Source organism: Rhagoletis zephyria, unplaced genomic scaffold, assembly GCF_001687245.7.
Source record: "Rhagoletis zephyria isolate East Lansing unplaced genomic scaffold, Rhagoletis_zephyria_1.1 Rzeph_scaffold_00012, whole genome shotgun sequence".
Classification (NCBI taxonomy): Eukaryota; Metazoa; Arthropoda; class Insecta; order Diptera; family Tephritidae; genus Rhagoletis; species Rhagoletis zephyria.
In genome coordinates, this window is record NW_016157096.1 from 866,305 (window position 1) to 989,305 (window position 123,001).

The 123,001-nt window shown below is 36.0% G+C and overlaps 5 protein-coding genes across 16 annotated transcripts in view; 2 read left to right on the top strand and 3 right to left on the bottom strand.

The window, feature by feature from the left end:
• Positions 1 to 9,501, top strand: part of LOC108359213 (putative fatty acyl-CoA reductase CG5065) — a 15,686-nt gene extending 6,185 nt beyond the window's left edge. The window contains exons 2-10 of the mRNA XM_017610961.1: positions 4,874 to 4,990; positions 5,624 to 5,728; positions 6,257 to 6,400; positions 6,557 to 6,691; positions 6,893 to 7,013; positions 7,105 to 7,404; positions 8,519 to 8,651; positions 8,884 to 9,141; positions 9,225 to 9,501. Of these exons, the coding sequence (XP_017466450.1) occupies positions 4,874 to 4,990; positions 5,624 to 5,728; positions 6,257 to 6,400; positions 6,557 to 6,691; positions 6,893 to 7,013; positions 7,105 to 7,404; positions 8,519 to 8,651; positions 8,884 to 9,141; positions 9,225 to 9,372 (1,461 nt within the window). The 3' untranslated portion in view covers positions 9,373 to 9,501. The remainder of the gene's footprint in view (positions 1 to 4,873; positions 4,991 to 5,623; positions 5,729 to 6,256; positions 6,401 to 6,556; positions 6,692 to 6,892; positions 7,014 to 7,104; positions 7,405 to 8,518; positions 8,652 to 8,883; positions 9,142 to 9,224) is intronic.
• An 8,969-nt stretch (positions 9,502 to 18,470) lies between these two features.
• Positions 18,471 to 20,943, bottom strand: LOC108359242 (uncharacterized). 2 transcript variants are annotated; one of them, XM_017611003.1, is made up of 7 exons: positions 20,761 to 20,943; positions 20,583 to 20,674; positions 20,378 to 20,520; positions 19,617 to 20,257; positions 18,826 to 19,535; positions 18,671 to 18,765; positions 18,471 to 18,636 (listed from the first exon to the last, which is right to left on the bottom strand). In XM_017611003.1, exons 1-6 carry the CDS (start codon positions 20,774 to 20,776, stop codon positions 18,703 to 18,705), a joined length of 1,665 nt encoding a protein of 554 aa, XP_017466492.1. In that variant the 5' UTR covers positions 20,777 to 20,943; the 3' UTR covers positions 18,471 to 18,636; positions 18,671 to 18,702. The 2 variants fall into 2 exon arrangements, with proteins under 2 accessions (XP_017466492.1, XP_017466487.1); XM_017610998.1 differs by having other exon boundaries at positions 18,471 to 18,765.
• Positions 20,944 to 31,903: 10,960 nt separating this feature from the next.
• On the bottom strand, positions 31,904 to 82,250 carry Alk (Anaplastic lymphoma kinase). Of its 2 annotated transcripts, none has more exons than XM_017611022.1 (15): positions 68,373 to 68,589; positions 44,411 to 45,613; positions 44,103 to 44,329; positions 41,272 to 41,479; positions 40,719 to 41,204; positions 39,924 to 40,416; positions 37,585 to 37,772; positions 37,339 to 37,516; positions 36,973 to 37,270; positions 36,275 to 36,908; positions 36,098 to 36,199; positions 35,760 to 35,967; positions 34,881 to 35,484; positions 34,620 to 34,820; positions 31,904 to 34,507 (listed from the first exon to the last, which is right to left on the bottom strand). In XM_017611022.1, exons 2-15 carry the CDS (start codon positions 45,075 to 45,077, stop codon positions 33,314 to 33,316), a joined length of 5,688 nt encoding a protein of 1,895 aa, XP_017466511.1. In that variant the 5' UTR covers positions 45,078 to 45,613; positions 68,373 to 68,589; the 3' UTR covers positions 31,904 to 33,313. The 2 variants fall into 2 exon arrangements, with proteins under 2 accessions (XP_017466511.1, XP_017466502.1); XM_017611013.1 differs by lacking the exon at positions 68,373 to 68,589 and adding an exon at positions 81,530 to 82,250 and having other exon boundaries at positions 33,314 to 34,507.
• On the top strand, positions 76,472 to 111,093 carry gprs (speckle type BTB/POZ protein). Of its 10 annotated transcripts, XM_017611035.1 has the most exons (10): positions 91,257 to 91,601; positions 91,724 to 91,868; positions 95,348 to 95,620; positions 97,934 to 98,113; positions 98,969 to 99,127; positions 103,007 to 103,045; positions 105,317 to 105,434; positions 107,165 to 107,496; positions 107,564 to 107,704; positions 107,914 to 108,096. In XM_017611035.1, the coding sequence occupies exons 4-10, from the start codon at positions 97,943 to 97,945 to the stop codon at positions 108,094 to 108,096; spliced, it is 1,143 nt and encodes a 380-aa protein (XP_017466524.1). In that variant the 5' UTR covers positions 91,257 to 91,601; positions 91,724 to 91,868; positions 95,348 to 95,620; positions 97,934 to 97,942. The 10 variants fall into 10 exon arrangements, with proteins under 10 accessions (XP_017466579.1, XP_017466550.1, XP_017466588.1 ...); XM_017611051.1 differs by lacking the exon at positions 91,724 to 91,868 and having other exon boundaries at positions 91,257 to 91,471; XM_017611043.1 differs by lacking the exon at positions 91,724 to 91,868 and having other exon boundaries at positions 91,257 to 91,466.
• A 6,997-nt stretch (positions 111,094 to 118,090) lies between these two features.
• Amyrel (Amylase related) lies at positions 118,091 to 121,632 on the bottom strand. Its single transcript, XM_017611157.1, has 3 exons — positions 120,085 to 121,632; positions 119,525 to 119,998; positions 118,091 to 119,454 (listed from the first exon to the last, which is right to left on the bottom strand). The coding sequence occupies exons 1-3, from the start codon at positions 120,286 to 120,288 to the stop codon at positions 118,627 to 118,629; spliced, it is 1,506 nt and encodes a 501-aa protein (XP_017466646.1). The 5' UTR covers positions 120,289 to 121,632; the 3' UTR covers positions 118,091 to 118,626.
• Positions 121,633 to 123,001: the final 1,369 nt, after the last annotated feature.

The window sequence follows — 123,001 nt, forward strand, 5'->3', positions numbered from 1 at the left end:
TCCGATCGGAAAACAGTTTAACGCGGTTCAATGTAATCATGTAACGCAACATGTCGAATTTCGAAATCGAAAATTTGATTTTTTTTTGCTGCGACCTATTGCTCATCGACTCCATCCGACCTTGTATGGGCAAGCAACTTTCACGGAAAATAGTCACCATCTTTACACCCATCGCAGAGAAAGAGCATCGGCTGAATCGAGCGTAGCTCTGACGCAATTAAGGTCTGGCTACTGCAGCAAAGTAAAATCGTATTAGTCTGTACTCGACCCCAACATGTCAAACATAATCACATATATTCGGCTAGTGAAGGCATCCCTCGTGACTAGAGATGGGCTCGGGCCAAAAATTTCAACCCCGATCCCGCCCATGCCGAAATTAAATTTTTAAGTACCGAACCCGCCTATGTTTTTTAGAACTGTACCGCGGGTAGCGTGGGTCCCGAAACCTATCACTAAGTTTAGTTCACATGTCTTTCAAATTAATTTTAAGTAATACAAAATCTGGCATCTTCCAATTATTATTATTTTTTGTGTGCCTTGCTGTTCGTTTTCGTATCAATGAAACAAAAAAGTGCTTCTTATTTCATGAAAAGTTTTTAAGGAAGATTTTCTGAATTTACTGAGGTTGTGGGTTTTATCGGGAGTGTCGGGAAAGGATTTTGATCCGACCCCGCCCGCAAATTTTTTAAAGACCTTCCCGATACCGCCCATCGCGGCCATTTTGAAATCAGTGCCGTGGGTCCCGATATCCCGCGTCCATCTTTACTCGTGACACCGTATACCTCTTCACTTATCCCCACCACTTAGCTAACACCCTTCGATCGGTTCCGTCGGAACATAATGTTTCCTGGGCCTACTGTTAGTTGAGTTTGACGTCAACGATTGATAGACTAACCGAGTTAGGAGGTGCTTGGTGGTGCGTAAGCGAACTGAAAACCTTGGACTCAGTGCGGAAAACTAGAGAATGTCTCAAGAGTGTACTTCCAAGTGTTACTTAGATTCGAAAAAGGCGTTGTCATCCTAATCGATGTCTACCATAAGTACCGTTAAGAACCAAACGTTCCAACACAATTCGGAAAAGCATATGTATATACTTAAATATACATAAGTCTCGAAAATAACTCAGATACTGGAAATTTTATAATACCCGTCCGGAGTCCACTTGATATATATGAAGGGAACACTTCTCAATGCTTTTGAACGGCAAAACCGATGGCTTGTGTGATGAAAAAATAGCCATACTAATATATTGGGACGAAGCTCATGTCCCTCGAGTCAACCAAGACGGGGTGAGAACAGTGTAATGTGGCTTAAAAACAATGGAGCTCCTGGAACCGACGGAATACCGGCTGAGTTGCTCAAAGCCGGCCGCGAAGAGCTGGGTGGGCGTATGGACTAACAGCTGGTACAGCAGAGTTTTGGGCTGATAAATAGATTCTCAACTTTGCATGTTTTCACAGCGAGTGAAACAGTAGAAAAGACGCTAGATTAGCAAATCGACCCACAAAATTTGTTCGTCGAGTTTAAAGCCGCTTTTTATGTTTGGATTTCTCGCAATACTTATGCGGTTATCCAAGTCGGAAAGAACCTATCCGCATCGTTGTTGTCGGTAGACAATTTAGAAGCAGAAACGGATGATATTGCACAAATATGAGAAGTCTTTGAAGGTATTCGAGCGAGTTACATATTCTATGTACCCGCACCCAGGCTGAAAACTTTTGAGTTTGAATTGAGTAAAAAATTTGCATAAGGATAATAAAATAATTAGCCACAGTCGCCATAAAACCAACATCTGAGGCGCACATATTCCAACTAACTCAAATCCCAAATCTTATAATTCCATATACTTACCAAAAACGCCCTTATCCTCAGCTGCTTAGCGCAAATCTATAATCTACTCATGTGTGATGCCAGTAAAAGCATTTAAAACACATCGACACCTTCGACGGAAACGGATGCTAGTACGGATGTGGTGCACCCACAAGCAGGATATCTCTATTTACTCAACACATAAGCGCTTGAGTGCAACGGCATGAACTATTTAGTACCAATCACCGTAGATGGGTGAACCTTTAGTACGCAATCTCCTTACAAGTATATGAAGATACTAATATTTGTTGTTTGCTATACTATAAGACGAAGCAGTGTGATACAGCAGCTTGGAAGCAGGCTAGTATGGGGTTTTATGACAGTGCAACTAATACTTATAAAAATAATGAGCGCTATAAAAACGACAAACATTGAGGGGCAACATGCGATTTTTTTTTTTTTTTTTAGATTGGCGCTTACACATATGTTAGTGTTTGGCCGAGCTTCTCCTCCGATTTGTGGCGTGCGCCTTGATGTTGTCACACAAAACGGAGGGACCTACAGTTTTACGCCGACTCCGAACGGCGATTGTATTTTTATGAGAAGCTGTTTTTCATGGCAGAAATACACTCGGAGGTTTGCCATTGCCTGCCGAGGGACGACCGCTGTTAAGAAAAAACCTTTTTTCTATATTTTTTTGCGATGTTGCTTTGACCAGGGTTTGAACCCAGGCGTTGCGGAGTGGAAGCGCGCACTGCTTACCACTACACCACAGCGGCCGACATGCGATTAAGTTAAAATATTCAAGTAAGCAAGGATATACTCATATTTGACATGAGTGGAGTGACTTTTTTATGGTCTCAGTATGCAACGCATTCAAGATGGCGACAACGATTGTGTGGGTTTGCGTGTCTAAGCGGCTATTCCAACCCGCTACTACTTTGTACTCGCGTTCATTTTATTTTAACCTTTAAGTTTGTACTTTTTTTCGTACCACAAGCCTGGACGTGGAGTCTCACAGGCTTCCAAATCTGCGGGACATTGACAGCTATTTCTAGTAAATTTTATAACAAAGACTGTAAGGGTAATATGAGTAAATATGTACATTAGTAAACATCACTCCTATACAAAAGAACTCTGTACTGTTTTCCATTGGAATTATAAAATCTATTATATATTATTATGTATTTAATGTTCGGATCCGCCCGAACTTAGACTTTCTTACTTGTTTTTATTATTTTTATGCAAATTTTTTAAGTTGAAACTTTTTTGTCATCTTAGTTGATATTTTTTTTTTTCAAAAAATTCTTTAAGAATACTATTTTTATTTATAAAAACTGCGTTTTTGGAGGTATTTTCAAATCGGTCCAGCTCACGCAAATCTTAATATTTTTCCGAAATATTTTGGTGCAAGTGTTAAAAAATAATAGATTTTATAATTCCAATTAAAAAACAGTGCCGATTTTTTTTTTGTATGGGGGAGTGATGCAGTCTAATGAACATATTATCTTAATGAAAATATTGAATTTTCATATAAATTTTTTTTGTAAGCAACCGAAAAATATTATCAAAATTAACAAACATTTTCAGTGTTCTTTGACATGAGAGGAAAAAGACCCCTTATCCACGGTTAAAGGTTAACATATGCTCCTACGTCACTTACATCGTCCCATTCTACCACACACACGCACACATATCAGTGTATATTCCCAATGCCGCCAATAATGTGTGAAACAGTGGGAAAGTGGAAGATGCCTAGATGGCGACAACGTCAAGTATTTGGAATGTAGCAAAGAGAGTCCTGTGTTCTGCGTTCCTGCCAGTGCCAAAAAGGGGTTGGTACTTAAATATATATAGCCTGAGCTGGCTAAATATCCCTATGTCCTTTGAGTATTAACTACACCACCTACATAGTCACCTCTCCTGCTATTCCAGGTCTTTTAGCAGCAATTAGTGTATTGTTTATGCCATTTAAAATCGATTTGGGTTTTATTGTTCAAATTACAATTATGTATTCACCTCATTACTTTTGAGTTGATAATCATGTATTGCATGTAAAGTGCGAAAAGCTCACTGAGTCAACTAGTAAAAGAGTTGATGAAAAAGTTTAAAAGAGTTGGGGGGGTAAGTGTAAAGGCTGCATGTGTACTAGAAACGTAGCACTTTCGTGCTTCAGTGTGCACACATACCAGTGCATATGTAGTATATATTTAGGCGTTAGCTCATTGTGTGGCGCTTATATGAGCCTTATACTCTACATTCATTTGCACGGTAATTGTGTTTAATTGCTCTTGTTTTCGTTGTTGTAGTCATCGTGCGGGATTTCGTTGGTAGTTTTTTTTTGTTGTTTTTAATATGTTTCTTTCCTTCTTTAGCATTTCTGACATTTTAATGACCTCGCCTGGCAGCTGCTAGTCAGCTACTGTCGCCACCGTTTAGTAGAATTATTGTTTTAATTTTTGCTAGCAGCGGTGATATGTGAGGATTTAGAATGTGTTCCTACATACATACGAGTAAAGTCAATCCAATGTATGTATGTACGTATACATGACATGCATGCCAGCGCGCATTGCTCCCGATGATCTCAGCACCTACGGCGCTTGGTGATTTGAATGTTCGACGCTTCAAAAAATGCGGTGCGAATGGTTTAAGGTACATACAGACTTACGTTTTTTAGCATATCCTTGGGAGACTAAGTTCTGCAGATTTAAGCAATTTTATAAGAGTCAAAGATTTATGTTTTTATTGGTGATAACAGAAAAAACCATAAACTCAAATGTGTCTCAAAACTAATAAATTTAGTTAGACAACATTTTAATTATCGTTTTCCCAAGTAGGCTTTAAAATGTATCTTCACTTCAAATACATTGTTTGGGCCAAAATTTTGAAAATAAACAAAGAATGGTTTACTGCCCTTAATGTAGTTCTAAGAAGAGTTTAGGTATTTTTAATTTAACGTTGAAAGATATTAAAAATGCGTTCTTTCAAACCCAGCTCTCATAACTAATTTGTAATATAATATTTTTTTTTTTAACTAAGCAAATATTCTGTTTTCTTTTTCCAGGTTCTTGTTGAAAAATTATTACGTTCATGTCCAGATATAAAAAATATTTATCTACTAATACGACCAAAACGAGGACAAGAAGTCTCAGCGCGTCTGAATGAGCTGCTTAATGCACCGGTAAGTAAAAATACATCAGTTTAGTGCAAATGAAAATGTAAAATTTTAACTTAAAAAATTTTTTATTTTTTTAATTGAATGAAGAATAAATCAATTATGTATACATGTATGTAATTGAAAAATATACATTATTCCTAAAATATGGTTCGTAATAGATAAATTTCGGATTTTTATACAAACAGCGAGCCAAAAAAATATGTACCACATGACTATAAGCAAAATGTATAAATTTGTACAAAATTTGTCGTATGTTACATTTTTACGAAATTCACTTTTTGATGCAACTTTGTTTTACAACCATTCCATTCGACGAAATTCTCTCCTTTCGTTGTGTTTATACGTTTAAAGTTTGCGTTTTTTATTAAGCCGTTGGAATGTACTTACGAGCATAGAATTGCATATTAATATATGGATATATATAAAATGGAATCGATTGTATTATTTCATGCCAAGTATTCAATTCTTCTTTGATGATTAAAGTTGCTCATACGCCCCGGCATTTATATTTGCGGAATTTTTAATAGTGCATACATATATGTACATATACCCAATTTAACAGCAGGAATAGTAAAACTTAAAAACTTCAAAGTAAAATTTTATTTAAAATCTCGTTTCCTTTCTCATCATCTAAAGCTTTTCGAGACATTGCGAAGGGAGAAACCAAAGGAATTGAGTAAAGTGATTCCTATATCCGGTGATATAACATCCGAGGAATTGGGCATCTGCGAAAATGATCAGGTAATTACAAGCATTTTAAGTTAGATAAACTAGCCATTTTTCTATAATTACAAGCTGTAAAAATTTGGAATTAGTAATTACCTATTATAATTATAAAATGTATTATAATCTAAGACTTTCGCCAAAATGTTACGGAAAAATTCTAAGATTTTCGTGTGCTAGCCCCCAAAAATCGAATTATGTATATTACTGCAATTTATATAGTTTTTATTTTTATTTACCGTTTTTGCTTATTTCTGTCACCTGAGGTGATTTTGTAGAAAAAATATATGTATGTATTTAGAAACTAACTTTATTAAAAAAAAATCAATTTTGTGACTTACTTTCAAATGTGTCCAGCTCACGTAAATCTTAATATTTTTTCAGAAATATTTTGGCAGAGGTATTAAAATATTAAAAATTTTTTAATTCCGATGGAAAAAACATACCGATTTTTTATTTTTTTTTTTTGTGGAGAGTGATGCACCGTTATGGGCACATGCCGCTCGAAATTCTGTATGCATCAAAATTAACATCATTTATTTGCAGGCGCTACTCTGTCGCACAGTATCCATTGTATTCCATTCAGCTGCCACTGTCAAATTCGATGAAAAGCTCAAATTATCTGTCACAATCAATATGCTTGGGACAAAGCGTTTGGTTGAGTTGTGCCATCGCATGATGTCCTTAGATGTAAGTATAGGAAATTAAATAAAAAAAAATTGAAATTCAAAGATTTACGAGATGATTTACATACATACATTCATATAAACAAATATCTTCAGAGATAAAAAAAACGTATTTTTATTTAAGGCTTCATTTTAATAGTTGCGATTATAACTTTTCCAGGCACTTATACACGTCTCCACTGCCTATTGCAATTGCGATAGAACCGAGGTATCAGAGGTTATATATGCACCACCCTATAATCCCGATGATATTATTTCACTGATCAATTGGCTTCCTGAGGATATGCTCGATCAGGTAATTTTCAAAAAAAAAAAATACATATAATAAATAAAAGAAAAAAAATGAAATAAAAATACAAAAAAGGTAGGCTCGCGCAGTTATATGTATGTAGCTGTTTGGATTCCTAAACTGCTAAAAAATTATCACTAGCGCCTTTGTGTGATTCTACTCGTACTTTATTCATCAGCCAACAAATTTCCTTCATTCCATTTTCAGCTGACACCATCGCTGATTGGTAAACGCCCAAATACGTATACATTTACGAAAGCCTTAGCGGAGCATATGTTACTCAAAGAAGCTGGTAATCTGCCCGTTGCCATTGTGCGGCCATCGATTGGTGAGTGTACATAGCATTTTATGCTTACTTTATATTTTGTTGTATGTGTTTTAACTAAATTCTCTCTTCGTCCTTCATCTTCTTCCTGCAGTAATTGCCAGCTTGAATGAACCCTTCGCCGGTTGGGTTGACAATTTTAATGGTCCAACTGGTTTGGTAGCAGCCGTCGGTAAAGGTCTATTCCGTACAATAATGTGTGAAAAGAATTATGTTGCCGACATGGTACCTGTCGATATTGTGATTAATTTAATGATTGCCGCAGCATGGCGTACAGCGACGAGAAAATCCGATAATTTGGCGATATATAATTGTTGTACCGGACAACGACATCCCATACAATGGGGTGAATTTGTGAAATATGCCATGAAACATGTGCGAAAACATCCATTGGGTGAGTCCAAAGAAAAATATATATACATACCTATTTCTCGATTGCAGGCCGCGGTAAGACAATACGCCGATTATGCACAACCAGAAATATAATCCCATAGGCTCTCTAGCGTCCTTTTCTCGTCGAGTAGCATTCCTGGAAATGAGGTTGCTGATCAGTTAGCCAGGGTAGGTTGCACGTTGGCCTCAACCAAGGACCAGAAAACGTGTCAAAAGACGCGCTCGGTGTGCGGCTGTTGGACTCAAAGGGCTCGTATAAAACCTAAAAAAAAAACACAACCTTTTAGAAACCCAAAAAACTGACGTTGCGCGTCTAGTAGCAGTTCTTACTGCACACTGATAGAATAGTATCCACGCCACAAAGGCGACCAGAACTGGCTAATAGAAAAAAGTTGTGTTGCACCATGACAATGGTTGCGAAGTTTTAATACATCCACTGTATAGCCCGGACCTTGCACCGCCAGACTTCCAGTTGTTTCGGTAAAAAAACTCTCTTAATGGTAAAAAATTTACCTACCGAAGAGCCATTGGAAAGCACTTGACCAAGTTTTTCACCGATAAGCCACAGAAGTTCTACACCGATGGAATTATGAAGCTACCCGAAAAATTGCTAAGGCCATAGATATCAGTGGCTAATATGTACTTCATTAAAATTGATTTTGAATTAAGATTTTGTTTTCCAATAGAGTAATTTTTTTAATAAAGATTTTTTTTCAATTAATAAATTTGTGTTAATATAGTAAGTTTTTTTAGTACACACCTTTTTTTTTTGTTAATTTTCCCAAAAATCCGCGTTGACTTTTTATATGACCAAATATTTTGGTTATTTTCACATTTTTTATATCTTTTTTGCTTAATTCTCCAGTTTCATTAGTTTCTTCTTTCTACCAAAAAATTGCAAAAGCCATGTACTTTACCTATGTACTTGATTAAAATGGATTTTAAATTAAGTTTTTTTTAAATTTACCTAAAAATCCGGCCTTTTTATATTACCCAATATTTTTGTTATTTTCACCAAATATTTCCTCCTTTTTGTTGCTTAGTTCTACAGTTTCATTAATTACTTTCCGCTGTAATATCCTGTTTAAACCTTCCATTCTATTTCTAATCTACAGAGGGCTGCCTGTGGTATCCGACCGGTGTGTTACGCATGAATCGTCCATTGAATGCAGCACATGGCTTCCTCGTACACTACTTACCGGCCTATATATTGGATATTGTTGCGCGACTAATGGGCAAGAAGCCATTGTAAGTACATTCACACATCCATACGTTGGGAAAGACCGACATGCATATATTTAAAGCAAATACACTTACTTTTGTAAATGGAAACAATTTTATGCGTTTACCACCTCTTCGTTTTCTCCTGCTTAAATATTTGCCTACTCCCGATGCTTGCATATACTTACATACATTCATATCTACAAATCGGAATTTTTTTCTTTTTAATTCTTTCACTTTTTTGCACGAATTCCCTTAGCATGGCAAATATCCAAAATAAAATTGCCAAAGCTGTGGGTTGTTTGGAATACTTTGCCACGCACCAGTGGCGATTCAAGGATGACAATGTGCACGCACTACTCAATGCGCTGAGTCAGAAGGATCGCGAAACGTTTGTGTTCGATGTACGCACCATTGACTGGGAGAACTATGTGGAACGTTATGTATTGGGCTATAGGGAATTCTTATTTAAGCAACGTCCAGAATCGCTACCTGCGTGTCGAAAGCGTATGATGCGGTAAGTCTATTAAGTGAAATGGAAAAATTAAATAACTTTGTGCTACTCCTTAACTTGTGCGATTTTCTTGTCATTCACAATAGATTATACTATCTGCATCAGCTGACCAAAGTCGTCGCGGTGATGTGCACTTGGCGCTTCCTAATGGCGCATTCGAAGCGTCTGAATGCATTGTGGACAGCATTTTTACAGAATGTATTCAAGTTAATACGATTAATACCATTTTTGTAATATTCGATCGAGGAGAAAAATTGATAGGATGGTGAAGCAAATACTTTGCTGATATAGTTGCATAAATAATTGAATTACTTGTATTAAAACAATAAGAAAAAAATTATAATTAATACAACTTATACATATATAAATACATAAATATATTTTTTGTTATTGTTTTTCTATATTTTATGGCAGTTAAGTTTAAAATTAACTTAAATATTTTCAATTATTATTTTTGTATTGTAATAAAATTGTAATCGAACGAAGCTGAAAAATATAAATAAAAATAAAAATCAATTAACAAAAAATTATGTCGAAGGGTTATTAGTAGTAAAAAGTAAAATATGTATTTAATATATGAAACAGCTATAATAACAAGTAATGCGTAGACATATTAGTGCGTGAAATTAAGTGGAAAACAAAAATTAAATATAAAAATAAATTACCGATTGCAATTACGCTATTGCATATATAGTATAGCGAAAAATTAAGATATGTGGTACCAAATAAAGGAACAAATATATTATAAAAATATTCGAACAACCGATTTTTGTATAAATTTATGAGATGCATGTCAGCTACTACTTTTTGTATTCAAACCTTCTTTTCATTCCCAGTGTTTAGGCTACAAATTTACTAAATTTTACTACAAAAAATTCTACTAAACATTAAAACATAGAAATTAACAGAAAATTGTATTTATAGTAGTGTACGATGTTTTTTGTTTGCAAATTAAAGCCAGCAAATAAGCAAAATGCAAAAAAAAGAATGAGTTTTTGCCTTTAGGAATTATTTAATTTTTTGTCATGCAAAGCAACAAAAGCAATTTTATTGGAATATAATATAATTAGGTGAATGAAGAAAAAATACTATTAAGTATGAAAACATAAACACACATACATAGGTACATACATTAACATATACATACATACATACTTGAGAAATATTTGCAATAAAGACACTAGCATGTGAAATAAAATAGTTTAAATTATAATAAAATGAAATTGTAGTTTAAATAAACACAAATTGAAGTAAAAAGCAGAAAAAAACTTATAAACATTAAATTTAAACAACATTAAAGCGCATGAGTAATAAATAAAGACCATTTAAAGCCGAATAGCGTTAGTAGTTTTACAAAGTAAATAAAATTTAAAATTTGGTTAAAAAGTATTTGAAATAATAAAAAGCAGGAGAAGCAAAAAATAAGATGAAGAAAATACTAAAAGCTGAAAGGAAAAAGTGTAAAAGCATAACTACTACATAAACTGAAAAGCATTGTAAGCATAAATTAAAAACAATTACAAAAAAATAAATAGCAGCATGTCTTATTATGAACGAAAAATAATAATAAAAATATATAGAAATGCAGAAATTTTAAGAAAGCATTAAGTTTACATACATGAAGCAACATGTGCAGTCAGCGTCAGTTTACAAGTATAAGTAGACAAAGAAAAAAAAATTACATAAGCAAAGTATATAAAAAAAAACAATACAAAACAAATAAAATGCTTGTTATAAATTACTTTACATTAAAAAAGAAAAGTGAACACAAAAAATGTAATAGCGAACTAAATTTATGCATTAAAATTATGAGAATAAAAATTAAAAAGTATGAAATAAAATAAAAAAGTGAAAAAATATGATCTTTCTATTGCTTGCACTGTCGCTCAGTGGTGCCAAACTGGAATTTACTGTTGAAAATAGTCCATAGCCAACCAGCAAAAAATAAAAATTATAAAAAATCTACGCGAATTCTTAGCCACCTGGACAAAAGATAATCAGTCGTATGTTACTTTCGGCAGGTTTCGGGGAATCGCAAATAAAGTCTGGAATGCAATTTCTCAAAAACTTGAAGATAGATTTTCTGCAAAGTGTCGGAGGATGTTACTGGTCCACGCAGTTCTTAAATTATTTTATTTGTATTGTACATTGTTAACTATTTTTGAATTTATGAAGGACTCTCTTTAGTAAAACTTTGTCGTATGCGACAATTTTGCAACCACTGTATAGCATACGATAAAATGTGATGACAATTTGTACTAAATTAACGATAACTTTTAGTCAATATCTCGTAAAAAAATTACCGGCAAGCCCGGCAAAAACCATTTTCGGTGGCCACTCTATAAGCTGCCGCGGAAACATTTTTTTGAATTTTTCGCTTCCTGCCCTTAGGCATCGGCTACATTTCCGTGGACGGAAGTTTTGTCCAAAGATTTCCGGCAGGCCGGCAAAAATCAATTTCAGTGGCCAACTCGACATTTTCTACCAGGCGAGCAGAAATGGGCAGCAAGCTGCCGCGAAAACATTTTTTTGAATTTTTCGCTTTCTGCCCCTAGGCATAGGCTACATATCCGTGGACGGAAGTTTTGTCCAAAGATTTCCGGCAGGCCGGCAAAAATCCATTTCAGTGGCCAACTCGACATTTTCTACCAGGCGAGCAGAAATGGGCAGCAAGCTGCCGCGGAAACATTTTTTTGAATTTTTCGCTTCCTGCCCCTAGGCATAGGCTACATATCCGTGGACGGAAGTTTTGTCCAAAGATTTCCGGCAGGCCGGCAAAAATCAATTTCAGTGGCCAACTCGACATTTTCTACCAGGCGAGCAGAAATAGGCAGCAAGCTGCCGCGGAAACATTTTTTTGAATTTTTTGCTTTCTGCCCCTAGGCATAGGCTACATATCCGTGGACGGAAGTTTTGTCCAAAGATTTCCGACAGGCCGGCAAAAATCCATTTCAGTGGCCAACTCGACATTTTCTACCAGGCGAGCAGAAATAAGCAGCAAGCTGCCGCGGAAACATTTTTTGAATTTTTCGCTTTCTGCCCCTAGGCATAGGCTACATATCCGTGGACGGAAGTTTTGTCCAAAGATTTCCGACAGGCCGGCAAAAATCCATTTCAGTGGCCAACTCGACATTTTCTACCAGGCGAGCAGAAATAAGCAGCAAGCTGCCGCGGAAACATTTTTTGAATTTTTCGCTTCCTGCCCCTAGGCATAGGCTACATATCCGTGGACGGAAGTTTTGTCCAAAGATTTCCGGCAGGCCGGCAAAAATCCATTTCAGTGGCCAACTCGACATTTTCTACCAGGCGAGCAGAAATGGGCAGCAAGCTGCCGCGGAAACATCTTTTTTAATTTTCGCTTCCTGCCCCTAAGCATAGGCTACATTTCCGTGGACGGAAGTTTTGTCCACAGATTTCCGGCAGGCCGGCAAAAATCAATTTCAGTGGCCCACTTGACACACTACCAGGCAAGCAGAAATGGGAAGCAAGCTGCTACGAAAACATTTTTTTTTTAATTTTTGGCTTCCTGCCCCTAAGCACAGGCTACATTTCCGTGGATGGAAGGTTTGTCCAAAGATTTCCGGCAGGCCGGCAAAAATCAATTCCAGTGGCCCACTTGACAATTTCTACAAGGCAAGCAGAAATGGACAGCAAGCTGCCGCGGAAACATTTTTTTGTATTTTTCGCTTCCTGCCCCTAGGCATAGGCTACATTTCCGTGGACGGAAGTTTTGTCTACAGATTTCCGGCAGGCCAGCAAAATTCAATTTCAGTGGCCCACTTGACACACTACCAGGCAAGCAGAAATGGACAGCAAGCTGCCGCGGAAACATTTTTTTGTATTTTTCGCTTCCTGCCCCTAGGCATAGGCTACATTTCCGTGGACGGAAGTTTTGTCTACAGATTTCCGGCAGGCCAGCAAAATTCAATTTCAGTGGCCCACTTGACACACTACCAGGCAAGCAGAAATGGACAGCAAGCTGCCGCGGAAACATTTTTTTGTATTTTTCGCTTCCTGCCCCTAGGCATAGGCTACATTTCCGTGGACGGAAGTTTTGTCTACAGATTTCCGGCAGGCCAGCAAAATTCAATTTCAGTGGCCCACTTGACACACTACCAGGCAAGCAGAAATGGACAGCAAGCTGCCGCGGAAACATTTTTTTGTATTTTTCGCTTCCTGCCCCTAGGCATAGGCTACATTTCCGTGGACGGAAGTTTTGTCTACAGATTTCCGGCAGGCCAGCAAAATTCAATTTCAGTGGCCCACTTGACACACTACCAGGCAAGCAGAAATGGACAGCAAGCTGCCGCGGAAACATTTTTTTGTATTTTTCGCTTCCTGCCCCTAGGCATAGGCTACATTTCCGTGGACGGAAGTTTTGTCTACAGATTTCCGGCAGGCCAGCAAAATTCAATTTCAGTGGCCCACTTGACACACTACCAGGCAAGCAGAAATGGACAGCAAGCTGCCGCGGAAACATTTTTTTGTATTTTTCGCTTCCTGCCCCTAGGCATAGGCTACATTTCCGTGGACGGAAGTTTTGTCTACAGATTTCCGGCAGGCCAGCAAAATTCAATTTCAGTGGCCCACTTGACACACTACCAGGCAAGCAGAAATGGACAGCAAGCTGCCGCGGAAACATTTTTTTGTATTTTTCGCTTCCTGCCCCTAGGCATAGGCTACATTTCCGTGGACGGAAGTTTTGTCTACAGATTTCCGGCAGGCCAGCAAAATTCAATTTCAGTGGCCCACTTGACACACTACCAGGCAAGCAGAAATGGACAGCAAGCTGCCGCGGAAACATTTTTTTGTATTTTTCGCTTCCTGCCCCTAGGCATAGGCTACATTTCCGTGGACGGAAGTTTTGTCTACAGATTTCCGGCAGGCCAGCAAAATTCAATTTCAGTGGCCCACTTGACACACTACCAGGCAAGCAGAAATGGACAGCAAGCTGCCGCGGAAACATTTTTTTGTATTTTTCGCTTCCTGCCCCTAGGCATAGGCTACATTTCCGTGGACGGAAGTTTTGTCTACAGATTTCCGGCAGGCCAGCAAAATTCAATTTCAGTGGCCCACTTGACACACTACCAGGCAAGCAGAAATGGACAGCAAGCTGCCGCGGAAACATTTTTTTGTATTTTTCGCTTCCTGCCCCTAGGCATAGGCTACATATCCGTGGACGGAAGTTTTGTCCAAAGATTTCCGGCAGGCCAGCAAAAATCCATTTCAGTGGCCAACTCAACATTTTCTACCAGGCTAGCAGAAATGGGCAGCAAGCTGCCGCGGAAACATTTTTTTTCGCTTCCTGCCCCTAGGCATAGGCTACATATCCGTGGACGGAAGTTTTGTCCAAAGATTTCCGGCAGGCCGGCAAAAATCCATTTCAGTGGCCCGCTCGACAATTTCTACCAGGCGAGCAGAAATGGGCAGCAAGCTGCCGTGGAAATATTTTGAGGTTTGTTGTTAATAAAGAAATAGTTTATTTCTTCTACCACGCGTTCCCTCTAATTTTCTTATCTTCTGCAGGGAATCTGTAATTTGAGATCAGCCTAAACGCTCCCGTGGATTTAGGAAAAATTCATATTAACTCATTTTCGTATTTTTTCTAACCTCAAAAAACTCAAATTTTTTAAGAGTGTGGACAAGTTTCTCCTCTACAGATAATATTTGGTAACACAACTGGACCGACAAAAGTTTTACCCGGAGACCTAAATAATAATTAAGTTTTAAACTTCAACTCAAAAAATCATGCTGAAGAACCATGCTGGAGAAGTGCATAAGGAGTAAACGATGGAGTAGTCCTTGTTACTCGGACTACTTGGAGCGGCACTGATTTTTATTTCTCAGGGTTTGTTTAAAAAAATCAAGTTTAGAATTTTTTTTTTATAGCTTTATTTATTGCTCAGATAATAGTCGTATTTTTAGTTTAATTTTTGCTTGAATAAAACTTAATGTTTATTTTTATTTTTGTGATGCAAATGCACACAGATGAGTGCATGAATAAAGCAAAAGATAAAGACGAAGCTTAAAATTGAGACTAAGGTAAAACAGATAATGATGGTGAGGACAGGCCGTTAGCTGAGTTACAATGTAAAGAGGTAGTGGGTGTCATGGGGGGAATCTACACTTGGCGGTTACTCATTGGGGCCCGAGTCTGGATAAGCAGCTGTTTAAGTGGCTGCAATATCCAGACCGTAATTGAACCAGAGTAACGCTGGTCTCTCGTGGCAGTCGAAGCTCTGTGTCTGCAACGGTTACATTGGGCTCCGATCGCGGCATTCATAGGTCAAATGCCGTAGCAGTTGGTGACCGACTCTCTATGAGTTGGTTGTTGTTGTTGTAGGGGCTACATCAACCCCGCCCTGATCGGCTAGTCCCGCAATCATTGTCCTCATGATGAACTAACAGGAGACTCAGGAAGCGTGTGTAGCTTCTATAGGGTCAGTCCAAAGGGGCAGCGACATTAGTTGAGTGGGGTTTAGTGGGTGTGCGAAGAGATGTCTCGAGTCGTGGGGTGTCTCTCCGCATGCCGGACACCCGCGCACATCTGCATCTAATCTGCTCACGTACGAGTTTAACCTGCTGCAGTAGACAGAGCGAAGTTGGGCTAATGTTGTCCGAGGCAGACGAAGCTCTGTCTCGTGCACGTCTGGTGGCTGTGTTCCCAAAACGACATTCACAGATCGAGTCAGTGTAGGTCGGTATGGATGCCTTCTGACGTGCCGTGGCGAGGGCTCCTCCGCAAGCAAGTGTCTGTTCGCGGGCTCACGTCGTTGACTCCTTAACGGGGAGCATTTGAACCTCGTCGTGCAGATGACGTTGCGGCGACATCAGAAGGCATGTCTGTAGCTTCGTCCTGCTAGTCCCCAGCGACCACAGGGGCGCTGCATAGTTCAGAGCCGGCCGACCAATGGCCTTGTATGTTGCCAACAACGTTTCTTTGTCTTTGCCACAGGTCTTGGGGGCTAGCGACTTCAGGACCTTGTTGCCGCTTTGTACTCTATTGGCAAATGCGATGATATACACCGAGGAGGAGAGCAGACAATCGAATGCAACTTCGGGAATTTTCGGTTCTTTTTGAAATTGTTGGAATTGGTTCTCCATCGACGTGAATTCCCAGCTGTAGTCTAATCTCCTCCATGGAGGTGGTGGAAGAGGTTGCCGAGGATTTCTTAGGGGGAGGGTTAGGCTCCTTGCAGGAAAGAAGAGAGAAAGTTCGAAGAGGTAACCGTTTACTTTCGAGCACAGTCAGCAATGCTATTTCCGGGCGCCATTAGCGAGCAGTCGTCAGCATTAAAGACAATAGCTACTCCCTCTGTGGAGTGAGGAAGCCTCAATGTCTCTAGTAGCGTGGAGTTTTTGACGGTGGAGGTTCGTTGAATGCCCGATCTGTTGATTACATACAACGTATTCTTAAAAAAGCTAACACACTTTGCTGAAAAAGATAAATAATTTGTTTACAAATCCTCTAGTTTGTCACTACTCCAATGCTCATGCTGTTATCGTATTATTCATAATATCGCGTTTATTTGAATTCAGAAAAAAATATACAATATCACTTAGTACAATGTAAATATTGTAAAAGACAGTAACACTTATCGACTAGTAAAATACAATAGATAATTATGTCGAATATGCATGCAGAAAACTGTTATTTTCCTAAATCGCATTTAATGCCTACTTGAAAAATTAAATACAATTTTTGTTATACTCGTTTTAACTTATCATTGGCAACCTGATTGAATACTCGCAATTACAATCACTGGTTGAATAAATGTATTTTCGGCTTCTTTTGTTTCTATATTTGCTTCTAGAGTATTATTAGTTTTATTGCATGCTGCTATTGCGTATATTTTATATTAGTAATTCAATATGAGAATAGCTACTTATATGTATATACACCTGCGTTCAACTAATTAGCAACGAAATTCAAAATGATATTGTTTGCAAATTATGTTTATTTTTTATTTTTAATAATTTTCATTTAAAATATATTTCAATCTGTAACAGAAACCACAACAATAAAAGTTTCAAAAATGCAAAATTGCAAAAAAAATTAATCAAACCAAAAAATTTTGATGAAAATTTCAAAATTTTTAATCAGAACATTTAGAAAATTTTACGGATGTTGCGTATATTTTTTTCATATAAAAAAAATTTGATCATGTGTTATATGGAAGAAAAAGCGCACCAACCTCCACAAAAAAAAGTCAACGGTAATTTTTAACAGTTTGAGACTTGCTCTTTCTTAGACTACAATTGAATGGGCTACAGAAATCTTGATTACAGCTTTTAGAAGTTTGATAAATGTTTTTTGCAATTTATGCAGACTTTGAAGCTTTTATTATTGTGGTTTCTTATACACGTTGAATTATATTTTAAATAAAAATTATAAAACATAAAAAAATAAACATAATTTGCAAACAATATCATTTTGAATTTCGTTTCTAATTAGTTGAACGCAGGTGTATGTATGCTACATTTATAATGACATAAATTTTATGAATGATAAATAAGCCTTATAGGTTAGTTATGAATATTGTTCAGTATTTTTAGGTTCACGCTTAGCACACAAAGGAGCTGGATCACAATTAAAAGTCGAATTTCCATTGGTTGTATATGCTTAGTTTCAAGAAATGATTTGGCTTCGAAATGTCTTCTTTTCGAATAGCTTAGATAGTGGAATATAATACTAATACAATAGAATGGATTTGGACAACAAAATAATGGTTTCGCACTTAATTATTATCAAAGTGTTTTCATGTTCAGTAGGTCTTTGCAAACACGAATAATGTTAATAAATATTTAAACATTTTACAAGTTAGTTATAACAACCAAGTATTAAAATCGTGAACTACTCATTCTCTTTAGCTCTAAAACAACAATAAAGCATTTTGTAGTTAAAATTTTAAGATAATCCAGTGATAATTTCGCACGTTTCCTAATATAGAGAATTAAATCAAAATTTACGTTTTTGGATATTTTTTCATACAATTAATAAGCTTCGTAAAGAGAATCTGTTAAGTCTAACAGATTATTAAACTTCCCAAATATGGTGAAGATGTGTCTTTCTAACTTTTTATACTTTTGTATACCCATAATATGAATTTATCAAACTTTGATTTCGTTTTGTCACCAAATCCTTATTTTAAATAACTCTCTATTATTTAACGTGCGATATATTTCGCTGTTGTTGTTGTTGTAGCAGCATACAAATTCCCCAAAGACATTTTGGGGAGTGTTCCCACGACAGTCGGGTCTACGTAACCGGAACGACCCAGATTTATATCTGGCCAAGGACTGTCACTCCAGCAACACTCCCCAAAATATATTTCGCTGTCGGTATGTGCGTTGTGTATCTTTTCTTTGAATCATTTTTTTCTTTCGTTGATATAACATATTTTTTTAATGTATTAATTTAATGTCTTTTAAATGCTTTCCCATGAACATCGTGACGAATATCTTTGTCTGTTTTTACTGCGCATGTAATATTTCAAATATTTCCTCTACTTAACCTTTGGTCGTTAGTCTAGAAATCATTCGAATTCTACCGCCAGCGTTTAACTAGGAACTCTCTTCGATTAAAGTAAAACGCAGCAAACGACCAACGTCTGCACATGATAAATCCTGAATATATGAAACACAGCAATAAAAACACAATCTGTAAAAAAAAATCCACCAACTTACCTTAACCACAGCTTCATGTACACTAGTGCCCGCGATACGAAACAACACCGGCTCATCACATTCCCATCTACCCTGTTTCAGCACATCGCAGGCATCGTAAACGAAATCATCGGTTATACCCTCACATTGCTCAATATTGACACATTTGAGGTGCGTACAACGGCGCAGCAGCACCAAAAGTCCGATATTTGTTACCGCGCGGCAATTATGTATATCAAGCTCTTCTAGCAGCGGCAGACGTTCGGCGAATTCGAAGAGACACTCATCGGTTAGATTGTCATTATTTGGACAGATTAATTTGCGTAGCTTCTGCAGCCTTGATAGATAAATGGCGCCTTCGTGTGTGATGCAATTCCTTGCTGATAACTCGAGTAGGTCAAGCTGCTGTGACTTATGTGCCGATAATGCTATGAATAAAGTTTCGCGCACAGCCCCGAATGAATGCACCGAGAGTTGACGCAAGGAATGTAGTTGTGCGACACAATCATAATTTACCTCCTTTTCGCAAGAGATTTTAAGTTGTTCCAATTGACGACAGTTTCGCACCATTTCGGTGTAGGCGCGAGATGTGAGCATTTTACAATGACGTATATCTAAGCAACGCAAATTAAATAAGCACTTGCAGATATCGATAAAGTGGCTAGTTTGCACATTTTCGCAGCCATAAAGGCTTAGCTCATGTAGCTGATATAATTTACTTAGATTTTTGCCTGTAAGTGCACAGTTCGAATATAAATAACAAGAATATAATTAAATAAGATGCGCCTTAAAATGACTAGTATTATTCTTACCCGTCAACTCGAAACTCTGATCCAATACCAAAGCAACCAAATTGGGCAGTTTTCTTAAGGCTAGCACAGCGCTATCATTTAGCGAGAAGTTGTGCAATTCCACATAGGTAACGGCATGAAAACGTTCCAAGAGTCGCAAGAAGCTTGCTGACTCTACATTGTTACAGTTGAGATTTACACGACGCACACGTGGACTCAACTCACTAATAAAATCAATGCGATCTTGATAATTATAAGGCACCGCACCATTCAGCTCTTCTATATTAGCGCCAGCCATCTCAAAGAATTCACGTATATCCCATAAAGTCATGCCGATTAATTGAGTCATGTTGAATACTTTGGGAGCGTATTTGCAGGTATGCTTGAAAATATCACGAAAGCGCCGACAAACGCGTGAAAAACGTATCTGATCACGTAGTGGCAAATATTGACAAATTGCTTCTAGGCATTCATCATTCAGTTGTAAGATACTGGTGCGTACAGGTGTGTAAAAATCAATCAAATCTCCATTTATATTCAGCGTAGCAATGCGTGCGTTAAAGTCAACTCCACCTTTATATGCTTCTGGTTGCTCCCAACTTTCGCAAGCATTAACAAAGAAGCGCTTCTTCTGCAATTCATGGCAGGAGCGTTGGAGCGACCTAAAAATTGTAAGATGAGTAGAGATGTAAGTACACACGCATATACATATAATTAATGGGAATATATTCCATTATCTAAACACATGCTTGATTAATTAAGTGTATTTTTTTTATACTTACTTCGCGGCTGCCAGTGGATGTGCAAAATGGACCACGCCAATAGGCGGTTCTGTGGTGCCTATGGCATGTTTGTCGCGCTTCAAATACACCTTGAGTACATCACCGAATTGCGAAAAGTACTTATAAAGCTCCAACTCGGTGACCTATAAATATTAGCATAGTTAATTAAGCATTCTAATGCGACATTAGTGCGTCACTGAATTACCTTGCCATGTAACTGATACGCTGTGACATTGTAGACAAATAGGTCATCCTCTGTGTAAGCTTTGTCGTCGAGGAAATAATAATTTGACTTAACTAAGAAATAAACAAGAACGGACGTAAATATGTAAACAAATATAGACGAATGCATTCTGAAAATATTCTTTCACAGCTCTACTTACGTTTGGTGAAATCCATCAGCTGCTCTTAAAAAACAGTTTAAGCTATTTCAATGCTTTTTCGTTCTTCAAATTGCATTAATTATTAATTGTTTTTTCAAACCATTAGTCACTAATTAATAAACCACAACAAAATCAATCCATCCACTAAATAAATCGCTTATAAAAATTCTAATTGCATGCTTCTTCTTGCTGTGTAGGACATTCGCAATAACTACCTTATAGTGTAATCATAAAGTGGGTAGTCGGTTTTATATAAGCTTTGGATTAAATATGTACCTTGACATCGGTAACTTCGAATCTACCAAGGCCCATAAGAAGAACTAGATATGGTAAGGGTCTTCACATTAATTTCAGGAGTTTTGGTAAACTGCTAGTTGGTACTTGGCAGTTTTATCAGGACGTTCATACCTTTTCAGCTTTATTTTTATAGTCTGGTAAACTACGTTTATCAACAGCTGATTCTTATCTTTTTTTTTAATATAAAAAAATTAATTGTAACAGAAAATTATAGGAACTTTATTTACTCATATGCGTTATGCCTTTCGGCAGCGTGCGGTTGCAAAATTGGATACATATAGAACAGCTGATTGCAGTTGACTGACTACCAGGAAAATTATCAAGCTCCCACCACAAAAATTCGGCAACCGGTACAAATATATTAAAATAATTTTACACAAACTAAATACATTGTGAAAAATTACCGAAAACCGTGTTACCGAATACCAAGCTCCGTGTGTGAATACCCCTAGGAAAAGAAATTTTTCACTACATACCGCATTTTTCGGCATCTGAAATTGCTGAGATAAACTTCGCACCCTTGAAAAACCGGTTTCAGCCGATCTGAAAAGAGTAGTGTATCGAGGCTAAATTAATGTGCCTTGGAAACTACTATGTCGGACTTAAAGTAAAGCTCCACAGCAAGCTTTTTAGGCGTTCAACGCTCATCAGGCTCACGTTCATCCCCCGTAACCCGGGTTTCTTAGGGTGCCTCCCCCTGCTCCCAGGTACCGGAGATACCAATTGACTCTCGATGCGCTAACGCCAGCTCTGTTGTGGTGATCAAAGGCGCCGGGTTGACTCGGCAGGGGTATTGGTGGGGGTCTACACGTACGATGCCTGTTAGCTTGTCTCTGCCACCCTGGTTCCTGTGACGCTGGTAAGGTCCGACTGGGAGATCTGCGGTGTAGACCCAGTGACCCCTCACGGTGCCTGATGCTGGAACGGCGGCTGTTTCTAGATCGATGCCTTTTCTTCAAACGGCGCCGACTCTTGGAGTGGTGCCGGCTCTTGGAGCGATCCCAATTCTCGGAACTTCGCCGGCTCTTCGATCGAAATTTACTGACGGAGCAGTGTTGTCTCTCTACTTCCTCCACTGTAGGATCAAAGTTCTCCAGCTGTTGGCCGGCACGACATGTGGAAAGGACAAGGCACACGATGTTATCATCCGGTCTGTAGCGAACTTCGTCGCTGTACTTAGTACGGTGAGACTAAATGAAACCCCCTATAAATTTTCTGGAATAACACTCTCCGATTTAGCACATTGTGTTGGATTTTCTTCCTAACCTCAACCTAATAGGCAAAAAGCTATCACAGCCGTATGTAAAATGCAAAAATAGCCAATTGGAAGGAGGTATGTCTACTTGGACTAACTGAGCTTCGTCGTGAAATGGTAACATCCGAGCTCTACTGTTAACATCAGAAAAGTTGCCAGGCGCTCTTATTAGTTTCGAACTGGAACGGACTACATTGTTCACCCTGCGGTAATAAAAAGTGTACAAATAAATATTCGGTGGGCAAGGTTTGGTCGAGCTTCTCATCAAGTACAGGATATATATCAAAATTGCTTTCTCGGATGAGGCATCGAAACTTACTTACATATGTAGCTTTGGTTAGATCTGCTAATATTTGGATCGTTGTCATCAAGCTTAAGCGGTAGGTCGAGAAAGTGTGATATGAAAAGGGTATTAATTGAAGGGCCGTTTACGATAGAAGTAGCCGTTTACATTCAAGTACAGCTGATCAATCATCGAGCTTTAGTCCTTCCAAACGGCAATGGAAGTCATTAATGTCAGAATTGACTGATTGCCTCAGACTTCTAGGAAGGAAAAGACCTCATCAGATATTGGGGTAGCTATCGCAGGTAAGCTTCAAGGTTTCTGGGTTAAATACCATACATTTTGAAACAAATAAATACAAGTTCTAAAAATAAAGATGTCTCCAAGGTTGAAATTGCGAACTAGAAGTCGTTTCTTATATGAAAGAAAAAAGTTGTTACATCTTACTTCAAGAGGATTTAGTATCAAACAAATTTTCGTCTCCCCCGCGCTAAAATCAGCCAACGTCACAAATAAAAAATTCGCAATCTTAAACGTTCACTAGACCGTACCAGAAAAAAAGTTCGCCGTTAAATATTTTTTGCAGGACAACTTCAATTTGTTTATTATTATTTTTTTGGCCGAACGTAGGGATTACCTTTTAACATTTTTTGTCATATCTTCGGATCTTAACCCTTTCAGTACAAGCGCCCAATATTGGATACACTTTTTTGTGCTTAAAAACCATTTTTCATAAATAAGAGCTTTTATTGTTAAGATAATAGGTTTTCGAGAAAATTATACCATTCTTATTTACCGCATTTCTTTAATCGTATTTTTCATTTACAAGTACTCCGTTCTACTAGTACTTCACTATCAGATCTCAATTCCTATCACCATAACGTACCACCCTAATTCCAGTAAATTAAATCTCACCAGATATATTTAAACTTTTACTGAGGAAGTATATCAATTGTTCCAGTAGAACTATTTTAAAACAATTTTTTAGTGCCGAATGTATTTAGGTGTCACCGAATAATGTAGAAATGCGATTCTTAGGTTCGGTCAAAAATATATATTTTTTTAATTTAATTTCCTTGGAAAAATAATTTAGACCCAGAGGTGTACGGCGAACTTTTTTCTTGTTTGCTTGTAAGGTGGTACGGTTTACTGTACACCCAAGCGGTCAAAATGTTTAACCCCACGGAGAAAAAAAAAATACTTTAAAAAACAGAAATATTACATTATGATTACTTTCTGTTTATTCATATTTTCCATTTTCACATTTAGATGTAATTCTTGATACAATTTTGTATTTATTTTTGTATTCATTTTTTTTGTTCACATCATCGTTTTTTGAATGTATGTATGTATGTTCATATGCTATGCGCTTAAAATATGTATTTATTTTTATTTTTGTTTAAACTAAAATTTTGTAAACATTTATCTTTCTTTTAATAATACAAATAAATACCTGTATACTTATTTAATACAGTTACTGGCTGTAATATTTCTTGTTGCTTACAATATGTACCCTATATTTATTTATTTATTTTTTTCACTATATAAGCAAACTTCTTGCATAATGTTATGAGCACATTTTCACTCGCATGTTTGCATTTTTATTGTTGTTGTTGTTGAGCAAATGTTGGTGTGTGTTCGAGCTTGTTTAATCTTTCAAAATGCATGCAATTATTGGTTAAATTTAATGCCTTTATTTGTAATAAAGGGTTGCATTTTAAAATTTTTTAGACTTTCTTCATTATTATATTTTGTGTGTATGTGTGTTTTTTTATTTAAGTATGTATGTATGTATGCATATATACAGTGATTTTATTTTTAAGAAATAATGCTGTATGTGCTTAGTGTTTAGTATCATTATTTTCCGTTTAAAAACTAATGTGGCATCTCTGTCAAGCGCCACAATTACAATCAGCATTTTTTCTACATTGAATATTCGGCATAAATATTTGAGTTCTTTTAACGTGTTATTTGTTTTCGCATTATATACTGTACTTTTATTAATTTCTATTAACATTTTGGTTTAATTTTTATTATTTTATACACATATATTTTTTTAATTTCCTCTTTAAATTTCTTTGCTTTAGTTGATTTTATTTAATTTCACAATCATGGAAGTCTACGCGTAAATAGTATTATGCCTTAATTTAAAATAAAACAAAAACTTTGTTTACTCAAAATCTCTTGCCCTAACTTATGACTTCATCTCACACACTAATTACTAAATGGACTTTTTTGCTTCGATTCTCAGTAAGTTTTACTGCAATTAGCGTATTTTTATGTAATTTCTTTTATTTATTATTATACCAACATGAAATCTTAATTTATTGTATCAAGTTTTTTTTGTGATGTTTACTGTGGAAATTGGTCAGTTTCATATAGTGTGACCAGCATAAAGTTTTTCTAACGCTCAATCAGAAGTAACCATATTTTACAAGTTTAACTTCAAATGGAATTTCTGTGGATCTTCGACTATCGTATTTTTTGAAATAATAATAGAATAATTTTTGGTTACTCTTTAAGCTTGCTACATTTTGACTTTTTGTAATTACATTTTTTTTTTAATCTTCTGTCTTTTTGACAATCTTATTCACACATACAGGTCTCCCGTATTTACTTTCTTTCTTTCAACACATTTTTCTCTTTTCGCCCCCTTTCATTTTCACTTTGTTACCTTCTTTTAGTTAAAAAAAATGAATATCTAGTCTTTGCGTTGCTTGTATGTGTTTTTTCTCTTTTTTAGTTTTTTTTTCACTTATTCGTACATTTTTATGTATTTATGTATTTATTATTTTATTTTCTTATTTCCTATACATTTTTGCTTTATAAATAACCTAAACAGTATTTACTTGAAATTCTTATTTCCGTTTTTCAATGTTTCGTTTCCAACTATTCGAATTTTTTTAAATATTTTTTTTTTTAATAACACCCACTTAAAACTAAAAATGTAATAAAACAAGCATTTTACCTGTTTAACAGATTAATTTTCAAACCGCCAAAAATTATTTATATTTTTTACTACTTTTTATTTTCAAAAATTTTTTTGTATAAAATTTCGTTGCTAATGTTGTGTTTTGTTTGCATTTTATGTACTTTTTTGTACATGTTTTTTGGTTTTTCTCTTTCCTGTGAGTGTTTGATAGATAAAAGAATTTGAAGTTGTGGCAAATGCACCATTTTGCTGAAGTATCAAACATAGCACCTTGACGCACGTAACAAAAGCTGGTATTAAAATTGTTTTAATTTGTTTATTGCATAGTATTCAATTAACTAATTGAATAACTAAAAAAAAAAAAAACTTTGAACATATTTGGTAGAAATTTTAAGAATTCAACCAAAACTCCGAATCTTTTTACATTAAAAATGAATACCTATTAATAAAATATATTTGAAAAAAATTTTGCTATTTTTTTTTTGCTTATACATAAAAATCCTGTCTCACTGCGGATGCCATAATTACAAAAATGCATTTAATGTTTTCGGGAGCACTTTCGGAAATAAAAAATTAAATAAAAATGTATTTAAAAAAAATTAAATGACTTAAAACAATTAAAAGAATACATAAATAAAAAAGTAATAATTTTAAAAACTAAATTAAACAAAAATCAAATTGAAATTGAGTAAAATTTAAAAAATTAAAAAGAGATGAATAAAATAAAGTAAAAAGATACTGGAAAAGAAATAAAGTGCATAAGGTAAACGAAACACTTTAAAACAAAGCACAATACAAAAAAATAAAAGTATGGTAAAAAAAGAAGACTGAAATACAACGAGAAAAATTAAAAATAAAACGAAGTAAAATGAAAAAAAATAATTTAAATTATATGAACATAGAACAAAAATACAAGATAAAAAATTTGGTTTGACTGCTACACTTGTCAACTTGATGAACTCCATTAAAAAAATTGTGAGATGCGGTCAAATAATGTGCAATATTTTTTAAAAGTCACTTTATAATATAAATTAAAATAAAGAATGCTAACATAAATATGTATATATATTTTTAAGCGCTTTGACTCTTGCAATTCAATATTTGTCAAAAAGTGGAGTTAATCCATTTGGCAATAGAGGCATTCAACTATTAATTTTTATGGCACGAATTTCAAACCACTCTAATTCGATAAATCTAAAATTTTTACAAAATTCACACTAAACTCCTTATGATAAATTCAATACCCTTAAAGTGGAAAAACCTCGAATATTTCGAAAAGGGCGAAAATGTTTCGGATTTCGAGTTTTTCACTTATTAAACTTAAAGGAAAATGACCAAATATTTTTGTATTCACAATTGTGCATTTTTCAGTGAGGTGAATTTCTATATACTTAAAAACTTTTGCAATATACAATTGATAAAATTTTTCGAAAAAAAACAACATTTTCTCAGCTTTGCTTGTAAACAACCATTTGAAAGTAGTAAATAGTTTTAAAACCAAATTTTTTTCCTGCAAAAATATTTTTAAAATAAACCGATTGCATTTGGAGTAATTTTTTTTTTGTTTTGTGTTTGTATTTTTAAAAATATTTTCAAAAAACTGTAAAAACCAATTATTGCTAAAACTTTCACACTCGATATTTTGAAAATATTAACAAAAAAAAATATTTTTCAGCTTTGCTGCCAAACGACAAGTTAAAAAAAAACAAATTTGTTTGAAAATATGTGGTCCGATTTTATAAACAGTGGGGGAAAAATTTGTTTTGTTAGCTTTTGTGGTCAAACTTTATTTTAAGAATATTTTTCAAAGAAAACCTTAAAAATCTCTTGCTAAAATTATACAACTAAATTAAAAGAATCCTTTCAGCCTAAAGTTGGTAAATAAATGAAAAAAAAAAATTTTAAATTTATCTTATATTAAAAATAAATGTTTCAAAGACCACTGCCCAACGACCATTTGATTATTATTATTCTGAAAAAAAATGTTCACTAAAAAATCTACTTATTCAAAAATAAAAGAAGTTTTTGTCAACAATTTTGCTGAGCTTGAGCCAAGGCATACCGAACAGTTAGTAGCATTAGAGCAAAAACAATATTTGCGTGTATTTTGTTGTTGCTTCTGGTATCGAAAGTGTCAAAACTGTTCTGAACTACAAAAAAATAAGATGTAAAAGATTTAAATTGGAAAATATAAATTGTTTCAGCTTTCTAAATATCTTAGTAAAATTGCTTGCTTCTCGAATAGAATGTTTCACATGCAAATAGGTTTTAGAAATTTAGAATTTTGGTGAGAAAAAAATTAAAATATTTGACATTTTGAGACCAAATAATTAAAGAAAAAATCAAATCAGCTACCCTACTAATACTACCTATTCAATGTGCCTTGGCTTGAGCCCATTTTTAAAGTTTTTTTTTGTGAAAAAACAACAAAAATTTACAAAAGGTGGAAATTTGTATTTAATTTATTGCGTTCAAATTTTCATTAAAAAGTATTTTTCCAACACCCACGGTTGTCATTACCCTGTAACCAGCACCAAACTCTCGCATTAAGTATGAAATGTCAACAGTGTTTTTAACGTAAAAATGCACACTACAGCACTAAAAAAATATTTTTCTACTTGCACTTTGTTTCATACACATTTTGTGTTTTTATTGTTTTTAGCTTATGAACTAATACATTTTTTTTACATAATTTCTTACATAAATAACATGCATATGTACTACGACGGAATATACTATTAATGATCAATCTTAATGCCGCTACAGATACTCGTACATAAATGTTATAATATTGTAAAAATATTTTAAATAAAATAAGTTTTTAAACATTTTATTTTATAAGAAATATATTTTAAGCAGTCAATTGTTTTTTTTTATATTTAAATTCTCGTATATTTTTCTAAGGTCATTGAAACTCACACAATTTTTATAAAATGCCAGTTAAATACAACCATACAATTATCGGCAGCAAAAAAAAACTAAGAAAAAAGCGTGAGTGCATGAAAATATTATATTTTATTGGTTAATATTGCAGAATAGTAACAAAATAATACCGCAATATATATGTAAAAAATAATAAAAAATAGAAACCAAATCATCTTATATGCATGTAAATATGTATTAAAGATGCCCGAAGTTTGTAATTTCAAAAACATCATGCACGTTAATTCAGCAAAAGCATTTACTTTTTATTTAGTTTTTTTTTTTAATTTTCGCGCCTTTTGAAATACAACCCACAAATGCTTCGGATTTTGTTTATTGTGACGCATACAACTAAATTAATTTAGAATTGAGTGTGTAAATAAAACTAAAGACTTAAATAAACTATAAAAATATACAAAAAGACATAAATATATGAAACATGTTAGAACATGTCAGTACGCGTGGGAATAATAGTGCGATAACTTTTGCTTCTTTGATATATATACATGCATATGTATGAACATAAGGGTGTATGCAAAACACATTAGGGTCGTCCTCATAAAAATTTTCGAATTTTTAAAATTGTTGTATATACAGAAAAAAATTGAATATTTGTGATATAAACGAGGAGGCTAACAAACTGGCATGGAAAGCAGCAGCTACTCGATCTTTAGGCCAGAACCCCTGCTTCCTGTAGAACTACACGCATACTATAAGTGAAAAGTGAAGAATAGAAGAGTGTATTTATAAAAGAGCCCATTCGGATTACTCATCTGAACTCCGATACGCCAAAACCTGTACAAGAAGTTACAACTCCAAGCTATTGACGAAGCTTATGACCATCCAAATGAAACATTAACCACGGTTAAGACATGTAACTCATAAATTACACTAAATTGCACGACTCGAAAACATTAGCATTGCCTGATGTCGTGCTAAAATAGGTACATGGCGAATTTCATCAAATACTATCCAGTGTTGTCAAGTTTCCCGTGTTAATGCACTACTCGAATCGAAATTTTAGGCAATGCCATGGAATTTTCCATACGACTTGACGCTCGAATAACGACCTGTACCCGATATAATATTCGCAATGAGGCTGTTTAGCTGAGGGATATGAGGAGGAAAACGTAGAGTAATCCTTGAGTTGAAGAAAAAATATATATATAAAAAACCTCACGCAGAAAAATATGACACACATTTTTTTGACATTTGATGAATTAAATTATCTTGGATTATTTAAAAAAAAGGGACTGAAAGCCATTAATTAAAAAGAATAAAACAAAACAACCAAATATGGAATTAACTTTTTCTGCAATTTCTATTTCAAGTCCTGAAGATAAATAGTTTGATTCACTTCAAATTATTATGCATGATTTTAATATACATATTTTATTCATTATTTATTTCGTTCTTTAACTAAATTGTATTAATTATTTTGTCATCAACTGTGAGTTTTACTTAATGTTTATCTCTATTTGCAGGTTTATTATTGTACTGATTATTCTTAGCTTACGCTATTTATATTTTCTGTGTGTTTTGCAATTGTGTCTTATCATTTGGATATCTGGTGTTTCTGCAATTTTTTTTCAATGTTTTTTTTGTACTTACAAACAAACAAATACATATGTATATGTATATATTTCTGAGCAAATCATTGATACTTACAGAGCTTCACAAGATAAACACTATTGCATATAATTTTTCAGTATCTCGTTTATACCTTATTTCCACCGAAGGTTTAACTGCAGTGAAGAGCTCAGGTAAGTTCCAAGAATTTAAACATAGGGTGATCGCCAACTTGTACTTATTATGAGCAATTACCCCATTCGAGTTAGAATCTCCTTCTTCCAATAGACATAAACTGCAGTTAAGACTTGGTGGAAATGAACTGTTAGTGTTTTGGGATACGGAAAGTAAAAAATTTAATAAATTCAATCAAATAACTTAAATAAAATCTGAGAAGAAATGTGAAATGTTGCTGGATTGAATAGCGTTTGTTTAGAAGTTATACTGACATTGAAACGACTTCTGTAAGTGGGATTCCCATTCTCGAATGACCGTGCATTAAGGTGGTGCTTAACAATGTCAATAACATCGGGCAACCCAGTTTTTGTGTTATGTACAAAATAAAGATATCCGCGAAAATTTTAATACAAAATTAAAGAAAGCAAATATAGGAGCCGCTGCCAGGGTTTGCAAATTTTGAATTATTTTTTAAAAATCATAAAAATTCGACAAAATTTTGACCTTTACCAGTTACGACTAAGCAAGTCTATGAATTTATATGAATACGTTTCAATAATATGTAAAATTTTTCAGATTGCAAGTGACGATTTTGTCAAATTTTGGCGATTTAAAAAATTTAAATTTTGCAAACCCTGGTAGCAAACCCCAAAAATTTTTTTTAAAAGTTCAAAATTTTCGCGGATGCCTTTATTTTTTACGTAGCATAAAATTTATATGTGGATAATTTAAGGACCACCCTTCCGTATATTTTATTTTTAACTGCCAGGAGAAGATGTAATTTATTTAGAACAAAGTGATCCAATTCACAACAGAGTTTTCATGAGTTTTGTAATAAAATTCATAAAGAATATAATAATTCGTCATCAAAGTGGAAATTTTCATTTGAATTTTCGATTCCGGGCAACTAGGCGTACGGTCTGAATCAACTACGAACCAAAGCGGTTCGTATGAGAATAGCCACCAAAAACCTAATCTAACCATGAAATTATGTAAGAATGGAGTGAAATAATAACGGCGGGATCGTCAAAGTAACATCGATACCAAAACGCTTAACATTTTATTTAATTCGTACAGTAAACCTTAATTTTCATTCAGACAGGTTCTGCAATTCTCTTCCGAGTGAATTTCAACTCCTGACAAGTTGAATTCAAAGGAAATTTTAAAAGAAAAAAACGAAAAAAATTTAATCTCTAAAAAACTACACGACATACCCAAACAAGTTATTCGAGACAGAAATATTCAACATCAAATAGAACTAACACCAGAGACAGCATTACTCCTTTCCTCTGTTTTATGTACTAATTTAGTTAATGTCGCCTTATTTATTTTTATTAATTTTTAATATTTTTCTAACACGCTCTCACTCATGGTTAATTTTTTAAGCTTTTTAAACTCTGTTTTTAATGTATTGCACATTGAATTGTGTGTTTTTTCAATCAATATTTGTCAATATTTTTTTTTACTGTAGTTATATTTTAGCTCTGTTTATTACTTTTTGTTTAGCGTGTGTTTATTTTTTTGTTAAGTTTCTGTATTTTTATATTTTTGTTTGTTTATCTGCCAACAATTAAATTCTCATTAATATTTTTGCAAACTTAATTTTCAATTTTAAAACAGTTTTGGTTTAAATGTTTTTGTATAATTTTATTATATGTACACACAATATTTTGCTAAATTATTGTTTCATTGATTTTTTGGCTTAAAATTTATTTATTTTTTTCATTCCTTATAAACATTTAATGCATCAACATAAATAATTATGTATGTATGTATATCACTCAAGCACATTTACTTTTTACAAGCATTATATGTAGTTTTATGGGTTATTTAATTAATTTAATTTTATAATATGTCATTAAATTTTTTTATATGTTTTATGCTTCAAATTGCTGCTCTCGCTGCTTATCTGCGTGCACGCTCGCACTTTCCTTAGCAATTTCAGCGATTTTCGCCATGTTTTGAAAATTTATAATTAATTAAAAACGCTGAAATTCCATTTTCGATAAGTTGTTATGTTTTTAACAACTAATTTTGTATTTTTCTAGCTTTCAAAACTACTTATATGTACATAAATTCACTACGAGTACACTCGTTTAAATTTAAGCCGCTCGCAAGTCTGTGCCTTTCCAATTCATCAACTGTGATATTTATGCCGTATTTTTAACTGTGTGGTATTAAATTTATTATAATTTTTTCTTTTATAAACTTACGCACCATTTGCTCTCCCCTGTTTTGCAGCTCATTTTCCACTTTCATTCTAAAAAAATCATTAACAAATTATTTTTATGCATTTTTCACACATTTTAATATACAAATAAGCTACGCTATGCACACACACTCTACATAAAACTTAAAAACTTTAGCTTACTTTATTAATTTTTTATTTTTTTTTTAATTTTAGTTGCAGTTTTTTCGTTTATAATTATACTCTTTTTTAATTATACATCCGTTTGTTATATGCATGTAAACTATATATATTCACTTAAAACTAACTCAGCTATGCTTAGTTATTTTTATTTTATTTACTTTATAGTGCACATACATACATATCTGAAATTTATTTTTATTGTTTGTTTTAGCTCTTTTTGCTTAAATTCACTGTCATTTTCAGTTTGCCTTTGTCTACTTGTGTATTTATTTTACACATACACACATACACATGTATGTACTTACTCTATTAAATATAAATATTAACGTATTTAAATTTATTTTACATAAAAATCAGCCAGTTCTGCTTTGTTGCTGCTTTTGTTTTTCCTTTTTTTATTAATTATTTGGTCCCGTTGTCTTCAGTTACTTAAACTAATGACATAACCTTTCTACTTGCTTATTTTTAACATACATTTATTTTATATTTTTTTACTAAATATTTTTCTTATAAATACATATTTTTTTTGTGTGTGAAAATTAAATACAATACAACCAACACACCCCGTACACCGCACTGACCCTTTGCCAGCTGCGTTTTACGCAGCCGCTACCACAGTCGCTGCCGTCATCGGTGATCAGTCGTCGCGCCGTTCAACAGCTGTGTGCACTCACTGCCTCAGCTGTTGTCGGCCGTTAGACAGCTGTTTGTATACATAGCTTCTACTTTCCAATTACATTCAGCTGTCTAACAGCTGATCTCGGCATGATTATCCTTGTAACGGTCACTGTAGCCTTGTATTGTGAATGGTACCGTATCGACAGCCACCGCGCTGCTGCCACCTCCGCCGACGCCATTACCATTTACAGTTGCCACGCCATTCGGAACCACACCGCTGGACGGTCCATTATGCAGCGTTGCATCAAGCATGCCATTCAACTTCTCTCCACCGCCATTACCACCTGCACCGTTTGGCAGCTCCTTGCTCATATCAATGCCAGCGGCGCCGGCCATTTTATGGGACGTTGGCGCCGCCTTCACCGACGACGGCATCATCTGTACGTTGGCATAGGATGACGAAGCAGCGGATTTATTGACGCCGATGCCGCCAACACCGGTGCCTACGCCTGCTCCACCCATCTTGTGCTGCTGCAGACTTTTGCTGAGCGCCGCCGGATCGAGTGTTATGCCATCCAGTTGCGAGGAGAATGACAGTGGCGGCTGTATTGTGGTCGGCGTCGGTTGTGGTGTATCTAAGCTTATAAGCTTCGCCTCCTCGGCCTCAATATGTTGCTGCTGATGATGTTGATGATGATGATTATTATTGTTGTTGCTGTTGTTGTTATTGTTGTGATTGAGCCTGTTCATCTTGATGCCATTGATGCCGTTGTGCATTATTGGTGAATGTTGACTGCTGCTGCTATGTCCACTACCCAAATTGCCCGCAGTCACCGTAATGGGTCCGTTTGCGGTGACACCATTAATGCTGCGCTGTGAATCGTTGGTGGATGGCGGAGCCGCTGTACCACCTACGGCGCCACTCAGCAAAGGTTGATCGCTCTTCGAGTTTGGTAAAATGAAGGAAGTTTCCCAGCAGTCTGTGCCGCTCATACCGCCTGCGTCCAGGTTGAATGCAACATTGGGTGCATCGGGCGATGCGACAGCTGGCGGTGTGCAGATATTGGCGCTGCATGCGGTCGAGGTGGTGGCTACACTTGGGTTGAGATTGTGTGCGCCAGCAATCGAGCTGGCGTAGTCCATGTTTGCAATTAGGCCGACACTTGCACCGCTGGGAAGCGGTATTAGGTAGTCGGATGTGTGGGGCATTGGTAAGCAAAACTCTTCGTTTCCGGGTGGACGTACGGCTGCCAACTGATCGCGATCGGTTGAGAGCGGACGAAAGATACTTGGCGGCAGTGGGGACTCCATGAGGGCCTCGTCCTGTAGGGGGATGAGCACAAAATATTTTGTTAGAACAAATTTCGAAAAGTTAGAAATAAAAGCTTTTTGGCGTTCCAACGCCTTTTCAACTATTATTTTGTTTTGCACTTGCCTGCGCACACTCCATAATCCGCTCTAGTAGATTAGTAAAGTTGGGGCGATCTTCTGGTGTGGGATTCCAGCAATCAGCCATAATGCGATAGATCGTTGTCGGGCAGCCAGGTGGTGCGCCAAGACGTCCGCCATTAGCAACCAATTTCATGACTTCAGGGTTTTGTAAACCTGGATATGGCATCATGCCTAAGCTGAAGACCTGTAAAAGTAAAAATTTCATAGACTAAGGTCTCCTAACGCGCTTCTACACAGCACTTACCTCCCACAGCAGCACACCAAATGACCACACATCTGTCTTGGCGGTGAATATGCCATCCACATATGCCTCTGGTGGCATCCACTTAATCGGCAACATAGCCTTACCACCCTTTCGATAATAGTCACTGCGATAAATGTCACGCGCCATGCCAAAATCGGCGATCTTCACCACTCTGCCGGGACCTTTACTGCTGAGCAAGCAATTGCGCGCAGCTATGTCGCGATGAATGAAACGCTTACTCTCCATATATTGACAACCCCTGGCTACATCGCGCGCACAAAAGATGAGATCTTTCATTATGAGTGCCGACGGACGTTCGGGCTTGTTGCGTCCCTCACGCAAGAAATTCTTCAGATCGCCACCAGCCAAGAGCTCAAGCACAATGAAACGTGGATGTCGATCAAAGCAAACGCCAAGCAGATGTACCATATTGGGATGATGGAATTTCGCCATGATAGCAGCCTCCATGAGGAAGTCCTCCTCTGCTTGACGTGTGGACATTTCGGGCAGGGTTTTAACGGCCACTGGCATTTCGACGGTGTCGTTGTCGCGTGCGCGATAAAGTCCTTGGTAGACTTCGCCAAAGGCGCCTTGACCGAGTGCTCTGTTTAAGAGAGAGAGAGAGAGAGAAGTAGTGGCAGAGAGAGATAAGAGAGAGCAAAGCAAAGGAGAGAGAAGTGTAGAGCGAGAGTGATGTATAAAGAGCGAGAGAAATAGATAGCAAGAGCAAAGCAAAGGAGAGAGAAATGTAGGTCCAGAGTGATGTATAAAAAGAGAGAGAAAAATATAGCAAGAGTACGAGTGCATGAGCAAATGATTAAAAAAGCAAAATAGTTTTAGAAAAATCTGCAATTCGATTAAGAACTTGTTTTTGCTTACTTCACGAGCCTCAAGCTTTCGCGTGCTATTTGCGGCAGCTGTTTTACATCGATTTGTCCATTTAGTATGCCATCGCAGCCATAATTGGGATTGAAGTTAGTCAGATTAGAATCATCGATATTGTGGCGCAAACGACTGAGTTGTAGATCCTGTTCGAGTAGCATTTTGTGGCGGAGCTTGGCCTGCTTTTTACGCTGATAGCGATTGTCTGAAAAAGCGAAAAAAAATTGTCAAAAAAATGGGGAATCAAGAAAACGACAAGGGTAGCTGCGTATATGTATGTACGAATAGAGCTCTTGCCTACTGGTTGGTAAGGTTTATCTATCCCTTCTACTTACACAAAATAATGATGAGCGCAGTAAGCGCAGCGCCCAATAGCACAACCAGGAAAATGAAAAATCCAATGAGATATGAGAATGGTATACGCTCGTCGGAAATCACTGTGGTTGTAGAAAAAAATGACACTTATTAACTGACGCCTCAAAGTATTTAACACCACACCCCAAACAACTTACCCTCACACGCCGTTTGGTTATCGCGCTTCAATCGCCAGCCATCCGGACATATGCAACGTACCGACGTCCGATATTCATCCAATGCTATGCAACGATAATCACAACCGCAACCCTCGATCGCCGGTATGATAATGACCGAACCAGAGCCGCTGCTCGCACCCTCATAAACAATGTTCAACTCCTTCAAACTGCGACTGGTGCTGATGAACGATGTGCCACCCTCCCCATTCGATTCATTGAGATAAACATCGCCGCCCGCATAGCCGCCACCGCCGCCACCAGTATTGCAGCCGCCACCACCGCCACCAAAACCACCTTGTCCATGCTTGTTTACCGCGCTGCCATTGTTGCCCATCACTTCGACGTAGCACGAGTGGCCACCGCGGCCGCCCTGCAGCAAGGCAGCGCCATACTTGGGACTCAGCGCTTGATCGGCTTTGGCGCGCCAGCCGCCACCTGGGCCTGCGGTTTTCAGATTTACTTGCTCGCCATGAATTTGGCCAGTAACGCCGAGACGAATCGGGTTGGGCTTTTGTCCATGCTGAAAGTCTTCATCGATGTATTGTCCAATGCCGAGACCGCCACCGCCGCCAGCGATTACCAGCGGTACAGCCTCGTTCTTGGCAGAGTTGAGCTGTTTTTTTTTTATTTTAGTGAATATTATTATCATTTTTATATTTGTGATTTGGAATACTTACCAGAAATACATAGGACCCGCCACCACCTCCACCAGCGCCATTTTCAATATAAATATTCTTCACCATATGCTGTTTCGAGCTGAAACTGTATTTGCTCAAGTCCAGTTCGGGCGTATCAGGGCCGCAACCGTCTTCTTTGGCGCTCAACGACTTGATGCAAGCATTTTCGCCCTGTTGACCCACAAGTATGTAGAGCTCCTCGTTTTTGTGTAGTTCGAGTATAGCCACGGCCATGGCACCACGTGAGGAGCCCACGCCACCGGAACCCAAGCCACCGCTGGCGCCCTTGGCAATAATGCTGCAGAGTAAGGAAGCGTGTAAAAATTTAATTTACGTTGCACACTTCACTCATTAGATTGCACTTACGTATAGTAACCCTCATGTGGCACCTTCCATTTTTGCATGCCCTTGTAGGAACTTTGATCTTCGACGACGTGCACCTCCTTCAGCACATGACTTTGATTACTCTCTTTGTAGGCCGCTTCACATTGTTGCTGTGTCGGTCCTATCATGCCGCGCGTGTCGCACGTAGTTAACTGTAGATCTGTTGAGGAAGAGGTTGGGGTTTTGTTTTTATAAAGTCTGACGCCTTCCTAGAGAATATTCACTTACAGTGTTTATTTTCGTAGTCTCGATGCGAGGGACTTCGGAAATTATGCCGAACATCCCAGTAGTTATACCCGTTAAGATGCTCTTTCGGTATATTTATGCCAAAACATTCGGGACTCAAGGATACATCATCAACTGCAACGTCCGAGAAGATGCGCATACCCATACGGGCTTCGAAGTGTAGATAGTATCTGTAGGAAAGGGCAAAAATAAGTTTTAACAGACGCCCTTAGAATTCATAGAAGTGAACAAAGGAGAGATCCAGACACACTTATTTGGTTCGGTAAAAAATGTACATACTGACGGCTCTAAGACAGAAAATTGGAACTTGAGTCGGCTACAACCTAAAGGGTAATTACTTTACATGGGTAGTGGAATACGTAAATAATTGACGAGAGGTTGGGCAGACACTAAACAGAGCTTCCAATGATATTACATGTTCGCGTGACATGCGCCCCTTCAAATATGTGGAGGATTGAAATTTTGGGTTGAACTCTATTACCCGATGTTTTCTAGATTTAGGTAACTCGTTCTTGGTCAGATATATTGAGAATGAACAAATTATACTCTCTTTGCTTTCAAAGCTTTTTAGATGTGACCAAGACTTTACACTCGCCTTCGTATTTTCTAAGCTTGCTCTTTTCCATAGACTTCAAGTAAATTGAGCGACGCAATACCTAGAATCACAGTTAATTTGTGCGCCTGAGTCATCGGCAGTTTTGAGTTACTTATTTTGAAATTAGGACTCTTTCCTTAAACTTTGAAGGACAGGGTGGTTTTCTTTGCCGGTATTCAGGAAGACCGAAACTGGTAGATCCGTTGGCTTAATTGTTGCCAATAAAGGCCAACACCAACCATTTCAATGAAAGCATCTTTATATAATCCTTGCAAGAAACCGGATCCTTAATATAGTTTTCGAGACGCAGTAGGTTTTGGAGCCGGCCACTTTTGTCTTGCGATCGATGCGAGCATTAGTACATTTTTTAATTACTCATGACAGGGTTGTATGTAACTTTCTTTGTTCTTGGATTTGTCGGATGAAAGTAGGCTAGCGTTAGACACCTTGGTGATTGTCGTCTGTGAGATAGGTTAGCCGCTACACCTCTTTCTGTTGAGGACGAATAAATCGCTCTTAGTATCGATTTATAAAACTAGCGTTTAGCTCAAAGCAAGAACTCTTGTCGATTATGCTGGTACAGTAGTCTCTCGGCATTTCTGCTTTGTGATAGTTTTCGTCAAAAGCTCAGGGGAAACATTTTTCACAAAGAGTTTTTCCACTCATAAGGAAATTGTGTGACGACTTATTTTTTAAATAAACGTCGAAAATTTTACAAGAAATTAAAAAAATAAGAATTTAGAGAAAACCCCAGGCTTTAGAAAAAAACTTTTATAAGGAAAATGTAAATTTTCAGAAAAAAACTAGAAGGGATAGTTTTTAGAAAAAACTATTTTTTCGAAGAAAAGTAATCAAAAAAACATTTGTTAGAAAAAAAACATTGTTAAAAAATATTTGTTTGAAAATAATACTTTTTTAGGATAAAAAGTATTTCTTAGTAGTAATATTTTTACAAAACTAGATTGAAACTACATACTGTGTATAAGCTAAAAAGTTTTAAGGAGAAAAAATTTTTTAGGAAAAACATTTGGGGAAATTAAAAAAACAGTTATTGTTTCTTTATAATTTATTAGGATTACTCATATAATTCTCTCAATTCGCCGGGTAAATTTTTTTACTATAGGCTTATAATCCAGAAAGGGTTAAAAACTTGGAAAACGGGATAATATTTAGAAAACAATCTATTTGTAAAAAAAACAATAATTTTAGAGACAATTCATGTAAAAAAATTGAAAAAAAATATTTGAAAGAAAAAAAATTTTTTTAGGAAAACAAATATTTCTTAGAAGCAACCTTTTTTGACAAAAGCAGAATAAGACACATACTAAGCGCAAGCAAAAAAGTTTTAAGGAGCAAAAAATGTAAAGGAAAATAATTTGATTATTTCTTTAAAAATTATTAGGAATATTCATGTTTCCATCGGCTTCAAACAAGGAGGATTTCCTCGAATCATCGGGTAAGTGTTTTTATTAAAGGCTTACAGTCTGGAAAGGGTTAATCTTTTTATACCACGAAGCAGACGAATGCGTGAGGAAAGGGTGTGAAATATTAATGGAGTAAGGGGGGAACCGATTCCTAGCATTTTCAGCGATTTATCTTCTCACCAGTTTGATGGACTCATGCCGAGAATCACACTCACGAATCTTACTGCGTCTCTCTTGACCGAACATACGAACACAGAAACTTTTACCCCACACTTTTTTGAACAAAAACAATTAAAACTTACTTGGATGTAATGTTCGGTAGCAGATATTCAGCACGCAGCCAATCGCTACCCTGATTTTTACTGCTCCACCAAAGCGTTGTAGTTATATTCTCCTTCTCCTTCATTTCAACCACAGAGAGGTTTATGCTACCCGGATTCTTGCCAAACTGATGCACATAAAAACGCACCACGCATGAGTTCCGGTACGGCGAATTGGGATTTCCATGCACCAGTGGCGGTGGATTAAAGGTTTTACTGATCATAAAAGCATTGCTAGCAAAACCAATTTGTGAAGCCTTCTCCGAATTATTCATATGTTGATTCATATCGACGAGCATATAATAGCCACCAGTAGCATTCAAGAGATGCTGCTGTGTATGATCGCCATCGGGACCGGTGTCATGTGTGGGGGAAGCACCAGTGTGACGCGACCAAGTCAGCACCGTCTTGCCCGAGTCACGCCAGCCGCACCAATCGTTTTCAAAGTCGCAGCGGCCGCCATAAGGAATTTTATCTGTGAGAAAGAGAAGAAATGAAAGAGTAGAATAGTGAATGAGTGATTATATTAATGTATATTCTTTTTTTTTTGAGAGTTCCGACTAGCACTTCACGCCTAACGAATGCCACTCGAGCGTGATTAACTTGACATTGCCGCTGAACCTGTACCAGCGTGTGTTTCGCTCAGCCTGCCTAGCGGTCAAGCTGTAATCAGTGCGGCTTATGAAAATTATTTCAGCCCTGACAGCACCAACTAATCACACACTGATCTTCTTATCCATTTATTTTCTTATCTCCCCTTCGGTGCCCACAACTTACCGCAATTGAGCAATTCATCCTCGCCATCGTCACAGTCTTTGGTGATGTCGCAGATACGCGGTAATGGTATACAAACCGGCACTTTATTCATCATGCACTTAATTTGCGAAGTACTGCACTTCTCTGATTTGGTGCCCTCTGGGAAACAATTTACCATACGCAGATTATCGATAGCCACATGTGCCTTCTGTCCTTCGCTTAGCTTTGGTACAATCTCGAAGACGATGCGAAAGTCACGTGATATGCGACCAAGACGATAGAATTTGCGTGACCACTGACGATAGTTATCGCCCACAACTTCTGCTGGCACCCATGAACTTTCCTGCGAATGCAATGGTTCGACGACTACACGCGAAAGTCCATGGCTCATATCGCTCTGATGCATGTAGACTTCAAGGAAGCATTTTTCCATAGTGGTGCTGAATTGTGGCGAGGTGAGATTCACCTGATCAGTGAGTGGTAGTAGACGCGCGTAGAGAAAGTGGCCTGTAGTTGGGTGGTAGAAGTTTTGTAAAAAATAGTAGAAAATTTTTTGTTTGAAACATTAACATACCGTTCGCATCTTCAGTGGAGTCTGCAATTGGTCCCGGGTATAATCCAGTCATATTCTTCTTAACCAGCTCTGTGCCACTTATTACTTGAAAACCATCTTCTAGACCTTCCGACCAATTCCAGGCGCAGGGTGTCTCGAATGTGCATTTAACGCCAAGTTGATCTTCTATTTCTGAGGAAGGGGCATCCGTTTGTGTTTCGTAAGGACTCTGTATGTGGGATGAATGAGAGAAATTGTGAGCAGAAATTTATTAAGTAGCAAGAATATTCGAGGATGAGGTACAATGCTGGGTATAATAAAAAATAGGATCACATACAAAGCAGAAACAAGGACAAACGGAGATCCAAGATTATGGCCCTGGGTAGGGTCAGGTATAATCAAGGGAATTTCAGGGGCTTGAAAAGCCACCGTTCTCGCCTGGCTGGGGTAATGGACCATCCACGCGGTAATACGAAGAATCATGTGGCTTGGAGGACGATGAGCTGAGATCTCCTCAAGATTTATACTACGATGTCCAGCTTTCGCTTGATCGGAAACTGACTTCGACCGACAGTCTAATTTAATATTATTCTAAACGATGACGAAATCCCTTTTTTCACGGGTAGCTCCAAATTGTATAGTGGAACAGGATCTGGCGTCTTCTCTAAAGAATTATCTCTGAGAGAGTTTTATAGACTCCCAGATCACTGCAGCGTTTCCAGGCTGAAGTATATGCAATTGACATGGCGGCAAATCTGGTAAGCATGCCTGGCTCAGTTCTGTCTAAACTTGCCTTCTTTGTTGAAGATCAAGCTGTCATCAAATCCTTAGGGTAGGCAACGACTAATTCGGTGTGCTTGTAGGGATCGTCGGCAATCCTTTAAAAACATATAATCAATCCTTACTAGGTCTCCGGACATAGTGGTATTCCGGAAAGTGTGGAAGCGGATGAGCGTGCTAGAAAGGGATCTGAAATAGGATCCGGAGAAAACTCCTCAAATTTTTGGGGAGCATAGCCAATTAGGAAAAATTTCTTTTGGGGGTCTGCAGGGTTCGATAGAGAAACACGATGGCTTAAAGAGATGTAGGGATGGACATGGGAAACACGCTGGGCATCGCAATAGGCCTTTGTGGGCTCCGAGTGAACTCTTTTCAGAGCTGTCCGCATAAGATTACTTAACCTACTGTTTTACAACAAACTCTGAGGGCAATCAGTGGAAAAAGCTAAATTAGGTATGTGCGGTAATTCGCACTCAGTGTTTTTTCGATATAGGTTGGCAGTTACCGAATGCAGTTGTATCATCAACCACCAATGCTTATGTCCAAAGTTTGGTTCTGTTTGGGGCAACCACTCTAACTTGAACTAATCTAATAGCGTCGTCTCAACGAAGAGATTCTGATTTAGGTCACGATTTATCTGCGAGCTTAAAGCGTTGATTACCGTGCGGGTACACAATAAGTATTTACTTTAGGGAAGACATGTCGTTTACTTTTAATGTATCCTCAGATCTTTTAGAATCAGGACGCCGAGTTAATTAGGCTCAATGACTTTGGAGGCTTCAGCTGTACATACGACTATCCGAATTTCGCCGATTTTTAGAGTAAGTGGAGTGCTGGCGGTTTGGTAGTTTGCGCAGTTTTCTGTTGATTCGAAGTGTAGCTTTGTTCGCCGAAGTGTGCAACATGAATTATAGCCTAAATTAGTCAGTCACTGCACTTGAACTTTGTAGGATAGCATAAGGACCTAACGAAGGACCAGAGCAGCGGCAAAGTTGCAGTTCAATAAGTTTAATAAGAACTACTTCTTCTCTGAAAATCTTCAGAAGACTTTTATTAGGGCTTAAGTTGATTAGTTCGCAACGCATTCATGGGTACCGTAAACATTCGCGAATCAATTGCAAATTTAGCAAACGAATCATTCAGTTTCATTTCGTTTACACTCTCATTAACCACTAATTATTTGATTGCAGCTGATGAAACGGCAAGTACGAACCACATATGTACATATGTATATGCAAAGCAATTGAATCGCCCATTTCACTATCAACACTTTTGCCTAACTAATGTACACGACAACGACTCTGCTATTCCTGTCACCTAATTGATTGAATTAAGCTCATTTCTTCGTGTTCGAAGCAAAAAAATAAAAATGCAACGTACTTAGCTAGAAGAGCTGTCTGCCACACCAACACCCGGCTGCGGCGTGCGGTGGGCTGTTGAAGGAGGCAAAAAATAAACCTGGAGCGGCGCAAATAATTTGCGCTTTAATTTAAAATAGCAACAGCTACACTTGCTGCTGCTGCCGCTGTGGTTATTTTCTTGCGTTTTTTTTTTTCGTTCCGCTGTCACCATAAATTTACCGCAGACTCGAAACTACTTTGTTTCTGTTTTCTATTCCTGCAACGGCTAACGGTTGCCTTTGGACTTGCCTACTGCAAATGTTGCCTGTGGCACGCGGCTGCTCATTAAAGTGACAGTTGCAACATGTAATGCGGTTGTTTCTCGGCCTGTCGTGCGGTGCAGTGTGGCATGGTGACGTAGGTAAGGAGGTAAATGCCTTAAGTTCATTTCCGTTAAGTGATTACGACACGCCACAGCTGCGGACACGGTACAAGCAAGCGAAAGAAAGTGGCAGGAAAGCTGAATGACGAGGAAAATGGATTAGAGATTGGGTTAAATATGCAGATAGGCGGATGTTTGGTTGAATAAGGAAGGTGTAGATGACAACGCGCAGAAATTGCAGCTGCGTGCCAGTGTCTAAATATACCTCACTCTATATGTATAAAAAAAAGTGGGAAAGTCTGCGTTTGATGCTTGGCGGATTGGATATTTGTGTTGTGCGTAAAACTCACCGATTTGGGCGCTGTATTGCGCATTTTCTCTTTGATCACCTCCAAGGGATCTCTGTGTTCGTCCACCTCCATATCATCGCCATCGACGTTCCCATTTGTGACACCACCATCCGGTTCATCGGCTTGCCCTTGTGGCGTAAAGCGTTGCTTATTCAATTTGCGTATTTCCGAAATTGAATTGTAAGACTTCTTTGGACTCATCCGCAGTGGCTTGTCGTCAATGGTGCCTGCAAGCGATAGTAAAGCAAAACACCAAAATTCTCATAAAAATATTCAAATTCTTTAACACCTCGCCTCATTTTACTTACCCGCCTGATTGCCAATAAATTGTGGTGGAAAATGTGTAGCGTATACAGTCCCAACACCGGGTCGCAATTGATCGCCATAACGTTCAGCCGGTCCCAGACTACCCAGCCCGTCGATTTTGCCTATCGATGAGGTCGCCGAATAGGATGGATACCCCGCACTATTGCCGCTTATGCCACCACCTGGTCCGCCCACCGAAGGCTTCATCAGCTCCTTGCGTAACGATTCAATGCCACGTCGTCCGCTACCCCGATCTGGCCGCGCACCCAAACCGGATAGATTAAGTCGACGCCGATTGCTATCACCGCGTACACCACCACCACGCCCGCCCAGTGGCGGTAGACGCGTGCCATCGGTGCCATCGAAGTCATCATAGAGTGGCATGCCGCGTTGTAGCATTGTTGCCATGGTCGCTTGTGGTACGGGCATGTCGCGCGTGCGTCCATTGCGTAACTGTTTGCCGCTGCCCAAGTAATTGTGCTGCTGCGCGGCAGCAATCGAATTGTAGTTGGTGTGATTGAGTAGCGGCCGCTGACATGCGACCGGTGTAAGCGTGGTCCAGCTGCTCAGTGCAAAGAAAAGGAGCGCAATGCCTAGTAGTTTGCGCGTCGAAGTGGACAATAATGGCGACGACGTAGCGGTGGACTTCGTTGAAGTGCAGTGTGGCATTTTGTGGTGAACAGAGCGGGTGCGAGTGGGCTAGCTTGTGAAGAGCGCTTAGAAGTGCGCAATGTGTGCTGTATTCGGCGCCTAATGTTTGCTTAGTTTTTTGATGTTGAGCGGTGATTTTTTTCGCTTGTGTTTTACGTACGCTAAGAGATGTTGTTTGATAGTTTCTAATTAAAATTGTTTTGTTTTTGGTTTTTGGTTTTTTGTGTCTTAATTTCTTTTTTGGTTCTGTTATATAAATTCACTACTTTCAAGTCTTTTGCAGAGACTGCACCGTTGATTTTTGGTTAAAAATTCTATTTCTTCCAGCACTTTGGCAACATTTTCGACGGCGCGGTTGACACATTTTTCTGCATTTTTGTTTAAATTTCCTGTAACAAGGTTTTGTGGATTTTTTCAGTATTCTGCGCCTCCCCACCGCTTAAGATTGAGTTTGTTTATGGCGTGGCATGGACTATGGATATTTCCATGCCTTCAATGGTGTTTTTTCTGGTTGGCGGAGTACAACCATGATTCATATTAAAAAACTGGAAAACCTGGAAATAGGAGATTAAAAGAATTTGGAAATTTGAACATTTGGTCAATATTTTATAAATAATGTGTACATTAGAGTGCATCACTCTCCATACAAAAAAGTCGGTGCAGTATTTTTTATTATCGGAATATTAAAATCTATTATATCTTAAGATTTCCAAGATCCAAGTGACCCATTTTAAAATACCTACAAAACCAAAAAAAAAAAAAATTGTGTTAAATTTTTTTTTCCAAAAAATTATTTTAAAATTTTTTTTCCAAAAAAAATATTTTGAATGATAGAAGAATTTAAGCTTTAAAGATCTGCATACAAATATTTGAAAATTTTATCAACGGAATGAAATTAATAATTTTTGGAAGCACTTTAAAATTAGTCCAGCTGTCGTACATCTTAATTTTTTCCGAAATATTTTGGCTAAGGTCCCAAAATATAAAAAATTTTAAAGTTCCGGCGAAAAAAACCGCAATTTGTTTTTTAAAGCACTCTAATGTACAGACATGAGAGGTCAGAAGTTATACACAAATATATTTTTTTTGGTATTTTTGTTTTGTTATATGCATGCTGAACACATCATAGTCCGTTTGTTGGATATTTTGGCATATTTTTTTTTGTTTTAGCAAAAGTTTGGTCCAATGACTCCACATTGGTTTACTTGCTCCTCAAGAGAGAAATGGTTTTCTTCTTGCTTGAAAACTCGTAGCTCGCAGTCAGCAAATACAGTAACGAATGAACATACATTCTCATCTCAGGGGGCTTCAATTGTAATGCGAGCTGGATTTTTATGGACGGAGCTAATGATTTCAATTTCGCCAGATTTTTTCTTTAAGTTGTTGTGTTTTTTAAGGAGCCGAAGTACTCGTATTTGAACCGCTACTCGTGAGAAAAATGCTGAGAAGATTCCACCTTATTCTCCTGCACACAGTTGGCGAAATAACCAGTTGCTTGCGACAGTCTTAAGTCTTACTGAATGGATTTCCTCAGGACAAAGCCTGGAGATGGAGATTTTCCATTTTGTTAACCTAAGAAGCTCTTTCCACCGACGACGATCCTCCTCTCGTTTATCCGACTTGACGTGCCTCTGATAAGCACAGCTTCACGGTCATTGGGCACAGCCCTGATGATCAGCAGTATCACTCGTTTCCCCATATTAAACTGATTTGAAAATACTGAATGGATTTCCTCAGGACAAAGCCTGGAGATGGAGATTTTCCATTTTGTTAACCTAAGAAGCTCTTTCCACCGACGACGATCCTCCTCTCGTTTATCCGACTTGACGTGCCTCTGATAAGCACAGCTTCACGGTCATTGGGCACAGCCCTGATGATCAGCAGTATCACTCGTTTCCCCATATTAAACTGATTTGAAAATACTGAATGGATTTCCTCAGGACAAAGCCTGGAGATGGAGATTTTCCATTTTGTTAACCTAAGAAGCTCTTTCCACCGACGACGATCCTCCTCTCGTTTATCCGACTTGACGTGCCTCTGATAAGCACAGCTTCACGGTCATTGGGCACAGCCCTGATGATCAGCAGTATCACTCGTTTCCCCATATTAAACTGATTTGAAAATACTGAATGGATTTCCTCAGGACAAAGCCTGGAGATGGAGATTTTCCATTTTGTTAACCTAAGAAGCTCTTTCCACCGACGACGATCCTCCTCTCGTTTATCCGACTTGACGTGCCTCTGATAAGCACAGCTTCACGGTCATTGGGCACAGCCCTGATGATCAGCAGTATCACTCGTTTCCCCATATTAAACTGATTTGAAAATACCCAGAAGTGAATGAGAGATAAGTCAGGCATTCCCTAACCGATCTCGATTGCACCTAAATATCTTAAAGCCGCTTTGATATCAGCATAAATATTACAACCTAGGCCGGGCACAGCCTGCGCCAGCCTAAAAGGGCTAAACACAAGTTTGGCATATGCCTCAATACCCTACAATGCGCAGCTAGAAAGCCAGTGACCATTTTACCTACTTCATCAATAGGCATAAGGTTTCTTAGCTGATATTTGTGGAATGTCGATTTTTATCAATTTTTTTATCTCCTGAGTTCGCCACCCAGCAATACTGACCATAATTTGCCAGCAAAATTTGGTATGTTCACTTTACACAGCTCCGTGATAAACCGAGGAGTTCTAGGCGTATGTATCCCTTGACTGCCCTTTCCTCACCAAAATATCATCCAAATTTTCCACATGTAAGTACCGCGGCCATTAATATGTAGTAGAAGGCAATCCCAAGCCGGCTCAGCCGAAGCTTCATATAGCTTCAAGGAAAGGGGTGCCGCTCTTCTTCATAAGTTCCATATTGTTGACCTCAGGTTGGAGTTGTTTATCTCTGGGTAATAAACCGTTACAATACCATGGTCGATATTGGAGCCATCGGTTTACCAGATGCGACTATTTTGCCTAGGCAAATGTCGTTCCTCTTTATAGTCTAGGAAGAAGACCTTAAGTTGTGTTCAAAGCAGTACCTCAGAAGGCAACTTTCAAGAAAGCCAACACGTATTCCCGCTCTATGCTAGATTTTTGGAGTATTATGCCACACTGATTAAACCTAATCTGTCGACTCTTGAAAGGTTGTAGCCTTTCACAAAGTTTCGTTATGAGGAACTTGTGTCATGTTAAAAAGCAGGACCTCCTTTCTGTGAATCGCCCAAAGTACACTAAGATTCTAGCAATATAATGCGACGTTGCTGGACCAAGATTCATGCAAAACTCGCTGAAATATTAAGAATTCACGGGTATGGTGCAAATCAAACCAAATCGGCTTCCATTTGAACTCAGAACAAGTAACATAGAAAACAATTTTTTCACCTGAAAAAAAGCAGCTCTAAAGGCAAATCGGGCGTGTTTGTTACAACAAATGGTGGACTCAAAGCGTGCAACTGGTGGGATTAGCACGCAGTGATCTACTATTTCAAAAAAAACGGTAAGGAAACTTTGAAGCGTCTCAATGTGATGTCCTAATTCACCCGCCACATTCAACAGATATTGCTTTTCCTACTGTCGTTACATTCGGTCGATAGTTGATGGCCTCTTCGAGCAGCATTTCCATTTTTATGAAGCTGCCAAAACTTGAGTCGGAATTTGGATGTCCGGAAATGAGACGAGACATTTTTTCAACAATTAATATGAAATTATAAAGGTTAGGTCTCCAGTCGTTGGTATAATGCAGCTAGCTGGGAGTGAAGTCACCGATAATATCACTCGTTATGAAAAGCGCATTAAACTCGTCAAGCCTGAATGCCGCCTCTGCCTTGAAGACGATGCGACTTCAGAACATATTTTCTATTACCGTCCGGCTTTGGCTGAACAGAGATTAGTCGATTTTGAAGGTTTCGACTATAGACTCTTTAGTTACACAGGACCAATTGTGGACATGAACTGCATAAGGACAGTAACGGACATACAACGTATACAGTGGTGACTCACGTCCTAAATAGTGCAGCCAAAAAAAAGTTTTTTTTTAATATTCACAAAGTTTTTCATGGTATATAATTTATGTTATTTTTTTTTTTATAAAAATGTGTACATATAAAAACTAGGAAAATTCGGAAAAGTTTTCATTAAATTTCATGAAAAATTTAAAATTTTTTATTTTTTTTTAGAAATTTCGGGTATGCAGTTTTGTAGTCTTTTAAATTTTAGTCTGATAAAGCTTAAGTTCAAATAGCTAAAAATTACAGTTAATTTCTGAGGGTGTTGCGCATTTTCTTTTATATAACGCATAAACAATTTTTTTTTGATCTATGCAGAAGTTGCAAATTTTTATGAAAATGAAAGGAAGTCTTTTGCTGAACTCTCCTAATTTTTGTACAATATTTGGAATTTTGGTTTTTATAGTGTTTTTTGTACCATGAAATATATTTTTATAAAAAAATAACATAAATTATTTAGCATGTAAAACTTTGTGAATTCTAACGATTTAAACTGTGAGCCACTACATGTATATATGTATGTAGTTTAGTGCTTACTCCGTCTACGGACGAGGTACATAGTTACTTAACGGTGGTACTGGAGGGATTGGTACCCAGACGATCAAGGCTTTCGATGCTTTCTACTCGTAAGAGAAAACGTAGGTATGCAACTAATATGCCTTTGCACATAAATTTTTTTTTATTGTCTGCATTTCGTATTTATATTTTATTTTATTTTTCTAAATTAGCTTACTAAAAATTACACGCCTCTTTTTTGGTATATTTTTTCTGCAGCGAAAATTTGTATTTTTGCCAATCACGAGTACTTTTCGTTACTCTACCAAAATCCAACTTTCGCTTTTACCACAATTACACAAATTTCACTTGCTTCAACGCAAAATTTTCACTTTCATTTTTCACCGAAAAACTTTGTGGCAGATTTCTTCACCACTCCTTTTCATTCCAAATAAAAATTTTCACTTCGATTTGCTTTCAATTTGCTTTCACTGTGCTTCGCAATCCAATCCTATTCGCCACTTTGCTCCACAGCTTTTCGTAGCCTAAATTTGGGAGTCTCGTTTCTTGCAAACTTTTTTTCGGCCAAGCCATATTGCACAATTTTTTTTACTAATATTTTTTTGGGGTTGAAATGCACAAATTTCACATTATTTTAAAATTTTTACTTACACACACATGGATTTGTGTTTTTTTCCAACGAAATTTAATACATTTTCACTGAAAAACTGGCTTATTAGAAATTTTTGTATGCGAGCAGTGAAAAAGTTGGTTGCGTCTTCTGCGCAGAAATAATTTGCAAAACATTTTTTTCACGCTGCTCGGCCAGAAAATTGGATGCTGTTTTTGGACGGCGACCGCAGCAGCACCAGCAGGCGAAGCAGCAAAAGAGGCACAAGAAGAAGAAGAGGCAGAGCAGAATGATGGCAATAGCCGCAGCAAAGTTAGCGAAGACGAAGTATGCAGTATAAGAAGAAGCAGCGGAGAAGCAGTGGAGACGCAGCAACACTAGTAGCAATAGCAGCGGCAGCAGGAGCCAGAGAACTCTACAATTAGCCAGAAGAGAGTTGCTTAGCGAGAGCGACAAAAGCCAACGAAGTTTTTGGCAGGATGTCGTGGAATTGCAATGGAACAATTTAGCCGATGTCGCTGCAAAATAATGAGCGGAAATTTGGTTTGAGTAACGCTTTGCCATTCAAACACTCTCACACGCCGTTGAAAGGATACACACGCACACATACTCGTACACAGGCGCATGCATGGATGCTGGCTGGTACAGCTTCGTGCTCGTAAAATTACTATAAACAAAGTCAACGATTGTGGGGCGTCACTGAAAATTTCACTTTTAACATTTTCTTTTAATTTTTGACGTTTGCGTCGGCGTTGAAGTTGAGGTTGCGAGCGCGGAGTATACGGTGTTTGCGTCGGTCATAGCAGAACTAGGAGCGGAGACTGCGCTGCTGACGTTAGTGAATGATGGTAGCAGAGCAAATGGTCCACTGGTTATAAACAACATTTGTTAGTTTTTTTTTTGTTGTGGTTGTTATTGTATGAAATGGCGTTGAGGTGATATTTCAATGATTGATTTTTCTATTTGATGGCCTAGATAATTATGCAGATAAAGAGAAAAATGCCAAATTTTTGGTGAAAATTATTATGCATACATACATACGCATTTCCAACAGTTAGATTTCTTACGTTGAACAAAAAATATCTTAAGCGTTCATTCGCGTTAAGAAATTTATTGCCGGGCTCGTGTGGAAATCTTCCATCATCCAGCAGTCGCTTGGAGATTGAAAATTTGTCCGCTATACATATTGGTAGACTAATTTTCAAAATGCCTTTAAGAGTCTTACCCATTTCTCAGTTTTACTTGTGGTTATAAAAATAGCGCCTGAAATTATGCAATAAAACATATCTGTTCAGCTTGAGCTAACACACACCTGCGTGTAGAAAGGCGACACTTAGGCATATTAAATGCACTTCTCAAATGTCATACGACAGAATTTACTACTAATAAGTACAACAAACTGGGTGACGTCTTAAAGCCTGCTCAACACGATTGGAGTTTGTGCATCTGTCTTTTCTGCCTGAATCTAACTAATTATCTAAGAGCTTTAACGCCTGCAAGCTGAACCGACGGCGATTCGAATATCGTCAAGCAGAGTTGGCAGCTCATGGTTACTTTAAAAAGGAAAAGACCACAACTCCCTCTAATGCTCATTGGCTAGCATCCTATGATGGCTAGAGCGCGGTTCTTACTCCCAAGGGCCAGAGCTCTAGATGAAGTTCTCAAATTTTAATCTTATCTCAGGCGTATGAAGTGCGCAACAGACCTGACGAACGCCTAAAAGCAATCATGCTCACCCTCGCCACTCTTAATCCAGTCTATCGCTTTTTCTGTTCTTTGAACGATGTTTTTTCACATTCAAGTTAATGAGTAGGTTAGTTGCCAAATACTTTTTACTTCAAATGACCAGTTGTGAAAACGAAGGACAAATCTTAGAGAAGGAAATGGCTGTATATTTGAAAATATGGTGGACCCATGTTTAAGGATCGGAGACTCTACAGGCGAGCTCCTAAGCGTTAAAACATTGAAGAAGAACGTTCATTGTGAGATCTCAACTCCGAAATTTTATAAAATAGCATGATGATAAACGCGGACGTAAAGTAACACAGCTGAAACTTTGCAGCGACCAGATGTCTTAGAAAGACCTATACAAAGTTGCGGGCAATGGCCACCTCATTTACAGTAAGATTTTAATGGAAATGGTTGATATTTTACCAGAGTTTATGTGCCAAAGTTACAAGGTGGTCCGTCATAGGAAACTTCTAATCACAATTCCAAGCGCACTTAGCCTTATACGTAAAGGTGGCGGGTGCTGGACCTATCCATGCGAGCAGTCGCTAGAAGACTTAGTCAACACCCACTTTCCGAGATGCATGGACTCGGCAGCCCTCTCTAGTGAGGGAGTTATAGCTAGTAGAATGGCCAGTCAACAGTTTTGAGCATCACAAATCTACGGAAGTAGACGGAATATTCTCTGTCTTGCTTCAGAAGGCTATTCACCTTGTGATACCGTGACTCAAGGCGATATTTTTTATTACTGTTTGAAGCTGAGCAATGTGCCGGTACTGCGGAGGGAAGCAAGGGTTTTTTATACCCAAGGAAGGCGGACAACCCGGTTTTCTCTAAAGAATACAGGCCCATAGGTCTGACCGCACGTCTTTCTTAAGCAAAGCTATTATGAATAGCATTGAATCAATAGGCGCAGAACCTACTGTTTCGCCGTGGGTTAAAAACTTTTTAAGCCACAGGGAAATAAGAGCGTAGTGAAATGGCGCTAGGGTAACCAGACGAGCATGCAGATGTATACCGCAAGGTGGCGCACTCTCAACCCTATTATGGCTACTAACGTTCAACAAATTACTAAAGGAATTCGAGGGAACAAAGATCCAAACTAGTGGCGCATACAGACGAAATAGCCATAGTAGTAACAGGGAAGTATCTAGACACTATCAGTAATATGATGAACAACGCCCTCAAAGTCATTGACCAATGCGCATCTCGGGAAGGGCTAGGGGCTAATGCAGACAAAACAGACCTTATACTTTTCACAAGAAGTTATCAGGTCCCAATATGGAGACCACCGAGGCTAGGTATTATAGAGCTGTAAATCAAAGATCATACAAAGAATTTGGGAGTAAGCTGCTGTGGCAGCGCGATGGTGAGGAAGAGATGAAGAACGCTGGCCAAATTAACCTAACTTAACCTTACGTGGCAATCTATGGCTTTATTTACAGTTTTTCCCTCTTGCTATAAAATAGTCATGGAGATAAATGTACTTTACATCGAAAGCAATTTTTTCAATTTTTGTGACGCCAATATATTTTCAGTAGGACATTTTTGAACTAAACGGTTGAAATGAAAAAGCGCCAGAAAAAGGGATGGGATGGCGGCCATGGCTGGACCAATTAGTATTAAAATGAAGATTAAAATTAAGGTAACGATTAAGATTCAGATTAAGGTAAAGTTAACATTAAGATTAAGATTACGGCGAAGATTAAAATTAAGACTAAGATTAAGATAAGCATTTAGATTAAGATTAAGGTTTAGGTTAAGATAAAGATAAAGGATAAGATTAGAATTTAAATTAAGATTAGGGTAAAGGTTAAGATTAATGTTAAGATCAAGCTAAGATAAAAAAAATTAAAATTAAAATTTTTATTAAGAATAAAATTAATATTAAGGTTAAGATTTAGATTAAAATTAAGGTTAATATTAGGCTTGAGAAAATGTTAGGAATAAGATTAATATAAAGATTTAGATTTAGATTACAGTTTAAGCTAAGATGAAGATAAAGGATTTTCTTAAAGTTAAGATTAAGATTAAGATTAGGATTAAGATTAATACTAAGACTAATATAAAGATTTGGATTAACATTTAGATTAAGATAAGGATAAAGGATACAAAGAAAATTTAACTTAAGATTAACATTAAGATTAGGGCTAAGACTAAGATTAAGATTTAGATCACGATTAAAATTAACACTATGTTTTAGATTAAGATTAAAATTACGATTGCGATTACGATTAAGATTAAGAAAATTTGTAATTATTATGTAGAAAAATATGGTGACTTATACGGCTAAAAGGAAGAAAAAGCATCATATCAGTCGCGCTTGGGTTCCAGGTAGGTACAATATTTTTTTAATTCCTGAGTCCTTTCCCATCAGTCCTTCCCCAGAGGTCAATCGCGTAAAAAGCTGTTTACGTTTAATTGGGAATTGCTGAATAAATTTTCGGTATTATTTTTAATTGCATACGCAATCTCCAAAAGAATTTTACTACTAAAAGGCAATTTTAGTTAGTCAAAGATATTAAATAGCCCCAAAGAATTGGTTTTAATTAATGAAGAAAGAGATAGATCGCAATTTGAAATAGCAAAAAATAGTTTGAGACTTAATTTAACTTCAAAACTTTTTATGTTTTTTCCAAAACCATAAAATCTACTTCATTTTTTTTCAACTCTCTATTAGAAACAATGTTAGAAAGCAACTATTTATCATAATATGGGTGTCTCTACATATTTGTAGGTAAGCGCATACATTAGTAAGCCATGCTGCTGCGAAGCCAATGCCTACGCCACCCTCGCTGCTCGCTTCGTGGCTACAGAAAACAAACCAGCGAGCAACTCCAATCCGGCTCTCTAATTTGTTACCCGTGCAGATTTTGAATACATACATATGCACATATAAAAATATCTAGCTACATACATATGTTTATTTATTTGTATTTATGAAAATATTTGTAAATATACGCGTTAGCATCTCATTCGTGGCTTTGTGCTGTCCAGTATGTTAGGCATTAACGTACCAGCTATGAGCACATGACTGTACGTGTGAAAGAATATCTGCATGTGTGGCCTATGCATGTATGTATTAGTGCTGTTGTAGTATCTAGCCATAGCTAGTACGCTTCGCTTGGCTTTCACTTACATTTACGCCAAGTTGCGAGGCCGAAAATCAAGTCCAACCTTATACGAGTTAGCTACACTCAAAATGGCGTAAATGGCAAACGAGGGATGACAGCAACAGCGACAGCGACAATCATAGCGACAACGGCAACGATGGTCACACGAATGAGCAAAGCGAAAAATCCGTCGACGAAATTAAAAAAAAAATAAATAAAAATTAGAAGAAGAAAAATATGAACCTACAACAACACAATAAAGATTATACGAGCATCACAGACATGGGCTTGTACCTATGTGCGGTGTAGGCCAAACAATGGCGCAAAGGGCAATACTAGTAACTATGTATATAGTGCTGAAAATGGCGAAATGAGAAACAAACAGAGGATGTAGTGCGTTCTGGCGAAGGCAAAATGCAAATGAAATTTATAGAAAATGTCGAGAATGAAGAGGAAATAGGCGAAAAAGAATTGTAGTGAAAAACTGCAAGTTCATAGTACAGCCGCACGTATGTAGTATGGATGTGTGTGTGTTGGTAAGGTTGCTCATACGCCCTGTGGTGCGGATGTTGTGGATATAGTGAAGCTGCATATTTTTGTTTTTGTGTGGAAGAATGTGCATAATGTTGGAGAATGAGGGAGCTAATGTGCTTATATACTGTTACAAATTGTTACTTTTTTGTTTAGTTTAATCTGAAATATGTAAAAATATGCAAGTAGCATAAAGTATGCATATATTTTAGTAAATTGTAAATGGTCAAAGATTTAGCAGCAAAATTCAAAATGATATTGTATGGAACTTATGTTAATTCATTTATTTTTAATAATTTTCATTTAAAATATAATGCAATTTATTACAGATACGACATATGTATATAAATAAAAGTAAAAAAAAAATAAATAAAAATATTTATTTCCAAAAGTTTTAAAGCTTGCACAATTTCACAAAAATTAATCGAACTTCAAAAAATTGTATGAACAATTTTTTTATTATTTTTTGTGAAATCTATGCAAACTATGAAAGTTTTTTTATGTGGTTTCCTTTATAGATTGATCTGAATAATTTGTAAATAAAAATTATTAAAACTAAATAAATAAACAATAGTTGCAAGCAATATCATTTTGAATTTGGTGCTAAATCTTTGACCATGGCTGTGCGTCGTCTAGGATGCTCCAAAAAAGTAAAGTCGGAATATTAACGATCTCACCCCCTAGGATTGTTCTATACAGAAAAAAAGAAACTCTTCTTTTTTATTTCGAAATATAACAAGCAAGAAAGTCTAAGTTCGGGCGGAGCCGAACATTAAATACCCGGCGCAATTATTAAATATATGTTTTCCACCTTTCCGAAAGGTACCGCTACATGATAAGCCGGGGTGTATAAATTTTAAGTAAATTGGCGTCCTTAAATTTCGAAATATTGAAATTTCAAGAATTTCTGAAATTTACCGTTATATGAAAAGCGGCCGTAATTTTAGTCCGATTTCAACAATTTTCACCGGTTTGCTTTTATGTGGCAAGCACAATAACCGTACAGAGTTTGGTGCAAATTGGTAGAACGGTTACCGAGATACATATATGTGGGCGATGCCACGACCATTTTCCAAAATTTTATCACAAAAATATTTCTTTGTTAAGAATTGTTGCAACCATCAAATTTGAAAAAACTAGCTTTAATATTTACTGATTTATCGAGGATTTCGTATTTTTCTAAATTACCGTTATATGGGGTGTGGGCGTAGTTATTGTCCGATTGTGTCAAGTTTGGAAGAAATTTGTGCAGCGGTTACCAAGATATACACATGTAACCATAAGTGGGCGTGGCTACGCCCATTTGCCAAAATGTTTTAATATTCTTATTTTTCGTCTTAAACTCATTGTAAATATCAATTTTGAGTGAATTATCTTCAGTAGTTACTAAAATATCGCAGTTTTCGTATTTCTGGAAATTACCGTTATATGGGAGGTAGGCGTGGTTATTATCCGATTTCGCCCATTTTCAATACCATCCGTCCTACGCCCAAAAGAAGTCCACGTACCAAGTTTCGTTCAGATATCTCAATTTTTACTCGAGTTATCGTGTGCTCAGACGGACGGACGGACGGACGGACAGACAGTCACCGCCTAATCGATTTCTCTTTCCATTCTGATCATTTATGTATAAGTTTGTCTATATCTATCTCGATTCGTTTTGCCTGTTACAAACAACCGTTATGTGAACAAAGTTATAATGCCCTTGTGCACAAGTGCGCTCGGGTATAAAAATATTTGGAGGTCGCTAGCAGCGCTCAGAGTTTTCCATGTAATTTATATGGGAGAAAAACAACTTTTAGTGAATTAGTATAGAAAAACTCTGTTGTTGTTCTCTTCAGGTTGTTTATTTAATAATTTTTTGATACTAGAGATTTTTTGTTGCTCCGAAAAGAGTTAATCTAGTTACATAGCTGCCTTCCGATCGAAAAACGATAAACAAAATTGAATACACGCTTCCACTGTTTTGGACGTTCAAGCGATCCAAGGGTCGATAGCAGACTGGAATTGCTATCTCGCTGCAGGTACGTAACCGCCTCAATGCGCGTAATTCAAGGAGCACTCAACGTCGAAAGGCTGCAGTTATAACATGCAATTAGATTATTCGCCACTTGACCCTCACACCTGCTTTCTGGGAGCCCTTTTCAACAAACCGATATATGCGAGCAGTTTGACCGGGAAATGGCTCAAGCGCGTCTGCAGAGAAAAAAGATGCTGTCTACAGAGCAATGCTAAGATCGGGCGCATTGCAAGCTACATGGAATCGAGTTGAAGGTGGAAACCGGGCGCCTCTTGCGTAATAAATAGAAATTGAAAAATTATACGTGAGCGCAAGGAGCTTGAAATTCTGGCCACAAAGACAAAAAGAACGTCCGAAAATTGTATAAAAAAGTTAGGCGACTTGCGGAAGGTGGAAAAACAGCGTCCTAGTGATCAATGTACAGATCATCTTTGAATTATAGCATAAATATTATGTCGGATAGCGAGACAGCGTTAAAGGAGTTATAGACTTGTGGACAATTTTAAAACTCTTATAAACTATCTGGGAGGGCCTAATAGAGTGATGCTGTGATGGATCACAGGACACGAAGGGTTTGAAGGCAGTGAAAGGGCTGCCAGCCATGCATAACCTGGAACCCAAATGTGCTACAGAGATCCCAAGCCTTTCTCCAGTACAACTAAAGAATAAGCTGCAGGGCTTTTTGGGTGGTGGGAAGAACCGAAGATTGCTGCCCACTTGCGGAATCGAAGGGTTTGAGACAATCAGACTTCTTCAACTAAGCCAGGGGGGTCTTGGAACTCTTACTGGCTACCTGAAAAGACACTGCAAGTTAAAGTAATATTTGATTAAAATGTCGATTTCAGATTGACAGAGGGACGGCAATGTTTGTGGACTGGTGAAGCAACCCTCAGAGCATATCGACGGCTCAGTGGCAGATCGACCTATCTCGACAGCCGGCTCGAAAACGCCCTAACTCAAAAAATTGCTCAAGAATGCCCTACTTCAGAATTTGGTTGAAGACCGCCATACTCTGAAATTGTTTCAAAAATGCCCTATCTCAACTAAAAATATTTTGAAAATATGTTGATAAGGGCGTTTTTGAGGTGGCAGCTGAGATAGGCCATTTATGAACCGAATTCTGAAAGAGGGCGTTCTTGAACCAAATTCTGAAATAGCCTATGATCAACGAACTGAATTGGTTTTATCAATGGTGTCTTTATATCTAGAAAATTCACCACAGGCCATGCGCCAAACCTTAAAAAAACAGCCGCGATAGGATAATCGACACTCACCATCTCTTTATTGTTTTAAAAGCCACTTATGGCACCACGAAACAGAGCTTTCTACGACACGCAGAATGACAACATTGGATGTGAGAAAATTTAGGAGGAGAAGGACTTAGTTTCTTTTGCTTCAATTGGCACAGAAGAGCAATGACTAGCTTACTTTATCGGACTTGACCAAAATTACTTGTGCGCAAAACAAGAATATTTCTGCTCTCACTTCGTCTTGGTCGATTAGAGGGACGTGTGCATCGTCCCTATACGCTGGTTTGAGGCCTTCGTCATACGCGCTACTACTGGTGGCACCTTAGAAAAGCGTTGAGAATTGTACGGTCACAAATTGTTCAGACCTGGCAAGGATATTATGAGTTGTGCTCAGTTGATTTACGATTTCAGTATAAAAAGACAAATACCAGGAGAAATCCTGGTTCAGCAATTGGAGCTGCGTCCATCAATTTTATGGACAATTTACTTAAAGTTATCGGCCCACGACTTTACAGCTGATGCAGAAATTAAAGCCGAATGACCATCAATTGCGGCGAACATTCGGTCAGTGGACACAAAATTAACTTGCAGTCAACCTAATATTCAGTGATGATGCTCATATTTGGTTCCATGGACATGTCAATAAGCGAATTCGGGGCGTTCGGCATCGAAAGAGAAACTACCAGAGATTCAGGTGCACTATTTCATCCACAAAAACTCACTGTTTGGTGTGCCGTATGGGTCGGTGGAATCATTGGTCCTTACTTCTTTAAAAATGAGAACAGCGAGAACGTTACCATCAATGGCGGGTGCTGTACAGCCGTGACTGCCGATTATTTAGTGCTGTAATAGAGGACGGCGCCATGTGCCCGACAGCGTGCAAACAACCAAATTTTTTGCAGGAAAAAGTTCCACAAAACGCGACGAACTCGATCAGCCTCTCTCCGTTGTCGGGGGTGTGCTTTTGAAGACTGAGTCCTACGAAAGTAGTAAGAGTACAGTTGTGTTGCATTCGCTAAGATAAATTTTAGAACTGCTCTTGTCAAGCGCATCATCTTTCTCCTCCGACGGGGAGTGCACATAGTCCGGCATTTCTCGAGGACATAGAGCAATTGCATAGAGGCAGCGTCCTTATAATAAATAACGGCAATACAGGAGCATATGCGTATTTTTTATAAACATGTTTTAACTAATATTTAAATAGAACTTCTTATGTAAGAAATACTTTTTTATACAAATGAGGTAGGCAAATTGCTTACCGTTAAAGCAAACACTTAACCCACAGAAGGACTACTTACAAATTCCACCCACTAGGAGAGGTATCTTGTGTCTACATTCTAATGCCTCCACTCATTTGCTACTGCAGCCATACTTTATTAGATGCTGTACATCTCGAAGGGAAAGCGCACAGATCTCGTAGTTGAGTTTAGTTTAGGTTCAAAAGACGTACGAGTGCCTAAGATACACAAATGCAAATACAACTTCAATGTAGTTGTGTTGCAGGCATACGGAAGAGGGACTGCCATAATTGGTTCGTATGCAAGATTGTATGTAGGCAGGCGAAGGTTGAAATGTGGAAAGAGAATTCCAAGAGGAATGCAACAGAAGGGCATTAGTGCAAGTTTGGGGTGCATGTGTACATATGTGTATGTATGTATGCATTTGACTGCATACGTAATAAATTTGCTGATTGTTGCACTGGATTTCGATGAGAAGACAAGAAGGGGAGTTGGAGGGCCTTACAAAGCAATAATATATAAAACCAAATCGCGGCAAATGCTGGCAGATATTTTTTCTGTGAAACATTTTGGTTTCGAAACGGCAAGATTTGCCTAGGCTGCCAATAGAATTATCCGCTTAGGATTTTTATAGAACATTTTAACTCTCTTACCGCCAGTTTCAATGAACTTATTGAGCTGGTAATCGGTATCGGAATCCGCAATAAAATTTATCTTTTTGCCAAAACCCGATGTTTAACACCTTACTAAATATATCTCATCATAAGTTTTCGAAAATAAAAAAATTGTATGATGGTTGAAGGGAAGGAGTTAAAGAAAAGTACGAAAAAAGCAAGAATAATGTGGAAAATCGATAAAGGGGTTACACGACCCTGAATGTGTAAAAAAATCGAAATTTTGTCACTCTTAAAGAAATCTATACATATAATGAAATTGTAGCAAGCCGATGTATGTATNCCAAAAATACTCAAAAAATACTTGTGAAGGAACATATTTTTTGTGGAAGTTTAGCACCATAGTACTGCTTGTTTATGTTTTTCTTTTTTTCGGAACATATTTTGTTTGAGTACTTTTTTCATGTATACAGTGCACAAAATTTTCACTTCTCTTCCTTCCATGCCCTCTTTGTTAAAGTATGAGTAGTTTACATATTTGAAAAAAACTTCACAGTGAAGCAAACTGAATTCCGATGCAGACCTTTAGTAGATATTAAGGAAAAATGTATATGAGGGGTTCTTATTAGAGCAACGGAAGCTAAATCAAAAATTTTTAGAATTTTTGCAATATGGCTGACAAATAAGATTATAGATTTTTAGAAAATTGGCGTCACACCACATAATCCGAGCCACTGTTGCAAAAAATTTTTTCTTAATTTCTTTCCTGCGTAGGGCCAGAGATACTCCTTTTTCGAGTTAGAAAATCGATTTTTTTGTAATCTAAAATGATGCCAGATTAAGAAATCTTGCAAACTATCTCGAAAATGGCTTCTAATGTATGACCCGTATCTAGGGTTGCCAGATTTTTTATGCGCGAAATCAGTACGTTATACTTTTTTATGCTAAAAAAATCAGTACTTTTCAGTACATTTTTATTCAAAGCAAAATTATGAATGTAAGTATCAGATAATACTTTAAAACACCAGAGTAGGTGTTTTTAATAATATTTTAGTATATAAATAAAATATAGTTCATAAGAAAAGTGTTATTCATTTCAACATGAGTGTACACATCATTATACACGGTGTTTTATATTTACGTCATTTTTGAATAGCAATAATGAGATCATTTCCATCTTCAGTGTTTAAATAGTCAAAGAATTTTATATTTTTCATTTTAAAATTACTTTTAATATGTAGTTCACTTTAAAAATTTTTAATTAGAAGCCGGTTTCTTTCTTTGCGTCAGGAAGAAAACTTTATACTTAAGATCCGCTCAGTTGCTTCGTTTGGGTGTGGTATTAAAAAAAAAAACAAAATTACATATTTTTCAAACTGTGGAAAAGTCCCACTATTTAAGGACTTCATCTATAATTCCTCATGGCTTAAATTAATTTTTTCAACTACGCAAAAACTTTTAAAGGCTAAGATAACTAGCAACACCCGAAGAAAAAAAAACGTCAGCCTTCTTTTAAATAATTAAATCTCCAACATATCGAGGGCTTATATTCAATACCCTCTATCTGCATTTTTCACAAAAATGAGATTTTAAAATAAAAATCCACCTAAAACTTAACTGTCCTCGGTGATGTTAATGCTCACCTTGTATCACGCTTGACAGAAGAATTTACATTTAAATCGCAAATAAGACCCAGATGGGTTCTAACATCACAAAGTTGGTTTTGTGAAAATTACAGATAGAGGCTATTGAATATAAGCCCTCGATATTAGGTTTGTTCCACAAGCTACTTGTAGAAAAACTCGAGCAAAGTTCTCTAAAAACTCTAAAACTTACTTGTGGAACGCGTATGTTTAACTCGAAGTTACTTCGAGTAGCTTGTGGAACAATCCTAGGTACGTAACGACCCGGCGATATGCCCGTAGAGCGATGGATATATTTTTTTTTTGTATTAATTTCTTGGGCATATCAAACATTATCTGAAACATGCCAACTATAATTAAATTATCTTCTTACTTTTTACAGTACAGTTTAAGGAAGTTACAACGTTATGTAAAAACCTTAAGAATATCCTAAAGTTTTTTGTTTGAATTGAAAATTCAGTACAAATCAGTACAAATTTTGAAAAATCAGGACATTAGCGTACTGATTGAAGAAATTAATAAAATCAGTACAAGAGTTGAAAAATCAGTACTGTACTGATAAAATCAGTACGTCTGGCAACCGTACCCATATCTCTTGTATTTAAAATTTAATATTATTTTTTTTTTTTTAATTATTCCTAAATACAGATTTATATAAAATAAATTTTTAGCGGACATCAAAAAAAGGAGGGCGTTATCAATTCGTCGGAATATATATATATTTTTTTTTTATGTATGTTACCGAATAACTTTGAACCACGATAATTCTGTTTTTATCAGAAAGGTGGTACCTTAAGGGTGGTCCCACAATAATTGGGTTCAGTTACGGTCCTTGGATTATGAAGCAATTAAAGGTAATCCTAAATGTTTATATGAACAAGGAAGTCTCTTCATTTTTTGCTTTAAAACTACATGTGTTTTTAAAAATTTCATATCTGCGCAAAACAAATTATTTTTCACCCTATTTTTTCGACCGTGAGTGTGCTGCAACCCCTTAATACAGCGCAGTCACCTTCAATCGGATGTTTTTTCAATCTTTAGTGCCCCTTAGTAAAATTTGATGCAGAAAATTTTCGTAGAACAACATAACGCCAAACTGCAATTTTTAATGAATATCCAAGGATGTGCTTACAAACAAGGCAGACCAATAAAGAAATCTGGTAAAATAAATCCCTGTGAATCCCCTTTTCTGACGAGAACATCTGCCACTTCATTTCCCATGACTCCACTATGTCCCGGTACACAGATGAGGTACATATGGTTCCTGGATACGTTAAGTATCAAAAGCTGAAGACAATCCTACACCAACTCTGAGGTGACTTCGCGCGTTTTAAGAGCGATGTTTGTTGGTTGCGCCACTCCAAACATACTGCCTCAAACATAATGCAATGGCAGGCACCTCGTCCTGAAAGATATATGTAGTTACCTTGCTCCACGCACATAAAAAGGAGTCTTCTGGGTTGTTTACTCAGAGGCTTAGGTCGGGGTTTAGGTCGTTCCTATTCTCCGTTGTTTCGGTTGTGGTAAGGGACCTTGCAATTTTGTGTGTAGTTAAATCTCGGAAGGTACAGTTCCACAAAGCTACTCTGAGCCTCGAATGTGTATGAGCTTCCTGTCTTCCACATTAAGTGTATTTACAATCTCTGAAAAAAATAATTTATTCCCAAATCTATTTCTATAACTGACCTGACCAAGACTAGCAGGGTAAATTTCTACGCTGAAAATTTAATTTGTCTAAATTTATGCTGTCAGCGGCACACATGTAAGCAATTTTCTTGGCCACTACATACTTAATGGGACGAATGAAGCAAACAATAGCAGCGCATACTCGTACAACTGCAATTGCCAAATAGCAAATGGTCAAGGACTACATACACACAGTATGCTTGAGTTTATAAACCCAGTAAATTTGCAGTAAAATGCAGCAATGCGCTATTTTATACAAACATACATACTCGTATTTTCATAAATTCTTAAAATTGCTGGTAGTGAAGGTATTTATTCAAATAACTATATTATACAATATTCAAGGCGTCACATTAAGTGGGTTAATAGAAGCAGGTTTCAAGTTTTTTTTTTTAATCAAAACTAAATAAAATTAAAAAATATGCTCGGAAAATCTTTTGTGGCATCCGCTATAGCTGAGGGGTTAGAGTTGCGTTCTTCCACTCGGTAAAACCAAATTTCGATTTCTAGCTCGAGCAACACCAAACAAAAAGTTTTTTCTAATAGTGATCGCCCCCCTCAGCGAATGCAAACCTCCGCGTGTTGGTATGTTGCCGTGCTTTCTCGAAGCCGGATAGCATACAATTTATGTATTTTTGGGCCCTTTTGACGCAGTTCTCGTGGCGAGTGTTTTGTCTACATACGCATGTATATCCTATGTGGCCATGTTGCTGGACATTTTCTTTGATATCTTCTAGCTAACAACTACGACAATTCTGCCCTGGGAGCCAGTGCCCCATAGTAGTTGCTACCTACAATTCTGGAAACTTCAGTCTTTATTTATATGGCCACCTATTTCTAGCCAGTCCAAAGAAATGCAGAGTAATTTCTCTTTGGATTATTCCAAGAAGGCAACCAAGTGCCACCTCTTCGGATTCCTCCAAATAGGCTACTGGCTTCGCAGACAAGAGAGACGGCGATTGACTGAGAAGCTAAGCACAATTCCATTTTACATTTATTAACCAGCGGCACGTGGCTGTCAAAATATATTATTACCTTATTTTTGTACCAAACTCTATTACGAAGATACTTGTATTCTTTCCTAATCGCAGATAGAGAAAAAGAAAGAGCTTCTCAGAGTAGGACCCCGCTCCTCCACCGCAAATGATCTTAGCTCCTTCGGTGTGCACAAAGATAGTTTCTCTATCGGTCACCCGGTCCCTACTCCATTCCCTTCTGAATGGGAATGAACTTGCATGCTACAGCTGAAATCTAGATTGCCCACAATACGGTCCTTCCGAATTGGATTTCGTTACTAATCGATCCATGTGTGACGCACAGTGTTTCGACTATTTGGTGGCAGGTGGAAATTTAGACAACGTGCCACGATTTCACTGAAACTTGACATGTGCTCTAATTTTTCTTAGAGAATTATGAAATTAGTTTAACCTGGGATACATAGTTGCCACGCCACGTCACAAGAGTGGATCGCAAACATTAAATTTCATCCGATTTCGATGAAATTTAGTCTGTACTCTGTTTTTTAAAACGATTTGAGATGTCAAAGATATGAATAATTTAATGTATGTCCGAATACCAAAATAGTTACCAAATGAAAGAAATAAATATAAAAAAAAAAATAATTGTTTTTGGTAGTTACAAAATGAAAGAAAAAATTTTAAAATTAAAAAAAAAAAAATTTTTTTTTTGGTTCGCAAGGGTGAATGGGATGAAAAATGGTCTTTTAATTATTTTTGTTTTCTTTTTTTGTTGACTTAATAAAGTTAAAAGGACGAGATTCATGGTGTTGTCTTGTGAAAATGAGTTTTGAACATATAATTAAAAAAAATATATTGCAATTTTTCAAGGATAAAATTCTAAATCGACATTTTTAATACCTTTTCCTCCTCATGCACAAAAGTTTGAGTCTTTTTCAATTTTCCAAAATTTTCTCTTTTATTTGATACCCATAGTAGTTGTATTTTTTTGTAAGCGAGCGATAAGCTCGGGTAAAATTTCCTTTGAGGTACTTAAGCAACCCTGTTGGTAGCTGGCAAGAAACGTGTGATTAGTTTAACGCTATTTAGATACAAAAACTTATTTAAATGAGTAATTATGCAAGATATTTGCTTAATATATATACTTATTTAAAATATAAATCATGTATATACGAAAACAAAAATTTCCCTCTCCAATTTCCCAGTAACAATTCACAATAGAGCAGTTTTGTCACTTAACAACATACGCGTATTTTTTAACCGACCTGGCTGAACTCGGAGTTTGTGTTGTTGTTTTGCATGTATTTCGTCATTTAAGCGAGTGTTCTTTTGTAGCTCGGTTGCAAAAGAATGCACCTATTGTTATTTTACATTGTAATGAATATTTTTTAAATAATAATTTTTTATTAATTAATTATATGTTAAAGCTTCTGTGTTAATTTTCTTGAGTGTAAAATTTGCTATCGCACGGTGTATATCATCAAAAAATTTTCATTACCCTTGCCTGTGCCAATCTTTCTGAATACTTTAACTGTGAGATGAGACGAATCATTGTATAACTTTCCGATTCAGCTGCTGAGGATATTGGTCAGGGCGAATAAATAGAAACAAATTTATTTCTAAGGCTTTAATTCTATAAGCATAAATGGGCATAGGCTTTGAAGAAAGACAGTTCAATTCGAAAGAGCCACAATAAATGTTTACATACCTGCAGTAAGTAGATACATATATGTACTTATGTATAGATATATACCCAAATTCACAATAAACTATCACTTTATAAATCTGCTTCATATATGTATGCACACATGTATTCTTTAATAAAAATAATAGTCTAGAATATTCACTTAAACCCACACAAAAAAAATAGTAAACAATTTCTGGTAACGAAAAAATATGAAATCTCATTAGCAGCTAAATTCAGTGGACTCAGCAGCAAAACGGAAATGCTGCGCACGAAACAACGAATGAGCAGAAAAACGCCAATGAAAAACGCGCAAAAAAAAGAGCAGCAAAATGATGAGCACCGCACAAAACACAAACAACAATAATAATAAAGAAAACAAGATAAAAATATAAACAACAACAACGCCACACTACGACGCCAGTGAGCCGAAATCAAAAGCGAAGAATGAAAAACAAAGCGAAGAAGTAAAAAACAAGAAAAACAAAAACTACGTACGACGAAAAATTGGAAACAGGATGCTGCCAACGAACAGCAAAAGCAGGCCTGCTGCCTAGCCGACGAAAACGAAAAAGGCACAGAGGAGCAATGCTGGTGGTTGAGGCGGAGGAGGAGGAGGAGCAGGAGGGAAAACAGCATAGCTAGAAGAATTGCAAAGTAGCCGAACCCTAAACTGGCAAGCGATGCTAGCGACCTACCAGCAGTGTGTGTGTGTATGTGTGAGCAATGAGCGGCCACCAGTACGTATACGCAACTACATAGGAGGGCCCAACAATGCGCGAGCATAGAGGCTGATACACACACACACATGCGCGCATACAAATTACAATTATTGAATGCATACATACATACAGCTGTGTTGAGTTTAATTACATATCTCTATTCTACTGAGGTGGCTGCATTCCAACGCCGCTGCTGCACCACAGCGCGCGGCAGGGAGTTGAGTAGCGGCGAGTAGAGAGTTGTATGCTGCGCGCGCCGTCATTTTTTCTTAAAGTACGGCACTTTGCTGCGGGCGGCAACGCTGCTGGTGTGACTGCAGCTTTGTCCATTTGCCGCTTGCACTGCTGAACGGCGAAGCAACCTTAACCACTGGAGTTATGGTGGCGAAGGCTAAGGTTGTTGGCGTTGCATGGAGTAATTTTTGATGCTGCTGCTGAATTGTTTGCTGCGGCTGTTGAAAATTTTACTTTGTTGCTGTTGTTGCTGTTGCTGCCGCTGCTGCCACGCCACAAACTTTTCTCTATCCATTTAGAGTGGCGCACATATGCATACTTACGTACATACATATGTATAAATGTAGGCAGATGTGCACATATAACCAGTTAGTTATACTTTTCTCGTCACTGCTGTTTCGTATCGCTCGAACAATGAAGAAAACGAAGTAGCAGCAGCGCAAAAAAAAATTGACCAGCATTTGTAGTGAAAAAATATATTTTTCCTGCTGCTTCTTCGAAAAAATACTATGTGACCAGCCGAGCTAGCTGCACGGCAGTACAAACACACAAGCACATTTAGAAAATTCTGAAAATTTTGCACAAATTCATATTTTTTCTTGTGTAAAATATTTTTCTTTTTGGCGACACTTTGGCAGCTGAAATTTTTCTCATATACATAGGCACACATACTTATATAAAATTTATACACAAATTTTTGATTTCATTTGAAAAAATTTCAAATTTGCATTTTCCATGCAACACTTACTTTTTTTGTTGCACTTCTCATTCACATTTTGCAATTAAAAAATTTTTCTTGCATAGAAATTTCAGCAATAATTTTTAGCATCTTTTTATTTTCCAACCAACTCAAAAATAAAAGCAAAAATTTCTCTACTTTCTGCTGAATTTTTTTTTCTCTAGCTTTCCTAGCAAACGCGTTGATTTTGCGAACGATTTCGATTTTTAACTGCGCATTGGACGCGTTCCACAGTGAGACTGACTGCGAGCAAGGAAGCTGTATTGTACTATTGTGCTGCACAGAGCTTAGTTCGTTGGGAGGACACACACACACACACATACAGAGTTGCTCTTAGTACATGCGTGTGTTTGAATGTGCCTTCGTTTGTATGTATTCGTCCAGCGGTTGCTTGCCTTTCGTACGAATTAGGATGTGCGCGCTGAGAATGGCATTATATTTGGTAGCACGGTTGACGTTGGCCGAAAAAAAATAAAAATAAAAAATATGGAAAATAGCAGTAACGGTGTGCCGTTGCAAGCAGCATCGCGTTGAGGTAGTGGCATCAGCTACTCTAGCATTTCCCAGCGGCTTTGTGCTCAGCGCCGCAGACAAGGTCCTGCTCTGCCGGTAATGGCATGCGCTGCTGTTCGCGCTACCTCTGTCGCTTTGCGGTTAATAGCTGCGTCAATGCATTGCTTCATCGGCATTTCTATTACCTTCTTCGATTGCTTCATTTTGTTGGTTATTTGGTGGTGCTGCAATTTGTTATTTTTCGACAAGTTCTTTGCTGCATATTGGTAGCCCAATGTTGTGGTAACTGCATACTGCATAGTTATGTGGTAGCGCTAATAAGTTTTCGGCAGTGATTGAACCGCAAAGTTCAGTTCGCATGATTGAAATGGTAAGCTGAAGAAAATTCTTAATAGGAAGTGTATGTAGTTGCTCGAAAAGTTCTATTATTTTGCACATTTCAGATCAAAAAAGCAATTTCGTAGCAGTTGAAGTGTAAAATGAATTTTTTTCCCATTCATGTGGTTTAGAAGTTTTATGAGCAAATTCAAGGTGCTGATTTTTCGGAATAGCTATTTTTATGAACTGCTTATAACTGCATATCTTCGAGTGTCCTTCAACTACATATGCCTATGCGGTATATAGATTCAGCAAGTGTTCTCCACGGAGAGCTTTTTCCATAAACAAATTTTAAAGAGTTTTGGCTATCATTTCTTTTTATTTAATATTTATTATTTTCTAACAAAAACAACGTAAGTCAAAATTTGAAAAATTTTAAAAAATTTATAAAAGTTTTACAAACAAATGTTCATCGTAATTTCAAAATTTTTATTCCGAATCACTTAAAAAATGGCCAGTTATTTTTAGTATAATAAAGTGCAAGTTTTAAATAGCTGAGATTTACCCTTAAATTTTGGCAATTTGTTTTTAAACGGTGTTGTGCGTTTTCCTCTATATAAAATAAATTGTCGAACCTACGTTTTATGACAAAAAATTCGTGACTCTTAAGAAAAAAAAATTTTGAATAATTAACGGTTAATACTAGCTACTTCAAACTCCCACTTTATTATACTAAAATTTACTGAAATTTAATAGGCTACAAAATCGCATACCAAGATTTTTTCTAAAAAAAAAAGTTTCATATTTTGATGAAATTTTGTTGGATTTTCCTAAGTTTTGTGCGAAGTTTGAAATTCAGACTTACATGATTTTTGTTACATAGTGAGCTATAATTTTATAAAAAAAACTAATAAACATTAATTAAATAAATGCAAAAAAGCCAAAACTTGTTAACACGTCGCGATCGTCCCTATTTATTTTCCCACCACTGTATGTTGAGTGAATAATACATCTGCAACTGTAATAAAATCCTTATTTCTTAAGAGCCTCTAAAGTTGATAGGCCTGCAGGAATATATTGGTTTCCTAGTGCTTTAAACAGACATGAATCAGAACGAACTAGGCATAAGTTATTTACCTAGGCTTGCTGCGATTGCCCCAGGAGAGGGCTAAAACGGGACTGAACCACAACGTTTCGTACAGTACAAGATTGCGGCCTGAACGCCAACCCGCCGAAAACGGTCATGGTTGTCTTTACGGGGCGTAACACGGTCGTTCTCGAATGCAGTGAAATACTTGGGCGTCATCTTGGACAGGAAACTGACCTGGCAACTGGCAAAATGGCTATAGGCAAGAAATGGGGTCTCAAGCCTCACATAGTGCACTGGATTTATACAGCAGTGGCACACCCTATATTATTATGCGACGTCACAGTCTGGTTGATATCACTGGATAAGTCGCTGATTAATTCTATACTTATCAAGGTACAAAAGGCGGAACGCATGTCAGTTACAGGTGCGCTGCCATCCATACCAGCCAAAGCCAAATGGAAACAATCTTAAACTTTCTGCCCGTAGACCTTTTTGGGAAGCTACAGGTGAGCTACAATTCAGTAAGACTAAATACACTGTAAAAATGATTCGAGGTCCCACCAACATTCTAATCAACTACAGGGTTAGGTACGTTAGGCCTCCAAGATAACTCCATAGCCATCTACACGGATGGCTTAAATTAAATCTAACAACAGGGAGTGGGATACACTCGAAGAACCTCTCATTTGACCTCTGCTTTAGGCTGCCAGACCACTGCAGTGTCTTCCAAGCAGAACTCACGGCCATAAAAGTGGCTGCACTCTGGTTCATCGAATCTTCTCTTAACCTGCCTTCGGTAACTATATACTCCGATAGTCGAGCAGCTAGTAAGTCACTATATTGCTGTGAAACCTCGTCAATGAAATGCAGGGGAATTCTTTAACCATTTACGTTCAAAGTCTACTACTCACATTGTCTAAGTGCCAGGCCACAGAAACATTCGAGATAACTAAGCAGCGGATGAGCTTGCGAGGAAGGGAACCACCCTGTCACGCTATGTGCTTCTCTCCTACGTTGAGTGAAGGCAGAAGCTTCAACCTAACCTAACTTACTGAAAGTGGAAGAAATAACAGAGCATCTCCTTTTCGTTTGCCCTACCCTCTGCAGAGCCAGAATGAGGACTCTCGGAAAACCATCCTTATCTCGTCTAATAATACACCCACTGGATTTAGGTAGCGGGGTAATGTGAGGTGCTTAAAACAAGCGTCACATAAACCAGACAACTAATCTATCGCTCAGAAGGAAGACGAATACCGGTATCTTGAAGGATAACCAAATAGTTCAACTAACTGGTCGTACCAAAACAGATACACACTAAAGCTTGCTTATCTAATCTTCTAACACTAAAGAAACTAATACGAAGATATATAATTATACAAAACTCGAAGCAGATAAAATGAAAAATTAAACATTACATGGAAGAACACCGAAAAAACAGGGCAAAAGGTTTTTAGTAAATAAGTGAATTGCAAGGTTTAGACTATGGAGGAATTGACATCTATTGATCTTTGTTAAGAAGGTCCGACAACTACACAGAATATGCTTCTACCTGTACACAAGCTAAAAATCTCTCTCTGTGACAAATCAATTCGATATCTATGTATGAGTATACGTACGGTTATGAAAAATTAGATAACCAGAGAGTAAGTCAGCTCTACTTAAATTATTTTCTTCCTTTCTAGCGAATCAAATAACCAAACACTGACCATTATAAAGCCCTAGCTAGTCTAAAGGGTTTACCCAATTAGAAATTTAATGTCTCAAAGGGGACTAATTGAAATGCTGAAATGATTGCGGTCCCACAAAAATGGTTGAAGATTCTTCTCTTGCAGCTTACCAGTTACTCCATTACCATCGATCCATCAGCGATTTGGACAATTGCTGACTGAAGAGCGTACTATAAATACGCTCTTAAACTACTTACATATTCTTAAGGTTTAACTCAGTCAGGGGTTTGTGCCACGTGAAGTGACCAGTCAGCAGTCCCACAAGTTGTCTGCAGTCCCGTCTGCAAGTTATTGAGAGCAAACAACTAGATAGACCTTTTGAGATTGAACGGAACATGTGTTTTGCACACATTCGGCCCCTCGATGCCTCCCAGTCATTGCTTAGCGAAGTATTCACCGAGTTTCTGATGGTGATATCGATGGCCGAAGTGGGGAGTGCTATAACTGGTTGCGGATCGAGTAATGCCTGGCCTGAGCCAACTCTTGGAAAATGGTCAGATATCTTATTACCAGATACCCTCGAGTGACCCGGCACCCAGAGTAAAGCAAGCACGTTATGTTTGCCAACATAATTTAGTCAAAATTTGCATTGCCGAATTAGTTTGGAAGTAGCCAGAGGGCTGGCAAACTCCTTAAGTGCAGCTTGGCTGTCACTGCAGAGACGCAAACTCCTACCCTCCACCTATTTTCCGCAACGTAGTTCATGGCCTTGAGGATTGCAAATACCTCACCCTGGAAGACCGAAAACTAGGAGACACCGAATTGCGTATCCGGTAGAGCAAGGCCTAAGGTTTTATTTCACGTCAATAGAAGTTTTATGCTGCTAGTACAACAATTAGGAGATCTATTGTGTCACTTTTTACCCGCTTCACTTTCGCCGAACCGGTGCAAATCTACTAAATTTATTACTTATATATTTTTCTTTCCTACGGGTGTTTAATTTACAAACTTAAAAAAGATATGAAAGGTCCTGTATTGAATTATGTACATATTTTTCCCCCTAAGTCAAATATATATTCGTTTTCTTCCCCTTTTATAAATGCATATACGAATTTGTTCTCTTACATATTCATATTTCAATGGTCGTACTCCCATTTCATATTATATAATGTAAACAAACATAAGCAAACATCAAAATTGGCGCTCACTTCAAAACATACCAAAATCCTTGTCACTCATTAACGGCCACCCTCAGTTTTATGTTTTACAAATTGTGTATAATTCACCACCAGCCGCCAGCCACGAGCGGCTACCAACCTCATTTGCAAAATTTGTTATCCTGCGGATATGACATGGCTACTGACGCTGTTGCTGGCTTTGGTATAAACACAATTGTTGAAGTGAATGTGTGTCTGGGAGTATATGTGAGAGCCCCAAAAGGAAAACTTATACTTTCAGCAATAAGGGCAAAAATTTATTACAACAGAAAAAGAACAAATTAGACTGATTTAGTTTTGAAGGTAATTATATAATGAAACGGAAATAGACTCCTTATTTTACGAATTGGGCTATAAAATTCACTAAATATATGTACATCTACATATATAAATCTCTATTAATGCGAAGTTACAGCGTTTTCCTACTGGGTATGCACTTCAAGCAGAGAAGAATTGCCGGTGTTGAGTAACAGACGACCGTGGCTGCTGAGTTTACTGCTGTTTATGCGAGTGAGACTAACTACGCACTGGACTTATTAGCAATTACCGTGGTGCTAAATAATTGATAAACAATTTTAGTTTTATAAATCCCTTTATAATTAAAGGCAAACTGATTTTTTCAATTAAAACTTTTTTAGAATTCCCAGATAAATTTGTTGTTTTTTAAGTGGAAAATTTCATGAATAGTGCTGCCTACTATAGTTTTTTTTTTTAAAATTAATTTAAGGGAAGCAATATTGTTGTGTAGTAACTTAGAACTTAACGGTGAAGTTAAAAAAAAAGTGAGAAAACTTAAGTTTATACACAGAATTTTCCCAGTTTAAAAAATAATTAAAAAAAAAACAAAAAAATATAAATCTAAAAATTACTTAATGCAGAGGTGCCATATTTTTGAATTCAACTTTATTCCAAATGCGATCGAAAATTTTGTGCATGGAGTTAGAAATGCACAAAATTGAAAAAATATTAAAGAAGAAAAAAAAAAAAATTTTCGTGATCAATGCTGCCAGATAATTTTGGAAAAAAATTTTGTGAAAAGGTGATGCAAGAATTAATACTTTCAGTAAAAAATATTTAAAAAGAGAAAAAAACAGAAAAATGTTAAAATTTTTAGAGTTGCCATATTTTCTAAAAATATATTTTATATAGAAATGTTATCAAAAAGTTTGCCAGCGCAGTTAAAAATACGCAAAAAGGGAAAAATTAAAAGTGAACCGGTTTAACGATTTTCTTTTTTTAAGCGTTGCCACATATTTTGTAAAATTAAACTGAATAGAACCGAGACCCAACTGTTAATCTTCAGAGTTCAAAAAACGCAAATAGAGAAATAAATGAAATAATGAAAATATGAAATAAATGAATTTTCTCAACAGTGGCCATATTTTTTAAATTTTGTTTTACACAATGCTATCGGAAACTTTGTCCGGAAAGTTGCAAGTAGGCAAAAAAACTGGAATAGAAACAATTAAATCAAGTTTTATATTCGGTTGCTATACACCAAAAATTAACCAAATACAAAAAAAAAAAAAATAAAATATTTATGCAGGGCTGCCATATATTTTATTACACTAATATCGAGAGATTTTAAATCTAACACATAAGCTGCACAGACGAAAATACGATACACTTTTAACCACGGAAAACATGCAATAATAAAAAAAAGTCTTGTTAAAAATTCAAATACTGTAATTTGTGCATGCAAACTTTATGTATGTACACACATTATGGTGCACCACTCTCCATACAACAAAATCGGTACTGCATTTCCATTATACTACCAAAGCCAAAAAATTAGGGTTTAAAAATTTTTCGAAAAAAATTACCTCACATTATAGAAAAATTTAAGCTAAACAGATCTGCATAAAAATGTTCAAACATTTTATCAACGGAAAGAAAATATATTAAGAGATTTTTCGAAGGTATTTTCAAATTGGTCTAACTCATGTAAATCTTAATATTTTTTCGAAATATTTTGGCGAAAGTTTTAGAATATAATAAATTGTACAATTCCGATGGAAAACCCGCTACTTTTCTGGGTGTGGCACCCTAATGTAATATATGAATGTTTTTCTGCAACGCGTTTCGTATTTTCGGGGATTAGATGAAAATATGTATTTGGACTGCTGAAAATACGCAAAAAGGTAGTAAACATCAAAAAAGCTTAAATGTTAAAAAAAATAATAAAAATCGAAAAAGGAGCGGGGTCTAATGCCTATTTTAGTGAGCATACCAGAAATTTTTTCTTATATTTTTACAAACATTATTTTTTGTCTTATAAGTAAGTTCTATCGTTATCCTCTAACTACTTCAACTACTTACTTCACTTAGGTGCCTTGATTCTCATATTCCTCGCTTCCTTTTCGTTACTCTATTTTTACAATTCTTCACTACTAAATATATTTTCCACCCTCTTTTAGCAGTACGAGTCGCATAGGTCAAAAGCCATTTCAACATTTTCAATAGTAATTTTTTTCTTGCTATTATTTGCAGGATACTCACTTGCACATCCTGGCTAAGCGCATATATGTACATACATGCATACATACAATTTATACATATTTATATTCGAGTACGATGCAAGCAAATATAACTTGCACTCTCATATGCTGAGTGCAGGCAGCAAGCAGTCAACTTGCTGATATCCCATAGTGGCAACTCCTCACCGCACTTTTATGACTTTAGTCAACCTCATTTGTTGGATTTGTTAGTATTGTTTTTGTAGTTTTTATATTGCTTCGCGTTTTGTTGGTTGCTTAATGCACCCTCAACCAGTAGCACCGCTACAACCCTAAGAAACCGGAAAGCACATCGTTGGCGCTGTTCGTTGGATGCTGTTCGCGAGCGCTTATGGACAACGAGGTGTACGGCGGTATGTATGAGAGTGCCGCTTGTCGCGTGCGGAGGGTTAGTGATTGTAAGCAGCGCTGTTTACGTCGCCGCTAGCGGCAATGCGTGCGTATATCCTGTTTGGTAAACATTGCAGAATAGCTATTGCATACAGAATTTACGGCTGAACGGTAGGAATAAATTCTGTGTGTGTATATATGTATGTATGTATGTATGTATGTATGTAAAGTGCATTTTTTCTCTGCTTCTACGATGCATTCAAAGAGTTTGTTTCCTAAGAACGGCTGTACCCAAATCTTTTATGCAGTTCTTAGCATTTTAATTTGTATTAAGCGAGCAACTAAATAAATTAGACCCCTTAAAAATAGTGGAAAATGTTTGTTGGAACTAATGGACTTTTTCTTTTGTTTTTTTTTTTGTACTTATTTCTTTTCTATGCCCACTTAACTCATAATTTACGTACACAAGCGCACATTGACTTCCGCTATTAGCGCCACCAATAGGTAATTCATTTAGCCTCTGCATCATCATCAATTCTTGGAAGACGTGGAAAATTTCCTAATTTTCTGCAATTAACTATAACAACTATAACAAATAGCAGAGTAGCAACAGCGTTTGCTATGTGAGCTGAGTAATATGTAAGAAAAGCTGCGAATGTGAGGTGCGCACGAAGAGATGGTTTGGTTCAACAAGGCCGGAAATGGATGCAGCTCCTGAATCAAACACTCAGAGGTAAGTGCTAGTTGTATTTAAGGTCCCTCAAAGTAGTTTAAATAAATATACTTACTAAGTAGTTTTCGAAATCTCAGAATTTAAAAAAAATTTATTTATTTATTTATTTATCAAGAGTCATATATTGGGTTCTCACTGATACTTACTAATTGTAGTCCTAGACAATAAACACTCACTTCACTACTTTCTCTTCGGCAAAGTAACTGGATGGCTCTTGCCATCAAGTAAACTTATAAATATAAAATATTTTTCCGGTTATTAATTAAAGAAAATTCAGCCATCCAAGATCGGACTGAAGCTGATCGACTTCACCGGGACCCGAAGCATGGTAGTCTGCAATATTAGGTTCCACCATGAAAAAATTCATCAGGCTACATGGCCGTCACCGTACGTGGCAGCCAAGATACCCTCTTGCCTTTTTGCAGGAGAAGCTGTGCGACGACTAAGGAGTTGGATTTTAGCGAGCCCGATGGAATAACTGATAAGACGAAGGATATTACGCTATTTCAAAGAAAAAAGATGCCGCCTACAGAGCCACGCTGCAATCGGGCGTAACGCGAGCTATATAAGACCGAAGGAGGGAGCTGAAGTGATAAGTATTTTCCATAAAAAAAGAAGAGATAGACCGAAATGTATGAGTGCAAAGAGATGGGCGATAGGAAGAACGGCCGAAAATGTGATGAGAAAGTTGGGCGACACACGGAAAGTTTTAAGACCACTGTGTGAAGAAAACACTTTTCAATACTTTTGAAACGGAGCAGAACTGAAACAAGTGGAGAAGTTTAAGCCGAGCCAAAGTTGAGAATGACGGAAGCGAGGACTTGATTTCTTATATGGGAAACCAACATAAAAACCGATTAAACTGTCGTCCTTGAAATCCAACGGAGTAACAATCTTGCCAATATGTGCTACTTTGGACTGAGGAGGCAATAGATAGGCAAAGTTCACCCTTGTCGTGTCTGTGCTTGCATATTAGCGCAGAAGCATGCACAATGGCAAAATGCGACGAGACAGCCCTTGGCCTACGCGCGTTGCCGTGGGTGAATGGTCATGTACAATTGAGCACAAATGCTCCAACTCTGGAATTATTCAACTCAATACCCGCTAGTGCTGGCACAGGAGGACAAAGGCACGGACTCAAAAAAGGTCATTTTCTAAGGTAGCAAGGCAAGAAAGGATATTTTGCTCGTTGTTATTACTTTCAGGAGAGTGTGCGTCGAAGTTAGAGTGATGAGAGGATACTAAATTAAAATTTTTTTGAATCAAAAGATAGTTAGGTTGACTCAGGGATATCCGATATTCGTTACTCAAACTTATATAGACCATTTGAGAAGTGTATAAATTTTTCGGTGTGAATAACGCTGTCACTACAAAAATCAGATTTTTTCAAAATAATGGTTTTCGAACTGTACATTCTAGAAGCAATAGCCGATAATAAACCATGTTCTAGCCGTGACCGAATATAAGTACAGAGCATATCCATTTGTAAGCATATGTATGTAGTATTTATATATGTACATACATTCACGAGTACGCATGTTATTAATTTTTGCTTTTCCTGCCTGTTTGCCAACATACTCGTCTGCAATTTTCTGCTCAACGTGCATACGTCTGTGCTGACGTCTAAAAATAAGTGAAATCGCAAAATGAAGGCGCTGATGACTTTGTGTCCACATTATTATTACATACATACATACATTCATATAAATAGGATACGTAAGGCTGCATACAGTATGTACAATGTACATACGTACAAACAATACAAAGTACTATAGTATAGCATACAAAGTGCACATACTACTTATATGCAAATAAATATATATATGTATGTATATATTCTCTACGTAGAATCGCGTAGATGTCATGCATTTTTTTGGCTGCTGGCCCGCCGGTTAGTCGAATATATTCCCCTCCTCTAACAATAGTCACTGAATACTTTTGGCTTTGTTTTGAACATTTTGGCGCTACGAATTTCTTTGCCAGTTTATTTAATTTTTATTATGATTTTCAAATTGTTGTTGTTATTGTTATTATTATTATTTTTATCACAGCACTAATTGCAGTTTTCACTTGCAAATGAGTCGTCTGCATGCATGTGCGGAAATGCTGTCGTGACGAAACATAGAAAATCGAAAAATGTTCCAATAGTCGACTTTACTCGAAATGGATTAAAAATTCGCATATACTAAGTATCTGAATAATTTAGTTGTTTTCCATGATACAACTAATTTTTTGTTAACAGGCATGGATGTTGGAGGAAGTAACTAGGTACATACATATATGAAATGTGGACTAATTTTTTGCTTTTATAGAACATTTTCACTGATTTATCTTCTCTCGCTCGTGTTCTCGAAGATTTGGCCTATGGTTTTCTGTATTGAGAAATGTTGCCTCCATAATTTTAGTATGCTCTGAATATTGCTCACTAGGTCGCCGTGCTTCTGGGTGTTCTTCCTTTCCTGACTGTTTTCCTGTCGTTGAGCATCCCAAAAATTCTCGCACTCATGAAGTTTGGTTTCTCTCTTTGCATATTTCTTATGATACCTGTTTCTTCCTTATTCAACTCTCGATAATGCTCTCGTAAAGCTTGCGTGTGACCGCGTTTTTCGTCTCTGCGGCGGCATCAGAGTCCTCATCGTATCAGCTATTTCCTCAGAAGTGGTTCCATTCCCCGCAAGGATCGGTTTGTTGTATTGCGCGTTTTGAGAGACGGTAGTGAGCGCTGGAAGGCAAAACTGTTGCCTGTCTGTTCACCGCCAAGCTTTCCTTGTATATTAAGACGCTGTTATTTGATGTAGAGAGATGAGTGCGTATTTTGGTTGCATCAAGACAGTGATCTGAGTCAATGTTTGGCCTTTGAAGCTTACATAGGTCTAGCACGCGGGGAACGTGCCTTCAATATATCACAATATGATAAATTTTCTTTCTATTTGCCGATCTGGGTATAGCTAGCAGACCCCGGAGAAGTCGTTCACTCACAGTCGGTTATCGGATGCTCCATAGTGAAGGCAGAATATTTCGACGCCAAAACCAAAGACCCTTCCTTGTCTACCTTGACATTGAAATCGCCTAGCACGTCTTTGACATCGTGGCGGGGTACCGCTCAAATTTTTATAGAAGTGTTTTTTGGACGCAGAGCTGGCTTTATGGCGTAGCTACTTTTCTATCAGAAGAACCGCTAGAGTTGCTTATATGCAGGGTTCCATTTGTGGTATATTTATTTTAAACATAATTACGGATTCCCTGCTCAGGCAGCTTCAACCTTGCTGCAATTGCAGTGCATACGCCGATGACCTGCTCATCTTGATAGAGGGGCAGTCGAGGTCTGCAGTATAACTGAGTAGGTGCGGTGCGAATGTGGATGTTGATGCAGCGGTAGACAAGCCGGTAATGATGCTCCCCTGGATCTGGTGGTCATATAAAGTTAAGGAGCGGGATTGGGATGCCGTTGATGGATATGTGGCTTTCGGATGCTGATGTGGAGAGAAGCTACTTAGAGTGCAAACGCTCTTTGCGGGAGATCGTATTAAGGAGGTGACAGGACCGCTGCAATGAGAAGGGAATCTTCACGATTCGGAGGGTTGCGCATGTGGTGCGAAGAGCGAGGATGCCAGACATGTTGTTTGCGAATGTCCGATGTACTATGACATTCGGGATTTATCTGGAATGGGAATTAGATGGACGACGATGCTATTTTCACAAGTCAGCATATCGCAAGCTTGGGGGAGTTTGCACGAGAGGTGTTTAAATGTTAATGTTTGAGGGTTAATTGTTGGGTGGTTATGACCAGTCCAGAGTGGCATGGAAACTCAACTGGTCATAGTTTCGGCTACGAGGTCTGACCGGAGACTTAATTCTGGTACCATGAGGAACAGGAGCCTCCACAGCTTACTCTGGTCTCGTCTAGGGTATGGTCTCTCGGAGAGTGTCGTGGTGGTTTTTGCGAATAGAGCCTACTTTTGTTGGCTCGATGTGCAACCGGGTAGGTATGTACCCACGTAAAATGCATCAGGCGTAATCCCAACTTGCCCCGTCCATCGCATTTCTTGTAAGGCGGTAATTGTCTTCCCGAGAGTGTCAATGATCCGGGTAGACGCACCTGCTCCATTAAGGGTTAACCATTCGCCGTGGTCGTCACTAAATGAACTGAATCTTAGCCGAGGCGTTTTACATTTGTTCATTGGAAGCGGCTCTTACGTCACAGGTGCCAAACCCAGCGAACTACCGAATCATGTTCATAATATAAATACGCTTAAGACTCTAAAGATGCAAGATAGCTTTGTGTTTTCATGGACATTGCCCTTGGCGCCGTATACATAATTTTTAAAACATATTTTGAGCTCCAATGTCGTGTCAATGAGATTCTTCGCCAACTTTTGAACTTTAGCATTGCTTAAAAAATATGGTTTTTTAAATTCTCAATCTAGCAAACAACCTTGATGAATTTCCGCCGAAGTTCCGCTTTTATTCCAATTTTCTAAGCCCAAAGATATTTCTACAGTTTCACACAACTATTCTAAAAATCTGTTTTGATACAAAAATAATTTGCTTTATGAAATATGTGAAAATAAACATTTCCAGAAAAACACAACGACAGAAATTTTTAACGCATGCCAGCGAACATACACACAAAACGAGCAGAAACAAACAGTCGTCAATGTCTGTTTCAGAATTTCAAAAATTTACAGAATTATTTGGGCGTTTATTGTTTTATTTTTTATTTTTATTAAGCTGCTTAAATGCTAATAAAATTAAGTGAATTTAATGCACTTCATCACTTACCCTTTGCGAAGCGCAATAAGGGCCATATGACTGTAGGTGCGGATGCCTTGCAGCAGCTGTCGATACTTAGTTATGCGGCAAGTTTGTATGAATGTATTAACGAGTGCTTATGTGTAATTCAAAATTGCACTAATGGGTATGTCAAACTGTTGTTGTGCTTATGTATATTTTTTTTTTATATTTTACACACACGATTGAACTTTTGCCACTCCACGGTCGGGCATCACTTGCACCAGCTGGAACGCCGGTTGCTTGTTGTCCGCTTTAAATCGCGACCGGCGAGTTAATTCGATTTGAATATACGCACAAACACATATGTGTACAAACACGCAACAATGAATAAATAATCATGAAACTATAAAAAAAAATCACCACAACAACAATGCCAGCAATTTTATTCAACTAAAAGCACTTAAGCGAGTAGCTCACGAATTGCGCGTAAGAATTCAAATTGATTCACAAAACGGAGAAAAAATAAAAGGAATGCGAAAATTGAAGAAATCAAAAAATTTAAAACTAAAAAAACAAACTAGGCGTAACTGCATACAAAGATATTCCTTATTCAGAACGATTGAATGATCGCGCCTGTGTCGAGCAAATGCTAATCTTAAACTGATCGCGAAGATCACACTAGTCGCTACTGAGTTGCTGCCTTGAGCGTCTTGATCGACTACTTGACTGACTTTGCGCGGAAATTTCAAATTCTTTCTTGCTCTGAGTGGGATTTGCGCAATTGGAAAATGAAAAAATTAAAAAAAGAAAACAAAAATCGCTTAGTGAACTTGTCTCCGAGTAGCCACCCTCGCTGCTTATGAATTGAGTAAAAAAAAAACCGGACGCGAACAGGAGAAAATCAACTCTACAAAAGAAAAGAAAAGTAAATAAAAAGATCAAGAGGAAAATCACTCAAAAGAAATAACAGCGAAAGACATGCCTCAATCTTGCTGCTATCGTTTCGAATACAAAGTCAAATATAGCGGCATATGTATGTAGTTAGACAATTTTTAAAACACTCACCCACGCACGCATAGTATAAATGCCTATAAAAATACACACATACAATAGGCGACAATTGAAAGTGTACACCTTGTTTTAAAATAATATTCACAATTATTTTCATGAAAAATGTTTGCATTAATTTTTATGAAAATATAGTTCACTCTCTAATATAAACCATATAAATAAAAGTTTCACACTTAGTATAAAGTTCACAAAAATTCAACAAATTTTCATCAAAGTTTTCAACTTTTTATTCAGAATTTCTAGAAAATTTTCGTGTATGCAGTTTTGTAGCCCATTCAATTTTAATCAAATAATGAAGTGCAAGTTTCAATCGCTTATGTGTTTTTTTTTTATTAAACAGGTGAAATTTTCAAAAACTGGCGTTGATGTTTTGAAATTTAGTTACTAACGGTCTACCGCATTTTATTTTATAAGAAACGCGTGCTTATTTCAAAAAAAGTACAAAAATACGTCACCAAAAAAAAATTCTCAAAAATCAACGCGATTTTTAAACCATTTAAAACTTGCAATGCATGAGACTAAAATTGAATAGGCTACAAAATTGCATACTCGAAAATTTTCTAGAAATTCTTAATAAAGAGTTGAAAATTTCGAAGGAAATTTTTTGAATTTTTGTGAACTTCATATAAATTGTAAAACTTTGATTTATATGATTTATATTATGGAATGAACTATATTTTCCTAAATAATTAATGTAAATTTTTTTTTTCATGAAAATAATTGTGAATATTATTTTAAAACAAGGTGTACACTTTCATATGTCGCCTAGTGTATTCACAAATGTATGCATGCAGAAAACATATATGTATATGTATGTATGTATGCTTAACCAAACACAAGTGACGCCTTTGTGCGGATTTCGATGATGACGTTTGATAATAATGATGGCGACGACGGCAGCAGCAACGGCGCGGCGCCAACGTTCATTCGAACTATAAGCGAAGGATCGGTGTTGCAATCTCTACATACAATTGTGCATTTTCCCTTTAAAAAAATACATTTTATGGTAACTTGGTTTTCAAGGAATGATTTCTTTGATCCGTATTTTCGCTATTTTGAATAAGTGAAACTAGTTCACAATTAGTTGCATTTTTACCAGTTGAAATGCTGGCCAAAAATTATTTTAAATACCTAAAGACAAAAAATAGCGCCAAAAGATGTAAGCGATATTTTTCAAAATTTTAATTTTGATGCCGAAAAACATCTCGGAACATTTCTGCAGCAAAAAGAAAAAAAAATTAAAAAAACGTCGCTTTCATCTCCTTTGCGATTAGGGCTCGATATTTATATGAAAAAAGACAGACAAAAAATTTCAAATCGGCAGGATCCTCTTCCACTAAATCTACGAAGTGCTTCGATTTTGAACCATCAAAAAGAGACTAAAAGGATTTATTATAAAAAATACAAAACTACCACAGATTAGCTCGAGAAATTACATATATTCGAAGTAAGAAGAAGATGCCATTTAAAAAGAAAAATGTAATCGCCCGCAGATACATTGTCAGTCACTACTTAGAAATATATAAATCGAAAAGATATCGACCCCTTTGCACGAAATGATCGTGTGTGCCATTTTTTTCTTTGTAAATTGACTTGAACCTCTACAACGCATCACTTGGTTAAATATTGTAGCTGAGATCCCTATAGTTACGCCAAAACTGTACTGCTTACTTTATCATATTTATGTTGTATTGCAATTTTTCCTTGTGGCGAAAGTAACGTCTGTGCTATAAAAAATTATCCATGGTGGCAGTCTACTTGTTATCCCTGTTTGACTAAAAATACATCAGTCTGCAACCAGTTACTTTCGCTGCTGGTTATTTCTACAGTGCTTCGCTCTAGTCAATGCAGTAGCGATCGCTAGTCGCTGCTTGAGTGACAGACGAATTCACTAGCTGTCTTCAAAGTGCATATATGTGCATATGAATGTATGTACAAATACACATAAAAACACCCTTTCAAACCCAGTTGGAATTAGGAGCACGTAATAATACCTTATTAGCAACTTACTCTTCACCTGGCAGTCATTACCATTTCCCTGCCGAACGTCCCTTACTTTTACAAAGGCATGGCCGCCTTATGTAAGTAGGAATTTGGAATGTACATTTGGTATCAGACATACTTCTGAGCCGCTTTACAAAGTAAGTTACGTGTAATGCAGAGCAGTCGCTCGGAGTAGTTCGGTGCTTGGAAATAACTTCGGCTGCACGTTATTTTGCAACTGACAACGTAATGTGTCTTCGGAGGTGTTCATTTTGCCCTTTACTAGTAGATGACATTGGCCATGATGACAATTTTGGTACTAAAAACTGAAAGAAAACATGGCTTACCTCGCAAGGTGCTTACCTATTTTCCCAGTGGGAAATGATACCCATAATATCTTGGCATACAAATATACATAAATACATACAAACATATGTACCTACATACAAACAAACACTTGAGTTCACTACAAATTACGAAAATGCAATTTATTTATGTACATACATACATAGGTGCTGCCATTTGTTGCAAGCATTGTCGTTGTAGTTGCACTGATCGTAGTTGCTGTGTGTATTTATTTGATATTCTTGTTGTGCCATCTGCACAGCGGGCGGGCAGGCGTGTGGCGTCTAAAACGTCACTACTTAAATCAAGAATGAATGAGGGAAAGAAATGTGCATACATCCAACCTTATTCGTACACAGGCAAACTCGTACATAAGGGTGATAAAAAGGAAATTGAAAATGTTCAGGTTTCGTCCCCTAGGATTTTTCTAAATGCAAAAAATAGCCGTATTAAATATATATTTAGAACTGCCTCAAAGCTCATGAAGTTTATATGGGGAAAAACACTTTTTCTAGAGATAGAATTTTTGAAAATCAATATTTCTTGGATCGCTATAAGCCACCTCTAAATATTTTTTGATTTTCCCAAAAAACAGCGGTCTATTTTTTCGATACGAGACAAATTTAGGGGTGAGAGTATTAAAATTTCAACTTTACTTTATTTGGTCCATCCTAATGAACATGTGTATGTATTTGTTTGGTTTGCGGCAGGTAATTATATTTATATGTATATGCGCTCAGTGTATTTGATAGGGGGTGTAATTGCAAAGAAAAATGTTATTTGTAAATTTGGGCGAACAAGGTTTGAGGTTGGGTAGAAATACTCCTAAATAGTTTCACTTTTTATTTTTTCTATTTAATAAATATGCCTCAAGTACTATTTCCATCTTTCCTTTTTATGAACAGACTGCAATGAAGTATGTCATACTTCTGGGCATGAAATTCTCAATCCCAATCCTTACTTCGCCATTCATGCATTCATCAACGCGTTTGGACACTTGAGTCATGATCTAAAGGCTCTATGAAGGCAACAGAGTCTAGGGTCTCTGTACAACAAAAAAAAAAACACTACCAATGAATCGATCAAATAAGTCTCTGATTTTGACCTTACACACATTGACTTTCTCTGCTAACAAAACAAGGACTACGACTAGCGAATATGTGACTGGGGTGTCCTTGGCCCACGGCTGCGGTTAGGTGCCCTCTTCTTAGCATGAGGTGATCATTCGACCGCTTTTCGTCCCATTTGGCCCCGCAAGCTTCGTATTTCTGCAAGTGGTGAGACTAGACCACCTGCCCCTTGCTAGTTTAAGAGAGAGTTCCTTAAAATGAGCTTGGAGGTAGCGAGACCTAGGCCTAAACTCTTCCAGGCCTGCGAAAGTGGAGCGGATATGTCCTCTCTGTTTATCTGCCTTATCGTTGCCTGGTATGTTCCAGTGCGCGGCACCCATATCAAGTGAAGTGCAGACTGCTCAGCCATCTCGGTTGGAGATCTGCCACAGCCCGCTACGGATTCTGAACTGCATGTGACCGTGTCAAGCGCTTTGAGTGCGGCCTGACTGTCTGAGTAGATGAAGTTATTGTTAGATAAGACTTCTCTTGTACGTAAGTGTTCAACCGCCACCTGTATAGCAGCGACTTTAGCTTGAAAAACGACTGCACTGGTTTATGTAAGCGAAATGATATTTCCAACCCCAGTTGTGCTGAGAATACCTCCCTCCTACCTCGCTGTCTAGCTTAGAGTCATCTGTGTAGAGGTGGAATGATCCCTTTTCATCAGGAGCCCCTTCTGACCAGAATATTCTGTATGTAATGGAATTCCTATACCTCTTTGTGAAAATCGGACTTAGTGCATAGTAATCCGTTTCCGATATACATATATCCGTTCTTTAATATAGCGTAGTGGCCATCCTGAGTGTCTCTCTAGCCTGGTAGTTCCCTCAGCCTCAAGATGGAACACCCTGATGATTGTTTTCCAACAATAATTTAACATAACTTAGTCAAACTAAATTGCGACACTAGACGGCAAATATTCCATACCTACGTATATGTAAATGGTGTCCCTTCTCCGGGTTTGTTCTTCAAATTTAAAGAATAAATTTTGCTTTCTTTAAGAGGAGACATACTTCTGTATTGTGGATCAAATTTCAAACTTTCTCATCCAATTTAGTTTAAAGACAAATCAGTTTCGGCCTTGTACTCTCTTTAGTGTCATATTCGCTCTCATATACTAGGTACTGCCGAGCCCTTTGAAAGAATTTTTATATTTTGAATTTTCTTCATCATAAGAGAAAGGATCTTATTTCTTGTTAACGAACTCTAAATGCAGGACATGAAGCAATTCCGTATATTATACACTTGAAAGCAAATCACTTTGTAAACAAACATTTGACGCCACCGTAATTACTGTCAACAAAATAAGGACTGACAAACTCTCGTGACTTTGTACTAGGACATGCTGCGCAACATGATCACCGCAACCGCAACCGCAGTCGTAAGACAAACAATGCATTGGGCATGTGTCACAGCAGGCTGTCCACTTGAATCGACTCATAAGACACGTTCGCTTTCTTCCTGTGGTGTTTTTGTGTGCGCTTGAGACGTGCGTACTGGAATTAGCCTAGAAAACTGATACTCTTTCGAAAGGAAAATCGCTACTGAACGCTTACTGTTTTTTTTCTTTCTTGCTTTTGATTCCTGTTTGCACTGAGCACACTATTTTCACAGTAGGCAGACGACTATGACCGTGATGTGGTGACAGATATCTTGGAAATTTGATGCGAATTTATTTAGTACTCGAGTGAATGTATCTGTTTAAATAAATGTGTGAACTGAAGATTGTTGGCAGATTATTATTTATTTTTTTGGTTTTAGTAGCAAAATACTTTTTCACTTTGATTTAAGGAGAATTGGAAAAGGTTAAACGTGGACTATTTTTTGATGTTGAAAAACGCCTAACTGGAACAAATTGATATTGAAACTACATGAAAGTGGTTACGATGCTGTTGGATATGTTTACATACAAGAAAGTAAAAGCCGAATCTTTGTTTGATCACCCTTGGTGAAACAGTGCTTCAATATTCTGGGTTACCTAGATAAGACACTCAGTTGGAATTCTCTCTTAGTAAACTCTTAGTTCAACCACCCGGGCTATATGGGCCTGTCGAAGAGTTTTTGGTCGACCACGGTTCTTAACTGCAAGATAATAGATTGGCTATACCGAACTATAGACCGTCCGCTTGTAACTTATGCTTCCATAGTCTAGGAAGGAAATTCCAGGTCAAAATTCTAGACAGAGATGTCTGCTCAAAAGGTTTACCTGAACTAGAGCTCAGAGATGTACGCTGGTAAACAGACGGATAAAATAAGGAGGCAGAGCAGGTTCGGATGTTTATGGACCTCGCACCAAACTTCCTATGAATCTATTGCAGTTGGTACTTTGTCCACGGCTTTTCAGGGTGAGGTACTTACAATCTCAATTTTTGTGAGACTGGTTCTTGGGAAGAGTTTAAAAGGCGCCTTTCTAGTTATATTTTCAGACAGCCAGGCGGCCATAAGGGTCCTATAAAATAGGACGATCATCTCCAGGTTCGTCAAGGAGTGTTTTGACATTATCCAACTAAGCTGGGTATAAGGACACTTTGGGATCGTTGGTAAAAGGACCGCCGACAAAATGGTTAAGGAAGTTTCATGGTCTATTGATCCTCCTCGAGGCTTATACTCGAAGAGTAGGTAAACACAGAACCCAGTAAGTATTGGGAAGGAGTAGGTGGCCTTATACAAGCCAAACTTTGTGGTAATCCTTTTGCTTAACAAAGCCAACATAAAGTTACCTAACCGGCCATAATCACTTGTGCTCTCACATGCACCGGATTGGTCTTTCGAAAGAGACGGATTGCCATGAAGACGAGGAGACGTCGGAGCACACTGCGTGGGACTGTCCAGTATAAGCCAGGGTAGGGCTGAAATACTTCAGTTCTTCCACTGTCGATGCCCTTAAGGTTAGGAATTCGTATACCAAGAAAATTGAAGCTGATATCTTCTTGGGCTGGTCAGGATTAGGAACCATCATAGGGATACAAAAGATCTTCTTGCTCGCGGGGTCCCTTGTTTATGTTGCACCCATAGAAGTTACATTACATAGTCGCTCCTTTGAATTTTCGGTAATTGGCCGTAGTTTCGGGAAGAATACTGCCGACATTACGCTGTTGAATGTAACAAAACTACACCAACAAAAATATGTTAATAGAATCGGTGTTTTTAATCGGAAGTAAAGCAAAAATACCGAGTTGATTTCCGCATCACTAAATTTTTCTTAGCTGACAGTGTCCTGTCAGTGCACCGTAGCTAACTTCAAGCTGTTTATATATGTAATAAACACACATAACTGGCATGACAAAACAGAAAACCAAACCCTTGCGCGCGCATAAAGAAAAAGTAGCCAAAAGAAAATTGAGAACTAAACAACAAAAATATGAGAAAATGTAAAATTGATGAAGAAAACAAAACTGATGGCATTTGGATAAACAAAACAATGTAGTGAATGAGAAAGAGGCTGAGAGGTAGACGAAAATAATAAAGATACCGAATAAATAACAACAAAATTGCAGTTAGGAAATGTTTCTGAAAATGCGATAACAAAAGCGTGAAATATGAAAGGACTGTGAGTGAAGACGGCTTTAACATATTCGGAAGAGATTGCAGCAAAAGATATATTTAACTGTAGTTAACGCATATTCAGATGATAGGACTTACAGGATTCTCCAGCAAGGATCTATACATTTTTCTTTAAAAGGGAATATTTGGCAATAATAATTTTTTTCTAAATATGTATTGGCAAGCACTGAGTACTGCAGCGATAGTAGTTCTTTAATGCACCTGAAATATCAAAATTAGTTACTCAAAGTCATACGCCAGCATTCAAGGGTAGCCATAGGCGTTTCAAGGCGAGCTTTATTAAATTTCAAGGGCAAAGGAGAGGTCAGACTGTACACAAAGCAAAGTAGGTAGGGGCATTTACTACTAACTACTCGTATATACCAGCTAAGTTAAGTGGTACGTGCCTCCGACAAACTGTTGCAGCTTGTTTTGGACGCTTTGTTGTTTGATCTGCTCCATCGTAGTCGTCGTCATCACTCTTCGTGTTTTTTCGTTGTATAATTGAAGTTTCGGCTACATGAATATGGAAATATTTTAATATGGCTCTTTTACCCTCAAACGGCGCGAAAAGTTTTCGATTATGTTCGTATCATTTTATGCGTGATTCTCGTATTTGAGACGCTCTCCGCAATTATCGATTTCAAAGGCATGTGTGCTTACCCAGTAGGAATAAGTAATGGTATGATTGTCTTAAATGGATGTTGCCTATAATTGAACAACCGAAACTTAACTTAACTAAATGCCACGTCAAAATCTGTTTCATTTTGATTTTCTAATGGGCGAATGAAAGAAAAGCGGTTAGATAAAAGAGGGCAAAGAAGCGTGGTATAGCTTATTTGATGAATATAATACTTAGGCCGAACTAATGGGAAAAGAGGCAAGGCGTAAAACTCAGATATCATCTATGATATTTGAGGTGTAGGACAAAGACAGCACTCTTAAGTATAATTTAGGAAGTAGCTTTTAACGTGTTTTCTCACTTTAAGCACATTTTTTTAGAGCAAAATTTGTGTTTAAGAGATAGAAATTTTTTTGAAACTACTTGAGGAAACAGGCCTATGTCTTTATACTGAGTTATTCTTCTTTTTATTTGGCGCTTCTGGCCGAGTTTAAAAAAAGTACGCCAGTTGTTTCTCTTCTGTGCCAACTGACGCCAATTGGAAACGCCAAGCGAATCCAAGTCCTTCTCCTTGATCTTTACATTGCAGTGAAAGATAGTATTGAATCTAAACTATCAAAAAAAGACAAACAAAAAGTTACCCTATTTACCCAATTTGGCACTAGTTCGGAACTAGATAGCAAAAGGTTAGAATATGCTTCGCCTTAGGTGGGTCTGAATGAACAAAGAGAGGGACAGTGTGTTTTGGACTTTATTCGCTGAAGTTAAATCCGCTTCCGTACTGTTAAAAAATTGATAATGGCTCCAAATTAAGGACTGCTTCTCGGAACACAGGCAACTAGGGTGTAATAGCCCTCAACTGACGAGAACTACCAAACGAAGGGTAGGATACTTTACTTCCCATCCACCAAATTGAGTGCTTCTTCCAAACTGACGAAACTGAAAATAACTTAAACATCTGTACTTATTACATAGAAACAAATAGTACTATTGAGCTTTCCTACAGGGCATTTCTGCGCGCGTCGTGCTTTCATGAAGCTTTTACGAGCTAACCAACAACATGCATGCCTTCACATGCATTGCATAGGCGAGCCGAGCCAACTCCTTTTGATGTAGAGACACAACGTTCAGGTAGAATTATCAAAATTCAGGCAACAGATTAAAAGTGTCCTTTGCTCGCAACGGTTGCACTCAAAACGCGCTTACGGTAGTTGTATAGTTGTAGACGAGGCTACAAAAAAATATATATATATATCCAAGAAAAAATAGATATACATACTACATAGAAAATATTGAATTTCTGCAAATTGTAGAGTGAATATTTCAACATTTGATACATTTTTGTGTGGTGTGAATTTCGTGAAACGCGCGAAAACTACAAAATTTTGCGTTTTTATGCTTAATTGATTTAGAAAAAGTCTTGAGTTGCTGCTTTTTTGCTCTGGTATTTTTTTGTTTTACACAAGTACCCATTGCAAAGAAAGTTAAATAATTAATCGACTTAAAGCTTGTTGTGCTGGTGGCGAAAAATCGAAGCATTAAAAAATATCAAAACTTCTTATCCAGGCCTTGGGGAAAAAATTCAAAGGCCTTAGCAATTTTCTCGGTCGTCTGCGAGTCAAGGATACTGCGTTGCTAGCGTATTTTCTAAGAAGGCAGCAGCTGCTTCAAATTGAATTTCCTCTTCTCACCCAGCGGTTGAAGTGCAAAAGTAATGAAAATACTATTTTAATACTCGTATATTCTACTGAATTTCTAAAGATTTTTTCAATATAATTCTTCCCCATTTTTGCACTTTTTCTATTAATATCCTCACACACCCTTGAAAATTAAACACATACACACCCTCCCCCATGCACACATTTGTAAATACTACATACACATTTTTTTGTATAACATTTTTGCTCTCATTTTTTAACGAATGTTTTCCTGCTTGCCTTTGCCAGCTCTACTATACATATAATACTTATAAATTAAATGTTGGTTTTTTGCTAAATAAAACATAACTGCACGAAATCAAAATACATACATACATATCTGTAGATTAAAAAATCTTCAAAAATTAAAAAAAATTTGAAATTTTTTTCACCAACTTCCACACAAGTACTAATAAAAACCAGTGATCCCATTTTTGTCATTTCAAAACTTATTTTTACTAATTTTTTTTCAAAATTTTTTCTCAAAATAATGTTATTCATAATATTTTGGCAAAAAGAAATTACTAGAAATTTTCTAAAATTTATGCTAAACAAAATTTCTTCACGAAATCAAAATTTAAATTTAAAATTTTTATACACATACATTTGTACCTACATACAAATTTTTCAAAAATGAAAAACTTTCCACAACCTTTCAAAATATTCAAAGTGTTCCGATTTTCGAAATTTCAAAAGTTATCTTCACTAATTTTTTTCTGTATAATGTTTCTCAAAATATAAGACTATTATAGTATTTTGGCAAACAAAATATCGAAATTTTCTAAAATTTCTGCTAAACAAAATTGCTTCATGAAATCAAAGTATGGCTGTATGGAGTTTGAAATTTAAAATTTTTGACCTTTTACATTCATTCATAAGAGGGTTTTCCCTCAAATTTATTCACAAAAAATATTTGAAAAAATATCCTTTTAAAATTTTCGTTTTTTGAAATAATATAAAATTTTTTTTTTCCAAATTATGATCCCTTTTTAATTATCCTTGAACGTGCACAAAAATTGTTTACCAATGAAAATGAATAAAAATGTATCGGATTTTTGTTAAGCAAAACTTTAAGTACCGCACGAAATCACATCACAAACTTTTTTGCTCAAATTGTTCATGAAAGACCACTACGATTTTTTATTAATAAATTTTTGCAAGGTAATTTCATTTATCGATACATATATGTTTTATGTATTATATTTTTATTTATATTTGATGCAGTAACTGAAAACGAATTCACAAAATAAAGCTTCATAGAAGATAATACTTTTTAGTATTAAAATTTTTGCTTTGAATATATTTTCTACAAAAGCAATTTTTAAAGCTCAGGTCAATTCACTATTAAAAAAAAATATATATACCCAATTCTTAACAAAAAAAATGATCACGGTAAAGAAGAAGTTGGAAGGCAAAGCCAACAAAATCATTTTCATCTAAAATTTCTTTTTGTAAAACTGGCTATCAAAAATTATTTGAAAAATAATAAGCAAATTTTGTTTTGTTTTTCGAAATAAACCAACAAAAATCGAAAACTAATATATAAAATTTTATATTAATCTTTTCAACATAAAAAAATTTGCTTTATCGTTAATTTTCATTCAAAATATAATATACAATTTTTAGAAAAAAATTAAAAACTTTTTTTTGGTAATTGTTTTTCAAAACAATCACAAAGACTGGAAGACGAATATTTAAAATTTATTAGAAGTAGTTTACATACGTTTATTTTCCAAAAAAAATTTACTTAGCAAAGAGATTTTCTCCTTTACAAAAAAAAAAATATTACAAATTTAAAAAAAAAAAACTAAAGCACATTTTTTCTATGTATATTTGAAAGCGAAATCGTAAAATTTACAAGATTTTTGCAATAATTAAAAAAAATTGTTCTCCAAGTATTTTTTTTTTGATTCGTGCCCACAAAAAAAAATTATACTTTTTTTTTAAATATTNAATTTGTACAAAAATCGGCTCACACACATGCGCATGTGCTTAATAACAAACAGCACACACTTTTCTGTGAGCAGAGTTTGTTTTCCACTTATGCACACACATGTGTATGAGCAGTGAGTACAAGTTGAATGTGTTTCTGGCGTGTGTGTGAGCAGAGCATGTGTGTGCAAATACGAACCCTGATTAAAAATTTATTATGGTTTTCTTTACATACAAAAATGTTTTTAAAATAAACAGACGTTTCCCTCTTAAATTCTCACGATAAAATATACAAAAAATCAAAAAAAAACTATTTCTAAAGGTTTTTGGAAGAAAAGAAAAAGCAACAAATTCTAAAAACATAATTTTATCTACATACTTACAACGAAAACCAGAAAAAAATTATCAAAAATTTTTTGTTCCAAAACATTTTTCTCTTAAATTTCCATAAACAATTTTCAACAAAACTTTTGTCCAAAAATATTTTTCTCGAAATTTTCATAAAAAATGTTCATGTCAAAAATTATAAGATATTTCTCAAATCAAAGTTTAACTGATAAATAAAAGTATGGAGGTATTTTAAGGGATAAGCAGTCAAAGGTTGGAACACAAATCCATGATAAATTCAGGCTTAGAACTAAAGATTGATTTACGTTAAGGTTGTCTTTATATCAGAGTTGAATGTAGCAAAGCGTTTGTGGTTTAGATGAAGTTTGAGTTTTACAAGTAATTAGAATTAACATTATGTATCGTTAGAAATCTAGATTGCAAAAGCATGATACGACGGCTCTGGCGTAAATGAAAATATTAAAATATAGTACGTAGTATAAACACATCCTAAAAATTAAGCTATCTATTTGCAATAAAATATGGAACGAAAAGTCTGTACACATGTACTTTTGTATGTACATACGTAAGTACATATGGACATCCCGCTCAAACGACGAAATAGGTCAGCAGCTCCCCAAATGTGTACAGTAGGATACATACAAAAAAAACAAAATTTGATATTACACACTTGAAATTCTCAACCTAAATTTGTACATATGCACATACATACATACATATTGCTTGGTATATATCCACCAATTTTGATATAGTTAAACAAAATACACCCAACACATTCAAAGTGTCTCAAAGTCCTTAAAAAAATTATTTGATATTTCTTTCATTTCATACACATATTCGTAACAATTTTTTCATTTTGTTTCTCTACTTTGTCTGGCATTACGATTTCTGCTCCCTTTTACTCTTTGGAAAAATATAAAATAGACATATCTAAATCCTACTCGCACATTTTATGTCCTTCCGCGCTCATCACTTAACCATATTCTTCAACCAGTGCAACCACATTTCGCCCAACCAGCCGCCCGTAGAGTAGAATGCGAGTTGTGTACCTTTTTACTTATTTTGCATACCTTTTTGTCTTGAATTATCCCCTTTGGGAATTTAGTAAAGTATTTCTTATTAAATTTTTTTCCATTTTTATTACATTACGTGTATTCTACTATGTGCAAAATATACTAACAGTTTTTCTCCCCTTTATTAATAACTATTGCAGTTTTTGCTTGTTTGTATACACATATCTATGTACATAAACTAACTATGTAATTTCCTAAATTTGTACCCGTTCATATAATTATAAAAAGTGCATAAAGTATAAGAAAAATGTTTTCCAAAATGTTTGTGAAATTTAAAACGAAATGATATGAAATTTAAGTTGAAACGGATTTTCGCAATTAGCTTGAATCCGTTTATAAATAAAAAAAATTAATAAACGAAAGCAAAGCAGTTACAACAACAATAGCGTGTAGCTAGCTTATAACCGTGACAGGTAAGTATTATGAAAAAATTTTTAACATTAAAAGATAGCCAGAAAAAATGGAGTTATGGAATTTTGTCTTTACAAACAGTGACTCCAACCAGTGTTCACTTGTTGGCTTTTTGTGAATATTCAAAATGTTTTTCAAATTAAAATTTGTTTGTTGGTTTTTTTTATATAAATATGTTTCATGCTTAAACCAAAACCATATAAATCAAAATTTCGTAATTTATACACAGTTTAGAAAAATTCAACAACTTTTCAAAAAAATTTGCAACTTTTTGATCTGAATGTTTAAAGATTTTTTTTTTTGTTTTGTAATATTATAACCCATAGAATTTTAATGCAATAAAATAAAAGTTTCAAGAGTCTAAAAAATCGCGTTGATTTTTATAAATTTTTTTGGCTGACGGCTTATTTTTTATATAACAAGTACAATTTATAAAAACTTTCGTTGGCTTTTTTCTTGTAATTTTTTCAAAATTTTGAATTATGTCAAAACATTGTGATCGTTTAAAAAATCAACACGTGATGTTTTTTTTGAATCACTGTAGATATGTACATCAGATGGAAAGTCAAAAAGTTCGTGGTATTAGAATGAATGGACGTATTATGGTATGGGACTTTTTGCTTTTCAGATCTTTCATAAACTTTATCTATCTAGGTAGCTAGATATTGCAGAATTCTTTTTCTCATGAACAGTAAATTTTCATCGCTCCCAGCTCATGGTTTAATTTTTGGAAAAAATTAATCTTAAAGCGCTCCATCTGGACTATAAGGAGGGTTGTTCAACGTTCCGAGGTCATATTCCATTAGGAAAGACCCTTCAGAACGGTTGCGCATGAGCTTTAGTCCTGGGATCTTTGATATACATACCTGGCAGCACTCACTATGTTTGGCCCTATAATTGGGTCCGGTCCTATTGAAGGCTCCACATAATCGTAACTCATCAATTCCCTAGCCAGCTTGAGCACCATAGTGCCACGTTGTGCATATGAGTTCAAACTTTTTTGATTTTGCAACGAATCTTTCGCCATCTTCCGCTAATTATCGAGTCTACTTTAATTACTTCCAATTTAAAAATCGTTGTCATTACTACGAAAGTATAAAAGTAGCTGAAGTTACCTTCAAGCTATCGACAAAGAAAGTTTCCAACGAGTTTCAAGGAAAGCTAACACCAAAAGAGAGGCGAGAACATACCACCCTGAAGGCCGGGCTCATAGTGAGCAATATTTCAGATAACTTGGATTGGATCTATCTTATGATTATTTCGTCCACTCGATCGGTTTTCTAAGTATCTAGTTCAGAAGATTTCATTTCAAGTTTAAGAATATCTCATCCAAAATACTATGTACATATATATAATATGTCTCTTGGAATAAGCTTTGGAAAGGTCTCAATGGACTTTGAAACACACATCTAGAGTAAAAGCTAGCTGTGGTCGTCGCGGGTTTAAAGGAGTATAAAAAAAATGTATCATCTAAATAGTAGCCCCTAAATTCCTAACTGTTCCGCTGAATCTTGAGAATTCTAACACGGCCATTAGAGATTATCATTATCTAGAGAGCACTTTACTGCCCAATTATCTACTCAACTGTCTGAAAGCTTATGGTGACACATAGGTCTATTTTCTTGACTGTCTGCTAAAAATTTACGGCCGGTTTGATTTCTCGACTTTTTATCGATTGCCTATTATAAACATGGGAGCGACAAATTTGACAGGCAGACTAGAAATCGGCCCGTAATATTTTAAAATATTACTACAAGTATATTCAATAAAACCATACTATGGAGCATGTACACAGAACTTTTGAGAACTTTGTAATATTTTTCATGGAATCTTAAGGCAGTGTCACACGATTAGGCATTTGCCCAAAATTTGGTGCAAATCGTATTCCAATCGTGTGAATGCACAAATATTTTTCCTTATCCCAATCGTGAAATTTTTTGAAATTTTCCAATAGAAGTTCGCTGTATTGTACCAAAATTTTTTATTTTGTACTAACGACAAATATAAAAATTTTACATAGGCGTACAAATGTACCGATCGTATGACACTGCCTTTAGTCATTTTGATTATTTTGTATATATTATGTATTCCGAAAACATGCTTCACGCATCTTTATGTACCCCATTGTGAATTAAACCTTTAATATTGCATGAAAAAACGATAAATTTCTACTTTTTTTAAATAAAGTAAATAGTTAAAAGTTTTAAGCATACATAAATACATACTTAAGTACGTCTTAATTTTTATAATTTTTAATGACTTATTTACTCGTTCGTAACTTTTGTATACAAAATCTACTCCCAACTATTCTGCAGAAAAACCAAATGCCCGAAGCTCTAACATTGCCCGGCATGGCTGATGCGGAGCCAGATTTGTCAACGTTCGAGAATAAGACCGGCTTGGCCGAGGATATGAAATTTTTGGCGTCAATGCCAGAGTTATGCGATGTGACGTTTTTAGTCGGAGACACGCGTGAGCCGGTGTGTGCAGTGAAGGTGAGTAAAATAACAATAAAATACAATTAAAAAATAAAGAGTAAAAAATATATAAAAAAATAAAATAAAATAAAATAAAATAAAATAAAATAAAATAAAATAAAATAAAATAAAATAAAATAAAATAAAATAGAATAAAATAAAATAAAATAAAATAAAATAAAATACAATAAAATAAAATAAAATAAAATAAAAAAATTTAATAAAACAAAATAAAATAAAATAAAATAAACTATAATTAAATAAAATAAAAAATATTATTTAACTTAAATAATTTGAAAAAATAATGCAAAGAAAATAAAATAGAAAACTTAGTTTTAATAAAATAATAAATGTATTTATTTTTTATTATATTGTTAGTATTATAGAATAAAATACATCTATACAATAAAATAATAAATATAATGTAAATAAAATAAAATAAAGTAAAATAAAACAAAATTACTATGGAAAATAAAAATTAAATATCAAACTGAATAAACTAAAATAGAATAAAATAATACAAAATAAAGTAACAAAATAAATTAAAACTAAATTAAATTCAATAATATGAAAAAATGTATATAAAATAAAATATTGCATAGACTAAAATAAATTAATAAATTCAACAAAATAACATAACATATTGAATAAAATAAAACAAAGTAACAGAAAAAAATAATAAAATAAAAATTTCATAATAAAAAAAAAAATAATAATAAATAGATATAAAATATAAAATACAATAATGTTTAAAGGAAGTAGCTCGCGGATGCCTTTACTTTGCTTAACGTTGAAAATTGATGACAGTTTCGGCCCCAAATAATTGCTTGCACATATTATTTTTATTCACCCTTATCTTCCTCTCCCTCCTAGGCTGTTTTGGCATCACGCTCTCGCGTCTTTGCCAAAATGCTCTACTCGGCACCATCACCGCAACGTAAACGTGAAGCTTCGACAAAAGAGAATAAATTGCGGCTTTTCCTCAAACGTTCTTCCGAACCACTGTTGAATCTACAAAATGCGGCACAACAGGTTGGTATTATAGTGGGTGGAGTGGTGTGGTTAAAAGCGACAGGCAGTCACTTATTAATTACAGTGTACAACAAAATTAAATGAATAAAACAAATACACGAATGTGGCGTAGCAATTATGAAAGTATTAGAGCTATAGAATATTGAAGCACCTGTGTTTTTTTCCCAAAAATCTATTTCACTGGATTTGGAATTTTTCATAATGTACTGCATTCTACTGGTGGGGGTTGTAAAAAATTTGTAATGCGCCATATTGTAGCGACGGTCATCATAGATTCCCAATGAAACTGAATACAAATAATTGTACTATGGGCAGAACTCAAAGAGTGCAGCAAATTTCAAATGAATAAGTCAGCAAATTTGACCAAAACAAGGGTTAAAACGACCAATACGGGCGAAAAATACTGGGTTAAAATGTTCCACAAAAATATTACTATAGACCCTTATAGACAATATTATTGGTTAATATAGTTTTTTACGATATTCTTACTATCACTATGCTAGAGCTTTTCTTCTTTCATAATTGCCATAGCCTTAACGTGTCTCTGTTTGGCTGCTGCACAGTGGTATAGACAATGTATCTACATATATATGTATACACATATACATATGCCTATAAGTATGTACAAATATACATGTAAAAAGGATAAAAAAGGATATATGTATGTATAATGTGTTCAAATTGTGTGAGCGTGTGACGACATCCTTATCACTTTCCCAAATATTTGCGCATTTCCACTTTCATCATCCACCAGTGCACATACCCAGAGAATTTACATTTCATGTAAAATATTGTTGTATTTCATCCACTTTGAATGTCTGTCATATTCCGAGTGTAATAATGTTTCCTGCCCTTGCACAAATTAACTAAATTGTAATCAGACAAGAAATAGGTTTCCTTTAATTACTCCAATCACCTATTGGACTGCAAGTCGTGGATGCTACACATTTTGTTGAGGAAACAATCCTATCCTAAAAAAAAAATACAACCACATCGACAACCTAGGCCTTTATAATGCATACCAACTTCGTACAGTTTATATTCCCTGAGGTGCAGATGGCGTCTTTGTATGAAAGATTTAGGAGTGAGTAGGAAAATAAGTAGCGATATCGAATGACATTGGAATGAAAGGTCATTGGAGCACATTGCAATGCTAAACACATTTCTATGCCATAAAAGCTTTGCCTACCGACTAGATCAAACCAAAGACGGAATAACCACAAACCCCTCAAGAAATTCCCAGGCCTCAGTATACTATTTACCACTCGCTGTACTGCATCGCAAAAGCCTACCCGACAGATCTGTTAGGAATGAGTAAGAAAAACAGCTGAAAAAATCTCGACTGTCTGCGTAGGTCACTGGCACTTGAGCGGACATGCCCAAAGGATCGGCATGCATTTCAATAGGTTCCGCCGCGGCTGCAAAGTCCCGGGTTCGGCAGCTGGAATCTACCAACAAACATTTAGGTTTGAGCTTAACTTGAGGTCAAGGTGAGAACTAAGGAATTTCTTACATCTCAAACGTTGTTTTTCAACAGTACCTCATTCAATATACATTTCTAAAAAGCAAATGAAATTAAAAAAAAATATATATATTTTTTACGTAATAAAATCTGAACCAAAAAAATATTTAAAAAAATATATATTCTTTTTAAAAATAAAAAATCAAAAAAATTCTATTAAAAAAGAAAAAAATATTTGTAGATTAAAAAAAATCCGCCGCCATTGCGACTGTTGGAGGGAAACGAACTAAATGATATACAAGTGCTTTCTCTCAAAATAGCTTTTAACCACGAGTGGCGAGTGAGAGAACTTTTTTCTAAGACTTTTGTGCTAGAATAACAAAAGCCTTTCGAGCTATCTTGCCATCTGTCTTTCATTTGTCTAACGAAAGACTTTACTACCTTTGTTAGAATTGTCCTGTTATTCTAGGATAAAAGTCTTAGAAATAATAAAATTATAGTTTAAAAAACTAAAACCTCCCTATTATGATTGCCATTCGTACTGTCATCAGGTATGTAACTTGAGAATAGAAATCGCTGCATATTTTAGGCGGATCAATATTACATACTAGTTACATCCCGAGCTAATAAAAGGAAGGTAATAATAAAAAGCTCTCTCACTCACCACTCGTGGTTAAAAGCTATTTTGAGAGAAAGCACTTGTATATGATTTAGCTCACTTTGGCCGAGTGAGCAAAGCGCGCAGCGGAAGTGTTTCTTTTATTAGTTTTAATTTAAAGTTTTTTCCTTTTTAACTTAATATTTTTTTTTAGTTTTTAGATTTTATTGTTTTTTTTTTTTAATTTATTAATTTAATTAATTTATTTTACTTATTACTTTCTTTATTTAATTTTTAGCTGTCATTTAAAAATAAGATTCTTTCTTTAATTTTTGGGAATTATTATTTTTTCAATAAATTTTTATTTTTTTTTTAGTTTAATTTTCTTTGTTCAACAAAGATAAAAAGATAATAATTTTTTGGCAATTAATGTTTAGAAATGTATTTTATTTATTTCTTGTTTTTTAATTGAATTTGTTTTTCTTTAATTTCTTTTATTTTTATATTTTATTGAAAGAGAAATATATTAGTTTTATTTCATTTAATTTTAAGGGCATTTTTTTATAAATTTAATTTTTTCTTAACTTATAGATTTTGTTTTAAAAATAAAAATATTTTTGGTAGTTTTATTTCATTTAATTTTAATGATTTTCTTTATAAATTTAAATTTATTTTTTTCTTTAGTTTTAGATTTGGTTTTAAAAATATTTTTTTTTTTTATATTTAATTAAGTTTTAAGTACCATTTTCTTCTTTCTTGTTTTTTTTTTTATTTTTCTAATTTAGGTTTTATTAATTTGAGCTATATACATTGAGTTACAAATTTTATTTTTTCTTAATTTTTAGATTTTGTTTTAAAAATATAAGTCTTTTTTAATTTGTAATAAAGTTTTAAGGTTTATTTTCTCCTTGTTTGTTTTAACTTTGTTCTTTTCTAATTTAGATTTGATTGTTTTGAAAAGAAAAAAATTAATTTTTTTAATTTAGTTTAATCTTTAGAGAATATTTTTATTCGTTTAAATTTTATTTATTTTTCTTGTTTTTAGTTTTTAATGTTTTAAAAAGAAAAAAGTAAATATATTTTTAATTAAATTATTATTATTATTTTTTTTTAATTTATTGCTAAAAGGCGAATGGCATAACGCTAGGACCTCCTCGTTAGCAGATCTTTCAAGTAGTTTTTCGACAATAAAGAGCTTTCAAGATAGGTAGTTGGCAGAATTTTGTCTTTCGAAAGACTGTGGTGTGTTGAAAGACGGTTGCCAGAATTGCCGTGTAAGTAATAGCCGCTTATGTGTGTGTGTTTGCCTTAAAGTGTTAATATGTACACACATATTTTGTTGTCCCACTGATAATTTCTCTGAAAAATTGTATTATTAATAGTTGGCCAATTTATGCCTTTGTATGTAAAAAAAATACCCTCTTTGCCACCCATTATATCGGTTTACCCCGTGTAAAATAATTATATGCTTCCATACACACTAACAAATATTTACTCCACATTTAACTATGGAAAATTAACTCACATACGGCAGTTAACTCTCAAATTTTGTTAACTGCCGATTTAGAGTAAACTGTACTGTCCACTATGAAAATGGCTCTAAGTTTTATAAATGTGTCCCATATTTTTTAGTACATATGTACATTGCCACTGTACAAATGACCAATACGTACTTACATGCATAAGTAGTAGCATTTATGGTAATATAACTAACAATAATCTAAACAATTGTAATACAAACATACATATTTGTACATTTACATGAATTTTCAATGATTTTTTTTCTTTTGTTTTAATTTACATACAATTGTTTTATTAGAGGAGTGGTTTTACCCAGCAACTTGCTCCGATACCTGAGGTAAAAATTAATAAAAAGTACGAGTAAAAAAAAAAACTACGAAATTTTACGTTGCACTTATTTGAAAAATTTACTTTATTTAAATATCCTTCTGTTGCTTTCTAAATTGCTGTCTAGCATTTCAAAATTTGTTCTGCAAAAACTTTGTTATACAAATTCTATACTAATTAGTAGATATTCTAGAATGATTGGTTTTATTCGACTATGCATTGGATTCCTTTTATTCTACATTCGAAATTCTAATTCGTTGTTGTGTGAATTTATTGTAGTGAAAAATTGCTATGAATTCTAAATTTAATTAAATATAATATTTTGATTTAAAGTTTTGCAGTTTCTGTTCTTAATTGCTTATTGGCTACTTATCTAGGTATTCAGTTTATTTTATTTATACATTTCTAATCGAAAAATAAGTTTTAAAATTAACAAAAGAACTCAACAGCTCAAATTCAATCGAATTCCTGATTTTACACTCACAAAGCTATCAACATTCTTACTCTTACAATTAATTTACTCTAACATTATAATCAATATGCATGTGTCCTTCTCATATGTACATATGTGCATTAGGCATATGACTTTTTTTTAATAAAATATATCTATGAAAAGAGGGTGTGAAATGATGAAAAACCAACAAAAATAATATTTTCGTCGAAATCTGTTACGCAGATAACTTGGAGAAAGGAAAAAAATGTATATCCATATATGTATGTAAGTATACAAACCAATTTTTGTGCGCAATCGTAATCGACATTACATTGGATTAGTCCAAAACAAAGTTAAGTCGGAACTTTAATGCTCTTACCCGCTAGGGTTGTTCTATACCGAAAAAAATACATGTAAATTTTTTTTTTTTAGATCAGAAAATATTTAGAGGTCACTCAAAGCGCACAAATTTTTTCATGTATTTTATATGGAAAAATTAAAAATTTTCCGTAGATATGGTACAAAATTCTTGAAACCTCTGTTTTTCTTCAGGAGTTTTCCAGTAACAATATCCAATTATTTATTTAATCATTTTATTTATAGGTGGTTAGTATTCCGAAATGGTAAAATAAAAAAATCGTGTATTACTATGAGCGATTTTAGCGATGTGTATGTTTTTCAGAACAAAATTTTTCTTTCTTGGAGTGCCCTGCACCAAATTTTTACAAAAAATCCTTTCCTCAAAGCTACATATATTTAATTAAAAAGTCATATGCCTAATATGCAAAGAAATTAATTTTAAAAACGTGTATACAGGCAATTGGTTTTGTTGTTGTTGTCGTAATTGTAGTAGTATATTTAAGCGTATCAAAAGGATGGCATTTATATATATTAGGGTGATCCAAAAAGAAAGTAAAGTTGTAATTTTAATTTTAATTCCTGTTTTTTTTATTTCAAAATCAAAAAAATATGTATAGACCGCTCAAAGTTTTCCATGTATTTTATATGGAGGAAAAAACTTTTGGTAGCAATGGTGTGGGATCCTTAAAAAATTATACTTTTCTACCTGAAACCTCGATTTCCCTTTTGGACAAACATAATAATTCAGGTGGCGTGGGACTAGATATTCAATTCCGGTCACGACATCCAAATTTTAGGACCCGCACCCGCCCATCCTGGCGTTTTTCAGAATCATACCAGTGATCCCAGGGGTCCCACAATCTATCACTTTCTCAAGGCTTGCAAATTGATTTTAAATAATAAATCTACTTATACATATTTTTTCTCGAATATTCTAATTTCGTCACATTGCAAGATCTGGCATCTCCCGTTATTCTGTTTCATGCAATATTTTTGAGGAAGATTTTCTGAAGTTGCAGGTTTTATAGGGAGTGTCGGGAAAGGAATTTTGTCCTGTGCCGCCAGCAAATTAAAAAAAAAAACATTTCTGATACCGCACATACCGATCATCTTCTAATCAGGATCATGGGTCCCTAATATCACGCGCCTATCTCTACTTTCCATTACGTATTTCAGGTGAAAGCTTAATTAGTTCGTTTTTTGAATTTTTGTAATTTATTTACGCCTCCTCTTTTTCGTTCGACTTCCACTTCAGCAATTCCGAAAGCCATACCTACAAATAACTTTTCTTTCTTTTGAATTTTATAAGCATTGTCTTATGTACATAATTGGGTATATTAAAATATCGGTGTCTAAATATTTATGTTATTTCCTGTCTAATGGCAACACTTAAAATTGTCTTACTATCTAAAATAAAAACTTAATTCAATATTATTTAAATATATTATCTAACAATCAATTCAATGCTTTCGCCTCTATTTCTTCTAGCCGGCTGGACAACAGCATCAAACGCTGATCATTGAGGAATTCGAACCGGATGTTTTCAGGCAGCTGATAGAGTACATACACACCGGTTGTGTAACACTGCAACCAAGAACACTTTTAGGTTTGTTAAAGATATTTTTTTGTCTGTAATGGTAGACTTCCTTATGATTAAAATCTCTAAGGAGGTTTCTATTATACCATGATCCCAAATCCCAAATTAAATTAAAAGAGTCGGTCGGTCCTTATGGCACTGGCGTCTAGGCTGATTAATGAGCGCAGAAAGTAACTAGCTTTTGAACAATGACAAGTTAATTTAATTTGGTTCCCTGGTTATCGAAATATGAGGCTGTCGATAAGTTAGGCAAGAAAGGTTTTTCATTGGCATCAATCACGCACCGGTTCTTATCTCTAAATGTATCTATCTTCTATCCTTAACCGTTGTTGCGAAACTGGCGGTTCTTAATGGGCATCGGCCGGTAGGCACTCATACCAGAAGGGTGTACAACGCCTATACTGAATTCTGCACAAGCTGGAAGAAAGCAAACGCACAGGAAACAGCAGAATACCTTCTTCGCAGATATCTAACTTTGGCAAGGTAGAGGAATACAATGCTAGTACTTAGGTTTAACCCTCTCAGGACCATAATCCTGTTGTTTAAAGAACTCTTGTTTTGAAAAATGTTATTCGTCGAAGGCTAAATAAAAAAGTCGCATTTTAAAAAAATAATTCACAGTAAATAAATTTTTTTTTTCTAAAAATTTACATTAATCTTAACTAGAGTTATAGCTGCTATTTCGGAGATCATCACTTCTTCCATCAGACTTCTTCAACCGCCGTCAATAAAATTGTTGAATATTTTTTGGTTTTTTTCTTAATTTTTTCCCCAATCAAATTTTTCACAATATTTTTTCGTCCCCAAAGAATTAAATTTGTGTCCACAAATAGCTTTTTTCTTTCATAGCTTTCATTATTTTGTTATTTTCTTTTATTGATAAAAATCTTAAAACAATTATTTTCTCCCAAAGATTGTTTCCTAAAGGCTAGTCATTTCCCTTACATTTTTATCCTAAGAAACTTTTATTATTTTTTTAATCTCATTAGCAAAAATAATTTTTGCTGACATAAATTTAGCGCAAAAAAATTATTTATATTTTCTTTAATCTTATGACCAAAAATGATTTTTCCTGCCATAAATTTAGCGTAAAAAAATTTTAGATAAAACAAAATTGTTAGGGTTCGTGTTTTTTTTTATTTTCCTTCCCCAAAAGTTTTTTCCCCAGGAAAAAATCCTGTTTTGATTTTTATTATATATATTTTTTTGAATTTCTTGACAAAAATAGCTTGATGAGGCATATTCTAAAAATATTAAATACTATTGAAAACTCACATAATATCCATATGAGTGGAAGAACTTTTAGGGAAATATGTATCCCTTGGTCCTAAACGGGTTAAATTATTGCCTCCAAAGCATACAAAAGATGCTGGATTTTATCAACCACGCTGGTTGGTTTTAAAATAGTTATACGGGGTTTATGGTTGTGATATGCGAAGTTTGAGAATCAATCAGTAGGAAGTTTCCCTCTAATGGTACCAGATATGAATTACCACTACAGAACCTGTCATCCATCACTTGGGAAATACAAAGAACCAAACAATCCAGACACCTGAACCAACATGATATGAACAAAAGTAATTTGCAGTCTTAGCTAGAGCCTAAATAGGTGGTCTAGTTTTCTCCTACTTTTGTATACTCAGAGAATACGTCTAATGACAAGTCGATATTCGCATATTTTCTTCACCGAATATTCCACTTTCAACGCAAGGTCTTTATAATTTCCAATTTTTCTTTAGGTGTCATGAACGCGGCAGACTACTACGGTTTGGAGGAGTTGCGTCGCGCTTGTGCTGGTTTTGTGCAGTGTTGCATTAACGTGGATACTGTGTGCGCTTTGCTTGCCTCCGCAGAGCGCTATATACAATACAAGTGCACTAAGAGTTTGGTGCAAAAAGTGCTGGAGTTTGTGGACGAGCATGGTAATGAAGTACTCAATTTGGGTAGCTTTACTTTGTTGCCACAGCATGTGGTGCGCCTCATCTTGGCGCGCGAGGAGTTGCGCGCTGATGAGTTTACCAAGTTTCAGGCGGCGCTTATGTGGAGTAAGAAGTATTTTGACAACAATCCGGTGAGTATGAAATATTATTTTGTCACTGTATTTTATACACAAAAAGACGAATGCTTTACCCCAACAGAACATTGATATGAAAGAGATTTTGGGCAACTTTCTGGAGTACATTCAGTTTCATAAGATACCCGCGAATGTACTGATGCGTGAGATCCATCCACTGGGTTTGGTACCATATTCGATCATCATGAACGCTTTGGCCTATCAGGTAAGCTCGTGCTAAACTTGTGCTCACTTTGTGCATTTCGTTTTACTGATATGTTTTTTCATGCAATATTTGTTTACTAAAAAAATTAATGTGTTAAACGGCATTGGCTCACTTCCTGAACGCCCAATTGACGATTTGGGCGGCGTGTGTGCTGTTGTCGTTCCACTCCCCTTTTGTCCCCCCTTTATGTCTGATTCTAACCTTTGCAGGCAGACCCAGAAAGCATCGACCCCGGAAAGCTGTCTCCCAACTCTAGTCGAGTGAGGCGCGCACGCCAAAATCAAGGCAGATCGATGTCCGTACAGAGTTCCTTGGACCCCTACGGTTCGAATACAACATTAAGTTCAAGCGGCAGCAGCGATCCCACCAGCGGCCCGCACAATAGCAACTAACATAAGTTGAACGGTCCCTCCTCCTCCACCCACCACTCATCCTCGCATGGCCGCCATAAGCACCACCAATCATTACCAAAAATTCGCAAAGCCAAATCTCAGAGTTTCCGCACCCGACGCAGTCCATCAGACCGCCGTAGCCCAAATGCCGCACCAATATTTGGCCAAGCGGCCAATCTTACACTGAACACCGCCCAATTGGCGACCAACGATAAGAAACGTAGCCCACTTACACCAAAGAGTCCCATACTACCGCAACCTGAATCCAAGAGTCCTGGCAGTACTTCGCAGAAAACGCCGACCACATTATCCCGACAGGGTACGCTTCGTGCTTCGCATCGTCGCAAGAACAGCATGACTGGGTCCCTGGTATTGGTACAAGGACGTCGCAGTCCAGTGGGTTTTAATGATCGCAGTCCGCAAGGACGCCGCAGTCCATTGATTATGTCCAATGATCGACTCAAGTCACCCAATGAATTGCCAGTGCAGCCCATGTTTGGCATGGGAATGCATAGTCCGACAGCGCGCAGTCCCACAGGTGGTGCACGCAGTCCGACCCTTAGCATGCACACTCAAGAACGCCGCTCGCCCATCGGTGCCGCAGCACCTACCGAGTTCGGTCAGCTGCACCGCAGCCCCACTTCGACAGTACATGTACAGGGCGTACACTACGATGAAGCAGAGATGGAGGATGGCTTTGGAATTGCATCTGGTAGTGGCATTAAGCGTCCATCAATAAACCTCTTCACGCCCATCTACTTCAGCGGAGATAAGCGTAGTCCCATCACTGCTATGCCTATACCACCGATAACTGTCTCAAATCCAACGGAGAGTGGCAGGCTGGCGGAAAAAATTGCAGAGTCCAATGCCGCAGCTGAGGCGGCTCGTGAGTTGGAACGACAACGTGAAGAATCTGTTCGACAGGAGGCGGCCACGGCTAAAGAATCAACACCCGAGAAAAAGGAGCGCTCTAGCGTTATGAAGGAAATATTAGCTTTTGTGCGTAAACCATCAAAACACATTTCCACGCGCACGAATCGTTTTGCAAACGCATTCACACGCGCCGAGTCGGGTTCGTCATCGGGACCGCTCATTAGGCAGAGCACTTTCTCGGCCAGTCCGGCTGCTTCATCGACGGCGGCCAAGAGTGCGGTGGTGAAGCAGATGTCCGAAGTTGGATTCGAACCGAAGATGTCACTGAAATTCGCACACTACGCAAAAATGTCACTGAAACTACGTCGATCTGCCAACGACGATAAGGCGAAACAAGCAGCTGCCGCCAGCTCATCAAAGCGTGCCAGCGCAGACTCCAATGTCAGCGGAGCCGGCTTGGATCCACACGATGCGCAGGTAGGTCGCGCCGGTGGCAGTCTCGGCGGTGGTGCCGGTTCGGGACGTGCATCACCGCTCGGCGAACTGCCATTCGAGTTGGCGAATGTGCATTTCGAGAAGGTTGGTGAATCATATATCAAGCACGAGAAGATACACGAAGAGGAGTATGTGGACGAAGCCGGCACCACAACCGACAGTGTAGTCACCAGCTTCGTTGAGGAGATCACAAATTCGCTTAAAGTAGTCTCGTTGTCAAATGAGAACGCACAAATAACACATCATTTCCAGCGTCGTTCTGAAAGTCGTGAGCCCATTGAGCCACGCATAAGCGAAGAACGGGAATCCGACTCGAATGATATCGTCATTCCAGAGGATTTTCGTGCAGAGCTAACCGAAATTTTGAAAGCCTATGCACCAGAACCAATCTACGTGAATTTGCAAGTGTTGCGCCGTGAAACCGATGAGGCTGAGGCTGCCGCAGCGCAGGCGCTCGCCAAAGCAGCAGAAACTAGTCTAACTGCTGAAAAGTCACCATTACAATGTCCGATTATTGAATTTGAGCCGCCTTCACGGCGATCTTCCTTCGATCCACCACGCTCTCCATTTCTAGATAATTTGCGTAGCCCCGGTGCCGACACCGATAATGACTTGATCAACTTGCAGCGTTTAGACTCAGGCGGCGATAGTTTCGAAATGGTTGAGGGAGACCGCAAATCAAGTCGCGCTGAGTCAAGTTTCGACTGCCCCTATTCCTCGCGCGACACAAGCTTCGATATTTCGCGCTACCAATCCACTAGTTATGAAGATCAAACTTCGAGCTTCGAAATTGTCGACATGGACGACAAAAAGAAGTCCAATATCGACCTGCGCAAGTCCTCCATAGAACTAGTCGACGCGGAGACATTTCAGCGCTCTGGCTATTCGTGCGGACGCAAATCCTCGCTAGAGACACATTTTGACTATACACCCTCCGATGCGAGTGGCATGACGCCTGCACGTTCCCCAAATTTCCCGATGAATAAGAAGCAAAAACCCGAAACTTTACGTGCGTTGCGCATCTCACCCTTCAGTGCCTTCTCGCGTGCACGCAGCCCACTCTCCAATCAGACCTCCTCGAATTATAGCTCGCGTGACAGTTATGATTCAAGTTCCTCCTATCCGCACTCCGCGCCCAATCACCATGAGCCGCAGCGTAGTCCCTTCGCCGATCCGACGAAGAAACATTTTCCGCTCACTATCAAGCAACGCGAAGAGGAAGTGAAAACTTTTCTCTGCACTGATCAGCGTTGCGCTTCGATTTTTGAGCCACGTCCTAGTTCGGTGTTGACGCAACAGCTCTCGACCGGTTCGATGTCCACACCGTCGGGTTATGGCAATGGTACACCCTGCGCGGTGGTGAGTAGCACGGTGGGCGGTTTCTCAAGCGGTAGTGAATTTGAGCCGCCTTCGCCGCGTCGGGCAGCGAGCGCTTCACCCAAACATACTTTTACTTTTCGCATTGTTATGAAAAAAGTCGATAGTTCGCCGGAAGCTTTGTGTCCTGAACGACATCGTAGTCGCATATTTGATCGATATCGACGTAGGGATAGTAGGCGCAAGAGAATACATGATGCAGGGAAGAGTTTCTAAAGGGAAGCGTTGGTGAGCTGAAGAGTTGAGAATAGAGTAGATTAGACGAAAAAAAAGAAAAATTAGAAGGAAACTAGTAGCGGCAGGAAGGCAAATGGACATTTCAAGAGGATTCCATTTCTGAGTAACTAGGTACTCCAGGGAGAGGTAAGAAAAAGAAATGAAGCAGAGAACAAAAACGTGGCAAATCAAATGAAAAGTAGAAAATTTGAATAGTAAAATACAAGAGATGCAAATAAAGAGAGATAGAGAAAGGTAAAGTATGAAATAAAAATAAGGAGAAAAGAAAATAGAAAACAAATATTGGAGAGAACTCAGAAAGAACTATCGAGACCGAAAAGGCAAATAGAGAGCGTTCAAACGAGTAACATTATGAAAAGGAGAGAGTCAAGAGAAAGAAAAAGGACGAAAATTGGAAAGCCAAAAAGTAAAAGGAATAGAAAGAAAAATATATGGTCAGAGAAAATTAAGACAAAGACATAACACATAAACAGAAAAACATAATAATGCAAGGGATAAGAAAAGAATATGATGAAAATAGAAGGAGCAGTAAAATAAAGTGGCAAGAAAGAAGAAAATGAAAGGGAGAGCAAAAGAGATAACTGAAAGAATGGATACAGAAAAAAATAGAAAGAAAATTGAGGTAAAAAAGCATCAGACAAAGCTAAAATGTCAGAAAGGAACATAGGGATAGAAAAATAAGAAAGGAAATGGGAATGAAAAAAGGAAAAGAGAAGAAATAAGACAAACTGAAATACATAAAAAGGAAAGGATAAGAGCAGAATATGATAAAAAGAAAATCGGTAGTAAGAGGAAACACGAGGGAAAGGAAAGCAAACGAAAGGAAAGAACATAAAATAAAATATAAAATAAATGAAAAAAAAATAAAAGGTTAGGAAATGAAATGAAAGGCAAGGAAAGGAAATGTATGGAAAGGAGAGGAAAAGAAATGGATGAAGGTAGGAGAAAAGGCGATAGGAATAGAGATAGAAACAAGTGAGAAAGCTACAAAAAAAGAAATAACCAAGTAAAACTACCTAAATTAAGATTGAAAAGGGAAAGAGACAGAAACTATCGATGAGAAAGAGTGATAAAGAAAAAGCGTAACAGAAAAAGGCAAAATATGGCGGGAAGAGAGAGAGGAATAGAGGAAGAGGAAGAAATAGTATACCAAAGAAAATTACAAAGCTGGCAAAAATTTCGGGATGTAAAATTCAATATACTGTCCTAGATTGCAAGCGAGCGTGAAAATAAAGCATTTGAGAATCACCATTAGTGAAGCGCCGGTATTGCCATACAAGCACAGGGATAAAATTACGTACATAAAATAGTAGAATGTTTGTTTTTAGAAGCAACGCTGCAACTGAATTCTAAATTTAAAACTCAGAATGTAGTGTACATATAAACTAACTAGCAGAAATATACTCAAAAAATGTTAACTAGTTATATGATGGCAAAGAGAGAAAGCTACAATTATGTATTTATCTACTCCTGGGCGAGTACGTACATACATATGTATGTATATTCTTACGCTGGGAAAACAAAGATGAAATGGTAAACAGAATGTTGGAGACCTAAAACACTGCATACACAAAAGTGAAACCGTTTGAAATAACAAATAGTTAGTTGAATAAAAACGTTTTAAAAGAAAATACATACATATGTACTGAGTTTGCCAAAGTATTTTGAGTAAGCATTTATGTGTAAATATTTTTTTTAATTGTAAGATTTTTCGAAATTTTTTCAATCTCGTTCATAACGTATGTATAGTTCGTTTTTAATGGCGTATGGTAAACTTTATTATATATACAGATGTACATATACAGCAATTTACAAAAATTCAAAGAAAAAGGAAAATACTCAATTAAAAAAATTCAAATGAAATCAACCCACTGTTTCAACCCAATCTTATGAACACAAACGTTATGTGAGAAATAACGAACAATAATCTTCACAAAAATGCAATGTATAAAGTTTAACGGTGCAACACTTGCAATGCAACAGCAATCTAAGAACTATATTTACTATAAATATAAAAATTGCCAACCCATTTACGCATTTCATATAGTTAGTATAGACACATATAAATACATACACATGTATATATTAGATATGAAATAAATTGTTAAAAATAATAGATTTTTTTCACAAAATCTCAAATGCATATATGTATTAACTAAAAATAAAAACAGCCAATTATTAAAGAAAAAAAAATAAATTTTTTTCCTCACTTAAATAGAAATACCGTTATAAAAATATTGAAAAACATGAGCAAAAGAAGTAAAAAATATTTTCAAATTTAAATATTTACAATCAAATAATACAAGATTTTTTCAATAGTCATTAGCATTCCTTTGCACCTACTTAAACATGTGCAAATGCTTGTATATTTACTAACATTCCCATGTACTCGTTAAAAAAAATCTAATAAATACATAACTTTGGACAATCTTAATGTTGCGTGTATTTGAAATCAGATCAAACTAAATATTTACATACAAAGAAAATTTAAATAAAATTCAAAATATTTACATCCTGTTTACCCCAATATACATGAAATGGTTCTGGTTCTTAGGCTGTTTCAAACTATTTAAAAGTAAATGCAAGAAATTATAAAATAAATGAAATACGAAAAGCAAAAAAATAGTTGTTACGAGCACTTATCCGCATACATAGTCGATTCATATACATTCATACATAAATACCGTTAACCATACGAAAAGATTTAAATATTAATAAAATTTACACTCACGTTACGCTTAAAAAAAGTTGACCCATAAAATGGCTGTATTACGGTAATTTCACCAAAGGTAACTAGTAGTTCATATAACAAAATACAAAAGTCCTTAATAAAACATACAATTTTATAAAGCTTACTGCGGCCAATTTCTTTTAAATTTTCATATACTGATAAGCTTCAAAGTTGAAAACGAGATAAGCAGTGAAGAGCTTTCGCTCGGCTTTAATAATTAAATTCAGAGCAATTTTCGCGAAATTGCAGTAAGTGTTTAATTAAATTTGATCCGGAATTTTTATTTTATCTTAAATTACTGTTAAAGTTGATCACCAAACAATCTGACAAATTGTAAGTTGAAATCGAAAAAAAAATCAATAATTCAAAAGCTCTCATTAAGCTACTTATACGAGCTTTGGTAGTTTTATTTACATAAGCTTTCACAAAACTCTTTTCAAAACTGAAAACAAAAATAATCATTTTTTGGAAAATTTGAGAAAATTTTATTTCAATTAGTAGCTTTTGCATACATTTTTACAAAAACAAATTAAGTTGTATAGTTGGAGTTCATAAATTACCCACAAATCCGAAAAGCTTGCAAAGGACCAGCTTTTACAAGTTTTCACAAAGTTATTTTTAGGAGATTAAAATCGTTTTTAAAAATGCTTTAAAAAAATTTAAAAAAATCAGGTAAAACATTAATCTATTGGTGCAAGTAAGTAATTTGCAAATTTAAAGCTTTTTGCAAAGCACAATTCGAAAGCTGCGGTATATTTATTCATAGCAGCTTTCGCAAAATCATTTTAAAGGCATAATAATTCATACAAAGAAGCTTTCAAACAACGGGTTTAAAAAATTTGTCTTTTAGCAGCTCAGTAAATGTTTAATGCATGCTACAGTACTTGTATTTTAAGAAGCTTTTAAAAAGTCTCGAAAACAGTGGAGAGCATAGAAAGCGTTTGCCCTATGCTCGTTTGTGCAAAATGCATAGAATGTTTAAAAAAGCTCTGCATGCAGCAAGGCGTTGCCCATAACCGCAGCAAAAGCGTGAAAATTTTATTTTAGGCACTCAAAATATTTTTTGACGATGCGAAAAACCAAAAGGTTTTCAGAAGCTTTCGTAAATCTTAAACCTAACTACAGTTCCACGTGTTGTTACAAAAATTTGGAATTTTAAGAAGTAAAGTTTTAAAAACAGTCCAGGGCAGAGAGAGCTTGCTCTATGCTCGTCAATGCAAAATGCGTAGAAAGAAATAGTATCTAACCTTAAAAAAGCTCTGTTCGAGTTTCACTATTTCTATGCCAAGAGAATAGTTATCATACTAAATTCCGAAAGAAGCTTTCATTATTTTTCGGCTTTCTAAAGATTTAAAAAAATTCTAGAATAATTTGCATATCAAACGGCCATTTTTTGTAGTCAATAAAATTTATGTACATCACATCCGCATTACGCTACTAACTCCTTTCAAGACATACCTATCAGTTTTACTCTATTTCAGTTCTTGAACAAAGCACAACATCCTACACTAACAGCAAGAATTTAAACGCTTGAAAGCTTTCACTCACGCAAAGAAAAAACATATTAAAAACAGCTATTTGCAAAGGTAAAAGAGCTTAAAGCAAAAAACATCACAAATTCAAATTATACTGTAAAATATCAGTCAGATTTTTTCTAGTTTTAAGTGCAGTTAAATAGCGAATTACTTTCGTTACACCAAATCACATGTTTTATGCAAGCAAGTAGCCTGAGACCTGCGGTAGTATACTTTTGGCAGTGACGCGTACAAGCTTAGAGTTTGGTAAATGAGCTTTGTATTTATTGATTTATATGATTTGCAAATAGACGCTATTGGAAAAATTGCTGGAATGCATTAGAAAGTGCTTTTTAAAATTTGCTTTTTGTTTTTTTTTACGATTTTTATTTGTAGTGTGCTTTAAGTGACTTTGTTGTAATTTAGATAATCTTAAAAAAAAATATATGTAACATTTAATTTTTAAAATAAAAAAAAATTATAAAAGAAAATAAAATAAAATACGACATTAAAACAAAATAAAATTAAGTTAAATTAAAGTAAAGAAAATAAAATAAACTAACATAATATAATAAAGNAAATCAAATCAAATCAAATCAAATCAAATCAAATCAAATCAAATCAAATCAAATCAAATCAAATCAAATCAAATCAAATCAAATCAAATCAAATCAAATCAAATCAAATCAAATCAAATCAAATCAAATCAAATCAAATCAAATCAAATCAAATCAAATCAAATCAAATCAAATCAAATCAAATCAAATCAAATCAAATCAAATCAAATCAAATCAAATCAAATCAAATCAAATCAAATCAAATCAAATCAAATCAAATCAAATCAAATCAAATCAAATCAAATCAAATCAAATCAAATCAAATCAAATCAAATCAAATCAAATCAAATCAAATCAAATTAATTTAAATTAAATTAAATTAAATTAAATTAAATTAAATATAATATAATATAATATAATATAATATAATATAATATAATATAATAAATTAGAACAAAAAATAATAAAAATTAAATTAAATTAAGTTATATAAACTTAAAAATATAAAATCAAATAAAATAAAATATGATATAACAATATATAATAAAACAAAATAAAATCGAGATATGGAACAATATAAATCATAATTAAATTTATTTAAAAAAAATAAATAAAAAATACATATATAACATATAACATAAAAAAACAACTCAGCCACTAAAACAAAATTTATATTGAGAATAAAAAAAACTTAGATATATTTCATTAAAATAAAATAGAATAAATAAGGTAAACATTAAAAATTAAATAACATAAAATATAGCATAGGAAAATCAAATTAAAAGATAACGACAAAAAATTAATAAAAAATAAAATAAACCAAAATTTAACTAAAACAAAATAAACTTTGTGACTATGAATAGTTTATTGTACATAAATATATTTTTGGGTTTTTCCTAAAAACAGCAAAAATACCGCTTTTGTTGTGGTTAAATTTTTCTGAAAAAAAAAAATTATAGAAAATATTTTTGATTTTATCGTATGCAATTTTTAACTTTGTCATCCTGCAATAAGTAGTGATTTCAATATTTGAACCTTCCTTAAGATTATAATTTCTTCACTTTTCTATTTGCAGACATGCAATTTTTCCAATCAAAACGAACACTGGCGAATGGTGTGGATTTTTTAAATTCTACAAAGCATAAATTAATAGGAAATTTTGAAGGTGGAAAAATTTTTTGTTCTTAAAAGAAAACTAAGAAAGATATTAAAAACTATTTTCATATACAACAACAAAACAGGACGAAAAAAAACAAAGGCAACCAAACTTAAATTAACAGAAAAAAGCTGATAAGAAAAATATTTGTTACAAAAATATGCATAAAATTAACAAAAAAGGTTACAATACTGTAACAAAAAAAAAATCTAGTAAATATAAATGTTTTCATTAATAAAAGTTTTCAAGGTTAAAGATATAAATTTAAATCAGTAAATGTTAAAATATTTATTGCAAACAAGTGTTAGAACTTTACAATAATTTATAAGAAAATGTGCTTTACCCGCAACTCAATCCCCAAAGGCACTAACACATATACATATACGGTAAGTACTCGTACTTTTTGTGGTTTGCCCTGTTAATGAGCATCCTTGTTGTTGTTGGCGTACTGATTAAAATTTGTTTAAACAAATTGAATTATATTGAAATAATAAATAGAGGGAAAATACATAAAAGGTCGAAATTGCAGCTCGCTAAATGTCTTGGAGCGCAGAAACATATGAAGAATGATAAATTATTGAAAGATTTACATAATATGGACGAAGAATAAAAAAAGAGCGATTCAAATTTGTACTACAAAATAAAACAAAACAAAACTGAGAATTTGCTTTGCGAAGAATTCATGAATACACTTTTACTTATTTCATAGCATTTCATCACAAAATACTTATATACTCGTACATAGTTTATTGTACTAAAAATCATTTTATATTAAAAAAGCAAAATAAATAAATGTAAATGAAAAAGTTCATCTTTTGAAAAAAAGTAAATGAAACCAACTTGTCATCGTTAAATTTTTTTTATTATTTACTAAATGTAATATTATGAAATTGTGCAATAGTTTACATGTATGTATCTATGTACATATGTACCTATTAATTGAGAGAAATATTGATGAAGCAAATAAAATTTTGTCGTTTTTAATGAAAATATTAGTGTTTTTTTATAACAAATTTAAAAAAATGAGAAAAGAGAGATGAAAATGAAAAAGAGAGATTTTACCTCGCGTACGTCTATATCAGTCCCTACAAAAACCCATCCAGTGTTGAAGAAGCTTTTCAAAGTTTATTGTACATTTTATACGACCGCGAACAGAGTCAAGGCTCCACTGTTCATCACTGGCCCATAAAAGGTATATAAAAACTTAAATCACAGAGTCAAGGCAATGCTCATCTTTGGCGTGGATCAGTGGCTACGAATCAGTATTATAACAGTGATAATCGGATAGAGCTTTTATTTTGTGCATTTCCATATAAAATAAAAAATTCGTTAAAAAGCTTCTGCTGTGGGATACGTTTTGATCAGCATCGATATAATATATGTATTACTGACTGTCAGTCAGAGTTTCAATCAAAGCTTTAAAAGTTTTCCCCGCGACTGACTATATATTAAATAAAAGTCCGACAATCTAAGAAAATGTGTGGCTCAGAACCCAGCGTGTACGTAATTAAAAGTTTTTCGAAACAATTTAATAAAATATGTAAATTTTATTTTCACATTTCATCAGCATATCCTTTCACAATAAAGATTCTACAGCTTCGAATTCGCATGTATAGCTAGAACACCATCGAACTCATCGGGGCCCAATTCAATATCAGCATAACTCGAATCGTTGACCACTACGGACTTTCCGGTGCAATTGCCATTCACAAGCCCACCTGAGATTACATCACAGTATACCCCAGCAGGCAAACAAGTATTCAAATGCTGCTTCAAGTCCCAGCTATTCCCATTAAATGCAATAAAGCCGCGCTTGCCACGACAGAAAGCAATCTGATTGTCGTCATTATCCCACCAATTAGTCACTTGAGTGCCGCGTACCGCATTCTTGAAACCCACCATGTTATAGATTTGGCGCCAACGATGCTCACAAACCCAACCATTCCAGCAAGCGCCATTTTCATCAAATTCAGGTGAAAGTAACTGCTCATTTGTGTCTGCCGGTGGCGCCTGATCGCGGTGCTCAAAGTGAAATGAGCTCATTACGCGCGCAATGCCAAAGGGGTAGGCTAGCATAAAAGCAGTGGCCATTTTGTATTGCTTAGCTATTTTATAAGTAAGTACATTGCCGCCATCGCGCTGATTATCATGATTGTCGACAAAGACCAAGGCATCCTCGGAGGGTAGGAAGCCCCAGGCGATGCCAAAGTTTTGTAACCATTTGAGCTGATTATGACCACGGAAGGCGTTGCCAATTTCCTCCGAAAAGCGGAATTCAGTGACGACGCCAAGTGAATTATACTCATACTTGGTGACCGTTTCGTGGCCATGATCGATTACCTCCTGATATATGAAGGGACGCGTATTGCGCGCGAAGCCATGTTCAATGTTGAGATTACGCACGCGATCGTAGATGATCTGTGAATTATATATAAAAGTTAAAAATAGAGGAATGTTATGTAAGGAAAAGAGTAAACGAAAATGTGACCTTCAAATCTTTGGCTGGCATATGCTTGGCGGCATCCACACGAAAACCAGCGACGCCCAACTCAACCAAATGATCGAGAAATTCTACGAGACGATCACGCACCCATTCGCTGCTCTGATTCAAGTCCTTCAAGCTAACTAGCTCACAATTTTGCACTTGAATACGATCATTCCAATCCAGAATGTCGCAAGTTGTATGGAAGTCATGTGCAGCATAAGGTACAGCTGGGAAATCTTTGGCACCTGGTGACGCCCTAGAGCCACCAGTGCCTTCTACAATACCCTCATGTGTGGCAGCCATATGATTTAGCAAGACATCAACGTAAATGCGTACACCTACATCGTTGCATTTTCGCACCATATCCGCGAACTCGGTTTCATTGCCAGATCGTGTGATCAGCTTGTAGGAAACTGGATGGTAGCGCTCCCACCATGGACGACCGGCGATGACCACGTTCTCGACTGCGGGTGAGACCTATATACATGTTTTTGGGAAAAAATTGTGAGGGTTTGTCAAAACTTTTATTAAGAAAATGCTATTTCATAAGGTTGTCTGCTCACCTGTACGCCGGCAAACCCTTGCGGTGCTAAGAACCGCTCACACTCTTTGGCTATATCCGTCCACTTCCATTCGAAAAGGTGTACAATAGTATTGCGATTAATCCACCAATGCGGCTCATGTTGGCCTTGAATAGCAGCGCTGAGCGTTAAAAATATTACAGTTAAGTAGCCTAAACTTGTGCTTTTAGTCATCCTTCCGTCCATAAAGAAACGATTCCAGTAGTCTTATCGAACGTAAAGTGCTATCTATGCTGGAATGCTGAGCAGCTTTTATACGAACCTCTTGCCAAGTAAATTACTATAACTTCGTTATCACTCGCTGGTGATAATAGTAGTATTATTTTGTCAGTGCTTGCAGCATAAAATAGGTCAATCAAATCAAATCAATTAAATACAAAAAATTTCAGATAATCAAATAAGAAGAAAGCACTGTGTCGGCGTTCAGTGTCCAACTAGCTAGCTGGCACACTTAATTGAGAACCTTTCTTAATTGGCTTATAGTAAAAAAAAAACGTCCACAAGCTGTATACTTAGCTTTATTCATTTCAATTCTTAGTACATTTTCAATTATCGTTATCTATATGGGTTTCCATAGATAGAAGCACTCTTAAGTATTTTAACAATCAACGCAGAAGTGATTTACTTAGTAGTATTGATATTACGAATAGAATAACAATACTTAAGATTCACCACAATCAGCCTTTCACCACTTGAAACTGGAGTGCCTACTAAGTAGTATATCAAGTTAACAGAAGTCACACTGAGAAATAGTTGTATACATTTCCAGCTGATTCTTATGTAAAATGATAGCTTAAATCTAAAAATTACGCGTTTTCGTAAACCACGCACCATACAAATTAGAAAATGATTTTTTTTTTTGTGATAAAATATATTATCTCGAGAACGAAAACGAGAAAAAGTAACGAAATAAATATAACGGTATTCTGAGGCCTTTGATGTGGATAATTCAGGAAAAATATTCTCGATGAAAAAAAATTTAATTTTTTTTATTTTTTTACCTAAACGAGTATGCAATGAACTTTTTAAAATGCTTGAAACATATTGCAATAGTCACGCGACCCGAAAATAATATTTTAAGTTGTTTTAAAAACTTAAACTTTTATTTTTTAAGGTCTGTCAAGGTAATTTGAATTACTTACAAAAGAAAAATTTTTTACTTATTTTTTTGACCTAAAATCAACATAAAATAAACCAAAATGGGTTTTTCGGATCTGGCGGCCATGGAAATCAGTTCCTTGACGCAATAACAGGAAAAGTAGTTGTATGTATGCACATTAGGGAGGGTAATTATTTTTACTATGTGCGTATAGCGTAGGTTTCTACCTGTAAATCTAAGCAAATTTTCCGAAGAAACAATGGGCCTAAACAAATTTGAAATTTGCCAAATTGAGAAAATAGGTTTCGAAGAAAATGTGAAATTTTTCACTCTTGCGCCCTCTTTTGTAAGTTTTAAGAAAAAAATAAGTACAGAAATGGATTATTCCTACCAAAAAAAACCCCTTATAGCATATTTTTTTCAAAATTTAAGCACTTTACGACACTACCACCCCTATTGCGAGTGTCGACTGGCAGTAGAAAAACGACTATTAAGCGATTATCGATTATCGATAGTATTGTGAGTGTCGCTTAGTCGCTCAATTAGCGACTGTGAATACTTTTTAATCGCTCATCCTTCTATTGCCGTTTTTTAGTCGTTGGAGTTTGCGTTTATAAAATTTACATAAGTAAGTGGTACTATAATGGATAAAAAGTAAGTCAANGTCAACCATTCACAATAGTACAAATTTTTATCGATCAAGTTACACAATAGCAAAATAAAAGATGATCGACTCGATCGACAAATTTCTATTCTACTGCCAGTCGACACTCGCAATAGGGGCCTACAGCAAAATGCTAAGAAATGAAGTGAAAGTTCTAACAAATCCCAAATAATACAATATAATTTATTTATTAATTTAATCGTCGCACAAATGGAAAATAAAGTTTATTTCTGATTTGATTTTATCGGGCATACAAAAAATTAATTTTATTTTTGATTTGATTTGTCGCGCGGATCAATTTGAATATGTAGTGATTTTCCAACTAAAAACTTTTTTTTTTGCACCAATAATTGGTTTTTTTCTTGTCCAACCAATCACATTTTTAATTGGTTGACCAATCAAATCAGAAAAAAAACTTAATTTTTTAATTTGGTCGATGAATGAAATCACAAATCAAATCGTCGATGTTTTTGTACAACCGCCCAACGACCATTTGCAAAACCGCCTAAAAAGCCGTTGTGGCAAAAATGAGATTTGGTAACCTTGAACTCCAGGCATCGAGATTTATGCATACAAATCTTTATTAAAACAACAGATTTATAAAATAATAGCCAGAAAATACCGCCTTTCAACTCAATGCCTTCAAAGAAAACCCGCGTTTTTGCCCTCCTGTAATATTTGAGTGACGTACGTACGATTTTGCAATTGGCCCATGGGCGGTTTTGCAAAAACACTGACGAACAGTGTTGCCGTTTTACTTACACACACATACACATACTTTTTTTGGCCACATAAATTTAAAATTGCCCCTAGCCCTTTTTTTTAGCCCGTTGGAGAATTTATTCACACTGGGCATGAAAAAGTTGTATATGCTTAATTTGCTCAACTTTTTGTTTTGCATTCATATAAGAGATGAATTTTTAAACTAAGAAAGACTGACATACATCTATTGTATGTTAATTACGTTTTTATACATACATACTGTATAAGTGTTAGGGCTGTTTTTTATCTTATCTATTAACGATTTAACTATAGTTTAAAAAAATAGATAAGTTTACGGCCCTTAGGGCCAGTTTTTCAGTGCCAGTTTAAACTCAGATTAAGTAAACTGGGTTTAAATTGAACAGCTGGCTGAC

Coding starts and splice junctions, on each gene's coding strand:
- LOC108359242 (XM_017611003.1), bottom strand. Junction 20,521..20,582: donor CGTATCAGTTACATGGCAAG/GTAATTCAGTGA, acceptor TAATATTTATAG/GTCACCGAGTTGGAGCTTTA. Junction 18,766..18,825: donor TACATGAAGCTGTGGTTAAG/GTAAGTTGGTGG, acceptor TCATATATTCAG/GATTTATCATGTGCAGACGT.
- Alk (XM_017611022.1), bottom strand. CDS start 45,077: ATGCCACACTGCACTTCAACGAAGTCCACCGCTACGTCGTCGCCATTA. Junction 44,330..44,410: donor ATTTATTGGCAATCAGGCGG/GTAAGTAAAATG, acceptor TATCGCTTGCAG/GCACCATTGACGACAAGCCA. Junction 36,909..36,972: donor GCGGGTCCTATGTATTTCTG/GTAAGTATTCCA, acceptor AAAAAAAAACAG/CTCAACTCTGCCAAGAACGA.
- Amyrel (XM_017611157.1), bottom strand. CDS start 120,288: ATGGACGGAAGGATGACTAAAAGCACAAGTTTAGGCTACTTAACTGTA. Junction 119,999..120,084: donor AAGGGTTTGCCGGCGTACAG/GTGAGCAGACAA, acceptor ACATGTATATAG/GTCTCACCCGCAGTCGAGAA. Junction 119,455..119,524: donor TGCCAGCCAAAGATTTGAAG/GTCACATTTTCG, acceptor TATAATTCACAG/ATCATCTACGATCGCGTGCG.
- gprs (XM_017611111.1), top strand. CDS start 92,974: ATGAAAGACCACTACGATTTTTTATTAATAAATTTTTGCAAG. Junction 107,497..107,563: donor AGTATTTTGACAACAATCCG/GTGAGTATGAAA, acceptor TTACCCCAACAG/AACATTGATATGAAAGAGAT. Junction 107,964..108,137: donor CTGTCTCCCAACTCTAGTCG/AGTGAGGCGCGC, acceptor CCACCACTCATC/CTCGCATGGCCGCCATAAGC.